Source organism: Moschus berezovskii, chromosome 20, assembly GCF_049115385.1.
Source record: "Moschus berezovskii isolate FMDL1 chromosome 20, NW_MosBer_1.0, whole genome shotgun sequence".
NCBI classification, from domain to species: Eukaryota; Metazoa; Chordata; class Mammalia; order Artiodactyla; family Moschidae; genus Moschus; species Moschus berezovskii.
In genome coordinates, this window is record NC_142479.1 from 67220842 (window position 1) to 67352597 (window position 131756).

The window sequence follows — 131756 nt, forward strand, 5'->3', positions numbered from 1 at the left end:
TGCGCCTCAACCAACACCCAACACGGCCAAGAATAATTTAAACAACAAGATACCAGGCGGGTAAAGATGGAGCCCAAGAAGAATCAAGTCCCTGGCTTGTCAAGACCTTAACCTCCAGGCACTGACCCCACCTTGGCGGCACCCCAGAGTCCTTCCCCAAAGTCCAGGAGAAGCCATCAGGCCAGCATCCTGTGAGCATCTCCCGCTCCTGACAGCAGGGAAGGCCAGCCAGGGGTGGCCAGGGCCCTCCCGCGGCCCCCCACCCAGGGATGCAGTCAGACAGACTCAACTCGGTTAACTGGTTATTGTTTATTCCCAAAGAGAAAAGGCATGTGGTATTCAGACACAGCCATGTACAGTTTGTGTATCTGATTCCAAATAGCTTAAAAGAACTGACAGATTCTCCTGAGCAACAGCCTGGTCCAGGGGATGGACCCCAGGGGGCAAAGGCAAGGAACCAGCTAACCATAGTTTCTGTTTACATGGAAAAATCTCTGCACAAGTTAAAAAAAAAAAAAAAATCTTTGGACCAGTCCGGTAAAGAGGTAATAAGGTGTTTATTAAAAACTTTTTCACCCGGAGGCAATTAACATTTATAATTTAAAACCCAACCCACTACAAAAGGGGAGGGGGGGAAGGGGAGTTCAAAACTGTGCAACATTGACAAAGGAACCAGGAGAGTTGGGGCCCGGCGAGGGACAGCCGGGGCCGTGGGGGTCACTCCTCTCCTGAGGCCAGGAGCAGCAGCAGGCCGGACCCTGGGGTGTCCCCAGCCCTTCACGGCCCCGTGCTGGGCTTCTCCAGGTAGGCGGGGCCCCGCGGAGGAGCCCTCAGTAGTGTGATCACTGTGCAGGCTGCACACACGTCCCATTCACTCCGCTGCAGGAGACAGAGTGATAGGGACACCAGAGTGTGAGCCCAGATACGGAGGCTTTCTGGCAAGCGGGGGCGTGTGTCAGGGCTGGGATGAGCCTAAAGGTCCAGGGGAGCAGGGACGGGACCTCCTTCTCCTCCCACCCCCACCCCAAGCCCGCAGCAGGGCCCAGAGTCCCTACCTCCCCCGTTGCTGAGGCTGTACCCCACAGCCACTCGCTGAGAACGCCAGTCGCCACAGCTCCTGTGTGGGCAAAGTCGGGGCTATCACCATCCACGGGACTCCGGACGAGGACCCTCATGCCCACAGCTCTCCTGGCACCTGGGGCCCGCCCTGGCGAGCCGGACAGTCACTCACCCTCGGTCTCCCTCCAGCGTGCTCTGGATCTCCTTCAGAACCCCTGCAGGGCAGAGGAGGGGAGCGGAGGCCTGGTGAGGCCGGTGGGGGTGGGCCTCACTCCCCCTTCTACTGACCTGGTGATCCGGCCTGCCCTCTTCAGGAAACCAGCCTGCGTTTCCACCCTGGCCTTCCAAGTACCCCCCCACCCCCGCCCCAACCCCGAACATCCCTCCTGCCAGGCCCCAACTCCTGCCCCGACTCACTCTCGTCATTGAGCAGAGCGTGCTCCATCACAGGGCCTGACCTCCGCTCTGAAAGGCAGGGGCCAGGACATGTGAGCCGTGGGCCCTCTGCTGCCCTGGCTCCCTCTATGTGGGGGCGAGGGGGTGCTGGAGCAGGAGCCCAGGACCGCACGTGAAGCTCTGTGACTCCTGGCCCGAACGCCGACTGACCACCTGGGCTTCCCGACCCTACCCATCTGCCCTCTCTGCACCTCTGCCCCCACACGCCCCCGGCCCCAGAGAGTCCCGTCTTACCCTCTCCATCACTCTGGCTCCCTGAGTTCCTGTGGGGAAGAGACCGTAAGGATCAGGGGCCACAAGGTTCCCCATTCTGGCTGGGAAAGCCTTGGTGCCCTGAAGAATGACGTCATGATGTCCACTGACCGGCTTGCATGGGAGGGTGGAGCATACAAAGGGGGGCCAGGAGCCGCGGTTGGGTGGGGGGTTTAGCCGAGTTTCGGGGGAAAGGGACTCTGAGCAGCCCCAGAGCAGGTACCCCAGGGAAGGCAGGGTGAGGAGCAGCTGGAGCAAAGGCCACCTGCCCTTCCACCCACCTGGCTCGGCCCAAGGACTTCTCGGGGCCTGATCCGTTGCGTGGGCGGCTGCGATTCGTTGATCCTGATGAATCCACCAGACATCGGGGCTCAACTAGCCACTTGGTGGAAAGAGAGAAGCGCTCAAATTCGGAGGGCGAGAGCAGGTAGAAACCTGGGGGCAGGGTGGAGAAGGCTGGCAGGCGAGGGCAGCTTGAGTTGGCCCTGCGGCTGCCAATGGCATGCACTGCCCACCCCGATCCCCACCTTGGGGGCCATTAGGGACCAGAGCCTCTGAAAGTTCTCAGCCTAAAGAGCCTGGCTTTTGTCAAAATACCCCAGGCTGTCCTTCCCAGCAGCCACTGCAACGCAGTGGGAGCCCCAAACCCAGCCCAGAGGGCAGAGGCCCCACCGAGCCCGCCTCCTGCACACCTTGGCCGTATTTGGTGAAGACGCATGAGGCGATGCCGCTGACGTCCTCCCGGCGGATGCAGCTGTACCGCACCTGGGGCTTGAGCAGAGGCAGCGAGACCACCTGGACGTCGCCCAGGTTGGTGAGGACGGCCAGGTGATGCTCCCCATAGTCCTCGGCCCGACAGCTGCCGAAGCGGGCCGCGCTGACCCGCCGCACCCGCGAGCCCTCCAGGGCGGTCAGCTTCAGCTTCAACCGGGCACTGACCTTGGGCAGCGTGAACACCTAGGGTGCAGGGCAGCGGGTCACACCAGTGACCGCTTGCTTCATCCAGCCAAGCGAGGACTTCTGGCGTCCCTGCCTGGTGCCGCAGCTGGGCCTGGCCCTCTGCCGCCTGCCCAGCTTCCCAGCGAGGCCCGCGAGGCCCCAGTGCTCCCGCCCTCGGCACTCAGATGTGTGGTTGCTGTGCTTGGACTGTGAGGATGCCAAGGTCTCCTAGTTCCCTGTCTGCATCTTCTGTCCCTTCCACAGACACAAGTCCTGCTTCAGTGTCCCTACCACTGACCCTGGGGACTCCACCAAGACCCCACTTCTCTCCGGTGCCTCTGCAGCCCTCACACAACTACAAACAGAACTTTAAGGGAATCCCAGCAGTTGTCCTTCATGGAGGGATCCCTGGGGGCCCGACCTCCTCCCGTAAGGCACCTTGAACTGCTCCTCCGAAACGACGAGCAGCTGGTGGCTTCCCTGCATGTCCGGGCTCTTTGACAGATCATGGGCCACTTCCAGGGGCTCAGGAAGGGGCACACTGTGTCCGTCCAGCACCAGGATGCCCACCACAGGCGCTCGGTGCATCAGCTGGATCTCCTTGGCTGCGGGATGGAGGTAGGCGGTGGGGATGGAGGTGAGGTTGGAGATGCCACCTTGCCCCCAGCCTAGGCAGACAAGCACCCTCCCCCATCCAGCACTCACCCTGCTCTGCCCGCACTGGCTCATCCATTCTCCGCTCGGCAGGGGGCACACGCAGGGCAAAGGCATAGACAGTACCGCCATTGGTGCCAGCCCATAGCGAGGGGCAGTGGCGGGAACCTGCCAAGAAGCCAAGGTTTACATTTAACCCCTGACTCTGGGGCTCAAGGGGTGCAGGGAGACCTGGCTCACTACCCGTGTGACTCCAAATTCAAGTCAGCGAGCTTCACAAGCCTCACTTTCTTCCTCTGTGAAATGGAGCTGCTGTGGGTCCTGCCTACGTCCTGGTGTAGACAGGAAGGGCCTGCAAGGCTTCCTGACAACCAAGGGCCCCGTGCAGATGATCCCAAGCCCAGGACGGCTCAGCCCTCGAGATACAGCAGCAAATAGCCCTCAGCCCACCCTTACCCTGGCAGGAGAAGAGATACAGTCAGACAGCTTCCAGAAGGCCTCCTGGGTAGCAGCAGGTATGTGGCCTGTCCCAACGCATACAACCACTCTAGGAGGAAGCCACGCCCCCATTTTACGGGGGAGAAGCAAGACCCAGAAAGGCTAAGTGACACATCCAAGGTCACACTTCTAGAGTGCGGTGGGGCTTGGGTATGAAGCCAGAGCGACCAGACTCAGAAACCCAGGCCACACAGAGAAAGAGGCAGGCGCGGGGGCTCCAGCTCTGCCCGAGCTCATGAAGGGCCAACTCTCTTAAGGGCAAATCAGCCAGCAGCTTCCAACATACCCTCAAGCCAGAGGACGCTTGCCCGAGCCCCCCGATCTCAGACCGGCCACTCACTGTCCCTCAGGTAGGTGTCGGCGAAGTAGAGGGTCCGGACGAAGCCTGTGAAGGAGTCCTCTGCCGACCGCGCCTCGATCTTGCGCTGCACAGGCGCCAGCTCCATGTTTTGCAGGCCGGTCCGCTCTGCCCTGCTGCCCCCCTCCTGCACCTGCAGCGGTGGGCGTGGCCTGAGGGTGGGCACGGGCCTTCCTTCCCGGGGGGCATCGGATTGATCCATGCTTCCCTTCCAGGGAGGACTGGCCACTGCACCCCCTGCTATCCGCCTGGTTTCAGGGATTGAGGACATGACCCCAAGGTGTTACAGAGACTGCCGTTCACACTTGGGGACAGGGAAGCACAGAGAAGCAGAGCTATAGATCCAAGGTCACGGGGTCAGGCGGGGGGAGACGAGCCGGAGCCTGCGGCCAGAGCAAGCACGGCCGGCCCTGGCCTCACCTCTCCTGGAGGGCCAGCGGGCCGCCGCTTTGTGTTGGACGCCCGGCTGCGGCGGATCCGGCGGAAGGACTGGCGCAGGGACTTCTTCAGGGACTTCACGCGGGACAGCGGGCCCTCCAAGGCGAGCTGGTCACTGGGGTGCAGCGTGCACCTGGGGGTGGGGGGCACGTGGGGCCATCAGCACTGTCGCGCTCTGAGGGATGCCCTGCCAATTCAGGCGCCGATCCCAGACCCGGGCCCCGGCTGCCCCGGGTGGGCTGCTCACTTGACAAAGACCTGCCGCCTCTGCTGGTGGTCAAAGAGGCCGAAGCCATGGCTGGTGCCGAAGGCCACGAGCCGCCACTCGGAGTGCAGGGCCAAGGAGGTGACCACGGCCGGGGGCTGGCACTGCACCAGCACGAAGGGCTGGAAGCCAGGCTCAAAGTGCACGGGCCCCGGGCGGGCACACAGGCGCTCGTGGCCCTTCCAGCGGTAGCCCTCCTGGTCCCGCAGCAGGTCGGCCTCCACCTGCTCCACCGCGTGCTCCGCCTCCTCATCGTTCAGCTCCAGCACAAGCACCTGGGCAGGCGGCAGATGGGCTGAGCCACGCCGGCTCCAAGGAACAGCTGGGGCCAGGGACCCCAATGGCAGGGGACCCAAGACACACGCCAAGGCCCAGGGTCACAAGTGCCCAACGTCTGGCCCTTAATTTTGGCTTCTGGAGGAGAAGTCACCATCCCAAAGGCCTCCTTCTAATGGGATCTTGGAACTCCTATTCATTGGGAAAAGCCAAGGGCAGGTGACGCTCATGGCGACAGCATCAGTGGGCACTCAGGAGGCTAGCTCCTGGCCCAGCGTGTACATGCTGAGTCACTTCAGTTGTGTCTGACTCTAGACCCCATGGACTGTAGCCCGCCAGGCTCCTTTGCCCTGCTGTCCCCAACACCCCTCACACACCCCGCACAATGCTGAGAAGGAAGCTCCTGGCCCTGGCCCTGGACGCTGCCCTGGGTACTCTGACCACTCCTCCCCACTGCTCCTGACGCCAAGCCCGGGATGCTACCTGCCCTGCTGTGCCAGCCACAGCCAGGTAGCCGCTGTATTTGCAGAGGAAAATCTTCTGGATGCCCAGCCGAGGATCGTCACTATAGGGGTCAAAGGAGCCCACCTGCCGACGGAGAGGAGGCCCGTGAGTTGCCCTCACTGTGGGCCCGGTCCGCCCCCACCCTCCCTGGTGCCCAGGCTCCGGGCCTCACCTTGCGGAGGGGCGGCCACTCTTCTTCGCCCTGGGCACTGAGGCTCTCGCTGGGGTCTGTGTCAGTGAGGAACACCCGCACGGTGCTGAGTTTGTAGAGCAGCCGCAGGCAGACGCCCGAGGCGTCCCAGAACCGCACCGTGCCGTCCTCATGCCTGTGGGCGGAACCGGCCTGCCTCCCGTCAGAGGGCTGCTGGGCCGGCATGCAGCCCTCTGGGCTCTGCCCCGACCCTGCATGTCCCACTTGGCAGGAGGAAAGTGCCATCGGCGTCACCTACCCTGTGAGCAGCAGGTCCCTCTGCGGCGGGGCCGGGGCCAGGCTGGTGCCGCCGTCAATGGGCCACTCCTGGAGGAGATGATGAAGTTCACGGGCGGGGCGGAGCCTGCGGTGGGCCGGCGCTGGCCCTGCCCTGGGCGGGGCGGGGCCTGCGGCGGGGTGGGGCCGGGCCACACCTACCATGGTGGAGAAATGGGTGCTCTGCCGGCTGCCGGCTGCTATGATGCGTTCCCACAGCTTCAGCGGGATGTTGGAGACATGGTGGGAGCAGGTGATGGCAGAGCAGTGCAGGGAGGCCAGGTAGGGAGGCTGGACAGGCGGCCAACCCGCCGTCTGCAGGTCAATCACCACCAGCTCCTCCTCGGCCAGCACCACCAGGGCGTAGGGGTCATCAAAGGCTGTGGGGACAGGCCAAGGGTCAGGGGCTGCAGGAATCACAAGGAAGCAGTGTGCCCGGCCAGGCCTGGCCCGGCCCTGTGGAATCTGAGGCTCAGGGGCTGTAGCCAGGGAATCTGCATTTTACAAACAGGCTTAGGGACTTGCTTGGTGGTCCAGTGGCTAAGACTCCATGCTCCCGACAGGGAGCCTGGGTTCAATTCCTGGCCAGGGATTGAACTAAATCCTGCATGTCGCATCTAAGGATCCTGCATGCCACAACTAAGATTGGACACAGAAAAATACATAAATTTAAATAAATATTTAAAAATAATAAAATTATTTAAAACAGGCTCCAAATCCAACAACGCATAGAAAGAACGATATGCCACGACTAAGTGGGATTCATCCCAGGTATGAAAGGTATCCCAGGTATATCAATATCTGAAAATCAATCAATATAATGTACTGTGTCAACAGGCTAAAAAAGGAAAATCACAGGAGTATAACACTGGGTGCAGAGAAAGTGTTTGACAAAACCCAATACCCATTTATGATAAAAAAAAAAAAAAACACCTCTCAGTAAAGAGAAGAACAGAGGGGACTTCCTCAACTTGAGGAAGAACATCTAGGAGAAAACCTGCAGCTGATGGAATAATTGACAGTGAGAAACTGGACGCTTTCCCACTGAGATCAGGAGCAAGCCTCCTCTGCCGCTCCTATTCAAGCACTAGCTATCGCAGTAGGACAAGAAAAGGAAACAAAAGCTATGCAGCTTGGGAAGGAAGAAGGAAAACCGGTTTTGTTCACAGATCCTCAGTATAGGAAATCTAAAAGAACTGACCCCAAACTGGCCCTGGCTGCCAGCGCGCTGTCAGATGTGAGGATGGAAGGGGCTGAGAAAAAGAGGAAAAGCAGGTTCACAGTCTCCCTCCAAAGGGCTGCCGGGGAGGCCTGGAGAGCACAACCCAGGGCGACCGGAGCCGTCCCGCAGCCCCCCTCACCCAGAGGCCTCGGGCCTGTCGGGTCAGAGCCGTTCGGGGAGGAGTCATCAGGAGATCTCCCGCCAGGCCTCCTCTCCAGATTTCGACACCGGCCCTTTCTGGTCTTGCTTGTCACCCAATTTAGGAAGCTGACTCAGCTCTCTGTTGGCCTGGCTGAGCTCCAGGAGGCCAGCTCGAATGGCCCCACACTGCTGTCTGCCCCACCTTCACTACGTCCAATGAGCGTTAAACCCAATAGTGCAGGTCTGGCCCCCTTTGGGCTCAGTCCCAGGTGAGCCACTGTAGGGCAAGGAGAGCTTTAGGGTGGGCAGCCCAGGCCAGCAGGGAAGGAAAGGGAGCAGCCCCTGGTAGGGCTGAGGGACTCAAGGATGGCAGCGCTGGGATCACCTGCAGGCCCCTCCTCTTTGTTTATGGGGGCGGGGCCGCCCTCCACACCCACTCCTGCCCGCCTACCAGCCGCAGGGTCCACCTCAATGAGGACAGTGAAGTCAATGACGCGGGAGGTGAAGTCGAAGGCTGTCTGCTGGCCGTTGTGGACAACCGAGATGCAGTGGCGGTCCCCGTAGCTGGCCCGCGGCATGCCGCCCTGGAAGATGGTGAAGGGCAACCTGGCAGGCACAGAAGAGCAGGGGTGGGCTGGGGCTCACCTCACGGGCTGAGCCGGCCGAGGGACAGTCCTGTGACTGGCCTCCGGGGCAGGGCCTGGGAGGGTGGCCAGTCTCAGGGTGCGTGTGCACTCAAGGTTCCCAGGAGGGGCTGGGGCGGACCCCTATCTTGTCCCAACTCATCAGCCCAGGAGAATGTGGGGGTGAGCAGCAGGGCACGCAGGCTGTGGGCTGAGTCTCTGCCACCACGCCCACTTCAATCAGACCCCATCACCCTTTTCTGCTTCTGTATCTAGTTTCCCTGTATGATTCTGTTTGGTAAGACAGAGTTTGGAACCTGCTGATCTGAATTCTCTCTCCAGGAGGGTGAAAGGGAAAGAAAGGGAATATTTTTTTCAGGAATTTGCCAGAGTGAGGTATGAATGGCCCCCTCTCTGTTGCCTGGAGACCCAGATGTGGGACCCAAAGGCATACTTTATGTACCATCTTCCCCAAGAAGAGGCCTGAGTAGCCTTTTTAGCTCCCTAGAAAGACTCTAGAAAGGGAATAGGACACAGCACTGACACCTACCCCTGCTTGGTGGTCAGCCAGAAGATTTTGGTAATAGCTTTGCAAGGAAAAGGACCTAGAAGAGAAGGAACGAGCTTGAACGCTCCTCCCGCTTTCAGAGGCCTGTGGGCCACAGCACAGACCCCCGGGCACCCATGGAGCGGATCTAGGCTTAGGAGTCTTGCCCGGAGCAGTTCCCAGAGAAAGCCACACAGTGGGTATCAGAAAACCCGCCATGTGGCTGTCATCACTGCCTTCACCCTCTCTGGGCCCCAGCTTTTGCTCCTCTGAGTTGGGCACCTACACCTGGAAAGCAGGAGATCAGCTGGGGACCGGAGAGGACACTGCCCCGCTCACTGGCGGGCAGTCCCCAGTGGCGGGCAAAGCACTGACCGTAAGGCACACAGCTGCTCAGGGGCTCTGGCTGCGGGCTGTCGCTGGACACGCGCCATTGGCAGTAGCTGCCGTCAGAATGGCAGCTGACGATCAGACGGCTGTCCCGCTGCCAGCAGACGTTTTCCAGTTGCTTCACGGCAGGAAAGAAGAAACAGGCGTGCATGGGCTGGGGTCGGGGGGCAGTCCCATCGCCTGCGCCCCCTCCCCGCCTCAGACAGGGGCTGGATGTGTCAGGTGGGGGCCAGGGAGAACCGGGTGGCACCCCTACCTGGCTGCTGAGGAAATGACAGAGCACGCGGCTGCCCTGTAGGTCCCAGATGACGACAAGGCCCCGGCTGTAGCCGATAAGGATCTGGTTGGGGTCCCGGGGATGCTCCTGCAGAGCCTCCACCATCTCAAACGCCCGCCGATGGCGGGCCTCCTCTGGCAACCTGGGCAACAGGACACTGTGAGCCAGGTCACTGGCCACCGACACAGCATGGCTGAGAGACACAGCATGGCTGAGAGTGTCGGCCACCCATTAACTACATACACGGCACCCGCAAAGCAGTGGGTGCTGAATGTGTCAAGCATGGAAAGGCTGCTGGGACGCATCATCAAGGGGAGAGAGAGGTAATGCATAGAGAGGGACAGTAATGCACAAAGGTGGAGCAAACCCCCCAAGGATGCAGACACAGCGGGCACAACCCCAAGGAAAGGCAAGGACGTGATTTCTAGGAAAGTCCATGCGGAGGTTACCTCTGGGGGAGGGAGGAAGCTGTGGCTGAGAGGGGCAGGAGGGGGATGCTGGGTGGCGGGGTGGGGCTGGCAAAGTTCCGTCTTTGCCCAGAGTTGGCTGCATGGACACTAGCTTAACAAGAATCTGTTAAAACGTACATTCAAATTTAGTGCATTTCTGTAAGGCAGTAGCATTCCATAAAAAGTTTTTAAGCCCCACAAAATAAAACTCTGTTATCAGTTGTCGTGGCCTTAAGTCCCTCCTCCTTTTCTGGGCCTGGAATGCTGATGTGAAGTCTGGAGGTGCTGCAGCCAACAGAAGCCTGTGAGGCAGCAGGCACGGGACCAAGAGCCAACACCAAGGATGAAATGGAAACAGCCTGAATCCTGAGGGCGCTTCTATGTTCAAACCCAAACCTAACTCGCTACACCTAAAACAAGCATTTAGACTCATAGGAGGGATTCCCAGGGCACTCAGGCTAGGAAAGCCCAGCGAGGGCTCCTCCCTGACTGACTGAATGCCCATCGGTGTGGGTGAGGTAGGCGCTGGCTCGGCCACAATGAGGAGCAGGTCCTTCCGCCATCCTGCCTGCAGGCCAGGTGGCCCTGTTGAGCACCAGCCATGCCTGGCCCCCTGCAAACAGTCCTGCTCTGACCATGGTCACACTGCCCAGCGTGACCCTGCCCAGTGCTCAGAGGGACCCAGCCCCAAGCAGGAATCTTCCCAGCCCAGCAACACCCAGCTCGGCTTGACCATCACCTGGGGCCTGATGACTGCGAGTACGACAGGCCTGGGCCGGAGCCCTGAGGAACCTCGAGCCTGAAGGGGCTGCATATCCCAGCCCTGCGGTCTCCTCCACTGCCTCCCTCTGGGGCCCTGGCACCCCCTCCCCACCCCCAGACCTGATATGAACTCCTCTCTACCGCAGACACCAGTGTCCAGGAGCAGAGACCCTGAGATGATCCCAAGAACCCTACAGGTCATGGCAGTCAGGCGTCTGGGGCCGGGAAGCCTGCCTGCGAGTGGACAGGTAGCTGAGACTGCAAAACCCAAGCGTCAGCAGAAGCTGCCCAGCTGACCAGGGAGGACTGGGCCTTGTGTGCCCTGCAGTGGAGCCCCCGGGCTTTGAAAGGGGCGGTCCTGGTGCCAGGAGCGCTGGGCTGAGAGCGGCGGCATTGCGCGGCCTTTGTGAGCCTCCTTTTCCTCCCCTTTAAATGGGATGACAGGTTACTCCCCACCCCTTTTAGTGCTGGGGTGTTAATACTTTGGAGGACAAGATTCTCAGTTTGGGGGACAGGTTGGGGGGTGCTCAGAGTCTGCCCTCCTGTCCCCACAGACTTTCCAGGAGAGAAACGATAAGCTCCCGAGGCATCACCGGGGCGGAAGGGAGTGGGCTGCGTCCACCCCGAGGGCACGAGGGGCCTGGGGCTCACCGCTGCAACACGGCGTCCGAGCTGATGGCCCGGTCCTCCAGAGCATGGAAGGCTGGCAGCTGCACTACGAACACGTTGCCGCTCTCGGTGCCCAGGTAGAGCAGCTGGCGGGAGGAGTGTGGCAGGACCACGGTGATCTGCGTGGCACTGGGGGCAGCCCTGCGGGCGGGAAGGGCGGCCTGTGAGCCGGCTGCTGCCCTGGCAAAGGGGGACCCATGGCGGGGGCAGGGGGCGGAATCCCCTGACCCCCTCAGTGGCCCCAGGGACGCTTTAACGGCCTCCACAGCAACTCAGACCGGATAAACATGTTGACTCTTTTCTGCCAAGGTCACAGATCGATGGCAGAGAGCTGGGGCTCAGAGAGGATGGGGAGAGGCGGCCCGCAGCCCAGCCCGCTTCCTGGCTGGGGGCGACAAGATAGTTCTCACCCTGGGGGGCCACGCAGTGTGAACGTCTCATCTTCCTGCAGCTCCGACACCCCGCCTTTGGCCTTCAGGCTCCACAGGTGCAGGCTGTTGTCATCCAGCAGGGTGACCAGCTGGCACTGGGGAGGGAATGGGGCAGGAATGGCCGGTCTCATTAACCAGGGCGGGGCAGCGTTCCCGTGGCCTCGACACACCGGGGCTGCCCAGGGTGTCATTTCAGAGATACGGGTCATTTCAGAGCGCCCCGGCGGCGGCCAGAGCGGCTGAGGAATTGCGGCTGGGGAAAGGCAGGTTTGTCCCGGGTCCTCTCATCAGCACCAAACCCAAGAAGGGCGTGGGGTGGGCTCACCTGGCCAGGCAGGAAGTGAATCTGCACCACAGCATTGTTCTCGCGGTGCAGGCCCATGAACTCCACCCCTGGGGCACCATAGCTAGAAGGAGAGGGCTCAGGAAACAGTTCCAGAAGGCAGGAACCCCCCCCACCCCCCCACCGCCCAATGCCTGGCCTGCCCTCGGAGTGCAAGTACTCAGCAGAGGAGGGCTCCCTCCCTCCCCCAGGCAGCAGGACCCCTCTGTGTTGGGGGGATTACGGTGGGGAGAAGGCAGCAGTAGACTGGCCGAGGACAAGGTCCAGCAACCTGACCCCCGAGGGGGAAGCCAGCCAGTCAGGGAGGGCTGCCGCAGGCAGGCTGGTGGGGCTGACTCCCTAGAAGAGCGAAGCCTTATCTTGGCAACTGTCAGCCTGCCCACGGCAGCCCCCGGCCTCCCCGAACCCCAAAACCTGAGCTGTAGGAGACCACCAGCTACCGCATGGTAGCACCTGTGAGGAGACACACAGTGGGCATCTGTGGGCCCACCCACGGCAACCGGGGAGCGCGGGGCTTAGCACTGAGAGCTGTGACCAGGATATGGCTATGGGCCGGCGATGATTAACCAGCTGAGGGAGGGTTGAGCCCTGTGGGATCTGGACCTCTGCCTTCCTGTGCGTCCACCACCCCCGCCTAGCTCCCTGCCCGCATCCGGCAGCGGAGGAGCAGGAGGGAGTTACAGCTTCGCTGAAGGAGGTGCGGCTGGGCTCTTCCCAGGTGACCCCTACCCCCACTTCCCAGTCCCCCTGGGTCCCACCTTGGGGGCTCAGGTTAGATCCAGGGGTGGGACTCAGACTTGTAGCCCAGTCCAGGCCAGATGACTTGAGCAGCGATCCCCCGTCCTGGCTTCTGAAGTAGACCCACTGGACCATGTCGACCCTCAGGCCAGGGAAAGACTGTCCCTGCCAACCTGTGTGCATGCATGTGTGTGTCTGTGTGCGTGCGTGTGTGTGTCAGTGTAGACTGTCCCTGCCAACGTGTGTGTGTCTGTGTGTGTATGAGGGAGCTCACATGATCAGGGGTAGAAACTGGAAGAGCAGCTGCCTTAGCACAACTCCTCTGACCCAAGGCCACCCTGTCTCTAGTTTGGACAGAGCCCTGGGGCCAGTCGACTGATTCTTCCGGGGTGGGGGTGGGCAACCACAGCACCACTGCTCTGCCCATCCCAGGCCTGCACTCGCTTCATTCAGGGCTGACTCCTAAGAGGGTACTTGGAACGTCCCAGGAACGAGAGGGGTCATCTGCAACTTGTTTTTATATGGATAGTGGAGGAGTCTTATCGAATCTCACCAATGCCAAGGCCCCCAGCCCTTCCAGGGCCTCCCTGGGTGGGAGCCAGGAGGACAGAAAGGATACAGCTTGATAGCTCCGGAGCGGGTGCCGATGGCCAGGATGCGCAGGGAGGGGCTGTAGCCAAGGGCGCTGGGCTGGTGGGGGAAGCCGTGCTCCACTGTCTGCAACAAGAACCAGGCGTGCATGGGCCTGCAGACACATTCCCTCTGCCCCTCCACAGCTGGGGGCAGGGGTCAGCGCCTGAGGGCGGAGCTGCAGGACAGAGCCACCAGCAGCAGGAAGGAGGAATTCAATCGCATCCCGGTCCCTAGTTGGACCCACCTGGTCCTTGTCCACGTGGCCCTCCCTGGGAGCTCATTCTCCCCAGACACCACGCTGGCCCCCTGCTCTCTGGGAACTCTGACACGGCTCCTCTACTGCCTGCACTGTGGGGAGCCCACCCAGCCCTCCTGCCGGGGTGCGGGGCAAGTCTGTGGGGCCAGCACAGGGGAGGCGCCAGCCGCTTTGGAAGCCCAGCTGCGTCACAGCTGCAGGTGGGCGCATGGGGTCCGACAGAACCCACAGCCACCCATCCTGACTCTGGGCCACCCAAGGCTCCTCCAGGGCTGAACCCCAGCCACCATGAGCTCTCTTCCACCATCTTCACACGGAGGAAGCTTCTGGAGTGCTTGTCACAGACACATGCCTTTGTTCATTTTTCTTTCTAGAAATAATACACATGGTAGAAAACCTGGAACATAACAAAGGAGCTTGAGAAAGAGAGCAAAAGTCACCCACACTCTCACGACCAGAGTAACCCTTGCTAGCGAGGGCGTGTGCCCATTGTAGGCGTGTGTGGCTCTGTACTTGCAGACAGCGACCTCAGAGGAAGACACACACTATGTTGTCACTTATATGTGGAATCTAAAAAAATACAACCAACTAGTGAATATAACCAAAAGAAGACACACACTATGTTGTCACTTATATGTGGAATCTAAAAAAATACAACCAACTAGTGAATATAACCAAAAGAAGTAGACTCACAGATGTAGGGAACAAACTAGTGGTTACCAGTGGGAAGGGGTGAGGAAGGGCATACAGAGGTGGAGTGTGGGGCATAAATTACTGAGTCTAAGACAGGCTCCAGGATGTATCACGCAACGTAGGGAACAGAGCCAACACTTTGTGATAACTGTGGCTTCCCCGATAGCTCAGTTGGCAAAGAATCCGCCTGCAATGCAGGAGACCCCAGTTTGATTCCTGGGTCAGGAAGATCTGCTGGAGAAGGAATAGGCTACCCACTCCAGTATTCTTGGGCTTCCTTTGTGGCTCAGCTGGTAAAGAATCCGCCTGCAATGTGGAAGACCTGGGTTCGATCCCTGGGTTGGGAAGATCTCCTTGAGAAGGGAAAGGCAACTCACTCCAGTATTCTGGCCTGGGACACAACTGAGCAACCTTAATACTGTGTAATAACTGTAAATGGAAGTAACCTTCCTAATTTTTTTTTTTTTTAATTTTGGGATTTCCCTGGAGGTCCAGTGGTTAAGGTCCACTGGAGGGGGTACTGGTTTGATCCCTGGTCAGGGAATATACATATATATATATGAATTCTAAAATTTTTAAAATATAAATAAAACAAAAATTAAAAAAAACAAACAAGAAAGCAGAGACTTAGGTGGGACCATACCACAAGGATATATGTATACACACACAGCTCTGTATTCGGTCTTCCTACCTATAGCCAGCCCAGACTATTCAAAGCACCAAAATGACTTTCTTAAAAATGATTATTTTATTTAAATTTTTGCTGCACTTTGCAGCTTGTGGGATCTTAGTTTCTCAACCAGGGACTGAACCCAGGCCATGGCAGTGCCAAGTCCCAACCATTAGACCACCAGGGAACTCCCTAAAATGACTTTTAAGTGGCTGAAGAATAGTCTTCAGGGGGCGTTACCCTAACTCACTAGGCCTCTATATTGAGTATTTACTTTGTTTTCGGAGGTTTTGCAACTGATGGTTATGCTGATGACCATTCTTGCTCCCTTATCTCTGCTTGTAACTGTTTCCTTAGGCAGATGTCCTGGGGTGGAATTACAGGTTAAAAAGGTATGGATGTAAGCACTAGAGACTGAGATTGACAAACCATCTTCAGGAGGGTTTTCACCTGTTTCTTAGTCGCCAAACCTCAACCCCTGGTCCCCACTCCAGGGGACACTGAGCCTGTAGAGCTAGATTAGAGTGGGACACAGGATGTCAGCCAGCTGCTTTGTTTTTTTCTTTTAAACATGGAGACTGTCCTGCAGAAAAAGTTTTCCCCAGAGAGGCAGCTCTCTGTAGGACCAAGGCTCTGCTCTGGGCTTCACTTGGCCTCCAAGGAGCTGAGAAAGATAAGTCCTGGTGACAGCTGGGGTGATAGCTTAGCAAACCCCACTGCTGCCTGCCTGTCCGCCCTGGCCAGTAGATCCAGGAAGGAGGCCCTGTGCTGGGGTCGACCAGGGGACGAGAGCTCCAAAGAGTGGCTATTCTGGGATGCATAGGTGTGGGCCCCCGCAGGCCCGGTTCTCTGTCAGGGACACAGTCTGCCCTCTAAGTGGCCGTACCTGGAAGGGGCAGCAGTGGGCCAGCAGGAACCCCCACTTGCTCCAGTCCAGGTTCCTGTTCAGTTATGCAAAAAATGCAGAGCCTGGAAAAGCCTTGGGGAGATAGCAGGGTATCTGGAATGTAAACATTTCCCAGAAAAAGGAGGGTGATGCAGTGTGTGGGACAGGCTGCCCCAGGAGCCCCCCTCAGCCGGCCCCAGGTTGCTGGGGCCTCCCTGGGCTGACAGCATTTTCCCATCACCACCAGCAGCAGCAGCTCAAGGCTAAAGCCTCTGGAATTTGGAGGACTCTGGAGAAAACACCCAGCAGGAGCCTGGTGGCGGGGCCCAAGCCCTGACGCCCTGTAAAACACCTACAAACCACGAGTAAGTAGATCCTGCGCCCTCGCAACGTGGCTACTAAGGAACTGAGCTTCTAATCGTATTTGACTTAAATTCAAGGATGGGCCCTCACAATTCAGTAATTAGAAAACCTTCCAGGTTATGTTCTTGGGTTCCAGAGCAACAGGCTGGAGTCACGCAGACCAGAGCCTTGAATTTCCTTTTTCAACTGTAAATCTTCCAAATGCTAAATATAGATCATGTATCCCAAAAGAAAATGTAATGGCCAAATTGAGATGTGCTGTAAGTACAGAATAATCCTTTTTATTAAAAAAAAATTAAGAAAATCTAATATCTATTGACCACATGTTGAAGCAATAACATTTTGGATATTTTGGGTTGAGCAGAATACCTCATCAAAATTAAATTCACTTGTTTAAAAAACTGTAATGTGGCTCCGACAACATTTTAAATTGTGTATATCTCATATTCCCATCGGGCCAGGGTGCTTCCTTAGACATGTCTACCTCGGGACATTGGCAGGAAAGTCAAGCCAAAGAGAAAACAGCTTTCAGGGGCTCAGGCCACACGTTATGATATCAATGCGTCAGCAGGATCTCACCTGAGTCACTCCTGCTGCAGGTCACTCTTTCCTCCAACCCAGCGGGAGATAAAGGTCAGGTCTATGGTTCAGTCACTTGTACTCATAGCTCATTTCCTTTCGGGTCCTGAGGACACTATGCCACCCTTCCCTCCCAAACCACATTCTTTCTCCTAGGCTGGTTTAGAAAGAACAGGAACTGAGTCAGGCCCACGAAACTTAGAATCCTCAGCTACCACTTAAAAGGTGTTTGGAATTGGGCGAGCTACGTTGCCTCATTTCACGTGTGGTCCACAGGACGATCCTAAAGACTGCATTAAGCAGGGCTGCCTTTGGCTTGGACAAGATGAGCCTCAGGGCTCAGCTGGCCTCACAGGGCAAAGGCCTGCTCCTTAAGGCCCCTGCCTCCTTCAAAGATTCTCATTCCCTCATATGGGGTCACACAGAGTCGGACACGACTGAAGTGACTTAGCAGCAGCAGCATATCCCTCAAGGCGTCTTCTCCAAGTTGACAACTTGGGAGGGACCAAAGCTCCCTCAAAAACAATTAATGGAGGGATTCCCTGGTGGTCCAGTGGTTAATACAGCATGCTTCCAACGCAGAAGGTGTGGGTTTGATCCCTGGTCAGGGAAACAAGACCCCACATGCCTCACAATGTTGTTGAAACAAAACAAAATGGGAGAGAATTTAATGGTGACCCTAACTGGCTCAGTCAATCGTAAAGGAAATCAATCCTGAATAGTCATTGGAAGGACCAATGCTGAAGTTCCAATACTTTGGCCACCTGATGTGAAAAGCCAACTCATTGGAAAAGACGCTGATGTTGGGAAAGACTGAAGGCAGGAGGAGAAGGGGACGACAGAGGATGAGTGGTTGGATGGCATCACCGACGTGATGGACATGAGTTTGAGCAAACTCTGGGAGATAGTGAAGGACAGGGAAGCCTGGCGAGCTGCAGTCCATGGGGTGGCAAAGTTAGACTGAACAACAAACTGGCTGGGGCCAAGAGAGTGGATTCGAGTGTAATCAGTGTGGAGACAGGGGCTTCCCCAGGTCCGGGAGTGGGCACAGTGGCTCTGCTTCCACAGGCAAAAAAACCCACGAACCCCTGACTGAGGCAAAGCGACAGGAAAAGTATGCGCTCGGGGACCCAGCAGAACAAGGAGCCATGGGGACCCCAGGCCAGTTATGAGGGGGCCCGGCAGTCTTGATGAGGTTTGGATATGGGGAGAGAAGAGAGGTCAGTGAAAGCCTGGAGGGGAACAGGGAGGAGGTGGACCCTCAGGACCGGAGACGCTGGGAGAAGCAGAGGCTTCCACGAGGCACTGTGGCCTGCGCTCTGGCTGCCCCCACGCTCAGGTGCCCCTCCTTCCAACTCCTCTGGGCCTTTGAAGATTTGGTCCCCCCCCCCCCCCACCTAGAGCACCTGGCCCAGGTGGGCAGCGTTGCCCCAGGCTGGTGGAGGGTTTACGCACAGTTCTAGGACCCCGGAGCACAGCAGGTATCAGATCTCCCTCAAAGGAAGCAGCCCCAGGGTTAGGGGGGCCCTGTGTGGACTTCTAAGGCACAGAGCAACCCCCATCAGCCCTCCGCCCAGGACGCAGGCCCAGCCCTCCCGGCCGCCTCCAGCTCCGGTTCAAAGCAGAGGCTGACCAGAGCCTGGCAGGCGCGGGGCTGTCCTCCCCTGCCTCCCGGGCCCAGCATCCAGCCTACCTGGCACTGTCCCCACCCTGCTACCTGGCTCAGGTGACCTCTGCCGAGAGAAGGGAGAACAATGAACCCTTTTGACAGGGAGTTGGGAAAGGAGAGATCTGTAGGAGCCGCCAAACTGCAACATTAGCCCGGTGTGGAGAGAAGGCCCGTCTGTCTCACTTGGGCTCCGAGACCCCATTTCGGGTTCCCCAGAAGGGAAAGAACAGAGGGGGCCCTTCCCCCTGCCCCCAAAAAGGGGGGACCCCGTCCCAAGATCAAGGGCTGAGGAGCCCCTAGCACTTGCCGGGGGCAGGGAGGAAGGCTGCCCAGGAGCATCTGGGGTTGTGCTGGGAGGCAGAGTGGGGGACAGGGAGGCACTGGCCCAGACTGGGTGTGGTCAGCCCAGATTCCTGGCGCTGGCAGCAACCTGGCCCTCCCTGGGAGCCTGTCACCTGACACCAGGGGCCCAACCATGCAAAAGCCAGGACCAGATCGCCCTGGACAGGGGCAGCTGGTCAGGAACACGCTGTTTGTTCAGGGCCTGGGGTGGGGGAGGGTGGTCCCAGGCAGGAAGGGCCCTGGAGCCCTTATCAGCCGGCTGGCAGGTCTCACCAGAGAGGCTGGGCCTCCAGGGATTTCTCAAGGAAGAGATTTTACTTAACGTAAGCGATGTGCCCTCGGGGTCCCTTCCTCCCTCCTGTGGGTCCCGCAGTCCTACATGTGGTCCCCGGCGGCCCTGCTGGCATGGCCAGCCGACTCCTCTGTCCTCCCGACTGGCCGAAGACCCAGCACGGGGCATGGGTGAAAGTCAGGGCCAGCACCCTGAGGCCTCGGCTGTGGGCAGATGGAAATGGGTGCTGTGTTCTGAGTCGGTGGCCCTCCAGGTACTCAGGCCGTGCAAGCACGGAGGCCTCAGTTTCACCTGCAGAAGCGGGAATACTACCACCTGAGTCCTCAGGAGGAGGCGAAGACAAGGCTGACTCTAGGGCACCAGCCGTGTGTGGGCGCCATTCAAAGCAATCTAACTCACTCAGCATACCACCCGGGGTGACTATAATACCCACTTTACAGATGAGGAAACTGAGGAACAGAGAGAGTAACATTTCTGCAGTCACTCAGTGAGCTGGCATCTAGACCCAGACCACCTGGCTCCAGAGTCCTGGCCCAATCACCACGCCATCTGGCCCCTTCGCTGCCTGGCTCAGAGTCCCTGGTGAACCGGAGCTGCCCTTCAGACAATCAGCCCCCAGCAGGGGCTTCCGAGCATCTGTCCACAGACAGAGCTCCTTCCCAAAGACACAGGACATGCTGCTCTCTCTGAGGCACCTCTCTTGCAGCGAGTGTCAAAGAGTTTTGCCAGAACGTGCTGGAAGGAGAGACCCAGCGCTGGTTTAGAAGTGGGCATCTGCAAGCCGCTTGGGACTGGCTGATGATGGTGCCAAGTCCCACTTCCCAGCTTGGTGCCCTGCAGACCAGCCCTTCCAGGGTGGACACTGCCTGCTTCCCCAGATGTGAAGCTCTGAGCTCCAGCTCTGTGCATCCCACTGTCTGCTGGGACCTGGTCACACACCTCTGCTGGAGGGTGCCAAAACCCTCCAAATTCAACCTCGAGCCAGACAACATTCACAGCACTGTGCTAATAATGGAACCACTGGCCACTTAGGCCCCTTGACTTACACACTAACTCATTTAATCCACACACCAACACTGCGGGGTAGTTTCTACCAGTCTATCCATTTACGGATGAGGAACTTTTCCAAAGGGGCGACAGAGGATGAGATGGCTGGATGGCATCACCAACTCGATGGACAGGAGTTGGAGCGAACTCTGGGAGATGGTGAAGGACAGGGAAGCCTGGCATGCTGAAGTCCACAAAGTTGCAAAGAATCGGACACGACTGTGCGGCTGAACAAGAACTTGTCCAAGGTCTCCTGGCTGGTGAACGAACCCGGGCAGTAAGGCACCTGACTGGCACCACGTCTGGAGATGTTTTTGGTTGTCATGTCTTGGGGAGGCAGGGCCAGGCATGCTGCTGCTCCTTAAGGCCCCAAATGTCAACAGTGCCAAGCCCAGTGCCCCACTGCCACTGCTGGGCCCCACCCAGTCAATGCAACATCTCCTAAGGGCTCTGAGCTTACCTGCTTCAGACTAAAAGGTTGAATAAAGTCCCAGAAGCACCTTAGCTAAGTCATAAATGAGATCGCTCACACCCACCAGGCTCTGGTATAGCAGACCCAGACTCGAGGTTCCAGCCTCCCTGGACCTCATGGCTGGGGGCAGGGCTTGGGCTCCCCAATCACCCAGGATCTGACCTCACCCTCCAATCCCGACCCTCCAAGGCTCCACCACTCACCCAGAGCCTAGATGAGTCTAAGGCCCTCCCCTTCCCCAAAGATCTCCCAAGACTTCTCCCACTTCAGACCATTAGCCCTCTTCCTTCCACCAAATTATAAACATCCTGGAGGGCAAAGGTCTTATCTGAGATTCTCAAAGCCCCAGCCCGGGGCTGTGTATACAGTAGGTACTCAAAGCATGTTTCTCAGAAGTGAATGGAAAGAAGAAGGAATTCCAGGAGCCTCCTCTCCCTCTCCCCAGCCAGGCCTGGGGGTGGGGCAGCTGAATTTGGGGGCACGGTGGGGGGCCGATTCCTCTACCCTGGCCCCACCCCGCTCCACCCTGTTGCTCCACAGTTAGAACTTGGGGCGGGGGTTCATCCCTCTTCGCTGAGCCTGTCTATCCGGTTTGCACTGGAATCAGCCACCTTTTTGGGGTGTAAGATCCCAGCGTCATCAGGGGCAATGGAAGGTACCCAGGCCCTGTGGTGGGTGCTGAGGTTCTGAGACCCACACTCAACACCCATGAGCTGCTTCCTTGGGAATGAGAATGGAAGCTCCCCCATTCATAACACTGGCATGCACGCGCGTGCGCGTGCACACACACACACACACACACACACCCATCCCAAGGCCTAAAAGCCCCACCCATGGCTTCCTTACCCCAGTGGGAGGAGGTGTTCCTTCGGGGAAGCCCTGATCCCAGAGGTGGGTAGCCTGAGAGCCACAGGTCAAGAAAATTAGAGGAAAATGGCAGAGCACATTGGGACCCTGACCAGCCTTAAACATGCCCCTGGGAGCTCCCTCTCCCTGGGAGGCATGCAGCCCCAGGAAAGAGCAGCTGGCACTCCCGGGCCACTGTGCCCAGCCCTTCAGTTCGGTTCAGTTCAGTTCAATCGCTCAGTTGTGTCAGACTCTTTGCGACCCCATGAATCGCAGCACGCCAGGCCTCCCTGTCGATCACCAACTCCCGGAGTTCACTCAAACTCATGTCCATCGAGTCGGTGATGCCATCCAGCCGTCTCATTCTCTGTCATCCCCGTCTCCTCCTGCTCCCAATTCCTCCCAGCATCAGGGTCTTTTCCAATCACTCAACTCATCGCATGAGGTGACCAAAGTATTGCAGTTTCGGCCTTAGCATCAGTCCTTTCAATGAATACCCAGGACTGATCTCCTTTAGGATGGACTGGTTGGATCTCCTTGCAGTCCAATGGACTCTCAAGAGTCTTCTCCAACACCACAGTTCAAAACCATCAGTTCTTCGGCACTCAGCTTTCTTCACAGTCCAACTCTCACATCCATACATGACCACAGGAAAAACCATAGCCTTGACTAGACGGACCTTTGTTGTTTAAGGGCCCAGCCCTTAAATGATCTAATTCCACGTGGTCCACATGATGGGCCTACGCAGTGCGTGATGGGCACAGGCTCCCCCCGCTTCTAAGAGGCTAAGCTGGATTGGAAGCCCACCCGTCAGCATGGCCTGGAGGGACCCTGGGTGCCCCTCCGAGGGGAGGGGCACCTTGCTGCTCCCCTTCCTGCCATCTACCTTCCGGAGGGGAGGCCGGGGCCTAGATCAAAGCAGAAGTGAGAGGGGCTAATTACCCTGGGTTGGCTTCAGATTGCTAGGTGGCCTTGGAGCTAATAAACCACGCTGTGCTCCTTCCCCTTTATAGCCCAGCTCCAGCCTTCCCAGGCCCAGCCTTCGAGGAAGCCCTGTGATCTTGGGAAAAGGACACTCACTTTGGGTGGCGGGGGACTTAGGAGCAGGTATGGGGTGGGGGCAGTCAAATGCCAACCCTGCACCTTCTCACAGGTGCCTCTCCCCACCCGCCCAGGCCTAGAACCTGCCAGAAGGAACTGTGCGTCCCGCCTGCAGGAATGCCGTGTTTTCCTTTGGGGATGATTTGAGGAGGGAGGGGACAGACGTAGCCTGTGGCCCCAGGGCTCCAAGGAAGCTGGCATCACGGGAACAGGACTACCTTCTGCAGAACTCACTGACATCTCATCCTCCCCAGCCCTAAGCCTCCCCCATAACCCTGGGGGAGGTAGGCAGGGTGCATGGTTTTATCCCCACGTTACAGTTGGGGAAACTGAGTCTGGGAGAGATGGAGAGACTTACCGAGGTCAGAGAGAGATGAGGGGCAAAGAGAGCCCACTGCTGGGCATCCTGCTCTCCTCACCCAGGAAAGCTGCCACCCAGACCCCATTTCCAAATCCTAGATCCCAGGGGGCAAGGTGGGTGGCACCAAGTAAGCACCGTAGTCCAGGTAAAGGCGACCCCAGTGCCAGCCCCTGCCTGGGGGGAGGATGATACCTTTTGTTCGTTTGTTTGGCTGAGATGCACTTAGTTCCCCAACCAGGGATCGAACCCGCACCCTCGGCAGTGAGAGCACGGAGTCCTAACCACTGGACCGCCGGGGAGGTTCCTGGGGGAGGGATACCTTCATGCCCGCCATCCACACCTGGCCGGCCCCCCGCTCTCCTTACCTTGTTAAACTGGAAGAGGTCCCTCTTGAGCCTCTCCCTCACAGGGTCGTGTCCCGGCCTCAGGAACCTCCTCATCTTGTTGTGTGCGGACCCCTGGGGAAAGTGGGGAACAGGTGAGCGCCTGGTGAGGGAGGCCCCAGACCTGGGCCCAGCGCCTAGTGGGGGCAGCCTCTCTCCCCCAGCCTGCAGGTGGCTGAGTCCCGGGCTGGGCCAGCTTCACTTTACCCTCGGCTTCCCCACAGCCCATCCCTGGAGTGTGCCTCCTTAACAGGAGACCGGAGGGAGGGAACCCTGTACCTGGAGGCCCACAGCCAGTTAATGCTCTGACGCTTGCTCCCGGCCACCTGTGGCCCTTGTAAAGCAAATGGGAGAAGCTGGGGGAGGAAGCCATTTAGCCCGGCTTTATAGGAACAAGAAAGGCCAGAGGCCCCGAGGTTAATTAAGCTTAATTGTTAACCTGTTTTCTGGAGAACCATAAAACTCTGGCTACACAGAAAGGGAAACTTCACAAGCCTGTCTCCAGAACCGGGGGAAGTGGGAATGCAAAGGCGGTCCACCTGGGCACACAGATCAGAACCCAGACAGGGGAGGGGAAAGGCCCAGGGGAACTCCCGCGGGGGGTAAGCACCCCTGCGCAGACTCTTCCTTCCGACTTCAGGGAAGGCTATCCGGGGGCTCTGGGCTGAGTCTGCTCCCACCATCCCACCCCACACCGGGGACCCACACGGGAGCTGGGTCCACCCCCATGGCTGCTGGGGCCTGCGCAGCCCCAGGCTTCCGCCCCACCTCCCTGTCTCATCTCTGGCTCTCCCAGGTCCAGCGCCCCTGGGCTCTGATGGGGTGCGCTGGTTTTCCCACGGGCCCAAGTGGAGGCTAATCAGGAGAAGAAACCTGCTCCCAAGAAAGAAACCAGCTCAAGGCCCCCAAACTGCCCGCCCACCACAGAGCGCATTCCCCAGTCCAAGGGGAACTATTTCTGGCTCATCCTTGGGGAAGAGGGTGGGATCACATGGGCTCCAGCTTCCGGCTTCCAAGACCACAATCTCCCACTGACCACAGGATGCCAGGGCCTGTCCTTGGAAATACAGGGGCTCAGGCCCACCCCGGAAACGGCTTCCCATCTGGGGGGAGCCAGAGAAGGCCCCACTCCTCCAAGGACCAGCAGGCAGTTGGGAAACTCCCAGGTGCCTGTTTGACCTGAGGCCCTGCAGCAGGTTTGGGGAACAAACATGGGAAAGTCCCGCAGGCTCCTGGGAGTGAGAATAGACCAAGCGCCGGGCTGCAGTGACCTCCTGGACAAACAGCTGAGCTGGTGGCCAGGCATTCCAGCCATGGGGGAGGATGCACCAGCTCATCAGCCGGCTGCTCCAGGCTCCTGGGGGTGCCACACCCCCTTCCCCGGCCCTGGTCACTGGGTCAGAAGTCAGAGGAAGCCAGGAGGGTCGCCCCGGAGGAGGAGAGGGGCCCGCAGACTCCAGGGCAAGGCTGCCCTGGACTCTGCCCCAGAGACCCTCGTAGCACCTGGGGGCAAGTGGGCACAGGCGCAGCGGTCACACTGCAGTCCCAGGGAAGATGGGCAGGTTGGGGGAGTGGCGAAGGGTGGCCCCAGCTGGGAAGGGAAGACGGACGCTCCATCCACCCAGCTGCCCCTCGGGGCCACTGCTGCCTACTGGGCACTGAAACATGCTTTTGTGAATTAGAACAAGGTACACCCGAACCTCATCCTGGGTGTTCGTTCACCTTCCAGAAGCCTCCTTGGAAGGTGAGTGGAATATCCCCACTTGGCAGACAGGGAAATGAAGACCACAGAGGCTGGGCAACTCGTCAAAACACTGAGAAGGGACGGACAGAATGCAGACTGCCCCCAGAATGCAGACTGCCCCCAGCAGTGGCGGATTCCCAACTCTTGGTGCTCTGGGAGGCAGCCAAGGAGGCATATGACAGGACAGAGGATGCCTGGTTATAGCCCCAGGTTCAAAGGCACAGATGCACACAGACACACTCCCACATGCCTTCAACTCAGGGCCAACCAACCAACGGTGTGGCTGCTGGCACGCTGTGGCTGGGCAGGGCTGGGTGGCCTTGACTGCCCCTGCCACTCACTCCACCGCGGGCTGGGACACCAGTGGCCTGGGGGACGGAGTCAGGACCACGGAGGGTAGACACTGCATGTACTCCTCACTTCAACCCACCCTTCAGAGTAGCTCCCAATACAGAAACACTGCCCAAGACGAGGCCTAAAAAGAGCCTTCCCATCTCGAAGGAGGACAGGTCTGGGATGGGCTGCACTCAGCTCCAGGCAAAGCCTCGGCTCCACTCTCCCCAGACAAGCAGGTTCTTTGCAGAGAAGCTTCAGGAACCTGGGCCTGCCTGGAGCTTCCGGGGGTGGAACAGATGCTATCGACTCGACCCAGTCCTGAGGCGGGGAAAGACGTCAGGGAAAAAGCCCTGGGCTGGGGACACGGAGCTAGGGCTCCCGCACCACAGCTGGGTGGCCCTCAGGGCAGTTCCTGGAGGCCGAGAGAGCTGGTCTGCTGTGAGCAGTGGGTGCAGCGCCAAACTCCAGGGCCTGGCACGGAGCAAACCCCGTCCTAGGACTGCGCGTACAAGATCCCCTGACAGCCAGATGAGATCCTCTAGTTCACCAAGTTTACACCCTGGCAGGGGGGTATGGTGACTCACAGGTAAACGAAATCAGTCGGCGGGCTGGTTTCAGGTAGAGATCAGAGCCTCCAGGAAAACAGGAAGATGCTTCGACGGAGGGACCAGAGTGGTCAGAGGACCCGGTCAACCTTTCCGGGTCTGGGTCTCTGCCTCTGCCGTTCCTTCTGCCTGGGACTCTTTTCCTCCGACGCTCTCAGGCCTCCCACCCTCGCCTCCTGCCCCTGAATGAATGAATGGAGGTGACAATACCTCCACCCTGTCCTGGATGGCAGGAAGCAGTCAGCCATGGGAGGATTCAGGACAGGGCGTGTCAGGCAGCCAGAACAGGCTTGTGTGTGCCTGGGGGGGCCGGGCACAGGCAACAGGAGGGACGCCATGGGTCGGAAGGGGGTCCTGGTGGGCCACAGCGAAGAGCTTCGGTTTGTCCCCACTGGGAAACCCTTGACAGTCCTGGACAGGGGCCTGACGGGGTCCGCCCTCCCCTCCCCCACTCTCTGTCCCCCTTTGCTTGGTCCTCTGACCATCTGCTAAGCTCCCCCCACGAGTCTCTTTCACTCTGGTTTCCATGCTTTGTGTTCACAATTCTCTGAAATAATCTTGCCCCTCAGGCAGCATATTAAACAATCACCTTCGGTACAGCACAGGGAACTCTACTCAATGTTATGGGGCAGCCTGGATAGGAGGGGAGTTTCGGGAAAACGGATACATGTATCCATACCACTGAGTCCCTCTGCTGTTCACCTGAAACTGTCACAACAATCGGCTATACCCCAATATAAAATAAAAACTGTGTTTTTTTAAATCACCTTCCGAAAGCATCTGCATCTGAACCCATCCTGACCATGCTCACTGTGCTCCCTCAGCGCTGGACCGCACCTTAGGCTAAAATGATGTCTAAAACCACCGTGGACTCGGTCACCCATTGAGCTCCATGGATGCCCTCCCCTACCTTGTCATGCTGGTCATTAAACTACTAGGAAAACTCAAAGGCCACCTAAGCAGCCAACAGCAGGGGACAGGTGAGGGGTGCTCAGCCCCACGACAGGAGGCAGACAGTCACGAAAGGGCAGGAGATGATGGCTGTGGAAACGTGTCCAATGTATCCGGGAGTCGGGAAGAATTTATTAAAAATATTTACGTAAGTTGACAACACAAAGGAGGGATTATGGGATTACCAGTGATGTTTTTCCTTCTTTCTAATTATCTGCCTCTCAGGAAGGGCAATAAGAAGATCACAAGGAGGGGGGCCCAGGCAGCGGTCAGGTGTGAGGACAACCCTGTGCTCACAGCAGGCACACAGTCCTGTTGGGGGACGATCGCTCCTGCCGCCCCCCCAACCCCCGCCACTGTGGACCCCGAATTGAGCAGAGGCAGGAAGCAGACAGGTGGGTGGAACCAGCTGTGGGACCTTAGGCTTCAGGGGCCCCGGTGTTACTACTTTGCAGGCCATGATCAAGGGTGGGGGCAGCCGTGAGCTTCAACAGGAAGGCCTGGGAGGGGACTGGCGAGCTCTCAGGTGCTGCATACATCAATGTCACTTCTACCATGAGGGAGGTGGGAGAGAAAGTCAGGGCTCCTCCAAGCTAAGGAGCCCCTCACCACGTCTGATGCCAAGAAGAAAGTCACTCAGTCATGTCCGACTCTTTGCAACCCATGGACTGTAGCGTGCTAGGCTCCTCTGTCCATGGAACTCTCCAGGGAAGAATACTGGAGTAGGTTGCCATGCCCTTCTCCAGGGTATCTTCCCAACCCAGGGATTGAACCCAGGCCTCTCTGCACTGCAGGCAGATTATTTACCAACTCACTGGGGATGGAAGGGCTCTGAGGGTCCTGGTTTCCTGTGCTGGGGGAGCCACCTGGCTAAAGCATGACCCCTGGTGGGAGTGGGGGGGCGGGGCGGCTTCCTGAGAAGAAACACCTTCTCCATCCCCTGAACTTTCTGAAGACTGCCCAATAGAACTTTCTGAAGGCTCCCAAGAGGAGCCTGGTGGGCTACAGTCCATGGGCTGCAAAGAGTCGGACACGACGGAGTGACTAACACCTTCTTCTTGGCATCAGACATGGAGGGCTCTTTAGCATTGAGGGGCTTTGACTTCTCCCACATCCCTCATGGTAGAAGCAGCACTGGTGTGTACGGCACTTGGCCTCCGATCCTGCCCACCACACCCTCTGTCTGTCACCAGACCTACCTATGGGCCACCCTCCCTGCTCCGCCCAGCTCTCTGGTCCCTCAGGGGTCGCTGCTCAGGGATTGGGGTCTGCCGGGCCACGAGGCTTGCCAACCTGGGGCTCATCTGTACTTGCTCTGCCTCGCAGGTCTGTGCCTCGTGCGTGGAGCTGGCCTGAGAGGTCCCTGAGGGCCACTGGCCTGGCCATCCCCTCCCTTTTACTGCTCCAATCGTCCAACACTACTTCTGGCTTAAAATTGGTCTCCCCTCACTCTGATGCCGACCCTGGGGAAAAAAAATAGGAGAGCTGCCTACTTGGCCAGATGTTTGTCGCTTAGTTGCTAAGTGGCGTCTCTTTTGCGACCCCAGGGACCGTGGCCGGCCAGGCTCCTCTGTCCATGGAATTCCCCAGGGAAGAGTACTGGAGTGAGTTACATTTCCTTCTCCAGGGGATCATCCCGACCCAAGGATCGAACCTGCCTCTCCTGCATTGCCCCGTGGGTTGTTTTTTTTCCACTAGCCACCTGGGAAGCCCGCCTACTTGGCCGCAGGCTGGTAAAATCACACCTGGTCTTCCCTTCCCATGCTCTGCTCAGACCCTGCATGGGTGGGGGACCCATACACACCTGCTGAAGGCACAGAAGAAATACACGCATGGGGGTGGGCTTGTCTAGGCTCCCGCCCTAAGCAGCAGTTCTGATTGTGTCACAGGGAGGAAGAAGGGGGTTGGTTCTCAGAACAGACGACTCCTCCCACGCTGGCATGGTTTGGGACACCTGGGCTCATTTATCCCCAGGAAACAACGGCTTGACCAAGCCGTGCCAGCCTGTCCTGGAGGTGTGTGATGGGCCAGCACCCCCCTAGAAGGTCCCTCTATGGCCTGGGCTGCTGGGAGAGGCTACATCTGGAAGCAGCGCTCTGGACACCTGGGGTCCACGGGAGAGAAGGCTCCTGGAGCCGCGGGAGCACGCCCGGTGTGGGGCACAGCCCTGGCTCAAGCCAGCTCCCCACAGCGTGCTGCTGCTGCTGAAACCGCCCTCCCTTCCCCGACATCCTGTGTGAGGCCCGTGTGCGGCTTTGGCCTCCGTCTGCCGGGTGTGAGCACGCCCCTGCACCTCCCACCCCGGGGGAATGGTAAGGCAGGCCTCTAAGCACCCGGGGCAGCTGCTGACCCCTCCGGCATCTGCCTGTGCCAACTCAGATGCCCACGGCTGCTCTGCTGGCGCCTGAGTTGTCCTGGGAAACCCAATCCCCCAGAGGCACCAGGCAGCCCCTGGCCAGCAGCTTAGCAACCAAACCTTGGCTCAAAGGGCACCTCCATGGAGGTGGGACTGTAACACAGAGGAGGCGGGAACCACAGCACTGTCGTCACTGCTGCTGCTGTTTGTTAATGAAAGCGACTGAGAGGGAACTGTGGCCAGATGCTGCTTGAAGCACTCGACAAGCATCATCTCATGCAATTCTCCCAGCGACTTATGAAACTGCTAATGCCGAGCGCTGCTGCTGCTGCTGCTAAGTTGCTTCAGTCGTGTCTGACTCTGTGCGACCCCATAGACGGCAGCCAACCAGGCTCGCTGTCCCTGGGATTCTCCAGGCAAGAACACTGGAGTGGGTTGCCATTTCCTTCTCCAATGTGTGAAAGTGAAAAGTGAAAGTGAAGTCGCTCAGTCGTGTCCGACTAGTAGCGACCCCATGGACTGCAGCCCACCAGGCTCCTCTGTCAATGCGATTTTTTAGGCAAGAGTACTGGAGTGGCTTGCCATTGCCTTCTCCGAATGCCGAGCGCTAGCAAGCCTGAACTCCAACCAGACTGCACAGCATCTGCTCAGTTCAAGCCTCCCTCCCAGGACAAAGGGTCTCCCCAAGAGCCCTCGTCCTCCCTGGCTGGTTCCAGGTCAGTCGCCACCCCCTCACACCGCACTGTCCATCCCACGGAGCCACAGGCCAGTCCTCCAACCCTGGGCGGGCCCTCTCACCACCCCCAGGCTCCTCCTGCAGGGTGCGGGGGTGGGAAGTCAGAATGCCTGCGTCTCTCCACATCCCCATTCTGGGGTACTCAGTCCTCCCCTGAAATCTAACCCCAGCCTCCCTCCAGGGAAGTGACAGACTGGGACCGGCCAAGTACGGGGAAAAGCAAAGCCGTTCTGGGGAGCAGAACTTGCCTGCGGTGGGGGTGGGTAAGCTGCCTGGTTCATCCCATCAAGCTCCATATCATGACCTCCGACTTGCCTAAAACTTGAAAGGCCGACCCATGGAGCTTTCAGGATATGTCAGCCCCGGGACGGAGGGACCAAACCAAGCCTCACCTTCCACGGTCATATCGCCAGTGCTTAGAGCCCTGACACATGAAAGTGACAGTGAAGTCGCTCAGTCGTGTCTGACTCTTTGCGACCCCATGAACTGTAGCCCACCAGGCTCCTCCGTCCATGGGATTCTCCAGGCAAGAATACTGGAGTGGGTTGCCATTTCCTTCTCCAGGGGATCTTCCCAACCCAGGGATCAAACCCAGGTCTCCCACATTGCAGGCAGACGCTTTAACCTCTGAGCCACCAGGGAAGCCTCCCTGACACATGAGAGGCACCGAATTTTATTTAAAGAACTCCCTCACTTCCTGTAGGGCTTCCCCGATAGCTCACCGGTAAAGAATCTACCTGCAATGCAGGAGATGAAGGTTCCATCTCTGGGTCAGGAAGATTCCAATGGGGGAGCGTATGGCAACCTACTCTAGTATTCTTGCCTGGAGAATCCCCTTGGACAGAGGAGCCTGGCGGGCTACAGTCCATAGGGTCCCAAAGAGTCAGACACAACTGACTGAGCAGGGCAAGGCAACTTCTGTAAGCCTGTGCTCATGTGTGACCTTTTTGTGACCCATCCTGACCCCTTTTTAAAGTTGCAACCTGCCTCCCTCCCAAGGGGTCTCAATCCCCCGCCTCAGTTCTTACTCTATAGCTCATATTGCCTTTTAGCAGATTATTTATTACCTACACTTATTCCTGGCCATTCAAGATTCCCATCCTTTAGAACAGGAGTCCTGTGACAGCTGAGATCTTTGCTTGGTGCAAGGATTATGCCTGGTGTCTAAACCACACCGCACATACAGAGACACTAACAAATACCTATTGAATAAATGAACAGCTGGGATGAATGGGGATCAAGCAGGCAAACATGTTCTCCAGGTAGGAGCCACTGATCCCAAAGAGCACTGGGCTGGGGCCCCAGGGCAACTTCCTGTTCTCAAGTCTCTGGCCAAGGCCAGGGCCATGTGAATATTACAACTGACCTGGGGCTGGGGATACCCTTATGGACCCTGTCTTAGCCCGAGGTTTCAGGAGACGCGGCTCCTTGGCAAGGAGATCCAATGATAACATTATTTACTAGAATCAAACAGTCCTGCGCCAGATGTCCCTCTCATCAAACCCTGGGAACACTGAGTCAGGTGTCTCAAGAAAAGTCTCCGGTCTCTGCTGGATTCCTGAAGGGTAGAGTCAGGTGCCTAGCCGCTTCCCTGTCCCCACGCCCAGAGGAGCCTCTCCTAGCTCAAGAATTCACTGTGGCTCCTGGGGAGGGGAAGGAGTGGGGTGACTTCTCCGAGGACCAGTTTCCTCTGAGAGGCAGGGCGGGGAGAGAAGGCCACCCCCAAGGGAGGTGGACAAAGCCCCACAGGGACAGCCCAGAGGGAGGGGAGGCTCTCCCAGGGAACCCTGGGGAGCCAGGGCTAGAGAAGGGCAAACAGTACCAGTGGCCCCACGGGGACCTCATCTTCTGTCCCACACCCCACTTCTCCCTGCAAAGGACTCCAGGGCCGGGGAAAACAACATTGCCAAAGAGACCCGCCGAGCCTCGACCCAGGAGGAGCCCTGACAGTGCTACTGCCGAGTGAGATAAGAAGGCCTCTCCGGGCTGAGCACTCAGGATAAGTGGGTCCAGGCGGCCAGTGCTGCTCAAAGCAGCCGACCCAGGGGCAGAGGCCATGGGCCTCCTGGGCCTTCGCCCAGCCCCTGATTTGGGTGTCTCAAAAGCTGCGGCTGACATGTCTGGGAGGACCCTTCTGCAGATGCCACATTGCCCCTGACTCCTGCCAGGGATGCTCAATGTCTCCAGTGGGGTAGACGGTGGGGCGCAGGCTGATGGCAGAGAATCCCACCCTTCCCAGCTCCGTGCGCCACCTTCTCTATGGGAGGGAGGGTCCCGAGGCCAAAAAGTCCTGGCAGGAGATACCTCTTCCCTGAATGAGGTTGACGGAACACACGACAGAGTTCAGACAAAAATCTCCTTAATGGCAACAGAGCAGCCCAGGAACATGCTTCCCCTACCCACTGACCCCGCCACCCACCCACCCACCCACCAGGGTGCAGAATGTGTAACAGTCAAGTCCTTCCCCCGAGCACAAAGCAGAGATTAGATTGTACACACACACACACACACTCCCCCCAGGAAAGGCTGCCCCAGCTGGGGTCTGGCCATCAGGCCTCACTCCCGGCTTTTCCAAGCAGCAGCAGAAGTACCGAGGGCCACTGGAACCAAAGTGAAGTTAGGAGAGGCCTCTGTCCTCGACCTCAGCCCTCCAAGAAGCAACAGTCTCATTCTCAAAGTTCTCATTCTCCAGAGCTTTTCAAAAATCGGGATTTCTGGACAGAGAAGCCAACTGCCCTCATGACCCGTCAGGGCTCAAAAGGCCCCAGCATCTGCCCTAAGGCTTGCTGCAAGTGACCGCATGACTTTTATGCTTCGTGGGGAAGCTAAGCAGCCCACCCTCACCCGGCGCCAGCCAGGACCAGGTGTTTATGATATTTTTCATCCTCTTGTCAACATCTGTAAAAACAAGGCTCACCGACGTTTGGCATGGTTAAGTAACAGAGTCAAGGTCATGTAGTAAAAAATCAGCATGGCACAATTCAAAACTATTCCTGAGTCTGAAAAGACACTGAAAACCCTACTGAGGGCTTCCTGGTTGTTCAGTGGTAAGGAATCCACCTGAAGGAGACACAGGTTCAATCCCTGGTGTGGGAAGATCCCACATGATGCATGACAGCTAAGGCCATTTGCCACAACTATTGAGCGTGTGCTCTTGACCTTAGGAGCCGCAATTACTGAGGCCACGTACTGCAACTATTGAAGCCCATGCACCCTAAAGCCTGTGCTCCGCAACAAAAAGTCACTGCAACAAGAAGTCTGCACACCGCAGCTAGAGAGTAGCCTCCACTCACCACGACTAGAGAAAAGCCCATGCAGCAGAGAAGACCTAGCACAACCAAAAAAACAAAAAAAGCAAGCACTACACCTGAGGCAAGACTATGAAGCAAGAGGGAAGTTTTTTCCCTCTTATTTTACTCTTTCTAAAATGCTTCATTTGCCCCAGAGAGCTCCTACTACCTTTTAAATTTTTGAACCTATTATGGGCTATCTGGGATTAAGGCACTTTTTAAACGCTACTAAGAAGTTGGGTTTCCCTTGTAGCTCAGCGATAAAGAATCCACCAGCCAATGCAGGACACATGGGTTCGATCCCAGGGTCTGGAAGATCCCCTGGAGAAGGAAATGGCTACGCACTCCTGTATTTTTGCCTGGGAAATCCCACAGACAGAGGAGTCTGGCGGGTTACAGTCCATGGGGTGGGAAAAGAATCCGACAGGACTTAGCGACTAAACAATAACAAAGGACTAAGTTACTAAATTAATACAATTATATTAATCTGCTGCTAAAGGGGATGCTTCTTTGACTCAGAGATTAGGGATGCAGGATGACCAGACCTTGGAAACAACTGCCAAGGGGCTCCCACCGAGACTGGCCCCATCTAACTTTAGAGAAGAGCAGCAGGCACTCGAAGCACCCAAAGTTTGGTTTGAGTCCTCACTGACGAAAGTGAGCACTGTGGGCAGATGGGTGAAGAAAACCAAATCCGGATGCCCTGTGCATAACATAAAGAAGCTGGCCCATCTCTTCCAGGGCCATTCCCATGCTTCAGCTCACAAAAACCCAGCCGGTCTTCCTCAGAAGCCACTTCTGCCCTTGGCTCGCTGCTGAGCTGGGCCAGGGCTCTTCAGTACTGCTGCTCTGAGCCTCCCACCTGGGATTTCCTGTCTGCATGACACACAATCCCTCCTTCTTCCCCTCTCTGCTCAGAATCCCCTCCCCAGATTGAAAAGACCCTGAGTTGTAAACTCCAGGAAGGGTCCCTAGAGCCAAGGTTAAGATGCCCTGCATCTGGCACAAGGATCCCCAAGGGAAGGGCGCTGAGTCTAAGCCCCGCCCACTTCACCCAAAGCTCACCTGTCTCAGGTGAGAGCCTCAGGGGGCCACTACCACAGCTCTCCGGGTAACCGTCAGTTCTCCCAGCAGCGCAAGCTCAGGATGCCTGGGAACCGTCCAGCCCAGAGAAAACCAAGAGCAAACTGCACTTTCGCACAACAAAATTTCTCACTTCTCGCCAAGTCCCAGAGTCCCGCAGAGCAACCCCACCCCCGTGGCCGTGGAAAAGAGGCTGGGTCCCCATCACGTTCCCCAAAGGGATCCAAAGCTGCCTGGGGCGGAGAAAGGCCCCAAGACCCAAGTCCCTCCCGCGGGCTTCCTGCGTCCGGGGATTAGGAGGCACAAAGGGCCGGCAGGGAGAGGGCCCAGATGGCAGGGGCAGGGGCTAAGCCGCCGACGTAACCCCCACGGGCGGAGAGAGGGCCGCCGGGGGCGCGCGTCGCCGGCCTCTCCGGCCAGGCGCCTTACACGTGGGGCCCGGGGGCTCCGTCTCCGCCCGCGGTGACCTTCGCACTCTGCCGGGCCGAGCACCTGTTCCCCGGCTCTACCAAGCCAACACGATTGTGCAAGCCCGAAACCCAAGTTCTGTCTGTGATCGCGGGCGGATCGGGCACGGAAAAGTTCCCAGCCGCACTTTCCACAGGTGTCTGTCTCCCAGACGAGCGGAGCGACGGGATCCGAGGCGAGGCGAGCGGACCCGCGCGCAGCCCTCCCCGCCCGGGGAAGCCAGGGGTCCCGGCCCTCCCCTGCCTCCCCGCTCCGGCCGGCGGGCGCCCCGAGGGGGCGACTTCGGCCAGGTGAGCCCCGGCCCACACCTCACCTGGAACCCCAGGCCGGCCGCCGCCCGAGGCCTCCGAGTCCTCCTTCGGGCCCCGCCGCCGGCTCCGCTCGCTCCGCCGCGGGCCCGCAGGCTGCTGGGCGGCCGTCTCCTTCCTGCTCACCTCCAGCGCGGCGAGCAGGGGGCGGGGCCGCCTCTATTTACATAAAGGGCGAGCCGGCCCTGAGCGCCGGGCCCCAGCGGCCCCGCCCCCCGGGCCTGGCCCCGCCCCCGGCCGTCCACGGCCGTCGAGGAGGGGGTGCCGCGCCGGCGCCCTCGGGGGGGCGGGGCCGCGCTTGGGCCAATCCGCAGCTTCGTCCCTCCCGGGGGCGGGGCCCCGGCTCTAGTGAATATGCACGAGGCACTGCCGACCCGCCCCCAGCCTCACCTGCGCGCACCTTGGACCGCAGGACTTCCGCGCCGCGCCCAGTGTCCCGCCGCCGCCCGGAGGAGGAAATAGTTCCCGGAACGCGCTCCTGCCCGGGGCCACCTCCCAGGCCCGGCTGCGGAGGGGAGCGGTCCCTCCCATGACCCGGCCCCGGGCTGCCCCGGAGGGAGGGGCAAAGCCCTGCCTGCGCTTCCTGAAAGCGCCCAATCCCATCAGGAAGGGGGGCCGGCGGACACGGGGCCAAGTTTCGGGACCCAAGAGCTAGGTGCTTTGGGAACAGGGGCGTCGCCGAAGCACCTCCTCTCCGGGCGGGCCCCAAGCCTGAGCCCTCCTCTGAGTTGCCGACTGCGGCGGCAGCAGCAACCGGAGTTTTTAGCACAACGAGGGAGGAGAGGAACGGGGGGCGGAGGCCAGGCCCGAGGCCTGGGCGTGGATGGCACGCTCCACTGCAGTTTAAAACGACTAGCGTTCGAGCCACGCCGACGTGGCGCCTCTCCGCCGCCCCTCTACCGGGAGCCGGCTGCGTTCAGGGAAGGACCGGTGGAGGGCCAACCTCCCACCTTGGACTACTCTTTTGAAAGCCAAACTAACTAGAGGTCAGTGACTTCCCGGAGAAAGGCTCGGGGTCGCATTTCTTCCTTCCCGCGGGCGGCTCCTAGCTCTTTCACCAGAGAAAGCAGCGCTGTGGGTGGGGAGGGCCTGGGGGCCAATTCCACAGACGAAGGATGGTGGGGTAGGGAGGACTCTTACAGTAAATCCAGCCACAGCAGTAAAAGGATATATATATATATATATTTTTTAATGGCTTTGGCTTTATCGCATGAAGCAGGCACCCTCTCATTTAAAGGCACAGAGTCTTCTCTTCTGCCCCACCTCGCTGGCCTCTTGGAATATAGTCCTGAATTCCAAGGGGATTACTGCAAGGCAGCAGTCTCAGACCTGGGGCTTGGAAGAGCTGCAGCGGCCAGGTAGCGGGGCAAGGCTTTGCTCTCCTGTGGGCATCAGACACCCAAGACCAAGCTACAGGTCAGAGTCTGGGTGTAGGAGGCAACTGCGATGGTCCCTGAGAGTGGACAGTCCAGGTCCCCCAGGGCAGACCCCAGCTGGGTGGTCAGTGTTCCAGATCCCTGGGCAGCATGAAGTCCCTGAAGCTGTAGAAGGAGATGTCTCCGTGATCCACCAGGGCAAAAATCAGAGGGACATCCCCGCTCTGGTAGGACAACCTCTTGAGGGTGCAGAGGTCTGGGACTGGCTCATCAGATCTGCAAAAATCAAGGTTAGACTGAGATCTGGACAGAGCCCACCCATAAGTTTGGGAAGCCAGCCCTCCTAAGCTCCCAGGGAAGGCTGATGTATGACAGGAGTTGGGGGGACGAGAAGTCTGGCCCCGGGCTCTCCTGTCTGCAGACCACAGGGCTCTGATTCTCCAAGTAACACCCAGGGCTCCGGCTAGGTAAGGAGACTGGGAATAGTGAGGGTCTTGCCTTTCTTTTAGCCTGGAAACCCCTCGTTCAACTCCTTCTGCTGGCTGAGCCTGGAACTGTAGTGGCCCTCGAGAGAAGCTACTCGAAAAGGACAGGAGTGAGAGCTGAGGATGAGGAAGCTTGGGTGCCCATAGCACTGACTAGCTGCTGTGTGACCTCTCTCTGCACCGCTGGTTCTTCTCAGGGACTAACAGATTCGCGGGGGGGCATGGAGGGGACGTCCACGTGGTTTACAAGAGGACTCGCAGCCGTGCTCACTAGCCTCGTACCCGCTAATGCACAGCCGGACATAGGGCTTGCCAGGGTTATTCTTTCGGAAGGTGGCCACGGCGTCAGCCTGGTAGACATCAAAGCTGATCTCCAAGCCCGCGGGCTTCTCCAGCAGCCTGAGGACAGAGTGAGAAACCTTAGGAGACAGGGGCCCTCCTCCCCCACCTTTTCTTTCCATACCACCTTTTTCCTCCCCCAGTTTCAGGGAGCAGCCTCCTCCAGGGAGACTAAGGAGGCGCGGTGACCCTATCTCAGAACCGGTGGGATTAATCATCCATCTACTTGGCTCTTACTCCCGCGGACACATGTGAGTATTATTACCAGGGTAGGTAATGATCCCCCAACTCATGCCCAACCTCAGGAGTCAAATCCCAGCTGCCAACTCCTCCTGGCGCCCCAAGTACTATAGAGGTGGGCGCTACCTGGAGACTCACCAGGCACCTCCATCAGCAAGGTGTGTCGTCTGCAGCATGGAGATCTGCTGAAGGACCGTGGCTACAAGGATGGTGAAAACAAGGCACTGGTGAGGAGAGTCAACCATCCAGACCCCCTGACATCTCTGAATCTGCCATCTTGTTCGGGATTGCCAGATTTAGCAGATTTTTTTTTTTTTTAAGTATAGGTATGTCTCATGCATGGAGAAGGAAATAGCAATCTACTCCAGTATTCTTGCCTGGAGAATTCCATGGACAGAGGGGTCTGGCAAGCTCCAGTCATGGGGTCGCAAAGAGTTGGACACAACCAGGCGACCAACACATACGTCTCGGGCAATATTTGAAACATACTTATACTAAAAAAGAAAATTGTTTATCTGAAATTCAAATTTAACTGCTCTGGCAACCCCACTCTGGTTCCTTAAAACAACGCACCACATTCCCATAAGGATTGTAGTCCTAAATTCATTAGCGCTGTTCTTGTCTTATTCTCTACTCTTAACATGGACGGTATATAAGAGAACTTCCTTTTGTTTGGCCAACATATCACCCCCTTGTTCCCCTCTAACAGAGGTGGGAGAACAGGGGACCACAGCCATCCACATGCATCTCCTTTATGATTTTAAGGATGCAGTTGTAGTTTACATTCCTCCTTGCCTCTCCTTGGGCACCGACCAGGCTGTTTCTAAACCTGCCCATGAGCCTCTTCGCTGCTTCCCAGAGTGGATGATCCCTGTGGGTTCCACTCCACCCACCGCTCTCTCCTCCCCCACCTTCCTTAAGCCTCCATCAGCTGCAGTCAACGCACGCCGCTTTTAAAGGCATGTGATTCCTCAGCTGCCCGTGGCCTATGGCAGGGTGATGTGGTACCTGGGGAGTCGGCCCGACCGGGACTCAGCAAGGGGGTGACAGGCTGGTCCCACAGGTGTGGGGGGCGGCTTTGGGTCTTCTGCAGGTGCCGCCTCTGCAGCAGCTGCTTGTACTCCCGCCAGCTAGAGCAGCGCTGCACCTGGGGGTCGGCATTCACATCCTCGCGGAAGTGCTGGGCCTCTGCCTGTTGCTCCCGTTCCCGCCGAGAGAGCTTCTCCTTCCGCTGGTTGAGCCTCTGGCACCACGACTCGGCGTCCGTCTCCCGTCCAGCCACATTGGCCGGGAGCAGCTCGGAGGCAGGGGCGAGCAGGAGGGTATGGCGGCTGTCTGCAGCCATGTTGGGGAAGGAGATCTGCTCAAAGTTCCAGCGGGGTTTACGAGCCCCTATGACCCTGTCCTCTATTTTGCCATTCTCTGGGCTGCATCGCGCCCCCTCCCTGCCCAGAGTAGGGCAGGGTTCCAGGGACCCCAGCAGCTGAAGGGGGCCCACAGGGCTCTTTATGGGGCTTGACTCCTGGGGTTTCTCCTCTGGGCGGCAGTTGTTCTGGGGAGGTGGGCTGCAGGTTGCCGGGCTCTCGGGTGTCCCATCCATCCCCTGCAGGGGGTTCTGCAGGGCCTTGGGCTTCTTATTAATGGACCTGAGGGACATGGGGAAGAAACGCAGCCCATCTGCTCCTGACTGCTGAGGTGCACGTGACCCCCACAAGCCCTACTGCCTCCCTGAGCCCCCGCAGGAGCCACCCCAGCCCAGCTCTTAAGCCCAGACATTCTCCAAGGTCCGGAACACCAGCACTTCCACAGAACTCTCCCTGCAGGGTGGCCACGCAGGGAAGCATTACTGAGCACTGGAGCTCCTCCTCTTCCTCTTGCCCTCCAGGCACTGGGCACTGCCATCCAAGTTCAGCTGCCGCTCGTAAGGGGACAGGACGGAGCTGTGGGTGAGAATGGGGTGGGGGATGGGGACGGGCAACTGATCCACCTCCTCAGTCTGGTGCTCTCCTTGGAATGTGTGAGGGACTGGCCCAGAGTAAGTCAGCGGGCCAGGGCTAGAACCATAACCAAGGGCTGGAGCCCCAAGCAGACCCCACACAGAGTAATGGGGGCAGACACAGGGGCCTCCCTGCGCATCTTTGTCCAGGCCTCTGGGTCTCATCAGTGGTATCTTTGAACAGAGGTTCCCTGACACCAGGGCTCCTGCAGAGCCAGCAATAAATAATTAACACTGGTGAGAAGTCAGGAGAACTGGAAAACTTGGAAAATAAAGAAAAATGAAAATAAAACCCATGGATACCAAGGCAACATATTGTTTCCTGCAAACACACATATTGACTGTCTTTCTCCATATCTTTCTCTGTCAAAAATGACACTGTACTAACATACTGCTGTTTGGTCCTTTTTATACTTAACAATAAAATTATGGCCCTTTATTACAGCATTCTTCCCCGCCATCATTTTTTTTTTTATGGCTGTGAGACTGTACTGTCCATTACAGTAGCCCCTAGATACAAGGGGCTATTTAAGTTAAATTTAAATCTGTTAAAATTAAAAATTCCACACAAGTCACATATACTAGACAACACAGACATAGACTACTTTTGTCACTACAGAAAGTTCTGTCAGATAGTGCTGATCTAAGGGATAAACTCTAATCTGTGTGACCATGTTTTCCCTGTTCGGCTTATAGGAGGTTTCCAAGATCACTGATTTTGCAAAGTGATGGTGTTTTGTGTAAGCTCCCCTAAACACAAGTTCTGTGGGGTAGTGCTTTTGTTCTCTGCTATTCCTCAGCAGCCAGCATAGGGCCAGCACCCAGGAAGTAGTCAGTGTTGTGCTTAGTTGCTGGGGACTAGGATAAATTCGAGAGAAATAAGACAGGGATTTACCTTGGTTGGAATCGTCGAACCACATAGCCGAGTCTCTTCAGGTGGCTGAAGACCTCAAAAAAAGAAACCAGAAGTCAGACGTCCACTTATGAAAACAAACTGTTCTCCAGACAGAAGCCATTCACCACACCCCCAGATTCCAAACCCTGGCACCAGCAGGACCATACTCTCTAATAAACACCCTCCCCACACTGACATCTCAGGTCTCTGAGTTCCTGTCTCTCACTGGCCTTACTCTGGGCACAAATGACAGCAGTTTCTTGATTTAAATGCAAATCCCAAAAAACTGATAGCTAATGGACCAGGGAAAAAACTATAAGCCAGAATATTTTGATACCAAAGCTGTCACAAGTGAAGCTCCTGACTACAATACAGATAAGACAGCAGAAGAAGATGGACATCCTGCCGCCCCACAACACTTCCAAAGGTGGGTGGCTTTTTGGATGAACCACATGTTCCTCCATGTGGCCCTGCATCCATATATGAGCAATGTACGCAGGTATGCCCCAGCTTGCTTGATCTCTCGGTAGCATTCAACGTAACCAAACACTTCTTCCTGAAAAGGCCTTCTTGTGGTCTCTGTGATGCCCACCTCCTGGTTCTCTGAGTTGCTGGACACTCCTCACGTCTGTTACCTTCCCCCTGACCTCCTCATGTTAGAGCGCCCTAGGTTTCAGACACAGGCCTCCACTCTGGCCACACTTCCCTACAGCCCAGTGGAGTCTGAAATATCCATGCCATCAAGATCTCCACATTTGTCTCTAGCTTTGTGCCCCTTCTCCTCTGTGTTTTTCCTAGCACTCAACTCTGAAGTCAACCATCCATTTGCTTTCTTACCTATATATTACCAAGAGCCACCACTAGGATATAAGCCCTAGTCAGTCTTGGAGCCTCAGCACGTGGCTCTGTGTCCAGTACCTTGTTGTTGTTTAGTCACTAAGTTGTGTCTGACTCTTGTGAACCCATGGACTATAGCCCGCCAGGTTCCTTCTGTACATGGGATTTCCCAGGCAAGAATACTGGAGTGGGTTTCAGTTTCCTCCAGGGGACCTACCCGGTTGAACCGGAGTCTCCTGCATTGATAGGCGGGTTCTTTACACTGAGCCACCAGGGAAGCTCTTGTAAGTACTTATAAAAGGTGGCTGATACCTGGTACTGCAGGAAAGTTACCGTGTCCTCAGTCAGCAGCAGCTGGTAGGCCTCTTGTATAGACAGCGGCAGGTCTTGGTGGAAGAGCTGGATGGAGCCCTGAAAGTGCAGCCCACAGGTCGGCTTGTGAACCCTCCCTGCGGTGGTGCGGCCAAGGGAGCAACTTCCCCACTCTGCTATCTGCGGGCTACACCTCCCCACCCATCACAGCAAGAATCAGGCCGGCCAGGAAGGAGAGGGGGGAGAGGGCGGCAGCATCACTGGAATGCCTGCTCCCTGCGTGACATTCTTGTCTCCTGCTCTAGAAAGCAGGTTACAAGCCCCCCGAATACTCGGTTGTAGATACTTTTTCCCCCAGTAGAACGCCCTTCCGGTTCCTTAGTCACAATCCCCTCTCCACTCTCCCAGGGCCCCCACTCACACACTCCAGCAGATACAAGGCCTCTTCTGGATGAAGCCGCTGCCGGCCCTGCTCTGAGAAGCCCATGGTCTGCCAGAATTTACCCTGTGGAGGACCCAGAGTAGATGTCACGAAGGAGCCCGGGAAGGCAGAAGCGGCGGGTCCCCGGTCTCTGAGCCCCGCCGCTCACCGCAGGAGACTTCAACTCCACGAAGCTTTCTTCTGGTCTCCACTCGGCGGCCACCAAACTGCCCCTGGCGAGGAGCGGGGAGAGGGGTCCGTCTCAAGCCCACCGGATCAGACTTACGGGGTCCAGCCGCCCAGCCCGCCCCGGCTCCGCCCCCGCCCCGGGCCGCCCCTCTCACAGGCGCTCCACGCGCTCCTCCGCCAGCAGCTGCCAGAGCTCCTGACGGCACAACCGCAGCCGCTCGGCCTGGGCCTCCGAGCCGTCGGGGAGGAAGTCCTTGGGGCCATGAGAGCGCTGGGGTAGCTTCTGGGACCGGGAACGTGCGGCGAAGAGCTCCGGGGCACTGGGGGCGAAAGGGCCGCGGCGTTATCGCCGCGCAGTCGGGGCCGCTCGGCCCAGGCTGGGGATCCCCGGCCCGGCTGTCCCGGGCCCTCTCCGGCTCCCACCCGGCGGCCACGGCGCCCGCCCCCCACCCCCAGGCCGCACGCCGTACCTGAGCACGCGCCCGGCCGGAACCTCCACGGAGACCGACTCGGGCTCGGGATCCATCGGGTGGGGAGGGCCGACGCTGCGCGCGCACCGCCCTGCCCCACCCCCGCCCCGCCCACCGCCGGGAGTCCGCGCGGCCCTAGCGCGCGCGGGTCCCACCGCCGCTCCCCCGGGCTCCGGGCCACCCACCTGCTTCCCACCTTCCTGGGTGTCCTGGGTCCTAGCGCCCGCCGACAAATCTGCGCGGCGATTACTAGGGGGCGGAGAGCTTGCTAGCTTCTGGATTTGTAGGAGCTCCCCCTCTCCTATCCCCCGCCCGCCTCTGGGGCTCCTCGCTAGTAGGAGATGGCGTTTAGAGCGTCGAAGGAAGAGTTATAAGCGTGACCCTCCCCTCCGAAATCGCGGACTGCTTAGGCCGCACCACCCAGGCTGGACCGGGAGGAAGCGGGGGTTAGAGAAGGGAGAACGCTGGGTTCCCCAATTCGGCTTCGCACACTGAGGGCCACCACGGGTCGCCAGATGCAGGCTAAGGGGGCCCGCAGTTTCTTCAGGTCCTTCCGTTGGGTCCCTGCCTGGGGGCTCGGAAGCCGGCCTTCCAGGACTTGGGGGGGCGGCGGGAGGCGCTGTCCGACCCACGGCGGTGCTGAAGCGCCACCCCAGTCGGTCGTTAGCGCCTCCCGGAGCCTGGGGTCCCCGCCGCCGCCGCCTCGGGCCGTCCCCACACGGCCCGCTAGGTGGCACCATCGCTCCGACCAGGGACCGTCGGCCTGTGACTTCGGGTCACGGGCGGAGGTCGCTGCGAGAGCCCCGGGAAGGACGAGGGGCGAGGAAGAAGAAAGGGGGGGCTCCTCAAGTGGGATTCCTGGGTCTCGGTTCCCGGGTCCCGTCACATCGCGTCCTCTCTCGCGCCCCGTCACACACAGGGTGTCTCTCCCGTCCGTCTGAACTCCAGAGCCCTAGGTCGCGCCCGGGCTCCAGTCAGGATTCCGACGCTCGCCCTCTAGTCCCCGCCCCCACCGCTTCACCTGGGCGCATGCGCGGACGCTCGGGCCCGGGGAGGTGGTGCGGGGCCCCGCGCGGATCGGGGCGGGGCCCCGCGCGGATCGGGGCGGGGCCGCAGGCTCTGACTGACAGCCCGGCTGCGCTGCCGGGACGGTCCCTCCGCTCCCGATCCGGCGGGAGGGAGGGGGGAGGGGCGGGATTTCCTGCGGGAGGCGCCGAACCGGCCTTGGAAAAGGAGGAGAAAAGGGGTGAAGGGGGGGGCAGTGGGAGCCACCGTCCAGGGGGCCAGGGACCGAGCAGGACCGGCCGGACCCCCGGCGGGGCGGCTGGGAAAGGTGAGACTGCGGGGCCTGATCTGGGGGTCAGCACCCTTGAGGGCGGGCACAAAGTAACTTTTCTTGAGGGATCCGCGGGCGCCTTCATCCGTCGGGTCCTTCCGTCCTCCTCGCGCCAGGACACCGTCTCCCCGCATCAATCCCTCCCGGCGCTTTGCCCTCCCGGTCCTTCTCGCCGCTTTGTTCCCCGGTCGGCCAGGGCTGGGCTGGGTTGGGGGGTTGTGCGGCGCTGGACTGGCATTCCGGGGGGCGGGGGAGCCAGCCCGACCCCATGCACTGCCAGGGGCGCCCTCCCCCAATGTCGGGCCGCGGGCTTTGAGCTGGAGTGCCATCTGGTTTGGGCTTGGGACTTCTGGGGAGCAAGAAGACTCCAACTAGGGCCCCAGGCCTGCCGCGGGTCTCATGCCACGGGACTCGGGCAACAAATTCTCGGCCACTGAGAAACTGACGTAAGCTTTTCTAAAGTGAAGTCGGTGCTGTGGGACTCAGATTCAGGCTTGGGAAGGCGGACAGCCCCATTTAGCAGGAGTACCCCAGCTCTCATCTCTGTTCTCTGCCTGGCTGCTTCTCCATCCCGCACTAGGAGTGAGGATGGGTCAGCAACAGGTGCTGTAAAGCCTCACTGTCCTACAGGCAGACCCTCCGCCAGAGATGGGGGGCCACAGCTCCCCACTCCACTTCTGAATTCATAAAGAGCCTTGGGGCTAGGGCTTCCAGCGATCAGGGCAGAGCCTAGATGGGGAGGGGTGACCCCTGCCAGTCCGCCTGTGCCTGACCCTCCCAGGCCCCACCTTCTGGCCCACCACTTGTCTGTGGGTGTCAGAGCCTCAGGCTGTGGAGAACAGGCTGCTGGCCCGACCTGCCCCCGTGTGTCGTACTGCCAGGGCCCCTCCTGCCCCGGGTTGAGGTGCTGCCAGGTGCCCTGGGGCCCCGGTGACTCAGCCTCCCCCTCCCAGAACACCCCCTCCCCCCTCCCAATACTCCTCTCATGCATGGCGGCTCCCTCCCTCTTAGAGTGGCTCAACCTCTCCCTTGACTCAGAAGGGCAGTCAGGGTAACTTGGGGGTTCCCTGGAAGCCCTGTCCTGTTCTTTCTCTGAGCCCTACTTCTGGGACCCTTACAGACTCCGACCCAGCCTTCAGCAGACCCTCAGCAAATCACACCTTTTCCAGACCCCCGAGACCTGGCCGCCCCTGCTGCCCAAGGCATGAGGGAATGCTGGCTTCTCTCTGGGTGAGCACCGCTGCTCCTGAGCCACGTCGGAAAGATTGGCCCCCCCAGTCCCGGCCCATCCCTGGGCTGTCGGAAGCTGCAAGCTGATATCCGTCCAGATTTCCACACAGCCTCCACCCCCTCAGAGATCAGCTTTCCTGCTTGTGGTGGCAGCTCACGAAGCACCTTGAAGGAGTACCCATCAACGCCTACCAAGAAGTCCACTGCCTGGGACACCAGACACACTCCCCCTCCACCAGACGCCTGGCCTTCCAAAGGGCCAAGGGATGGCACCCTGACACCTCGGCTTAGACCAGTTTCCCTGCCTCTGACCTGGACCCCTGAGCCCAGAGACCAGCCCAGGGACCAGGAAGGATGGGTCGAGAACAGGACCTGATCCTCGCCGTCAAGAATGGAGATGTGACTGGTGTGCAGAAACTGGTGGCTAAGGTCAAGGCCACAAAGACAAGTGAGTACTTGGTGGGGTGACTGTCTACTTGAGACCCTTCTCTGAGTGTCAGGCCTGGGGGGAGTGGTCACTCTGATCTGGGGACTTGGGGTGGGAGTGCCTCAATGTGGGAACGTCAGAGAGGAAGTTGGGTCCCCCTTGCTGTGTATCCTTAGGCAAATCTCTTAACCTCTCTGGGCCTCAGTTTCCTCACCTGTAAAGTAAAAGGGCTGAAGTACATTCATTCTAATTTTGGGTGCCTACTGTGTGCCAGTCTCTGTTCTATGCTCTGAGCTCCAGCAGTGAACAAAACCAATCCAAATTCCTGCCTTTGTGGAGTTGCCTTCAGCAGGTGGTTTTTCCAGTGTGTTCTTTGGAGCCATGGGGTTTCTGGCAGTGGGTTGGGAAAGACTGAATAGGTAGTGCTCCACCCCTGACCCCTCAGTCCAACCAGAGCATCTCTGTGTTTTTATCAATTTGATGACATTTGTAAGATAACTTTTTTATTATTATTTAATCACAGTAGTGGGACACATTTATTGTGGGCTCCTCTGAGTGTAAGATAGCTTTTTTTAAAGGGAATTCTGCTTAAAACAGGGGTTTTCCTGGTAGCTCAGCTGGTAAAGAATCTGCCTGCAATGGTGGAGACCCCGGTTCAATTCCTGGGTTGGGAAGATCTGCTGGAGAAGGGATAGGCTACCCACTCCAGTATTCTTGGGCTTCCCTGGTGGCTCAGCTGGTAAAGAATCCACCTGCGATGCGGGAGACCTGGGTTCGATCCCTGGGTTGGAAGATCCCCTGGAGAAGGGAAAGGCTTCCCACTGCAGTATTCTGGCCTGGAGAATTCCATGGACCGTATAGTCCATAGGGTCGCAAAGAGTCGGATACGACTGAGCAACTTTCACTTTCTGCTTAAAACAAAGTTCACATTATCTAACCAGTTACTGAAGCCTACTGGAGGGTGTGTGTCCAAAGTTAATTTCCTGAGAGAGAGAGGCCTCTCTGCAGCCTGGGGTCTCTAGTCGATAGGGCTGTGGGGGCTCCGTGCACAGGTGGCCACACCTGACTTCCAGCTCCTGAGTACCTCTGCATTGAGACCCCCTCAAGAAGAGTAGACCTCTGGGCTTCAGGGCAAGCTCCCTGGACTGCCCCAGGAGGACACTGGACTTGTCCCCTGAGTTCCTCGACCAGCAGGGACAGGAGGGGAGGGAGGATCCTTCTCAAGTGCTGGCGCTCTAGCCCCAAGATACAGCTTGGCCCTTGCACATGAAGGAGTCCCCCAGGCTACCCGAAGATGTCTAATTATCCCTACCCACACCTGGGAGTGTGGGTGCCCGAAGGAAGGCTTTTAAGGGCCTGGGAGTTGTACACATGTGTGAGTGCCTCCGCTTCCACACCAGGGCAGGACACCCAGGTTGTCGGGAGATGGAGTTGGAGAGGGTGCCCTCTGTGCCCTGGGGGAGTGGATGCAGGGTGAGCTGGATAAGGGGAAGGTGCCAAGGAGGGCCCTGGAGGCCCAAGAGTGGGAGCCACGCCCCTTCTCCCCACACCTCCGTGTTGTTTTTGGCGATCTGCCCAGTGGGGCCTTGGCCTCGTAGCCCTGCGGCCTCAAAGTGAGGCCCTCAGGAAGGCAAGTGGCTGGAGGCTGGTGGCGGGAACTTTGCAGCTGGGGTTCTAGGCTCTGGGAAGGTCCCCAGTGCTCAGGGGGGAATGTCTGTGGGGGAAGATGACCATTTCCCCCCCACCCCAACCCCCGCCCTAGGGGTTTGCAGAGGCATAGAGTCATAGGGTCCTGGGACTCCCTGTCTCCCCTCCCAGTCCTCTGAGAGGCTGGGAAAACTGGTGACAAAAGAGATCCCAGAGTGACGTTTGCAGACCCTAGGGTTCTTCCCTGGTGGCTCAGTTGGTAAAGTATCTGCCTGTAAGGCAGGAGACCTGGGTTTGATCACTGGGTCTGGAAGATCCCCTAGAGAAGCAAACGGCAACTCACTCCAGTATTCTTGCCTGGAGGATCCCACAGACAGAAGAGCCTGGGAGGCTACTGTCCATGGGGCCATATTGTCCGTCCGTCCGTTCGTCCGTTCCGTCGCTCAGTCGTGTCCGACTCTTTGCGACCCCGTGGACTGTAGCCTACCAGGCTTCTCCGTCCATGGGATTCTCCAGGCAAGAATACTGGAGTGGGTTACCGTTTCCTTCTCCAGGGGATCTTCCCGACCCAGGGATCGAACCTGGGTCTCCCTCATTGGAGGCAGACGCTTTAACCTCTGAGCCACCAGGGAAGCCTCTATTCCCTGTGAGATGGGTACTTCTATATCCACTTTGCAGATAAGGAAACTGACACTCAGAGAGGGTTAGTAATTTGGCCAAGGTCACACAGCTGTGGCGTGGCAGATACACCAAGAGCCCGAGCCCTCCTCCGTGTGCTACCGCACTCAGCTGCCCATCAGAATCACCCAGGGACTGTTCTGCAAGTGCCGACTCCCTGGTCTCCCCCAGAATTACCGAATCATCACAGAGAGCCTGGGACTTTGCAGAATCAGAAAGTTCTTCAGGTGATTCTGAAGCAGCTCTCAGAAGGGAGGGACTGTGGGCTTCTGCTCCACACCCAGAAGGGCGAAGGGAACTGCTGGAAGGGAGGCTTCAGGGGCTCCCTCTTTCCCCTCTGGGCGGTGGCTTGAGCTTCCTGGCTGTCCAAAGAGGGGTGTGCCCTGAGCCTCCTCCATTGGGTACCAGGTCACTGGGGGGCCAGCCCTCCCTGCCCGCCCCAGTCCTCAGGGTGCAGGTGCCTGGGAGGAGAGGGTGACCGATGCCTGGGCCTGGCCTCCGCCCTTCCTCCCTCCTCCCTGCTCTGAGCTGTCCCCTTCTCTGACCAGAGGAAATGGAGTGGGCTGGGGGTGGCCCGCTGAGCTCACATCCTCCACCCAAGCCTAAATCAGGAGCGCGACCCTTCCACCCCCAGAGCCCGGGCCTGGGAAGAAGGTGGTGGCGCAGGGGAAGTGCCTGGAGCCGCTGCCAGGAACCTAAGACCCTCCGCCCTCCCTGCCAAGGTCCCCAGCCCAGTCACTCGGAGCCTCTCCCCCACCGCCTTTCCGGCCATTGTTCTGGAAAAAAAAAAAACACAGAGCCACCCAGGCTGGCCCTGCCCTTGTTCCTGTCACGTTGTCCTGCCACTCCCCGGAGGGGCTGCCTTTCGGCCGCCCCAAACCGTCCAGGCGGGCAGCAGGTGGAGGGCCTTCCCTGTATTGACCTCCTTGCCCTCACCGAGGCTCAGAGAGGTCCCAGGGCTGGCCAAAGTCACACAGCCAGGCAGAGAGAGAAGAATCTGAACCACGCGCTTCCTGCTCCTTGGGCCTCGGTTCTGTCCACTGTGCTGAGTGGTTCTGTGTGACGAGGACTTTCCCAGGGGGCTGCAGGGTGGCTGGGAGCAGCCTCCACCCCCTCGCAGCTTCGTCACTCAGCTCTGACCTTTTCGGTGCAGCGTCGCTTGGCTAGGCCCTAAACGGAGCTGTCCCCTCTCCCTGTCCTGTGCACCTCCTCGCTGCAGGCTTGGTCCCTCCCTATTGGAATGAGGCCCTGTCTTGCTGGGGTATTCAGGGGCCCACCGGGGCCTGGGGGGCAGGCCTGGACCAGCATGCTTGGCACCGTGCCTGGCTGGGTTGAGCCGGGCCTCCTCCTCCTCCTTCTTCCCGGCAGGGGTGGGTTCCAGCAGGAGGCAGGGGCCGCCTGTGACAGCACTCTCCTCTCCCTGAGGACCGCCGCCCCCCGCCTCCCGTGCCCTGGCTCACACGTGGAGCACACCTGCATGAACCCTGTCCCCGAGAGGGGACTAATCCAGTGTCCTACCCCTGCCCTGTGTTCCTCTCGCCACCCCTTGTCCTGGGGCAGGGAGCTGTCTGCCAGGAGCCCGTGGAGTGCAGAGTCTGCAGCTCCTCCCCTGATAGGAGCCGGTTGGGGGGACGGTACCAGCTTTCACTGGAGACACCACATCTCGGGAGTACGGGCTAACATGTAAGGAGCGCTAAATGCTGATAGCTCCCATCTTACACGAGGGTCAGGCATTGTACTCACAACCCTTATGCGTGGCTTCTGTGATCAGCCCGTTTTACAGATGAGGACCCTGAACTGGAGAGGTTGAGTGACTTTCTGCAGCTCACACAGCGAGTGCCCGGCAGAGCCAGGGCACGGTGTAGGTCTGATGATGCCACCTTCCCCTCTAGCTCCACTCAGGGATGCCCCCCGGGCCTGACCCCCCTTGGGTCCAGCTCTGGCATCCGCCCTCTCACCCTCAAGCTTCTGGCCCCTCTCTCTTCTCTCTCAGCCCCCTCAGCCCCGTGGAACAATGAGACTGGCTCCTCGGCCCATTCAGGCAGGAATGCTAACCATGCACTCGTGGGCCTGTCCTTTGAGGGCACGGCAGGCTGGGGGGCCCCCCATCTCCACCCGCTTCGACTATAAACAAGTGGGACTGGGGACCCGGGGAAGCCAGGCCACTGCTGCAGCAGTTCCCTGCAGTCAGCGCCCTCCAGCTGACGGGCCGGGGTAGGGGGCCATAGGGACCAGACAACTTGGCGGGCCATGGGACAGGTGCTTTTCTGCACTCCGAGAGGTCAGCGGGAGCCGAGCGGTGGGCAGTAGAGATCCTGGGTCAGGGGTGGGTACGGGTGCCCTGACACCTCTGCTCTGATCCCCAGAGCTCCTCGGCTCCACGAAGAGGCTCAATGTCAACTACCAGGATGCCGATGGGTGAGTGAGAGCCCCCTCCAATCCCTCTTGAAAACCGTGTGGTGGGGGAGGGGTGGGGGAGGGGTGGGGGAGGATCTGGGACCTGGAGTCCCTTTCCCTTTCAAACTCGGCCTTGGAAGCGTGTTCGCTGAGCGCTCTGGCCCCTGTCTGCCTGCATGCCTGCCCATGGGGCTGCCCCTGAGTGCAGGGAGGGGGCCTCTCTGAGGGGCCTCCTTGGGTCCTATTCCTGCTGGGCCCCCTTTTCTCCCTGGAGGGTAGGAGCCCTGGGGCTCCTGCTCCCACGGCCCCCTCCCCTGGGCCCGCTGAGGGGGAGGCCAGACAAACAGGCCTCTCAGCCGAGACACTGAGCCCTTTCATGCTGCAGCCCAGCAGCTCTGCGCTCCCACGGCACGGCTGGCAGGGTGTGTGTGTGTCGGGGGGGCAGCCACAGTGGGCAAGTAACTCAACCACGCCAGCCCCCAGGATGAGTCTGCCCTGGAAGACCAGGATTTCGGGGGTGGGGAATGCCCCCTGACACCCCTGACCCGTGTCCCACCACACCAGCTTTTCGGCTCTCCACCATGCCGCCCTGGGGGGCAGCCTGGAACTCATTGCCCTGCTGCTGGAGGCTCAGGCCACTGTGGATATCAAGGACAGCAACGGTGAGAGCCCAGGGTACCCCCCAACCCTAGACCCTGGGGTCAGCGTGCCCCTGCCACATCACGGCAGTGCCAAGGGATGAGGGCGTGGCTTCTTGGAACTTGCAGATGCTGGATCTCGTCAGTCTTCACAGCCTACTGGGGTCGTGGGTGGTACTGACAGCCCGTTATCCAGCTGGGGAAGTTGAGGTTACAAGGCCACCAGATCCTCTGCGGTGGGCACGGTGGGCTTCTGGCTTCAGCTGGGCCTCTCCCTGACCACACCCAGCTTCCTCTGGGTCTTCTCCCCTCCAGCCAGTGCTCAGTTCCCTCCCCCGACCCCAGGCCACCCCAGGACCTCCCTCAGAAACCTGTCCCCTCCTGCAGGCATGCGCCCACTGCACTACGCAGCCTGGCAGGGCCGCCTAGAGCCCGTGAGGCTGCTGCTGCGCGCCTCTGCAGCTGTGAACGCCGCCTCGCTGGACGGGCAGATCCCACTGCACCTGGCTGCCCAGTATGGACACTATGAAGTGGTATGCGAGCCTGCCAGCCTACGGGGTGCTGGGGCTGGGGGCAGGGGCCGGCACAGGGGGCCCGACCAGACCAGATCCCTCACCCGGCTCCCCACACCCCAGTCAGAAATGCTCCTCCAGCATCAGTCCAACCCGTGCCTGGTCAACAAGGCCAAGAAGACACCTTTGGACCTGGCCTGTGAGTTTGGACGGCTCAAGGTGAGGCCTGCAGCCCTTGGGGTACTGGGTTCTGGGAGTGCGTGGGGTCTCCAGGGGAAGACCCTTCCCAAGTGCCGGTTGCCGCAGGTCGCCCAGCTGTTGTTGAACAGCCACTTATGCGTGGCGCTGCTGGAGGGGGAGGCCAAGGACCCATGTGACCCCAACTACACCACACCCCTGCACTTGGCTGCCAAGAATGGCCACAGAGAGGTCATCAGGTACCCACCGGGGCCCCCCTGGTTTTCTCCTCCTCTTCCTATGGGATTGATAACGTCCTCTCAGTGCCCTGCCCCGATGCCCTCTTTACCCTTTCTCTGGATCGCTATCCCAGCCTCCAGTGATCAGCTTCCTCTCCTTCTGTACCCGCTGCCCCCCACGCCAGTCACTGGCCCTCCCGTCCGCAGGCAGCTCCTGAGAGCCGGGATTGAGATCAACCGCCAGACCAAAACAGGCACAGCACTCCACGAGGCCGCGCTGTACGGCAAGACCGAGGTGGTGCGGCTGCTCCTGGAGGTGGGTGTGGACCCCTGGTCACCCCGCAGGTGTATACAGATCCCCACCACCCACGTGCTGGATCCAAGACCGCCTGGGGAGGCAAGAGAAGGGGTGTCTTGCGTGGGTTGGGGCCCAAGTGGCTGGAAAGCAGACAGACCTGGTTCGAGCCCCAGTTCTGCCTTTCACTGGCTGAGTGACCTTGAGCTCATCCCAGAACAAATTTGAGCTTCCATTTCCTTGTGTAAAATATGAAAACAGCAGCTACTTCCTGGGTAGTTGTGGGAATTGGGAGAAGCGGCCAACCCAGTGCTCAGCACAGGCTCGCTCCGCTCTATGCACCTAGGGCGGGGTGGACGTGAACATTCGGAACACGTATAACCAGACGGCGCTGGACATCGTGAATCAGTTCACCACCTCCCAGGCCAGCCGGGAGATTAAGCAGCTACTGCGGGGTGCGTGTGGTGGGGAGAAGACCCAGCCCAGGGGGGTCAGAGCCACTCCAGAGGGTCCCCGGGAGTGGAGGAGGAGCAGGTGTCACATTCCTGGGGCTGGCGGGGGGGTGCTGTGGGGATGAGAGGGCAGGGACCTGGGGGAGGGTCATGAAGGGGACTGGAGGGGTGGGAAAATGCCCCGGGAACCTTCAGATGACACCCGTCCTCCTCCTTGTCTCAGAGGCCTCAGGGATCCTGAAGGTCCGGGCGCTCAAGGATTTCTGGAACCTCCACGACCCCACTGCCCTCAACGTCCGGGCAGGGGACGTCATCACGGTGAGGATCCGATGCAGGCATTCCTCTGAGAACACAATTGGTTGCTGTCACTTACTTGGGCACCTGCTGTGGATCAGGCTCTGTGTTAAGGTCTTTATTTGCACGATCTCATTGAATTCTTCCCCATCAAAGTAAGGTAGGCATTCTTACCACTTCCTTTTTTAGAGCTGACAGAATTGAGGCTTAAGAATTAAAGTGATTTGTCCAGAGTCACAAGCTAGCCTGCAGTGGAGCTGGGGTCTGAACCCAGGCTGACTCCAGAATCTTTGTTTGCCCTGGAGACAACCCGGGGGTTGGGCTGGATGCTGGCAGGGGCAGGACTGTAGGCCCCCTTGAGCATCAGGGGGAGCTCCCTGGGGAGAGGGGAGGAGCTGGACCATGGCTGCAGGCTGGCCGCTCGGCGTAGGAAGTGACCATCCCCCTACCTGTCTGCCACAGGTGCTTGAGCAGCACCCAGACGGCCGCTGGAAGGGCCACATCCACGAGAGCCAGAGGGGCACTGACCGTGTGGGCTACTTTCCCCCGGGCATCGTCGAGGTGGTCAGCAAGCGGGTGGGTGTCTTGGCACCCCGCCTCCCCTCTGTGCCCACCCCCCTGCGCCCAGGCTTCTCCAGGACGCCACAGCCCCCTGCCGAGGAGCCCCTGCACCCCCTCACCTGTGGCCAGCTGCCCCGGGTGGGCCTCAGCCCAGACAGCCCAGGTACATCCTCCCTGGTAGCGGGTAGGGCGATGCTGGGCACTGGGGTGAGCGTCTGGCTCTGGCCAGCTGCCAGCCAGTTGTGGGCGGGGCCCACCGGGGTTCTGACCGCTTGGCTCCTGCCCCCGCAGCAGGTGACAGGAACAGCGTGGGCAGCGAGGGCAGCGTGGGCAGCATCCGCAGTGCTGGCAGCGGGCAGAGCTCCGAGGGCACCAACGGCCACAGCACTGGCCTCCTTATCGAGAACGCCCAGGTGGGTGGGGGGTGGGGGGCGCTTGGGACCAGGGTGGGACCCCTTCTCCTCCCCTTCCCCCGCCTCCCACTGGCGGTTCCCCAAACAAGAGATAGCGCCTTCCCGTCTCCAGCCGCTGCCCTCTGCCGGAGAAGACCAGGTGCCTCCAGCACTACAGCCCCCGTCCCTAGCAGGTAGGGAGGTGGGGACCTGGGTGGGCCAGGAGAGATGCAGGTGGGGCAGCCGAGGACCTGGCACCCCTTCAGCCTGCCACCCTGAATGCATTTCTCTCCATCCTCAAAGATAACCCGAACCACCGCCCTCTGGCCAACTATCGCTCAGGGGAGCAGCACTTCACCCAGGACGTGAGGCCTGAGCAGCTGCTGGAGGGGAAGGTGTGACCTCCACTGGGGAGGTGGCGGGAGGTGGCTATGAGCCCAGAGGAGGGGGCAGGATGGGCCTCATCATGGACTTGAGTTCCTGTTCGGACCAGGCCCCTGGGGGGCGCTGGGGCCGATGGCAGGGCTGTAGCCTTGGCACTCAGCCCCCTCCCCCAACAGACTCAGTGCCATTAACGGCACCCCCTCCCCTCAACTTGCAGGATGCTCAGGCCATTCATAACTGGCTGAGCGAGTTCCAGCTGGAGGGCTACACTGCCCACTTTCTGCAGGCCGGCTACGACGTGCCAACTATCAGCCGCATGACACCTGAGGTGGGTGCCACAGTGGGAGGGCGGGGCAGGAACCTGTGGCCAGGGCAGGGGGCCTGACAGCACGACTCTGTGTGGCAGGACCTGACGGCCATCGGGGTGACCAAGCCTGGGCACAGGAAGAAGATTGCCTCGGAGATCGCCCAGCTGAGCATCGCCGAGTGGTTGCCCAACTACATCCCGGTGAGTGGGCGGCAGGCACAGGCTCCCACCACCAGCTGAGCCCTCCTGGCTCGGGGGCCAACGCTGTGGCTTTTGCAGGCGGACCTGCTGGAGTGGCTGTGCGCCCTGGGGCTGCCGCAGTACCACAAGCAGCTGGTGAGCAGCGGCTACGACTCCATGGGGCTGGTGGCTGACCTCACCTGGGAGGAGCTGCAGGAGATCGGCGTCAACAAGCTCGGTGAGGACCGCCCTGGGCCTTCTGGCTGGGCCCTTGTGTGCCTCCAAGGGCCCCCAAGATGTTTTGGGGTCCAGGAGGGGTGAGGGGCACCCTCTCTAGCCCCAGCTCACTCTGCCGCCTCTATCCGCCCACTCTCAGGTCATCAGAAGAAGCTCATGCTGGGGGTGAAGCGGCTGGCTGAGCTCCGGCGGGGCCTACTGCAGGGGGAGTCTCCGGGGGATGGCGGCCGCCGGCTGGCCAGGGGCCCGGAACTGATGGCCATCGAGGGGCTAGAGAATGGGGATGGGCCCCCTGCGGCCAGCCCACGCCTCCTCACCTTCCAGGGCAGCGAGCTGAGCCCAGAGCTCCAGGCAGCCATGGCAGGGGGTGGCCCCGAGCCACTCCCCCTGCCCCCTGCCCGCTCCCCCAGCCAGGAGAGCATTGGGGCCCGCTCACGGGGGTCCGGTCACTCGCAGGAACAGCCTGCCCCCCAGCCCAGTGGTGGGGACCCCAATGCCCCACAGGAGAGGAATCTTCCAGAGGGCACAGAGCGGCCCCCAAAACTCTGTTCCCCACTTCCTAGCCAAGGGCCCCCGCCTTACGTTTTCATGTACCCCCAGGCCTCACCCTCTAGCCCACCCCCTGGGCCGCCTCCGGGTGCTCCCCGGGCCTTCTCCTACTTGGCCGGCCCCCCGGCCACTCCTCCGGACCCCCCGCGGCCCAAGCGCCGGTCCCACAGCCTGAGCCGCCCCAGCCCGGCTGAGGGGGAGGCTGACGGGGAGGCCGAAGGGCCAGTGGATAGTGCCCTGGGCAGCTACGCCACCCTCACTCGGCGACCAGGACGCAGCGCCCTCGCCCGGACCAGCCCCAGCCCGACCCCAACGCGGGGGGCTCCCCGCAGCCAGTCCTTTGCCCTCCGGGCTCGCCGCAAAGGCCCCCCGCCCCCACCCCCCAAGCGCCTCAGCTCCGTCTCTGGCTCCACCCCAGAGCCCCCACCACCGGATGGAAGCCCGGGGCCCAAGGAGGGGGCTGCGGGGCCCCGGAGGCGAACACTGAGCGAACCCACAGGCCCCTCGGAGCCCCCCGGCCCACCCGCCCCGGCCGGTGCCGCATCGGACACGGAGGAGGAGGACCCGGGGCCTGAGGGGACACCCCCGTCTCGGGGCAGCTCAGGGGAAGGGCTCCCCTTTGCGGAGGAGGGGAACCTGACTATCAAACAGCGGCCCAAGCCGGCGGGACCCCCACCCCGGGAGACGTCGGTGCCCGCCGGCCTCAACTTCAACCTCACAGAGTCAGACACTGTTAAACGGAGGCCCAAGTGCCGGGAGAGGGAGCCACTGCAGACGGCACTCCTGGCCTTCGGAGTGGCGGGCGCCACGCCCAATGCCCCTGCCCCCCAGCCCTCGCAGACCCCCAGCGAGTCCCCCGCGGCCTCTCCCAGTGCTCCCCGGCCTGACTCGAGCAACCTTCCCACTCCTGGAGCTCCAGCCCCTCTCTCTCCCAGCCTCCCAGCCCAGCCCCCTGGGCCCGCCCTAGAAAACAGTCGGCGGCCCGGGGAGACGGAGCCCCCAGCTGCCCCCGCCGCCCTCATCAAGGTGCCCGGAGCAGGTATGAAGCTGGGTCCTGCAGGGAGAGGGTGGCGTGGGCAGGGCCTGTGTCCGGCTCAGCTGAGTCACAAGCCAACATCGTTGTCTGCAGGAACAGCCCCCAAGCCTGTGTCGGTGGCCTGCACCCAGCTGGCATTTTCCGGCCCTAAGCTGGCTCCCCGGCTTGGCCCCCGCCCAGTGCCCCCTCCAAGGCCGGAGAGCACGGGGGCCGAGGGCCCGGGCCGGGCCCAGCAGAGACTGGAGCAGACCAGCTCGTCCCTGGCAGCTGCACTACGGGCTGCAGAGAAGAGTATTGGCGCTGAGGAGCGAGAGGGGTGAGGGTGCTGGGAGAACGGGAGAGATGGAGACTTAAGAGCAGCTCCCCCACCTTCTGAGTCCTTCCCCCAGGGCCTGGGAATGATGGGGAGGGGACATCAGTGTCACTGCAGTCAGATCCTCAGGCTGGGGGGCCCCCATGGGGAGGGGAGGGGTCACCCAGATCTGGCCTGCAGGAAGTGGCACTTAGAGGCATGCGAGCTTGGACCAGTCACTTCTTTCTGTGAACCCCAGTGCCTCTGTGGGAGGAAGGGTCTGTGACTCCCATGACCGCGGGAAGTTGTGAGAAACGGGACAAGATGCACATCCGGTGCTCGCCAGGCCCTGTGCCCAGGGCCAGCAGGGTACAGGCCGCTGGCTTATCTGACCTGGCCCTTCCCTGCCACAGCACCCCCGGCGCCTCCACCAAGCACATCCTAGATGACATCAGCACCATGTTCGACGCCCTGGCTGACCAGCTGGATGCCATGCTGGACTGAGCTGGACCTGCCGGTGGCCTTCAGTGGTGCCCGCCGCCTTTCCCCCCCAGCGCAGAAGACACCCCTGCTGCCCGAGCAGGGTCCCTCCTGCCGCTCCCAGCCTGCGGCAGTCTCCACGGCAGCCCCCACAGCAGCCCCGTGCGGAGCGCAGGGGACTTTTCAGAACCTGACGTCTCAGCAAAGCCCCCCACCCCACCCCCAGCGTGTAATCTGAGGGGAGGACCCTGCTTCTCAGACAGGGACCCTGTTAAGAGCTTCCTGTCCTGGAAGAGTGGTGGCTGGGCTTCTGGGGTGCCTTCTCTGTACCTCCCCATCTCCCCAGTGCCTCAAGTGCCTATGCCGAGGTCCCCCAGCCACCCGCCGTGTGGTCCTGGTGCCCGGAGAGGCTGGAGGCGGTGGTGTGTCTGGCCCAGCCCCCGCGGGTGCACCCAGGATATGTCAAGGGCCAGGGGCCTGCTCTCACCATCAGCGGCACCCAGCCAGCCTCGGGCCCCGCCCCTGCCTGCCCTCGGCAAGGCAAAGCTGTCTGCGGCGGGGCCAGTGGGATTAACAGGTCCCTCGAACAGATCCCCAGAGTCCAAATGTTTCCAACTGTAAATGTTATTTTTTAAGCAGAGAGAAATGCATATATTTTAAATGGAATTTATTCTATCTATGACTGCCTGTGAGGACACAGTGGGGGAGGGGCGTCGGACCACAGTGAGAGCACCCACTGCCCGCCATGGGGCTGCAAGCCTGACCTGCCTGGCCCAGGCCCCGGCTCTGTAAGCATTTAACCTCTTCCCCCAACTAACACCAATGAAAGTGTCATTCCACAAGACTGTGCTGTGTGTGTTTGGATGTGCGCCGTGAACCTCTGAGGCCAGGGGTCATGCCTGAGCTGGACCCGAGCGCCCCCGCCAATGTGTAGTGGCAGGGAGAAGGCCTGGGCCCCCCAACTCACCTTCAGGGAGGGGCTCCCTCACTGGCCCGACCCTTGAGTGGGCCCCTTCATGGCTGCCTCAGGGACCAGCCACAGGTTTTGCTTCAGCAGTTTATAAGTTTTAATACAAACCAGTCTGTATTCATTCCCAAAAGGCTCATTTCCAGTAAAAAATATACACCAGTAAAAACATTCTCACAGGGTAACTGGGGCTGAGACTGGAAGGAGGTCCTGGGCCGTGCCCCCAGGACTGGCTCCACGGCCTGCCCAAGGGCGGCCTGGAAGGAGGTTCTCGGACCAGGGAGGGGGCTCGGCTCCGTCTTCAGGTCCCAGTGTGAGGCCCCCCACAGAGGAGGAGCAGGCTCTGCCCCAGGAAGACAGGACAAGGGGGGCCCGAGGAAGGTGCCCCACCACCCCGGCCTCCAGCGGTGCCCTGGAGGACCGCCAGCACATCCCAGGACTACCCTCCCACCAGAGGCCCCACGGTCCACGGCTCTGCCCAAAGGCCAGGCGGCACTCGGTCAGGGGGCCCTGGAGGGGGCCAGCCCACAGGTGGAGGGGGCCGAGGCACTAAGCACACGAGGCCATACATTCAAGAGCCCGGGGGGCTCCCCTAGCGAGGAGGAGCCAGACAGTCCTGGACTGAGGCTGCAGCTCTGCGTCTCCGCGGGAAGCCCTGGGGCAGGGACCACAGCCGGGTCTGACACCGGAGCTGGGCCTCCAGGGCCACTCGGCACAAGAGCAAACCCTGAAACATTCATGATATCAATGCCCTAGACGCAGAAACAAGTGTGGCTTCAGCCCCAGGGACCACGGCATCTATGGCCGCCACGGCCAGCGGCTCAAAAGGGAGAGTTCATGCCCAGCTTAGTTTCAAACTGCAGCTTCTGTCGCTTCTGGTAGCGGACGCGGACCCTGGTGGGGTGGAGATTGAAGACCAGGTTAGCGCAGACGCCGAGACCAGGGAGGGACAGGACAGAGGACGGGGTACGGGCAGCGGGAAGGCGGGGGTGGGGTGAGGCCAGGAGGTGACTGGGGAACGCGCCCGAGCCCAGAGCGGACGCGCGCCCGAGCCCAGAGCGGACGCGCGCCCGAGCCCAGAGCGGACGCGCGCCCGAGCCCAGAGCGGACGCGCGCCCGAGCCCAGAGCGGACGCGCGCCCGAGCCCAGAGCGGACGCGCGCCCGAGCCCAGAGCGGACGCGCGCCCGAGCCCAGAGCGGACGCGCGCCCGAGCCCAGAGCGGACGCGCGCCCGGCCAGCGGCTCACCGGATCTCGTGCAGCTTCACGACCTCGTTGGTGACCACCACGAGGATCAGGGACAGGCAGCCCAGGAGCCACGTCAGCAGAGGCACGTCCTCCAAGCCGACGTGGACGCGGCTGTCCCTGTGCGTCCACAGCTGCAGGTCCACTGCCGTCTGGGCCACCTGCCCCAGCAGCCTGCGGGAGGCGGCAGCCCCGCATCAGCCAGGGCCTCCTGCTTCCTTCCCTGCCCTTCTCAGCGGGAGGCGCGCCCGGAGGGTGCCGTTCAGCCCCTGGCCCAAAGCCCACCTCGCACCGCAGCCCCTCCCAGGCTCCCGCCCTCCACCCCAGAGACTCACACCACGGGCACGGTCACGGCCCACCACAGGTTCGTCAGGGGGCTCTTCCGCCACAGGGGCTTGGTGCGGTGCACGTGGGTGATGGAGATGAAGACTAGGGAAACGGGGTCGTGGCGCGTGTCAGACCCCCCACGGCCAGCGGCCGCATCCCCGGGGAGTCCCCCGCCCGCCCCCCACCCCGGCCTCCACCCGGCTCCGGGCCGCCACTCACCAGTGTGCAGGACAATCAGGGCGGCGGCAAGCTTCTGAGCCGACAGCAGCCCATTGGCGAAGTCGTCAAACCAGGCCGGGGCTGTGTCGGCGTGGCTGCCAAGGCAACGTGTGGGCTCAGCCTCCTCGGGGCCCCGCGAAGGTGGCCCTGGGGGTGGGGGTTCAGGGCGGGACCCACCTGGGCAGCATGATGGAGGAGCAGTCGGTGAGGTTGCGGGCCCGGGTCCTGTCGCAGAAGTTCTGCAGTGTGAAGGCAAAGCAGATGAGGCACGAGCTGATGGTGAGGCTGAACTTCAGCAAGAAGCACAGCAGGAAGTAGTGCTGGGTCTGCGGGAAGCGGAGGCCCGTCACTTGGGTGCGCCGGTTTATAGGGTCCTCGGGAAGTGGGCAGGCCCGCGGGGGGAATAAGAGCAAGGAGCTTTCCCCACTCTGTACCTCCCACCCCTTTGGTCTGATGGAATCCCCCCTTGCTCCCCCAGGGCTCAGCCCCCTCCACACTCACCTTCCTCGGGAAAAGCCCAGGCCCATGGGCTCCGTGTGGCTTACCTTCTTAGGAATGGACTGAAGGTTCTTCCCCGTTGCCATAGACATGATGGAGCTATGTGGGGGCTTTCCCAGCAGAGAGATGCTGAAAAGCAGGGACTCGGTGAAGGACAGGGACTGTGGCCCTGTGTCCCACAATTCTCTTTAAGTTATATGCTTTTCTGTTTTTAAAATATTTACTTTCATTTATTTATTTGGCTGCACTGGTTGATCTAGTGCCTCAACCAGGATTTCAGCCTGGGCCCCCTGCATTGGGAGCATGGAGTCTTAGCCACTGGACCTTCAGGGAAGTCCCCATGTCCTCCAATTCTTCCCTAGGAGAAGTTTTTCAGGAGTCTCAAGAGCAAGGGCAACTCTGCTGGGAAAACGGGCTACAACAAGGAAGGGAGCCCCCTGGGGCTGAGGGGGCCCCATGGTGGGAGGCACTAGCATGGTTTCCTGAACCTGGGCTCCTGGGGATGCTCGGGGACATCCTGACCCTGGACATGGAGGGGTGGCCCAGCTTCTCACCTGAGCAGAGGGTAGCAAAAACAGGACAGCCACAGGATGTCGGTGGTGCTCAGGATTGGTGGCAGCTGGACGAGGCAAGAGAGGAACTAGGCCAGGAAGAGCCGGGAAGCCGGGTTAGATTCCAGCAAAGAGCCAGATGCTGGGAGCCCAGGGGCTACCTCGCCCTGAACCCAGAGGGCTGGAGGGGACATAATTCTGGCCAGGGGGTTCTCAGAGTTTCTGGGGGGCCCCCAGGCTGTGCTGCCTCCTCCCAGCCTCTCAACTGGCCCCAGGGCGCAGGAGCCGGTGGGGGGGTGGGGGCGATGCCCGTGCCGGCCCCACCTCACCTGGATGACCACAAGTGTCAGCTGACACTGCAGCAGGAAGAGGAAGCACTTGCGGATGCCGTAGGTGGCGTGCCGGGCCTAGGGAGCGGGAGGGGCGGGGGGTGGCCGTGCTCAGACCCTGCAGCTGATTCGCTTCAGCCAGATGTGGCAGATGTTCATATTAGCGAGTGGCCAGGGCAAACTAAACCTCCTCGGAGAGCTGTGCCCAGAGGTAAACTGCCCCCGGGAGCCCAGGCCGGTCCTGCACGGCGACTCCCCACCCCAGCAGGCTCTGACTTCTGCCCCGAGGCCCGCCTGAGCCCCCACCTGCTCGATGAGCCGGATGATGCTGATGGTCTCCTCCTGGCGGAAGGTCAGCGAGCAAGGCAGGCTGTTGAGCTGCCCTGAGAGCTGCAGGGGGGAAAGGCCATCCGAGGCCTGGGCCATGCTGGTGCTGGTGGCGTAGCCGAAGGTCTCCCAGGAGCAGCGGGACGGGTACAGGGGGTCCAGGGCGATGCTGCCCAGCATGGGAGGGGAAAGCGTGCCCATCAGCTGGGGTCCGCCAAGACCCCATCCATCTCCCAGGGGACGGAGCCAGCCCCCTGCCCCCTCCTCTGCCCGCCAGGCCCAGGCCGGTCGTGGGGAGTCCTGGCTCTGGGCTCTCGCGCTGACCTGACGTCACTCTGGAGGAAGAGGCAGCTGTTCCGCAGGTTGGCAGAGCTGCCCAAGCAGCAGGTCACCTCCCCATACTCCTGCATGATCTTGATCATCTCACACATGGCTGAGGGAGCAGAGTCGGGGGCAGAGGGGTCAGGCAGGTCGAGCCCCACGTGGGGCGCTGGGCAGAGACCCACAGGCAAGGGCAGGAGACAACGGAAATCAGGCCCCTCTTTGGAGTCATCCTACCCCCAGTGTCATAAACATCATACAAATAGTGTCACTTCTGAGTCCCTAGATTGGGCTACGCTGGGCTCCTGCCCACGAGACTCCCTGGCTCCTCCCAGCCCAGCTTCCTCTGCTCCCTGCATGGGAACCCAGCACCCCTCCGGAGCCCGCAGGGTGCCAGGGGCTGGCAGTGCCACACCCAGGGCCGGGCCGGACGCGCCCAGTCGCAGCACTCACTCTCCGGGGTACAGTCTGTGAAGAGGGGCACCAGCAGGGGCACGTTGTCGATGTTCTGCAGGTGGGGCCGCACCTGGTGGATGCCCCGGGGCAGCTTGGCCTGCAGGGGGCAGAGGTGCGCGTGGCCTCAGGGCCCCTGCCCCCTCGCTCGCTCCCCTGCCCTGGCCCAGCCCCGCTGCCACCCCCAAGGCTCCAGGGGCACAGTCGTACCCTGTTGCAGTCCTCCAGGAAGCTGGGGAGGTCGCTGTCCGTGGGCTGGAAGCTGATGAGGTCCGAGTGACCCTCCTCCTCCATTAGAAGGAGTCCTTCCGCATCGTCTCGGGACGCTGTGGGGACAAAAGCCTGTCCCTCACCATGGGGCCAGCCTTCTGGGGGCCTTTCCTAGCCCTGAAGATGGCGCAAAACTTCCTTCTTGAGCTCTCCTCTCCCCCCACCCCGTAGACTGCAGCTACTGCAGGGGAGCAGAGCCAGGTTCCCAGGAGGAATCCCAGGAGGTTCTTTCTAGCTGAAGCTCCAAGGATGGGGGACAGCCCACACCCACGTCGTCCACACCAAACCTCTGCCCTCACCCTGGTTCAGGTCGTCGTGCAGGGAGCCAGCATGGCTGGGGCTGGAGGGGGGTATCTCGGAGCCGGGCATGTCACCGTTGGGCGTGAGGGAGATGTGGCAATTCCAGCCCGTCTCCAGGCCCATCTTCTCTGCAAACACCTGCACCAGGCAGATGGCGCTGACCAGAGGGGCCCCAGAGGCCGTGGGGAAAGGGGCAGTGGGAGCAGAGGGGTCAGTGGCTCCCCCACCTTGCTTTTGAGCTCATCCTCCAACGAGAAGTAGACGAAGCGGATACAGGCGTTGACCAGCCCGTCGATGAGGCGCACGATGTCCAGGCGGGCCTGGTACTGGGAGGACACCATGCCCATGAAGATCTGGCCGCTCAGGGCCTGCATGCAGTCTTCCTTCTCCAGTACCTCCCCGATCCCTTCTTCATGAGGCACCAGGTGCAGAGCCCGGCCAGGACACCCAGGAGCCGGCGGGTTCCAGGAGGCAGCCCGGGGCCACACACGCGGGCGCCACGCCCAGATCAATGAGCACACGGCCCCAGGGGACCACACACATGTATAACCAAGACAGAAAAGGAGCCGACAGACACGGGGGCGGACGGGGATGGTGGGGGAGAGACAAGGAAAGGTACTCATCAGTCAGGTGACCACCCCTGGTCCAGGGCCAGGGGGCGGGCCCGGCCCCACCCCACCCCACCCCACCCCACCCTCAGCCTTGTCTTCAGTTCACGGGCTCTTGGGTCACGAGACCCCGGAAGGCTGTGTGTCTGACGGAGAGGGGAGGGGTGCGTGGAGCTCTGAATCCCTCTGATGTAGCAGTGTTTGCAACCGGGTCTTTTGTCTGATTCCAATCAGGCTAAGGCTCTATACACGCTACTGCTTTATAACCTTCAGAGAAAGCGCTTTTCTTTTTTTTTTTCTTTCGAGAAAGCGCTTTTCTATATGTCACCCAGCTGGAGCAGTACCACGAACCGTGAGCAGGGCACAGGATGCACCAGTTTACAGATGGCACTAAGGAGCCTGCCCACATCACCAGACAGGGAGCCACCAAGGTGTTCCAGGTCTAGTGCTGCCTGCTCTCCCCTCTGCTAGGCTCTTATCCAGGTCCCTGCAAGCTCTCCCGGCCCCCGGCCCCCAGGGACGGGGTCCACAGTACCGTCTGAGCTCCAGCTGCCGCGGCGGGCGCTCAGCTTGATGGGAATGGTGCTGGGCAGCTCGCACATGGTGAAGATGCTGTTCTGGCCAGGCGCCTGCACCAGCTCGATGCACTTGCCATTGAGCTGGGAGGACAGGGCACAGCTCATGGGCTTGTAGGCGAAGGCAGAGCAGTAACCAGACAGACAGGCTCGCTGGTAGAAATCCAGCACTTTCTTTCTGCCGGGGAAGCAGGGTGGAAGTGAGGTGAGTGGTCTCAGGGTATCCCGACCTCTGGGTACCCAGTCAGAGCCAACGGTTCTCACCACCGGCCACGTGCCTCCTCACCTACCTGTCAGAACCCGAAAGAGGGTAGATGTCAGCTCCGTCCCAGAAGTCTGTGCAGGCCTCCAAGACCACGTCGGCCGTGCCGTGGGACAGCATCTGCTCTGTGCCTGAGGGCAATGGAGGACCAAGCCCTGAGTGCCCCAAGCCACCCACCCCTCCCGCTGACCTCCGAGGACACCGCCACCCCTGAGAAGGATGCTAAAAGGAGCCCCCGGGTGGGGGGCGGGCCATGGAATCCCCAGGGGTCACGGCGGCAAGCCTATCAGCAAGGTCTCTGAGTGCATAACATGGGCACGAGGCCGCCGGTCCTCCAGACAGTCCCACGACTCGCGGCGTCCACTGTCCCAGCCCCCGTCCCCAAAGCCCATCTCTGCCACGTGTGAGGTCTCGGGGAGGAGCTAATGCTCCCGAGGGAGAAAGCACCCTGGAGAGAGCCCCGGGAGGCTCACTGGTGGTGGTGTCCTTGATGAAGAGGCTGATCATGTGGCTGAGCGGGGGCCGCCGCTTGGTGACGCACGACAGCCTCCCCAGCGAGGTCTCCTTCATGGTCTCGGTGCTGGGGAGACGGTAGAGTGCGAGGTGGTTCCCCTGCTTGAAGAGCTCCTTGGCCCCGGGAGTGAAGCCTGCGGGATGGGTCGATGGATGAATAAACAGATAACATGCAGATAAAGGGGCTGATCGGAAGCTCAAAGGGATGCTGGTGCTCTTGACAGAGGCCACACCTGGCCCCGGTGTGTTTGGAGCTGGTGGCCCAGCCCCTGGGAAGAGTCACCAGGCGGCGTACCAATGAGGCGGGCAAGCTCGCAGAGGCCCCAGGGCACACGCACGGGCAGCACGGCGCTGCGGCTCTCCTGCAGGGCGACGTTGCACAGGTGGTCTGAGAACCGGCAGAGCCGCTCGGTGACGCTGGCATCGCACAGGTTCAGCAGCACGTTGAGGCCCAGCGGCTTGAGCGAGGTGAGGTGCAGCTGCCAGTTGGAGTCATCAAACTGGATGCAGGAGGGGTTCTGCTGGTCCTGGGACAGGCTGAGCATCTCCAGGTGGTAGTCACACACGAAGTCCTCGGCTTCGTAGGGCTCGCCCTCTGGCCCGTGCTGGGTCTGGAGGAAAGGAGGAGGGGAAGGTGGGGAGCTTAGCCTGAAGTTAGGGGGGTGGTACGGGCAGTGACCCCAAGAGAAGGCACCCCCTCCCAGCAGGGCGTGCTCCTGCTCACACTCTCCCGGGCCTCACCAAACCCCTCCACCCTTCCTGGCTCCAGGGGCTTCTAGAATCTGTGCCCAGCAACACTGTCACCAGCTCAGAGGAGGCTGTCCAGACTGGGCAAGAACCAATGAAGCCGGTCTCTCAGCCAGGGGAAATATCTTTAGAGGGAACTACTGGCTTTCCGTCTCTTGAAGGCTGCGATCGAGAGGAAGGGTCTTGCCCCAACCAATTACCACCGTCGACCAAACCCAGAAAAAGGGGAGGGGCCTACTTTGCGGGCAAACCAGGCAGGAGGCCTCCAGAGCCGAGAACAGGGGCCAGGGTGTCTGAGCCCCCCGGGCTCCACCCATCCGGGCTGGGTGGCACCTGTGCAGCGCCCCCAGCAGAAGAGGCCAGGGTGCCCCACGACGGACACGGTGGCCGCCCCCTGGGCCCCCTCACCTTGCCGGGGTCGTCGTTCTCGCCGCCCTCGGTGTCCCTGCTGAAGCTCACGCTGGAGCCAGATAGGTGTTTGCTGCGGCCGTGTGTCCGGTGGTAAGGGTGCGGCTCGGGCGCCTTGGGAACGTCGCCCGGCCAGTTGCTGCTGCGCTCCTGCTCATTGGAAAGGTGCAGGGGAGCATTCAGGGAGCCGGCCAGGAGGGCGTCGTGTTCGTGGGGCTGGGGAGAACAAGGAGTACAGGCCTCGGACCCCAGTCCTGACATTGCCTCGGGCCAGGAGACCAGACCGTTACGGCCCCCTGGGGCCCCAACTCGATGGCAGCTCCTGAAGCCTGGAGCCCTCCTCCTCCTCCCGCCTTGTCTCGCCCCACCAGAGGCTGCCAGACCGGCCCAGGCCGCACCTCCTCCTCCACCTCGGGATGGCAGAAGGAGCGGGTGGACAGGTCATCCGTGAGATCCTCGTGGCTACTGTGTGGGGGCTCCACCTTCCCGCTGAAGAACAGCACGGTCTCTGGGCTGGGGTTGGGCCACGACAGGATCCCCTGTTTGTCCACACAGCACAGGACCTGCAGGGGGAGATGGCGACCGGGAAGGAGGTGTGGCGTTCCCCAGGCTGCCAGGGCCACTCCGGAGAGCCACCTGCCGAGGCAGGGTCCTCCCAGGGGGCCGCCCTCACCGTGACGGAACCCAGGCTGTGCAGCAGGCTGGAGCTGTGGCTCAGTGTGGGTGACGTCCCCTGGATCACCCGCAGGAAGTGGCCCCAAATGCAGCGCAGCATCTCCTGGGGGCAGAGACAAGGCACTCAGCCACATTTCCCTGGAGATGCCCTTGGGGACCGACAGAGGAAATGGTCCGGGGGGAGCGTGTGCCCCCCCAGCAGTGACCCACATGGGATGGGGAGCCAGAGGAGCTCTGAGAGGGAGGCTCAAGGCCATAATACAGGGGCACCCAGGGGCTCCAGAAGGGGCCTGGGGGAGCTCGGGCTGGGGGTCTAGGGCCAGCATCCATTCAGGCGAGGGTACCTGAGAAGACACGGCTTCCGTGTAGCTGCTGAGAGTGTCCTCCGAGAACTTGGCCAGCTGCACAGAGAAGAGGGCATGAGACTTGGGGAGGAAACTGCCACCCTACAGCAGGCCTCAGAGCTAGCGGGTGGGGGCCTCGCACCTCTTGGTGAAGGACACCGGGAAGCCCCAGAACCCCTGTCTGCTGAGAGCAAGGGTGGGTGGATGCCTGGCTGTCCCCAGGGCCTAGTCTGGAGACCCTGCTGCCTAGAGAGGGCGGAGCCCTTGGAGAGCTGCCCAGGGCCGGCCGTGTGCTGGCCGGCAGGGCAGGAGGTGGGGTGGCTGCCCTTCTGCCCTCTTTGCTGGGGGCACAGCCCCCTCTGTCTCTCTGCTCCTGCCTTTGGCTCTTTCTGCACTGCCCCGCACGCCCTCCCCGAGGCCTGGGAACAACTGACCAGGGAGCTGGGGGAGGCCTTGCTCATCTGGGCCAGGACGCGGGCTTCTCCACAGGCAGTTGCCAGGACCCACAGGACCGGGAAGAGCAGGGGGAGGATGGGCAGGACGCCATTCACCTGGGAAAGAGCAAGCACCACTGAAGCTCCCGAGAGTGGAGAGAAAAGGGAGGGAGGGCAGGGCTGCCCCCTCCCCAGCCCTGGGGCCCTCCCTGAGTAACAAGGACCGCTGGGGGCAGCGGGCGGGAAGCGGGGAAGGAAAGCAGGCGCTCCAAACGGCAGTCTGGGAGCCCCTGGGCTGGCGGTGGGAGGGGCAGTCAGGGCCCCAGTCTCTGGGGAAGAAGAGGGTGGGCGGTCTTACCTGCAGCTGGAGGAGAGTGTACTGCCAGGTGGTGACGCCTGGGGCATTCAGCATGAAGCGCAGGGCGTTGGTGATGAGGAAGCTGGCCTGTTGGGGGCAGGAGAGACGTTGCCTTAACTCCCCTGACTCCAGGGGGGACCCAGGCTCTGAGGTGCCCCATCTTCTGCCACTCACACCCCCCCGCCCCCGGCACTGGCCGGCTCACACCGGGACCCTCCCGTCTGCCCCCGCCGCGGCCCGGCCGCACACACCAGGACGACGGGCACCGCGTAGCGCAGCATCACCGACTGCACCGTGAACCTCTCGTTGTCCAGAGCGGTCACCGGGCGGGACAGGGCCATGTCCAGGCACCACCTGCAGGAAGAGATGGTCCTACACTCGGGCGAGCCTGGGTCCTACAGTTCCTGCTCCCCTCCCAGGCCCTGGCCCCGGAAGAATGGCCTCCTGGCCGCTGTGGCCCATGGCCACCTCTGAAGCTATCCCCTCAGAGTCCAGACTGAGGGGGGGTCAATCACCCAGTCGAAGAATTCTCACGAAAGGGGCTTCCTTAACAACCCGCCCTGCAGTGCAGAGGACGAGGGTTTGATCCCTGGACGGGGCCTGCAAGCCACAACTAAGACCTGACACAGCCAATCAAACAAACTGGAGAGGAAACAAAAGAATCCTCACAAGAAGCTAAAGCGAAGGCCCCATAGATGCCTGCTCTAAGGGGCTTGGGTACAAACCAGGCTCCTTCCTGTCGCCATCGCCGGCTCATGGCTCACGGGGGGAGGTTCTAGGGGGAGAGCCTGGGGGACAGCGCAGCGCCCCCACCTGATGTTGTCGATCACGGGGGTCTCGAGGACACGGAAGAGCCGGTGCTGCTGGGGGTTCTGCGGCCCTTTCTTCACTTCTCCCCGGGGGGATGGGGGTGGCGAGAAAGGGGGGAACAGGTCTCCCGGCTCCAAGACGATGTGCTCGTCGTCCTGCCAGAGATGAAGGGGAGCAGGGGGAGGGTAATCAATGGGTTCCAGGGAAGCCACTCTTCCTTGACCGTTCCAGTGAAGCAGAGACATCTCACCAGGTTAAGGACCATCAGTGAGCAAGGAGTCACCTGGGGTGGGGTGGGGGGAGCCTGGGGGACGGGGTTTCCTAGTAACTTGAGGATCACAGGGAAGGAAGAACATGACAAACAGAAAGATATTCCAGCTTCTCTCCATTTTTCCTAGAGCGCTTGCCAGGAAACCTGCGAGCTGGGCAGCAAGTGTCAGGATTAAGCCCTGGGACCCTCCCACCACTGCTGGTGGACATTCCCACAGCATTTCCAGGGAAGGAGAGGAGCCCCCAGCTACCTTGATGCCCCGCAGGGAAGCAAAGGATTCCTGGCCCGGCCTCAGAGCTATGATGTCTCCTTCTACCAGCAGGCTAACCGGCAGGTTGACGAGATGTCCATCTCTATAGGCCCAGTGCAGAGACCAGGATGGTGCAAAGGGCATGTGGAGGTCTGGATACATGGCATCTGGCCACTTGACCTCCTTGCCATCCCTGAGGGCATCTGATGAGGGTGGAAAGAGGTACATAGCCTCACCCGGAGCTCCACACACACCAGCCGGATCCAGCACACACCTCAGGAGCCAGGTCTGCTCCGCTCGTTTCCCCAGAAGGCCTGCGTCAACCCGTGCCACTCATTCTAGCACCTGCCCCTCTGCAGGTCTGCGCCTCGCCTGGCCTCACCTTGGATTTGGTCAATGACGCCCCGCAGTCTCCGTTCTACCTCCCGACGCTTCAGCCGATCTTGGCGCCCAATGAGGACGAGGTTGAGGAGCAGCAGGAGGAAGAGTGCCGAGGCGTTCACCAGCTCCACCCCGCGGCTGGCAGTGAGAGGGGAGGGCGTCCTGGGGGTCCTGGGGGTTGGGGGGCTCTGCAGCCCAGCCAACCCAGGGCCCCACACTGCCCTCCCCACTCCCTTCTGCTTCTGACAGCAGCTGGCCAAGCAGATTCTCACGTGACCCAGGCTCTGACTGCGGGGGGCAGTTCCCTGTCTCCCCGGGTGGGTACGGGGGCAGGAGACGGACAAGCCCAGACCCTGCGCTGCGAGAGGTGGGAAGAAGCCCCCCTACCCCCCCAGGGCCATGGGCCATGTACCTGCCGGCCGGCTGGCCCCCGCAGCAAGCCAGCAGCAGGAGCACAGCCAGAAGCATGAGCGAGGCGCCCGGCCAGTGGAAACAGGAGCAGCGGTTCCCGTGGTACAGGAAGCTGCTTCTCCACATCTCCTGGTGGGGAGGGGCCGGGGAGTGAGAGGCCGGGGGACAAGAAGGGGGCAGGAAGGGGCCGGGACTCTCTGACCTGCTAGGATCTGACTGCCTTCCTCCCCAGCCCACCTGATCCCGCCCCCCTCCGTGGCTGCCTCTGTCATCTTGCTTCAGTCCCGGCTGGGGGTCAGACGTCACTCTGAAAGGAATCCTGACTCCTTTCTGATTTTTAGGGATGCCTTGGTCGGGTCATGCTGCCCAGGACAGGGTGAGTCCCAGACCTGAGAATGGGCCTCCAGAGCTTTTCCGTCACCCCAACTGTGGAGACCTATACTACGGCCACAGGTGTGGAGCCCTGAACCAGACTCACAGGATCAAAATCTCTGGAACTGACCAAGCCCCATAGCAACTGTTGCTGTGAGCCTCCGGATCTAAACTGGCCAGTCCCCTGATCCCGTATTAGGTCAAATACCCACCCTATTATCAGCTCTATGGCATCCCATCACCTAATGCCATCATTCCAGTAGGAATTTTCTGTCTTGAGGCTATAAAAATTCGCTGCCAGCCTTTGAAAGGGTTCAGCTCTCCCTCGAGCCGGCCCACTGTGCTAACCGCGGCTCCCACTCTAGAAAACTTTCTTCTCCTCTCATTCTGCCTCATGTCTGGAAATTCCTTTCCGGCCCGCGCACAGACCAGGACACCAGCTACTCTCTGGACTCCCGGGAGGACGTGTCACCTTCCACGTGAGACATTTCTTCCGCTCCTTCAGGTGACCGTCCAGCACTGCCTCCAGCTGCTCCTTCAGAATGCTGAGGGCCTTCCGGGTGGACAGGCCCAGGGCCAAGGGCGGCTCGCCCTGGAGGGGAGAGGGGGTGGCACTCAGCATCCCACAGGAGGCCCTGGCCCCCTCCCCTCCCGCCTCCCCAGAACCTTCCTCCTTCCTCCCAAGGCCTCACCATCCCTTCCCTTCACTAGCCCCTGGCAAGCGGTAGGGGGTCATGAGCATGTTCCCCACCAAACTAAAAGATGTTTAGGGACACAGTCCCCTGCTCTTAAAAGCCCAGTTTAACACAAAACTAGAGGGATTTCCCTGGCGGTCCAGAGGTTAGAACACCACGCTCCCAAAGGAGACGGCACAGGCTTGACCCCTGGTTGGGGAAACTAAGATCCCGTAGGCCACCCGGCGCAGCCAAAAAGTAAAATAAAACAGGACAAGAAACACACCTTTCTAGGCGCAGCGTCTTCTGACTCTCCTTTCACTCAACTCCCAACCCACCGCCATCAGCATCCCAGTACCACTTGGGCCGTGCTCACTGCCCAGCTCCCCTTCCTGCACTGGGGCCATCTTTCCTAGTTCTCCAGCTGGAAAATGTGGATTGTTTAAGTGTGAGGGGCTTCCCTGGTGGCTCAGCTGGTAAAGAATCTGCCTGCAACGCAGGAGACCTGGGTTCGATCCCTGGGTCGGGAAGATCCCCTGGAGAAGGGAAAGGCTACCCACTCTGGTATTCTCGACTGGAGAATTCCGTGGACTGAACAGTCCGTGGGGTTGCAAAGAGTCGGACACGACTGAGCGACTTTCGCTTTCTAAGTGGGGAGAAGAGAACTAACCTAGAGGTACTAGCTTGAAGTTCTCCTTAGTAAAACTGTGAAGAAGAAAAACCCCATCGACTTCTGTTACCAACAGTTCATTAAAGGGAAACTTCACTGGAAAAGACTCTGATGCTGGGAAAGGTTGGGGGCGGGAGGAGAAGGGGTCGACAGAGAATGAGATGGCTGGATGGCATCACCGACTCTGTGGACATGAGTTTGAGTGAACTTCGGGAGTTGGTGATGGACAGGGAGGCCTGGCGTGCTGTGATTCATGGGGTCGTGGAGAGTCGGACACGACTGAGCGACTGAACTCAACTGAACTGAACTGTAACACTGACGGCAGGAAGAGCACAACCTCAGCCAAAGGCAGCCGCTCCCGGAAAAGGGCCTGTGCTGACCGCACCCCGCATGCCTGCTCACGGAGGGTGGGTGGACCGAGGCACGGACGGGGTGGTTGGTGGCACATTCTCCTCTGTGGCCCCACAGACTGACCTCTGCTATCGAGACCCCCTTTCCTGGGCTTTTCTCCTCCTCTGTCTTGTCCACCTACCCTGCAGTCCCTCCTATGACATCTCCACAACACTCTGTACGCTTCCAGGGCAACATCAGCCACAGGGATTCACCTGCCAGCAATAAGCTTCCAACTCCTAAATCTGACCTCTAGCCTGACCAGTGTCCTAAATTCTGACTTGTTTCTGAACGGATCCACAGCTCTTTCGTAGGTATCTGTGAGTCGACACGTCCGAAACGCCAAAGTTGCTGCCCAGCGCTCCCCACCAGAGCCAGCAACTTGCAGTTACCACCTCCCCCAGGCATTTCAGCCCCTCCCCTCAACCCCTGCCTCCCCTTCCCACCTCCCAGTCCCTACTTTCTATCCCAGCCAGGGAGCACGCATCTGATCAACTGGCCCTGTTTCCCTTTAAAATCCAGCCCAGACTCCTAAGCATGGTCTGGGATCTTCTCCAGCCTCCTCTTCTGCTGTTCCTGCTGCGTGCCCAGCTCCCTGAGCTCATGTGCCAGCATCTTCCTGTATTTTCCTAGCCAACAACACACTCCCTGCCCCAGACAACTCTTTACTTCTCCTCCGAGACTCGGCTCAACCACCACCGGCTCTGGGAAATTTTCCCAAAACCCAGGGCTGCATGTACTGGGGGGAGGCTTGTATTCCAACGGCACCCCAGGGCAACCTGGCTCACAGGCGGCACCGCGGAGCACTGCCATCATAGGTTTACCTGTCTGGCTCCCCCACCAGCCAGCCAGCCAGTTCCTTGAACACAGGTGCTGAATTCTTCCATGTCTATACTCTCCCACCAGGCACAGGGCGGTGGCTCAATGAATACTTGCTGAATGAATGAACGCACATGTAGCTTCACTGGTATCAAGGACGCCTTAATCAGGGTTGTCAAAAATGTTCAGCCACTTGGTGTGTCTGACCCTTTGTGACCTGATGGACTGCAGCCCACCGCGCTCCTCTGTCCGTGGAGTTCTCCAGGCAAGAACACTGGAGTGGGCTGCCATTTTCATTCCTGGGGATCTTCCCAGCCCAGGGATAGAACCCGCATCTCTTGCGTCTCCTGTATTGGCAGGCAGGTTCTTTACCACTAGCGCCCCCTGGGAAGCCCAACCCAGGACCTGCAGCAGAACTGCCTAGAGCTTTTACAAACGTGCAAGTCCAGGTCCCCACCCAGACCTACCCAATCAACACTTCTGGAGGTGAGGCCCACCCTGGGTGGATCTGAGGCACAGATCGCCAGCTGGGGATTCAGGGGAAAAGAAGGCCCCCAGGAAAGGCAGGGCCTGGAGGAGGAGTGAGTCTTTCCCAGGGCCACCTGACGAGCTCGAATGTGGGCTTTCTCCAGGGAAAGTTCCTGAGCAAGGAGAGGGAAGCCCTAGCCCTGGGGCACCAAGAAAGGGCCTGGGTTTATCCACTGGGTCCTGGCCAAGCATCTCTAAGCCAGTGGGGCCCCGCTGCCCGGGTTCACAGCCCTGCCTCTCTTCTCCTTCCCCCGGGGTCCTGCCCTGGCTCTGTCCACTAACGTTTCTGGATTTCCCCCTCCCTGCGGGTCTCCACATCCCCCCCAACTCCGCGGCAGCCTGGCCCCTCACCAGATACACATCTCCACCACTAGGGGTGGATGGCCTGGGGTGGCATCCCCTGGCTGCGGACCGGGCACCGCGGGCCTGTCGCCAGCTCTCTCGGCCTGAGGGGTGAGGACGGGCCCCAGAGCAGGTCCCGCCCAAAGACCTCCCAGCTCCTGTGCTTGAACCCCCATGCCCCGCATCCCTGCTCTCCACAGAGGCTCTAGGGGATTATGAGATGAGAGCTGCCTCTTCCCAGAGGGAATAACTGGTTATTTCAGCTCAGGAAGAAATGAGCCTCCAGGCAGGGAGCTGGCACCCCCTTAAGGGTAAACACCTCCCTCTGGCAGGGATCCGGGCCGAGAGCCCATGGTCCAGAACAAAGGAGTACCAGGTAAGGCCAGCACCTCTACCTAGACTCCTGGCTGGAGGGAAGAAAGCCTCCAGGGGCAGGAAGGAGGAAGAGAAATGCAAAGGGCAACCAGGGGCCTGCCCAGGGCCAAGGGGTTGGCCCAGGGGGGGACACCTGCCCCTCTCATCCCCGGAAAACCCCAGAAGAAGAGAGTCTGGGCGGCCCACCTGTCCTCCCCCTGCCCCGTCCTCCCCCGGGCTCAACCCTCCGAGCTCCCTTCCCCAGCGGAGAGCGTTAGTTCCCAGGGTGGACTTGCCTAGGCCAGGTCTCCAGAAACTACAGTGAGTACACCTCCTGCGGGCAGGGGAGGGCTGGCTGGCCGAGGCGGACAGGCTGTGCGCCAAAGGGTGGGAGAAAGCAAGGGCCGACAAAGCCGATGGGGCTGCGGGGTCACTCGGAGAGCTGCTCGGGCCAAAACGGGAGCCAGGCTCGGGAAGGCTAAGTGAGCAGCCGGGGCGCAGCCTTACTCTGGCTGGGCCTTTAGACCGTGGACACTCAGCAACTGCCCTCAGCCTGCCCTGTGGCTGGCCTGTACCCGCTGCCTTATTTCTGGGACACAACCCCCCGAGCCCCCACCCAGTGGTCGTTTAGCTCCTTCTCTGCCTCCAGGTTCTTGGAACTTGCAGTCTGCTCCCCTCCAGGGGTGGGAGGAGGGGCCGGGGGGGGGCGGCAGAAGCTCCCGGGGCAGCGGGAGGTGAGCACGAAGCCCCCGTGAGTCAGGCCCCCACATGTTGTGTCTGGTTTGGAGCACCCACTCCAGACTGGCGATTAAAGGCAACACAGCAGAGGGAAAATGAGCCCTTGTAATTATATGCCTCCTGAGGAAAGCGCCTGCCCGCACAGGGGCCCCAAGGCCTGACACCGCCCTCCAGTCGACCCTCCACGGCCCGCAAATCCAACTGTTGTGGCTGCACACGAGGCCTGATGGCAACCCTGTCTCCGGCAGGAGAGCCCGGGTGTGGGGAAAACCACTGCTTCTCTGCTTATTCCGAGGCTTTCCACCCACGAGGTGTGAGAACTGAAGCGGAGCAAACTGGTGAGAGAAAGGGCTCAAGGCGGCCCTTCTCAAAAGCACCGAGTTAGGCTGGGCACCCAGTGTGCCTGGCCACCCACAGTAGGTTCAGTGCAAGGCTGGGGCTGGTGTGGGAGATAAGAACCCAGGTCACACACACTCCATCTGAGGTCTGCTCCTCTCCATCCACCAAGGCCAAGAAGGGCGAGGAGAAGCAGTCCCAGAGAGATGCTCAGATGCGCCACCTCCCCGCCCCAGGCACCTCCAGGAGGCCCCGGGGTGAGCAGCCAGGTCTCCACGCCAGAGGGGAGGGGTGGACCTGCTTCTTCCCCGACACAGAGGTCTTCTGAGCAGAAGCAACCACGTCCCACTCTGAGCTGCTCGGCCTCCACTCCCGAGGCCCCAGCAGGGGCGGGCTCAGGAGGGCTGCCATCACACCCCTCACTCCGTCTCCATCCCATCACCACAGGAGGACACAAGTCAGGCCCAAGGGTTCAGGGAGCAGCAGGTGGTGACGGATCTCTGTCTGGTCCAATCAGAACCCCAAGGAAGCTGCTCCAGAACCGAATCCGCTCCCCAGGGCCCAGAGCTAAGCATCTGGGTCAGTCTAATGAGGCTTCAAGAGCCAGTACACCTGGGCTGCCCGTGCCACCGTGGTCAGGCTTCTCAGGTGGCCCAGAAGCAGAAGCCCTCAGGCCCCCCAGCCCCGCCCCCTGACCAGTCAGGACTCCTCTGAGGGTCCCTCAGCATAGCAGCCGTCTTCCTTCCTATTCGACCTATTTCAGGAAAAAGTGGACTCAAGGTCCCCTAGGTTCACGGACCGATGATGCACTGGCCTCGGCCACAGCAGAAAATCACTAATCAGAACCAGCTGACCCTCTGCCAGGTCCCCAGGGTCACGGCCTTCATGGGTGCAGCGGGCAGGGGACCCAAAGCTGGACTCCACGATGTCGGAATCACCGGAGCAGAGATTTGGCCACTGTCCTCCAGGATATAGGACAAGCATCACCATGAATCTTATCTGAGTGGGGCCAGACAGACCCGAATCGACTCCACCGACAAGCAATTCAAAACCTTAAGCAGGGGCGCCCCCTCCTCTTCCTCATACGGACCGGGCACTTTCACCGTCTTCTTCCTCACCTCCTGCGGACAAGGCCCAGGAAGAAACCCTTTCCCCCTCCCAGCCCTGGGGGCTCCCGTCTCAAGACCCATGTGGTCCAGAGAGAGATGCTCCTTCAGGGACCTGAGGAGGGGCTGGCATCCAAGTCTTGTGTGTGGTGACCCGGGTCCTGGCATGCTGTGAGAGGGTGCCCCACGGGGAAACGCGGGCTCTGGTCCCGCTCTGGATGACCCTGGGTGACTCAGGGGCTGGGTGGGCGGCTCCACACACCGGCTTGCTGGTTCCCACTCCCAGGTCCATCCACGGTCCTCACTCCCTTGCTCCCTGGTAATCCAGGCTGCCTCGGGTCCAGCCTCCACCTTCGACCCCACTGTTAACCCAAAGCCTCCAACACAAAGCGGGGAAGCCGGCCAGGCGGAACGGGGCTGTCAAGCCCAGCTGGCATACTCACTTTGCCGCCTTTGCCCTGAGGGGCCGTCCACAGCTCTGCCCGCTTAAAGAGCATGGGGCAGCGCCTGGGCCACAAGCGAGTCAGCTACCGGGCTGCCAATACTGCCCCCGGGGAGGGCGAGAAGGAGATGGGGATATGGAGAGGGCGAGGGAGGGCAGGGGAGACAGCCGGAGCGCGTGTGAGCAAGGAGGAGCCGGTGCAGCGGTGGCAGCAGCGGAGTGGAGCTTCAATCTGCTGATTAATTCAGCCTGTTCCCGGTCACGCTGCAGATCGAGGGAGGGAGGAGGCGGAGGAGGAGACCGGGCTGCCGGTTGCGGGAGGGAGAGGGGAGGGAGGGGTGGAGAGGGGGAAGCTGGCAGGGGCTCTGCCAGATGTCAGGGGCTTGGCCCGTTCAGCAGGGGAGGCACCACAGGGTGAGCAGAGGGGGACAAGCAGCCCAGGGTTCGGGAGGCGCCCACCAGAGAGGCTGGGCAAGAAATGGCTGCTGTCGGCCTGCAGCCCCGAGGGCAGCTGTCGGCATCAAGGAGGACCTGGCCTCTCACCGCCCCAACCCCTTTCCTGGGGCCCGTGTCACTGGGCGCGAGGTGAGGGGCCCCACTGGGGGAAGTCCCCCGGATCCCTGACACTCCAGCATGGAGCCACGCCAACCGCCAACCACAGCCCTCTCCTCTGTTAGGGCTGCAGGAAGGCGGGGAGGGGGGACTTGAGAGTTATTAATAGCAGCACATCCTAGAGGAGGGGACAGGGCTGACAAGTGAGAAAACTGGAGCAGCGCCTTCCAGCAGGACAGAAACCGGGGGACCGGAGAGGGAGAGGGAAGAGCCCCTGAAAGGAAGCCTCTGGGGATCCCAACAACAGACCAAACTCCTTCCTGGGAGGGGCTCCAAGAGCCACTCATCAGCACCAGTGCAGAGCTCAGCCAGCAGCCGTCCACTGACTGCATGTGGATACTCCTGCCCAGGTGTGGCTGGGACGGGACACCGGGCCTTGTCCCCGAAGAAACGGGGGGCTGGGGACCTCCTGGGACTTCATTCCGGGCCTGGGCGTCACTCCGGGACCCCGAGTTTGACCCACAGGAAGCTGTCAGAACAGACCCCCTGGGTGATGCGGGAGCAAAAGAGTCTGGGCGTGGACAGGAGAGTTCTCTGCCTCCCTTCAGGCCGCCCTGAGGCTGGGGCGGGAACACCTCTGTGGAGGGGAAATGGCCTAACAGGTCCAAAACCAGGCACCGGCTGGAGCCTGAGAGAGTCTCTCCAGGGCTCTGCTTCCTAGACGACACCATCTCCTCTGCAGCCAGCCTCTCCCTTCCCCCTTCTCCAGTGCCACTCCCTGGGGGGGGCCCACCCCAGGCCCCGCCAAACCCAGAGCTGAGTGGGGATAGGAAAGGAAGGGCCTGGGCTATCCGGAGGTTAAGGGCAGGAAGTCTCCCAGAGGACGGGGGAGGAGGGGTCAGCTTCAGAGGCAGTCACTCCCACGTTGGGCAGCAGCTTCAGCAAAGTGCCCAGGAGACTCCGGACCCCCAGCCACGGCTCCCAGGGCACACTCCCCTTTAGCTTTCTAAAAAAACACTGCTCTGGGGGAACCACAACTAAGCAAGCACTGTCTCTCCTGTGCAACAGCCCATAGGGTCTAAGCCAGCGGCTCCACAGCCCCCGGCACAGTCCCCCCTTTCCAACACTGTCTGCTGCAGCAAGTGAAAGGGGGACTTCTGCATCTGAGAAGGAGGGACCCAGACCGTCACTGCCAACGGGCTGAAGACGGGAGAGGGGTGCCTGCCGAGGACACTGAAGACAGGTAGGTCGCAAAGAGGAGCAGGGAGAGATGCAAAGGATCCACCGGCAACAGCCAAACGGTTGCCAGGCAACGACGGGCAACCTCGCGATCAACTCCCAGCATGTCAGCTCACCCACTCCCGTTGGAGGCCCCAGGAATCCACTTTAGAAGCCCACATTTACACAACTCACAAGTTACCTCAGGTAGAACCGTCATCAGATCTATTACTGAGCTGCTTACCCTATAAATTCCTTGACTAGTCTATGAGTTTCTGTAAGCCAAAGGCCATCCCCCCGGGGCCTAGAGCTCTACCAACCCACAGGGAGCATTCCATGAATACAGCTGATGATGGTGGCGATGGTGCTTTCTGGATCAGGAAACCATCTATCCAGAAAGAAAAAGAAAAGGATGAAGAAAACCCTCCCCAACAAAAAGCATCCAGCCTGCGTTCACAAGTGTTCTTTGGGCTTGAGAGAGAAGCCAACCCCTGGATCACAGAAATCTGTTTCCCTAATTCAATAGTAACGGATGTTTCAGCCACAGGCTGGAACCAGAGGAAGATACTGTCCTCTGTTTTGGGGACATTCAACCTCACCCAGGCAGGCCACCTCATCACCACATTGTAACCTTTGGAGGGAGGACACTCCCTGGAATTGAGCAGTGCACGGCCCTTGCAACTGTACGCAGCAGCCTTGCACCCAGGCTGGGGGGTGGGACAAGTGGAGCTTTGCCTGCGTGCCAATCCCTGCTAGGACGGAAACCTGCACAGCAGCTGGAAGCCTCTGTGAGCAGGAGGCTGAACACACCTGCTTAAGCTCAGGTCCCCGAGCCTGCTCCACAGCCCATCCAGAGGCATGTGAACCCTGGAGCTGAACATGTCAGCAGTCAGCCAGGTCCCAGTGTGTGGGCCCACGGCTCCTTCCCCAGACCTCCCAAGGTCTCTTTGGCAGGAAGATCACTATCGTAAGTTCAAGTCAATAAATATTTACTAAGCCCTTGCTACACGCCAGGCTCTATGCTAGGAGCCAGGGACGCTGAGATAAGCGGGACAGACAGATGGTGTCAACATGGCATGGCAAGTACGACGGTGGAGGGGCTGTGAATGCTGGAAGAAGGGACTCTGGAGGGATGAGGAAGGATCTGGAGAAGGCCATGCTTAAACCAGATCTTGAATGAAAGAAAAGTAGAAGTCTGGCAGGAAAAGTAGAAGGAGGGGATTAGGTAACAGCCTAAACATGAAGTGTGTACCCAAACTCTAAAGCGCTCAGAATTACCAGTGGTGGGACTTCCTTGGCAGTCCAGTGGTTAGGACTCTGTGCTTCCACAGCAGGGGGCACAGATCTGATCCCTGTTCGGGGAACTAAGATCCCAGAGGCTGCTCAGCACACCCCCCAGAAAAAGAATTACCTGGTAAAGGCCAAGGCAGGGGAGGTGTGGGATGCTGGACCAATGGGCAGAAGTGGGCATGTGGAGGGCTCTGGACCCCACAGTAAAGGTTTTGGCAGGAGACACGATGACTTTTAAGCAGGAGCAACAAAACGTCAGCTCTGCATTTGGGGTAGCTTTCCCTGCCCACCCAGTGGAGACAGAGGGTCAGAGACAGGGGGACCTGCTAGGAATGTGTGATGGGGGTCCAGGCAGAGATGGAAGGACACCCTTTAGCGCAATCTTCGTCCCAGGAGAGGGGTGCTCAGATCGACGACAAATCTACCTCTGCGTAAAGATAGTGTATGTGGAGGCTGGGGGTGCCCGAGTCAGGCTGGGGGGCGCCGCCTGGACCCCTAGGGGGGCTCACCCCCAGCTGATTCGGCAGCTGTGCCTGGAGTCTGACTGGGGAGCTCTTCCCTAAGCAGAGAGAGGGCGCTGGACAATACTCAACACGGTTCGGCAGGTTGGGGCAGAGCCCGGCAGAGAGCAAACAAGAGAAATTACACAGCCCTGGGCAAGGAGTGGAGACTGGCTGGGAGCCAACCCCGATCAGGAACCGGCTCCCACGTGGCCACGTTCACTGGTCCACCCTCTGCCCTTGAGCCCCAGCTCCCAGAGTCTGTGCGTTCTGGCCATCAATGGCCCCGTCGAGGGATCAGGTCACGTGCTCCAAGCCCCAGAGCCACACCCCCACCTCACACTTTCAGTGTCAAGCCCCCACATGAGGACCTCCCTGGCAAAAACAGGTCGGGAGAGTCCAACAGAAACACACACAGTCCCCAGGAGGGCAACCATCACGGCCTACCTCGTGCTTCTCCTTCAGGTCCATGGGCCCAGGGTACTGCAGGCATGCCCAGAGGAAGGTGGTCACCCCCGAAGGGAAGGTTCCTCTGCAACATGTACGAACCCCAGTGACTCTGTCACAGTCACTGTGACATCTGGGGGAAAAAAGAAGAAAGAGGTCCCATGGGGCAGCTTCTGTGAAACACAAGAGGATCACCTCAATAGTCGAGCAGGATGTGGAGGAGACGGTGCCCTCACGGCTGGGCCCCAGCCTGTCCTGGCAGCTTTGTGAAGTCAGGAGGGAGATGGCTACGGAGGGGATGCTGGAGGGCTGCAGGCTTCCCCTCTTTTAACCCTCATTTTTGGAGGCACGTACGCTTTGTTCTTTGACTTGCTGCCTTTCAGCAAGCAGGAAAAGCCATGGCTCATTAGCTCTTTATTTTTGGCAGCACTGCATGGCATGCGAGATCTTAGTTCCCCAACCAAGGATGGAACCCACACCTCCTGCAGTGGAAGTGCAGAGTCTTAACCACTGAACCACCAGGGGAGTCCCTCCTCGGCTCTTTAAAAGCGAAGGTATGGGACATTCCTGGTGGTCCAGTGTTTAAGACTACGCTTCCACTGCAGACGGTGTGGGTTCGATCCCTGATCAGGGAACTAGGAATCCTGCATGTCACACGGTGCAGCCCCTCCTCCCAAAAAGTGAAGGTAAACTAGAATCTAGATACAACTAGAATAATCAGGCAAATGGTGGAGAGAGCAGCAGAGATGATTGGGGTAGAGACATACTTGCTCCACCTTGTGGGAAACACACACCATATGCAAATGCGCACACGCCTATGGGCCGCGGGCCTCTCTTGCGGCTGGTCAGTGGGGCAGTGCTCAGTAGGCACCTGGGCGGGTGCCCCAGGATAGGGTCCAAGGTGACAATAATGTGGAAAATGAAGATTAGTCTCACCTCCCCACCTCCTACTCCCTCCCCATATAACCCCTGACCCTCACCCATACACACTTTATAATTTCAGATCAGTGTTTGGGTAAAGAGTTGCAATGCATGCATGCGTGCAGGCTAAGTTGCTTCAGTCATGTCCAACTCTGTGACCCTAAGGACTGTAGCCTGACAAGCTCCTCTGTCCATGGGATTCTCCAGGCAAGAATACTGGAGTGGGTTGCCACGACCTCCTCCAGAGGATCTTCCCCACCCAGGGATCGAACCCGCGTATCTTATGTCTTCTGCATTGGCAGGCGGGTTATTTACCACTAGCACCACCAGGGAAGGCCAATTAGCCGCGGAGAGAGCAAACTAACCTGCTGACTAGCGCAGTTCTCTTGGGGCCGACAGCACAGCCTTGTTAAGAGGAGCTGGTCAGAAACCCAGGAGAACTGCCTAGAAACAATTTAAAAAAAAAGCTGTGTCCAGAGGACCCCAGGCAGGAGGCCCAGGCACTGCAGGTACTAAATCCAACCCACAATCCCATCTGATCCCTCACGGGCCTGCACGGCTGAGTCTGCACGTCCCTCTGCTCTGCCAAGCAGGGCTCGCACAGTCCTGGAGGTCAGAGGCAGCCAGCTGACATGGGATTTGGGGAGGCTGCTCTGACTCGGGCACCCAGGCCCTGTTTACAAGGACAGCTCAAGGTCCCCATGACAGCCCGTCCCAGCGGGGGCTAGAAGAGGCAGTCCCTGCACAGGGAGAGGTATCAGGAGCCAGGCGGAGATTCTGCTCAACCTCCCCGCCAACACTACCAGGGTGAGATGACTGTGCGGCCAGCTGGAACCGCAGCAGCTCCGAAAGGGCAGCCAGGAGCACGACATTCTTCTGTGAGTCTCTGTGTTCCCATCACTCCATACATGGGATTCTGGGAGACAGCCGCCCTTAACTGCCTAATCTGAAACCAGTAGCTGTGTCCTTAAAGGGCCAGGTCTACTCCCTGCCCATTGGGAAAAAACCCACAGGCTTCAAAGCCAAACACCGGTGGGTTCAAATCCTGGCTCCATCATGTGTCAAGCGCCAAATGACCTTGGCGAATCATTTGTCTCTCTGAGCCTCAGTGCCCTTGTTCAATGAATGGGAGTGATGATACCTATTTCACAGTATTAATATTGATACACACCCATACGTGCGTGCGTGCTAAGTTGCTTCACTCGTGTCAAACTCTGCGACCCTATGGACTGTAGCCCACCTGGCTACTCTGTCTATGGGGTTCTCCAGGCAAGAATACTGGAGTGGGTTGCTGTGCCCGCTTCCAGGGGATTGTCCCGGCCCAGGGATCAAACCCACGTCTCTGGTGTCTCCTGCACAGGCAGGCAGGTTCTTTACCACTAGCACACACACCCATAAGAATGACTAAAGTGAAAAATACTGACAGAACCTACTGTTGGTGAGGATACGAACTTGAAAATTACTGGTGGGACTATCACATGGAATAACCACTTAGGAAAACATTTTGGCAGTCTCTGATAAAGTAGAGGTGACTGCTAAGTAAGGCTGGGGTTACAGGCACCAACCTCTGACACCACCACCTCACCCTCGGAGTGTAGTGGAAAGTCCACGTGTAACTTTACAGTCCACCCTCCAAATTTACGGTCCTGCCTTTGTGGATTCAACCAACCATGGATCATGGAGCATTCTGGTTCGTATTCAGTGAAAGAAAGATATATATAAGTGGACTCATGCAGTTCAAGGGCCAACTATAAACACTTAATAAATGACCAAGTAATCACACTTGATCTTAGCCAAAAGGCCGAGAAGCGATATTAAATGACCAAGTAATCAAAATATACGCCCTCACAAATATTCATAGCAACTTCATTCAAAATAGCCCCAAACTGGAATAATCCAAATGTCCACTCAACATTGAAAAGACTAAGATCATGGCATCCAGTCCCATCACTTCATGGCATATAGATAGGGAAACAATGCAAACAGTGACAGACTTTATTTTCTTGGGCTCCAAAATCACTGCTGACGGTGACTGCAGCCATGAAATTAAAAGACGCTTGCTCCTTGGAAGAAAAGCTATGACAAACCTAGACAGTGTATTAAAAAGCAGAGACATTACTTTGCCGACAAAGGTCTATTTAGTCAAAGCTATGCTTTTTCCAGTAGTCATGTATGGATGTGAGAGTTGGACCATAAAGGAGGCTGAGCACCAAAGAACGGATGCTTTCAAACTGTGGTGCTGGAGAAGATTCTTGAGAATCCCTTGGACTGCAAGGAGATCAAACCAGTCAATCCTAAAGGAAATCAATCCTGAATATTCATTGGAAGGATTGATGCTGAAGCTGAAGCTGTAATACTTTGGCCACCTGATGCAAAGAGTCAACACATTAGAAAAGATCCTGGTCCTGGGAAAGGTTGAAGGCAGGAGAATAAGGGGATGACAGAGGATGAGATGGTTGGATGGCATCACCAACTCAATGGACATGAGTTTGAGCAAGCCTCGGGAGATAGTGATGGACAGGGAAGCCTGGTGTGCTGCAGTCCATGGGGTCGCAAAGAGTCAGACACAACTGAGCGACTGAACAGCCACCACTCACAGGTGAATGGATGAACGTGTTACGGTTAATGCATATAATGGAATTCTACCCAGCAACAAAACAGAATAAAGTACTGATACATACAACACTGTGGCTGAATATCAAAAACATCTGATGAGTAAAAGAAGGCACTCACAAAAGAGTGCGTGCTGTATGATTCAATTTACATAAAATTTATTGTTGTTGTTTAGTCATTAAATAGTGTCTGATTCTTCGTGACCCTATGGACTGTAGCCCACAAGGCTCCTCTGTCCATGGGACTTCCCAGGCAAGGATACTGAAATGGGTTGCCATTTTCTTCTCCAGGGGACCTTCTAGCCCTAGGGATTGAATCGGTCTCTCCTGCATTGCAGGTGAATTCTCTACCACTGAGCCACCTGGGAAACCCATACAAAATTTAGAACAGGCAAAACTAATCAATCATGGCAGCAAGCAGATCAGGAGTTGCCTGGGGTCAGGGAGAGAGAATGACCACAAAGGACATAGGGATCTTTTGTTTAATATTGTGACTGTGAGTGGTGGTTATGGGATGTATACATCTGTCAAAATTTTTTGAGCTATATACTTATTGGGTTGGCCAAAATATTCATTTGGGTTTTTCGCAACATCTTACTTTTTGGCCAACCTGATAAACAAGTACGTTTTATTGTATGAAAGTAGAGTTGCCTCCATAGAGCTGATTCTCAGAAAGTACAGTGGAATCTGAGGTACAGCCTATCTTTAAAATGCCTAGCACATGCCAGATGTGGCCGATCTAAAAGAGAAGGATAATGAAGCATTTATCCAGGGCCGACAGTGTGTTACAATGGCAGATACTTGGTAAGTCTAAGGAATTGTCCTGTTTTCAAAGAATTGTAAGATGAGGTCCCTTCCTTAGAGGGATTTAAAACACAGCGGTTTGGGCTATTCTGAAAAAAAGATAACTAAACTCAAGTTGGCCTTAAAACACTAAACAAGAATTGCAAACAGGTGTGTAGGAGGACGAGTCACCTAAGCAAGAGCCACGAGTCCAACCAAGGTACCGATGAAGAAATGCAGGCACCTTTTTGAAAGACGGTGATCTGACCTATTTGGTTAGAGCAGAAGGCCTGAGTCGGTGAGAGTGAAGAGATAAAGGAAGGACCACACAGGACAGGGAAATCAGGAACCCTTGCAACAAAAGTACCCTGAGGAGTCCCTGGAGGTGTCTGAGGAGGTCTCGGGATTTTAAGAGGGTAGAGAATGGATCAGAGGAGAAAGGGAAAGAAATTACAGGCAGAAGAGTTAGAAGAAAATGACAATCACCCTGGTTCGCTATGATGAATGTCTCGACAAAGGAGGCAATGAGAATGAAGTGGTGGATGCTTCCCGTTACCAAGCTCAGAAGCAGCACCAAAAAGAGCTAAGTAAATGATGGGGGCTTTCCTGGTGGTCCTTGGATAAGATTCCTCCTGACAACGCAGGGGACATGAGTTCAGTCCCTGGTCCAGGAAGATCCCGCAGGTCTGGGGGCAACTAAGTGCATCGAGAGCCCGTGCTCCACAACAGAAGCTGCTGCGGTGAGAAACCCACACACCACCACTAGGGAAGAAAACAAAACAGCCCGCACACAGCAGCTAAGACCAGCGCAGCCAACCATGAATAAGCTTTTTTCTTTTTTAAAAAGAGAGCTTAAGTGGGTACCCAACATTCAGGTTGAGGACTAGCTGAGGAGTTGGCTGTCCATATCTCCCTGTAAGCTATGGTGACATTCTAGGCACACCCAACACATCAAAAACACAATTTGGTGGACTTCAGCTAAACAGCGGTGTCCAAAGTGTACAGACTGATGCGGGAGGGAGGGAGGTTTTTAATCACAAGTCTCAGTTCTATCCTTGGTGGCATCCTAGTCAGTAGTTTTATCAGTGACTTGGGTGAGGAAACAGATGGTATGCTAATCAAATTCTTGGGTAGCACAAGCCTGGAAAGGAGAGCAAAGCCAAGCTCCGAGAAGATCTCAACAGGCAGAAATGATGGACCAAATGTAATAGATTCAACTCAACTGTACGAGATTCAATATTAATTCCTGTCCTTAGGTTCAAAAACTACTGTATAAAACATTCTAAAGCAATTATCCTTCAGTTAAAAATTTAAAAAAATTTAAAAACACTACTGTATAAAACACTGTAAAGCAATTATCCTTCAATTAAAAATAAATTAATTAAAAAATTTTAAAAACTACTGTATAAAACTACTACAAATGGCTTGCGTGCTAAGTTGTTTCAGCAGTGTCTGACTCTCTGTGACCCCATGGACCATAGCCCGCCAGGCCTCTCCCTGGGAAGATGGGATTCTCCAGGCAAGAATACTGGAGTGGGTTGCCATGCCCTCCAACAGGGGATCTTCCCAACTCAAGGATCGAACCTCCTGTACCGGCAGGAAGGTTCTTTACCACTAGTGCCACCTGGGAAGCAGTTTCAAAATAAATGGCATGGCCACCCAGAGTTCACTCATATTTAGGTCAAAGAACTGATGCTTTCAAACTGTGGTGCTGGAGAAGACTCTTGAGAGTACCTTGGACAGCAAGGACATCAAACCAGTCACTCTTAAAAGAAATCAACCATGAATACTCATTGGAAGGACTGATGCTAAAGCTGAAGCTCCAATACTTTGGCCACCCGATGAGAAGATCCGACTCAGTGGAAAAGACCCTGATGTTGGGAAAGACTGAGGGCAAGAGGAGAAAGAGGCAACAGAGGACGAGATGGTTGGATGTTATCACCGACTCAATGGACATGAGTTTGAGCAAACTCTGGGAGCTGGTGACGGACAGGGAAGTTCGCTGTGTTGCAGTTCATAGGGTTGCAAAGAGTCGGACATGACTTATGAGACTGAAGAACAATAACAGTAAACATGCTGAGTCCCCTAAAGGAGAAAAGTAAGTCTCCTTCTTGTACATTTCAGACCTTGCCTGAAATAATTTGTTCATTTGTGCATCATACACTGAGAAGCACACTAACAAAAGTGGAAGGTTTCCAGACAGAAACAGCCAGGTTGGAGAATCTATGACATGAGAAATAGTGAAAGGACCTGAACACACTTAGCCAGGACACATACCAAAAACATGTCAGGTCTGAGCAGGGCGAGAAGGGCACGATGGCTGCCAGGGGAAAGGGCCAGGCTTACTCTGGGAGGCTCCAATGACGGCCTAAGCTAGGGTGAGGAAGCTACAGGGAGGCGGACTGGGACTTTGTATGAACAATATCTGTTCTTCGTTTTTGTTTTTTGGCCACAAGGCTTGTGGGAGTCTCAGTTCCCCAACCAGGGATTGAACCCAGGCCACGACAGTGAAAGCCTGGACTCCTAATCACTGGGCCACCAGGGAACTCTCAAGCAATTTCATTACATAGTTAAACTTGTGTTTAAAAAATGGAAGAGGCTACCCTGAGAGGCAACGGGTTTCCCCATCACCAGAGGGATCCAAGCAATGGTGGGAAATTATGGAGCTAATAAATACATCAGGCAGCAACTAAGAAAGAGATGACCTTCCATGGTCTCTTCTAATTCCAAGAGACTATGAAATCAAGAAATCCAGGAGCATCTACCTATGAAAAGATGCTCAACTCCACTCACAGTAAGAGACATTCAAATTAGACTACCCCAAGGGAACAAAGCTGGAATATTTTCACCACCGGACTTCAAGGTTTTGTAATGCTACACTAATCAATGCGGTGTGGTATTGGCCTGGTAACAGAGTCTAGAAATAGATTCAGACAAATATGGTCAATTGATTTTTGAGAAAGGTACAAAGGCAGTTCAGTGGAGAAAAGACAGTCTTTTCAACAAATCATGCTGGAACAACTAAATAATCAGATATTAAAAAAAAAAAACCCAAAGTTTGTAAATATAGCTTGCATTGTATACAAGAATTAACCAGTAATGACTCATAGAGCTAAATAGAAAAGTAAAAAGAAGAAATAATAAGAGGAAAACCTTTGTTAACTTTGGGTTGGATTTCTTAGAGTCAATACCAAAAGCACAAAAAGATATTAATAAATTGGATCTGAGTAACTGATGACAGGAGAGGGAGGAAGATTTTTCACTGTATAGACTTATGTGCCTTCTGAATGTACCATCTGAATGCACCACATGCATCTTTAAAAAAAACACACACAGCAACCTCTCACTTCTGGGTATATACCCACGAGATGTGACATCAGGGACCCAAACAGATATGTATACACTCGTGTTCACAGCAGCATTATTCACAATAGCAAAAGCGGAAGCAACCCAAGCGTCCATCAACAGATGAATGGATATACAAAATGTGGCTGATGCACACAATGGAATATCAGTCCATCTTAAAAAGGAAGAACTTCTGACACGTGCTGCAACATCAAAGAACTTTTAAGGCCTACACTATGTGAAATAGTGAGTGAAAGTCGCTTAGTCGTGTCCGACTCTTTGTTCGACTCCGTGGACAGTAGCCCACCAGGATCCTCTGTCTGTGGAATTCTTCAGGCAAGAGTACTGGAGTGGGTTGCCATTCCCTTCTCCAAGGGACCTTCCCAACCCAAGGATCGAACCAGGCCTCCCACCTTGCAGGCAGATTCATTACTGTCTGAGCCACCAAGGAAGCCCAAAGTGAAATAAGCCAGTCACAAAAGGACAAATACCATGTTTCTTCTTACACGAGGTTCCTAGAGGAGTCAAATTCTGACAGACAGAAAGTAGAATGGTGGTTTCCGGGGACTAAGGAGCGGGGAATGGAGGGGGGTAAGTGTTTAACAGGGACAGAGTTTCCGTCTGGGAAAATAAAACAGCTCTGGAGATGGATGGTGGTGATGGCTATATAACAATATGAATGTATTGAACACACCGAAGTGGTTAAAATGGTAAGTGTTGTGCTATGTATATTTTACCACAATATATTAAAAAAGTCAGCAACTTCTGATTTTGCAATTGGTTCTGGCTTACATTACAAGCAGTGCATTCCATGACGACTTTAGGGATGTTTATGCTCAAATTCAATAAAGACTTTAAAAAAAAAAAAAGATACTAACCTTAAGAAAACTAAATTCATATTATATAATTATACTATTCATATTCATACTATTCATTCATACTATTCACACTATAATATTCATATTCTTAATTATACTATTTCTAGTTTCCCAAAGGCCACTGTGACCCCTGAAAGGGTCTCCTTCCCTTGGGGACCGCTCATGCCCCATCACTTTAGGCCTCTGGATGCTGGCATCAGCTCAGGTCTAATCTGGCCCTTAACCTACTTGCCATGCCATGTGATCCTGTTTACTACTGGCTCGGCAGCCGCAGGCAAAGCTTATTATTATCAAGAACCCCTGGTCACCAAACCACACATTCTGGCTGGCCGGTCCGTTCGGAAGAAAAACATTCCTTCTGCGGCTTAGCCTTTAGTTCACCTGTGTACTGTAAACAACTCTGGGACTGCTCAGAAACCGGGGTTCAAAGAATCTTTTTAAAGGAGCCTATCATTTAGGTGGAAAAAGATGCTCTCATGAAAACAAGGCTGACACACAGCAGAAATTTACACAGCATTGTAAAGCAATTATACTCCAATAACAAAATTTTTTTAATTAAAAATCTCATTTGGAAAAATTAAAGCACTCAGCAACTTTTGGAAAAAATGGAATAAATTATGATGTATGGATTAAAAAAAGAAAAAGAAAACCAGGACTTCCCTGGTGGTCCAGTGGTTGAGAATCCATCTGCCAACACAGGGGACACGGGTTCGATCCCTGGTCCAGGAAGATTCCACATGCCTCTGGGCAACTAGGCCCATGTGTCACAATGACTGCAACTACTGAAGCCTGAGTGCTCAAGAGCCCACGCTCTGCAACAAGAGAAGCCACCGCAATGAGTAGCCCTCACACAGCAACTGGAGAGCAGCCCCTGCTTGCCACAACTAGAGAAAGCCCTCAAACAGCAACAGAGACCCAGTGCAGCCAAAATAAATGAGTAAAGAAAAACAACGCTGACACAATAATCAGATTAAAAAGATTAGCACCCACTGATCAGCTGAGAAGTGCCAACTGGGAACCTTCACACTTAAACACCAGGAGTGAGTGGATTTGGGAAAGGCTATTATCAGAGCTCAAACTCGAGTTGGGTGAGGTTCAGTCGTGCCTTGGGTTGTAGGTCATGGTCTCCAACTTCCAGGGTCTAATGCTCAATGATCTGAGGTGCAGCTGATGTAATAATTATAAAAATAAAGTGCACAATAAACATAATGCACTTGAATCATCCCCAAACCATCCCCCCATAATCCACAGAAAAACTGTCTTCCATGAAATCCGTCTCTGGTGCCAAAACGGTTGGGGACCGCTGGGCAGGTCATGTTTACAATAGCATGCTTCCCTCTCTATACAGAAATTGTTTCCCAAGCTCAACATTAGGGAATGACCAGTGGGAGGAACCAAAGGATTGCAACCTGCCTTTCTCATGAGTTCCGCAGGAGTTAAGCTTTCCAAAAGGCTGATTCTCAACCCTTGGAGCTGGTACTCCCTAGCAACTTCTCAAAATAGAAATGTGAAGGGCTTTCTGTTTGCTTCCATCTCACCGCCCAGCCCTGGCTCTCCCGGTCGGGTCAACACAAACAAGAAGGGGGTGGAGGCGGTTCAAGGGCAGTTAACTCTCACTTCTTTGGCAGCTGGTTATCAACGGGATGGTTTGTACTTCACCTCCCTCGGCAAGGCACTTCTCCATGGCCTCAACCAGTTTCCCAACTTGTCGTTCTGACAAAAATCAGTAAGAAAGGTAGTTGCAACTGAAATAAGCCTCCCACGGTATGTGGATTTTATGTGAACATCTAGCCCCAGTTTCACAGTTAATGACAGTCTACGTTCTGGTGTCTTTTGATCTTTATAGTGATTTTTTTTTTAATTCCACGGATCACTTTTATCTTTTTCTTTTTTTTTCTTTTACCCAACTTTTTAGATAATGAACCTGATGCCCTTTTTTCATATTTAAAACTACCTCACTGGAACACGTGGGCTCTTCTTTTGCCCAGATCACCATAAAGACATACCACCATAATATTTCTTCCTCAGTGCTTCTTGACTTTTTTCTGTTTCGGCACTGCTCTTATACACAATCACACTCTCTTAATAACACCTCTAATTACACTGCAGAGTTCCCTGAAACCAAGAAAGTGCTACCTTGCCCTGACTCCACCCACCCCCGCCTCCCCTGAGAATCATTAATTTACACCCACAAATACAAAGAGAGACCACAATAACTATTAATCAGCTAGTGAACTACTTGTTGGTTACTTAAAATTAATAAATGCAAAATATATTAAGTAAATGCTAGACCCCGCAAAGGGCTTCCCTGGTGGCTCAGATGGTAAAGAATCTGCCTGCAATGCAGGAGACTTAGGTTCGATTCCTGGGTTGGGAAGATCCCCTGGAGAAGGGAATGGCAAACCACTCTGATATCCTAGACTGGAAAAATCCCATGGATAGAGAAGCCTGGTGGGATGCAGTCCATGGGGTCACAAAGAGTCAGACATGACTGAGCAACTACTAACACACACACAAAGATCCCATGCAAGGGATCCTGTACGTACAGACCACCTCATTTAAGGCTCACAACCACCCTGCAAGAGGCTGAGAAAAAATAGGGAACTTGGTTTTCTCGGATCACACCTAGGAAAGGACATTCTCTAATGGGTAAAGAACTCAAAAATCTGGACTTGAGGACCTTGGTGACCCTGGCCCTGGCCCTTTGCTTCTCTCAACAGTTAGTCCCAGGCCTCCCAGGTGGCTCAGTGGTAAAGAATCCGCTTCCAATTCCAAGACACATGGGTTAGATTCCCGGGTGGGGAAGATGCCCTGGGGAAGGAAATCCACTCCAGTATTCTTGCCTGGGAGATCCCATGGACAGAGGAGCCTGGAGGGCTATACAGTCCAAGGGGTGGCAAAAGAGTGAGACACGACTTAAGGACTAAGCAACAGTCCCCATATCTGTAAAATAAAACGTTAAAACTCCCTCCTAACTTCCATCTTCTAAGAGTACCCAGGCTTAACTGAAATGTCTTGGATAAAGCATGAGAAAACTAGCATCGTCCCGGGGTACAAAGTCACACACCAAGAAGGATAATAAGATTCAACACTGAACTCCCTGCCTTTTTTTTTCCCCCCAAGAGCCACACGCACACAAAGAGGGTGGGATAGAGCAGCACGTGACCAAATCAATGAGCACGCCGAAGGGCAGCCGGTGGTTGCACACCAATGAAAAAGCAGGGTTTCCCTCGTATCTGGCACCGTGCAGGGGCTCACGTCGCTGCACGCGAGGGGCTCTAAGTACTGGCTTCAGCGGTGAGCCGCTGAGGAGCCAGAGCACAGCAGAGGCAGCAGTTTAAAGGGTGGCAGTGACTCCCGCTGCTTCTAAGGCGTCTTGAAACCGTGGGGAAAGGTAGAAAGGGGCGGGGAGGCGGAGGCCGGGCACGCTCCGAACTGCAACGTCGCCGCCGCTCTGCGCTGAGAAGCAACCTCCGGCTCCGTCCACCTGGACACCCGGGTCGTGATCAGCACGAGGGCCCGGGCGGCAGCTGAGAGCGCGCGCAGGGGAGACCACCGTCCGCACTGAGGCCGGGAGGGGGACACTCGCAGAGACCCTGTGAATAAACTGGACGCCAGCGCTGGAGGCCGTCCGGGCCAGGGCCCAGGCACGGTCATTCCCGGGGCAGGGAATCTTTTGTTGGCGGGAGGCTTCGATTTTTGACGCGGGACCCCCAAGGGGCCAAGCCAGGGCCGAGGGGCAAGTGTGAGCCCCTGAGAGGAAGGAAATGGCCAAGAGCTGGAGGCAAAAGCCAGTTCCTGGACTCCTCCGCCGAAAGGGATTCCCTCGAGGCCATTCCCTGGGTGCAGACCCCAGACTCCGCTCCCCTCGGCCAGGAATCCCGAGGAGGCGGAAGGCCGGGCCCCACGCCCCTGTGCTCCCCTTGCTTCGGGCCACGGGCCTCCTCGTACTTACCGGGGCCCGGGGAGCGGTCTTCCTCGCCCGCGTCCTCTCCCCTCCCTGCCCCCTCCTCACTTCACGTCCCCTCCTCCAGGGGCCGCGGCCATGTCCGTTACTGGCAACTCCAAAGGGGTTTGCCTCCTTCTCCGACAATGGAGACCGCTAGCTCGCTCGCTAAAGTCCTGGGCGCCGATTGGTCGAAATCCGAGACGGGGAGGATTTCCAGCTTCTTATTGGCAGAGCGGAGCGCGAGGCTGTAGCCACAACCGCCCCTCTGGGAGCCTGGCGGAATTGAGTGCCAAATGCTGCCGGCGGGAGAGCTCACAACCACTGTCCATTCTTGAGCGTCGTTCCCCGGCGGTTTCTGAGCCAGAGGTCTCAATCAGGGATGAGGGCATGGCTTTCAGCTCGATTCGTTTTCCCACGGAATTGTCCCGGGAAGATGGACAGGACCTTCCGCCCCCCGCCTTTCTTTTAAAAATAAGCCCTTTGCAGAGCAGAGCGCCTGTGTCTCCGACTTCTAACTACCCTCCTTGTTGCTGGGAACAAATGCCTCGAGACACCTCGCTCAGAGACTTTGGAGGGAGTCCCTGGGGACCAGTACTGCTTCCAAATCAAAGCTGGAGAATCTAAGGCAATCTTGCAGTTTTCTCCTCAGCTTAGCTGAACTCTAAGGGGAAAAACAAGTTTAAAAAAATTTTTTTTTCTAGATAATTAGAGACATCGCCTGGGAGACCTCTCTTGGGAAAACAAAGCAAGCTGCGTCAGTATTTACTTCTTTTTTCCCAGAGATCTAAGTCTGGAGAGTTCGGGTTTTGTTTTTTGGTTTTGTGTCTGTTTATAAAATGGAAGGACGGTCATGGCTGGCCCTGGGAAGAGCCCCTTCTGCCTGTTAATGAATTTAGTTATGTAATTAAAATCTCTCTTTCTTGCAGCTGGACAAGAAGGTGCCATTTCGGTGCCTACTCTTGTATGTTTGAACTGTTTTATCTGTGTCTAGAACTGGTAGACTTGAATCTTAAATAAAACTAGTGGAATTGTGTCACTTTCCTGCAAACAACAGAATAGGAAAAACAAGAGACCTCTTCAAGAAAATTAGAGATTCCAAGGGGACATTTCATGCAAAGATGGGCTCGATAAAGGACAGAAATGGTATGGACCTAACAGAAGCAGAAGATATTAAGAAGAGGTGGCAAGAATACACAGAAGAACTGTACAAAAAAGATCTTCACGACCAAGATAGTCACGATAACGTGATCACTGACCTAGAGCCAGACATCTTGGAATGTGAAGTCAAGTGGGCCTTAGAAAGCATCACTACTAACAAAGCTAGTGGAGGTGATGGAATTCCAGTTGAGCTATTACAAGTCTTGAAAGATGATGCTGTGAAAGTGCTGCACTCAATATGTCAGCAGATTTGGAAAACTCAGCAGTGGCCACAGGACTGGAAGAGGTCAGTCTTCATTCCAATCCCAAAGAAAGGCAATGCCAAAGAATGCTCAAACTACCGGACAATTGCCCTCACCTCACACGCTAGCAAAGTCATGCTCAAAATTCTCCAAGCCAGGCTTCAACAATATGTAAACCGTGAACTCCCAGATGTTCAAGCAGGTTTTAGAAAAGGCAGAGGCACCAGAGATCAAATTGCCAACATCCGCTGGATCATGGAGAAAGCAAGAGAGTTTCAGAAAAACATCTATTTCTGCTTCATTGACTATGCCAAAGCCTTTGACTGTGTGGATCACAATAAACTGTGGAACATTCTGAAAGAGATGGGAATCCCAGACCACCTGACCTGCCTCTTGAGAAACCTGTATGCAGGTCAGGAAGCAACAGTTAGAACTGGACATGGAACAACAGACTGGTTCCAAATAGGAAAAGGTGTACGTCAAGGTTGTATATTGTCACCTTGCTTATTTAACTTATATGCAGAGTACATCATGAGGAACGCTGGGCTGGAAGAAGCACAAGCTGGAATCAAGATTGCTGGGAGAAATATCAATAACCTCAGATATGCAGATGACACTACCCTTATGGCAGAAAGTGAAGAGGAACTCAAAAGCCTCTTGATGAAAGTGAAAGAGGAGAGTGAAAAGGTTGGTTTGAAGCTCAACATTCAGAAAACAAAGATCATGGCATCTGGTCCCATCACTTCATGGGAAATAGATGGAAAAACAGTGGAAACAGTGTCAGACTTTGTATTTTTGGGCTCCAAAATCACTGCAGATGCTGATTGCAGCCATGAAATTAAAAGACGCTTGCTCCTTGGAAGGAAAGTTATGACCAACCTTGATAGTATATTAAAAAGCAGAGACATTACTTTGCCAACCAAGGTCCGTCTAGTCAAGGCAATGGTTTTTCCCGTGGTCATGTATGGATGTGAGAGTTGGACTGTGAAGAAGGCTGATCGCCGAAGAATCGATGCTTTTGAACTGTGGTGTTGGAGAAGACTCTTGAGAGTCCCTTATACTGCAAGGAGATCCAACCAGTCCATTCTAAAGGAGATCAATCCTGGATGTTCATTGGAGGGACTGATGCTAAAGCTGAAACTGCAATACTTTGGCCACCTCATGCGACGAGTTGACTCACTGGAAAAGACTCTGATGCTGGGAAAGGTTGGGGGCGGGAGGAGAAGGGGACGACGGAGAATGAGATGGCTGGATGGCATCACCGACTCTGTGGACATGAGTTTGAGTGAACTCCGGGAGTTGGTGATGGACAGGGAGGCCTGGCGTGCTGTGATTCATGGGGTCGCGGAGAGTCGGACACGACTGAGCGACTGAACTGAACTGAACTGAACTGCAAACAAAAATCTGCAGTTCATCTCTGCAAATAGAAAAAGTCCAAATCTCTCTGCCTGATGGTCAAAACCCGTCAGATCGACTCAGACCTACATTTTCAGGCTTAACTCCCACAAACTGAACTATTCCTGTAGCCACAGATTTACTGCTATCCCCTAGATGCCTCTGGGACTCTCCCACCTCTGTTCCTTTGCCCAAGAGGATTCCTGTGCTTTGCAGATTCCTTCCTACCAATAAAACCAGTGTTCAAATACACACCCATCCTAAAAGTCTACCTCAAATACTCCCTGCCCAAAAGCCTTCCGAGACTTTTTAGTCATTGAAACTCTCTGCAGCATTGTGCTTTTGTACCCTCACTGCATTGCTGCCTTTACAAAAGTATGCTTTGCGCAGAATGATTTTTGCAGGACTTCAGGCTCCATGAAGGCAGCTTGGTTATCCTGGCAGTCTCCACAGCACCTTACTTGGAGCCTGGTACCCAGTAAATGTTTGCTGAATTGAACTAGTCCATTGTCTGTTTCTTCCGTCTTTTCACTTCACCCCAGAAGGCTTTGTTGTTGTTTAGTCACTAAGTCATATCCAACTCTTTGCCACCCTGTGGACTGTAGCCTGCCAGGCTTTGCTGTTCGTGGGATTTCCCAGGCAACAATACTTGAGTGAGTTGCCGTTTCCTTCTCCAGGGGATCTTCCCGACCCAGGGATTGAATCTGCATCTTCTGGATTGTCAGGTGGATTCTTTACCACTGAGCCACCAGGGAAGCCCCCAAACCCACCCCCGGCGTAAGCTTATATAGCTGCATTGGTGTTACCCAAAAGATGTAGGGTTCAGCTGCTCACCGCTCAAAAGCCAATAAACAGGCCAGGTTGCTGGAAAGGAAAATTTGCTTATTTCAGATACCGGCAAGTGGTGGGGAGAGCAGAGGTCTGTCCAAAGGCTGACTGCCCCACCCTGACAAGCAGGGAGTGAAAGTCTTTGTGGGCTAAAGGAGGGAGCTACATGCAGAAACCACACAGTCACCTCTGACAGTCATCTTCACATTGGTCATCGGTGGTCTGACCAGCGTCATCTTGGTTCCAGTTAACCTTCGGTTTCAGAGTCAGCTTGTTTCCATTTCTTTGAGGCCAATTCTCAGAACTGTGACAGTCTGGTCATCATGTTAACTTCTCCACCTGGTGAGGGTTTCAGCATCTGTAAGACAACTCACAGGATATGGCTCAGAATATTATCTGTAGCCCTTGAGGAGGAACTAAAGGTCCTTGACCATGCTTAACGACTAGACTGTTATTATTTGGCCTCCTCTGACTGTTTTCCTTTGTTTCTGTAGTTCTCACTTCTCTGACAAACTTATTCTTTGACTAAAGTGTTCCGCAGACAAAAGGCAGGCAGAGGACATGGTGGGCAAGGACCATAGCGTCCTGCTCTGTTTCATTTGGAAGGTTAGCAGATGTAACACAGTCATCCTGCCCTGTTCCACTTTGTACCCCAGTCACCTCTGGCCATACTTGTTTCTCTGTTCTGTTAGGTTTTATGAACATCACTCAACAAATCTGAGCTTTTTTCTGAGAGATCAAAAAGTCACGAGTGTTTTATGGATTTTTAGAATTTTTTAAATTTATTTTATTTTTGGCTATGCTGAGTCTTGGTGGGCTTTCTCTCGTTGCAGTGAGCGAGGGCTACTGTTCATCATGGTGTGCGGACTTCTTATTCCAGTGGCTTCTCTCATGGAGCACAGGCTTTCGGTGCGAGGGCTCAGCAGCTGTCACCCAAGGGCCCTAGAACACAGACTCGGTAGTTGTGACTCAAAGTCCCTAGAACACATACTCAGGAGTTGTAGTGCACAGGTTTAGTGCTCTGAGGTATGTGGATTCTTCCCGGACGAGGAGTTGAACCCGTGTTCCCTGCATTGGCAGGTGGGTTCTTATCCGCTGTGCCACCAGGGAAGTCCCTGTTGGAGGGTTTTAAGTGAAAGTGTCCACGATCTGACTGGCATTTTTAAAATCCTCAGTTTGGCTGCTGAGTAGAGAATGGATCATAAGGAAGCAAGAGTGGCTTTGAGAGGCCGAGAGAGGAGGCATGGCACTAACCTGAGCAGCCCCTTGCTAAGGTGGTGGCAGCTGGGCGGCAAGAAGTAGAGAACTTAAGAGATCTTTACAGGTAGACTAGGAAAAACTTAGTGATCAATTGAAGGTCTGGGGAGAAAGAAGGTTTCTACACCCTGGATTTTATATGACTGTCAATTATTTTTTTAATTCTTTATTGAATTTGTTACAGAATTACTTCTGTTTCATGTTTTGTTTTGTTTTTTTGGCCAGAAGGCATTTGCAATCTTAGCTCCCCAACAAGGGACTGAACTGCACCCCCTGCATTGGAAGGTGAAGCCTTAACCACTGGACAGCCAGGGAAGCGTCGCGTATGGTGTCAGTTAAAATGACAAGTATTTGTTCAGCTCCAGTTGCTTCCAAAGGGGTAATTTAGAGCAAAGTACTGAACAAACCATCAACCAGAAAACATTCCTCTGTTTATTTATGACTTTGCTTCATCTAGATGAAGATACGAGAAATGAGTCAGAAAATGTGAGTAACTCAGCAGGGCTAATTCAGGGTTTTGAACAAGGAGTGACACGCTGAATCCCAGCCGCACAGCAGCGTGCTGCCCCCAGCTCGCACTAGAGCATCCTTTGTCTTGCGCCATTCTTTCAGCCTAATCAGATGTTTAAAGGTGACAGGGTGAACTTGTTTAAGATTTAACTTGTCTGAGCTAAACGCCACAATTGGAATGAGTCCCTTGCCAGAAATTACAGTTTCGGGATCCACATTCTGCAAATGGCTAAGTATTGGTTTTTGCTGCAGCCAAAATTTCAGACCAGCCTATGGACACTTACAGGCTCTTTGAAAGGATGGACTAAATGATCAAAGGACGTGGACAGTTTACATAAGAAGAAACTACATATTAGGACTCTTAAAATTTTTATTGGAATATAGTTGATTTGCAATGCTGTATTAGTTTCAGGAGTACAGCAAAGTAAATCGGTTATACGTATACATAAATCCACTTTTTCTTGCATTCTTTTCCCATATAGGCCATTACGGAGTGTTGAGCAGCGTTCCCTGTGCTACACAGTAGGGCCTTGTAAGTTATCTATTTTATCTGCAGCAGTGTATATATGTCAGTCCTAACCTCCCAGTTTCCCCCTCCCCCCACTTTTCCCCTGGTAACCATAAACTTGTTTTCTACATCCATAACCCTATTTCTGCTTTGTAGATAAATTCATTTGTACCCTTTTTTAAGATTCCTTATGTAAGCGGCATCATAGATACTTGTCTTTCTCTGCCTTACTTCCCTTAGCGTGGCAGTCTCTAAGTCCATCCATGTTGCAGGAATTGTTACTTTGGCAGAAAGTTTCAATCTCACTAATAACCAAAGAACATTAAATTAAAACAAACCCAGCTGAGGCATTTCTCATCTGTTCTGTTAAATAAAATAATAAAATTTAATAATGCTGAAACTGTAGTGAAACTGGTAAGTTTAAGCATTAATTTTTTATTACAGTCTATATTGTTATAATATCTGTGCTGGGCAATCTGACAGCAGGTGATAAAGAACCATAAAAGGATCAACTCTTGATTATCTCTTTTTGTGATAGTACTGCTTTAGGAAATAATTCCAAACCTTTGTGTATGGGGGTGGGTTGCGGGGGGTGGCAGATACAGCAATGAACAAGTAGATAAAAATCCTTCCCCTCTAGGAGCTCCCATTGTAGTTTGGAGGCATGAGGGGAGTTGCTGACAGATTAAAAGAAAAAAGTAAGTAAAATAGTGTGTCAGATGGTGGTAAATGATATACAGAAAAATAGTACCTGGAGAGGTGAATGGAGAATGCCGAGGATTGGGTTCATTTGAGATGTGGAAACCACGGAAGGCTTCAGTGAGAACATATATTTGAGCAAACACCTAATTTAATGCATTTTTCACTAGGGCATGGCAACCCACTCCAGTATTCTTGCCTGGAGAATCCCATGGACAGAAGAGCCTGGTGGGCTACAGTACATGGGGTCACAGAGAGTCGGACATGACTGAAACGACTTAGTGTGCACGCACACACTCATCTGTAAATATTACTGTATATACAGCAGGACTCTGGATGATGTTGGTCTGGACTTTGGAAATATAATTCAGCCCCTCTGTGAATTCTCTGGATAACACTTACAATCCTCTGAACTTTGTTAGAAGTTATTCTGAACATGTGTATGTGTGTGTGTGTGTTTTAACAGAGTTGATTCTCTTGCAGGATCTGATGCTGCTGCTGCTGCTGCGTCACTTCAGTCGTGTCCGACTCTGTGTGACCCCATAGACAGAAGCCCACCAGGGTCCCCCGTCCCTGGGATTCTCCAGGCAAGAACACTGGAGTGGGTTGCCATTTCCTTCTCCAATGTGTGAAAGTGCTTAGTTGCCAGCTTGCAACCACAAGAAAGTTAAGTTCCAGAGATGGAAAACACAACATCATGATCATAGTCGCAATACTGTGTTACCTACTTCAAATTGCTAAGTGAAAGTCACACAGTCGTGTCCGACTCTTTGAGACCCCGTGGACTATACAGTCCATGGAATTCTCCAGGTCAGAATACTGGAGTGGGTTGCCATTTCCTTCTCCAGGGGATCTTCCCAACTCAGGAATCGAACCCAGGTCTCCCACATTGCAGGTGGATTCTTTACTAGCTGAGCCACCAGGGACTAGGTTTTTTTTTTTTTTTTGCTGCACCCGTTTGGCTAGTGGGATCCTAGAGTGCAGAGTCCTAACCAGTGGACCACCAGGGAATTCCCTAAAAGACTAGGTCTTAAATGTCCTCCACACACAAAAGAGAAATGATAATTAAGAGACGTGTTATAGGTGTTAGTTAACACTACCGTGGTGATCATCACTGCAATATGTAAAAATGTATTAAATCAACATCTTCTACCCTTGGGCTTCCCTGATGGTCCAGGGGTTAAGTTTCTATGCTTCCGACATAGGGGGCATGGGTTTAATTCCTGGCCTGGGAACTAAGATTCCACATGTGGCACAGTGCAGTCAAAAGAAAAAAAAAAAGTGCTACCCTTTAAACTTGTTTAGTCGCTAAGCCATGTCCTACTCTCTTGCACCTCCATGAACTGCAGCCTGCCAGGCTCCTCTGTCCATGGGATTTCCCAGGAAAGAATACTGGAATGGGTTGTCATTTCCTTCTCCAGAGGATCTTCCTGACCCAGGGGTCAAACCCACATCTCCTCCTGCGTTGCAGATGGGTTCTTCACCACTGAGCCACCAGGAAAACTCACCCTTTAAGCTTACACAATGTCATATGTCAAGGATTTCTCAACTTAACAAAACAACAACAACTTAGCAACTAAACTCCTGGATGGGGTGTCCGTTCAGGCTTATAGTAGAGCTCGGAGCCAAGTATGAAAGGTGGGGTCCCAGATGACTACCATGTGGCACGCACCTCAAAAAAGGGAGTTTTCATGACAAAAGAAGCAGAATGGTCTGGAAGGAGCCATGAAAACTATGCTGCTGTTTCCCTTCCCAACTTGGATTTGGGAGAATTTTCCCGCCACTCAAGAGCTTCAGGAGAAGTGGCCTCTTCATGGGAAACCCACTCTCAGGTGAAGGAGGGGGTAGCCGGAAAGTCCTCTGAAGATGCTGAGGCCGTTGGAGATTTTCTTCACAAAAAAACAAGGGCTTCAGGTAACACAAGAGGAGGGTTTGGAGGGTGATGGAAGTGGAGGAAATGGCCCAGAGGCTGTGAAAGAGGCGCTGATGATGGGGACTGGCATTTGGAATCGGGCCTAAGGATAACTGGGAGGTGAGGCAGCTAATATGATCTGGGGTGTTGGTTCTTGAGTGGGCAGCTCATATGTTCCTCCCTCAGCTGGCAGGAGCCTTTTATCTCTAAGCTGTAAATGACATTTTTAGGAGAAGCTGCTCCTTTCATACCTGCAGAAAGTAGTAGTCGTGTCTTACTGATGAAGGCCTTCTCTCGAACCCTCTGATTCCCTTGAGGGGTCTTCTGGGGGAACTTGGTTGCAAATGATGCTGAGAATGAGGCAACACTCATTTGTTCTCCTGAAAGCAGTCCTGAAACAAGGGCACGACTTTACAACAAAATGCAAGCATCTGGCTACATTCCATTTCCAAAATCTTTGTTTTTTTCCCAAAGTGCTGAGTCCTAACCATTGGACCACCAGGGAGTTCCCACTCTTTCTGAAATTTAAATCTCTGGATAACGTGAATATCTCCATAAAGACTTGGTTCATAATAGCCCCAAATGGGAAACAACTCAAATGTGCATCAACAGAAGAATGGACAGACAATAGTGGTATATCCATGCAAGGGAGCACCCACAGCAATGAACAGATCACCGATACACATCACGATATGAGTGAATTTCACAGAAGGCAGCAAGTCAGAGAAGGTTACACACCATATGATTCCATTTATATGAACTCCTCAGACAGGGATTGGGGTGTAGGTGAAGACTGACATCAAAGGGGCCTGAGGGGGGCTTCTCTGGTAGTCCAGTGGCTAAAACTTTGCACTCCCAATGCAGAGGACTGTGTTCAATCCCTGGTCAGGCAGTTAGATCCCACATGCTGCAATTGAGGATCTCATGTGCTACAAGTAAGACTTGGCTGCTGCTAAGTCACTTCAGTCGTGTCCGACTCTGTGTGACCCCATAGACGGAAGCCCACCAGGCTCCCCCATCCCTGGGATTCTCCAGGCAAGAACACTGGAGTGGGTTGCCATTTCCTTCTCCACAGCCAAATAAATATTTTTTAAAAGGAGACATGAGGGAAATTTGGAAGGGTGAAGCAAGTGTTGTATACATCGATTAGAGTGAGGCTTACATGGGTTTATCTATTTATCAAAACTCACCAAACTGTATGCTTAATGTATTTAAATTATACCTCAGTAAGAAATACATGTATATGCACATATTCTTATTGAGGTATAATTTAATATTAAATAAATATATATACACACATATGGATATATATGCGTATATGTTCAGTCACTAAATTGTGTTTAGCTCTTTGTGACCCGATGGACTGCAGCAAGCCAGGCTTCCCTGTCCTTCACTATCTCCCAGAGTTTGCTCAAATTTATGTCCAGGATATATATGTATCTATAGATAAATATACATAAATAGCTATATATAGAGAGAGATCTTTATATATGCATATATCAATACAGGTATAGAGGGGTGGTAGCTCAGACAGTAAAGAATTTGCCTGCAGTGCAGGGGATCCAGGTTAGGTCTCTGGGTCAGGAAGATCCCCTGGCAAAGAGAATGTCAACCCACTCCAGTATTCTTGCCTGGAGAATCCCATGGACAGAGGAGCCTGGCGGGCTACAGCCCATGGGGTCGTGAAGAGTCAGACACGACTGAGCGACTAACACTTTTCATTTTCATATGTATAAAACAGTCTCCTGTCTCAACTGGGTAAGGTTTTCCCCAGGGTCATTTAGCAACATCTGGAGACATTTTTGGTCATCAGATTGAGGACTGCTATTGGCATCTAATGTGTAGAGGCAAAGAATTGTTGCTGAACAAGCCACAGGCCCAGGATAGCCTTCACAACAAAGAGTTATCTGGTCCAAAATGTCAGTGGCACCAAGGTTGAGAAATCTTGTGTAGCCTTAGGTGAAACACCGTCATTGTATCCTCTTACTGATCTTTGGGATTCCAGGTAGGAGAGGCTTCTGTGTTGTTTCCTTTCCAGAAATAACAGCAGCTCACTGACCTCCAGGTCTTCTGAGTGCCACCAAAGCAGCCGTTTTAATCTTCCAGCATGAAAGCCACATTTCACCGCTTATCAGTGGGAACATTCTTGCCTAGAGAATTCAGCGGACAGAGGAGCCTGATGGGCTAAGGTCCATAGGATCTCAAAGAGTCAGACATGACCGAAGCGACTTAGCACGCACGTGCTCTGCCTGTTGTAGTCAGAGAGTTTGGTGCACTTCATGGAGGGGCTGCAGCAGAGAATCCTGCTAGAGGAGGTCGGAGGCGTTTTTCTGGGGATTCATGAAAGTTATTATTACCTGAAGCAAAAGGAGAACACTCCCTCCCCCATCCCCTGCTTATAAATAGAGAAATGAGACGGTCAGGTTTGGAAGGAAGAAAGATGAATTTGTAGATGAAAGAGGAGCCAGTGGAGACAGGAAGCCATAGGATATGGTCCAGGTGCCAAGTGCCAGGCAGCCAGCATCCTTATGCCCCACCCCAACCCCAGGAGCTATTGTCAGCACTTTATCTCCAAACACCAACTCCAGGCTTCTTCATCTGGTATTCTGGACTCCTTCTTGCACTGTTTCTTAGCACCTTAGGTATAAATATCATGTCATTAACTAGCTTTTAGGCTCTGTGAGAGCATGGACAGCACTTTACTGCTCTATAATCCCTCATAGATAATCAGAGTGGTGACTGTTTACACGTACCTTCGTGTCCTTAAAGTGGTACCAAAAGTCCTGAAAAGGAAGGAAACTGTCTTTGTTTAGGAAAATACTTGATAAATATTTTCAAGAAAGACGAGACCGAAAAGGCCTAGGTCAGCAAGCGCCAAAGCAGTAAGAGAATGAGCCCAAATGCTCTGCGTGAAAAAAGAAACCCCAAAATTAGACCTGGATGAGAAAGAAAGGAAGGAGCAGAGAGGAAGGCTGAGCAATGTGAAGGGAGGTTGCAGCCTGAAGTGTGGAAATGGCAGAGCACTTTTAGGAAAAATATATACCCTGGTGTGGATTTACAATTGCCTGTGTTTCAGGAATTCCCTGGTAAGCCATTGGTTAGACTCCATGGTCTTATTGCCAAGAGCACAGGTTCAACCCCTGATCAGGGAACTAAGATCCAGCAAGCCGTGGGAGGCGGCCAATAAATAAATATAATATAGTTGCTGGTATTTCTACACTACAAACCCCTGCATCTCTGCAATCCTTCAGTAGAGAGATGAACTCATAAAGATGCCTGTGTGAATGGTTGGCTTACTGAAAATTAAGGGGCAGTGCATGGACAATAGAACTACACGAGTAGAATTGTGGGAGAATCCTTGAAGGAAACCAGTTCCGCTGGGAACCAGAAAAGTTCATGAGAACACAAGATTCTGCAGAGAATTCTTTCGAACGGGGTTCAAGTTAATGTTGTCTAGATCTAAAAAGACCAAGGAAACCCCTGCTGATCCTGAACAACATTTACATAGCTGTCACAGGGGTCCTCTACTCTGGGATATGCCAAAGGGAGGAGGCAACCAGCTTCCTCCCCATGCAGGAGAACACTGGCTTATCTACAGAGTGGGGCACGTTTATCAAACAGGATGGAGCGCTTTACAGAAACAGTAAAACATCCTGCAGAGGAGTGGTCTTTGTCAGTGAGCAGTTAGGACTGCAGAGCATAACAGAAGTGCTTCCTGAAACATAAACAGCTACTCTCAGTGCACTCCCACCCTTGGAAGAATACACTTTTCTGCGGGCCTCTGGGTCACTCTGGTTTACCTCCCACCTCACTGTCTGCTCCTTCTCAGTCCCCCTTACTAGCTCCTCCTCTGTTCAGTACCCCAGATATCAGAGTAGGGAGGACCTCCTCTCTTCTCTGCTCGAGTCTCACGTAAGTCACATCACGTGGTCAGATTCAGTCTTGTCGTCCTAAATACCATGCATATGCTGGTGAGTCCCACGCTTATATCAGGCTTAATCTCTCCTCTTCACCCCAGATTCACTTACTTGACAGCTCCGCTTGGATGTCTAACAGGCATCTCAAATTTATTTTTTTTTAAAGATTTTTGATACGGACCATTTTTCAAATCTTAATTGACTGCGTTACAGTATTGCTTTTGTTGTTTATGATCTGGTTTTTTTGGCTGCTGGGATCTTAGCTCCCCAACCAGGGGTCGAACCCACACCCCCTACATTGGAAGGTGAACCCCTAGCCTCGGGACCACCAGGGCAGCCCCACAGGCATCTCAGATTTAAAGCATCCAAAGCCAAGTTCACGGCCTCTTTCCTGTTCCCGCTTCTTTCTTCCACTTCCCTGCTGTACAGTAAGTGGCACTAGCAATTCCCCGCTGCTCCACCCAAAACCTGTCATCTCTCATCCCCTCCCTTTCCTCACTTTCTGTATTCGACTATCAGCAAACTCTACGGGCTCTAACTCCAAACTACCATCCTAATTCATCCACTTCTCTCATTCCAGCTCCACCACTTTGGTCCAGGCCACTATCCACACCTGCTGTACTACTGCAGCAACTCCTAATTAGGGCCTTGCTTTCTTCTCCAGCAACCCCGCACCCCACCAATCCAACCTGCACAGTGGCCCGAGGGACTTTTCATAGCATGACACACATCACGTCACTTTCCTGCTTGAAATGCTTGCATGGCTTCCCATCATACTTAGACTAAAATCTCAAGTCCTCACTATGACGTATTAGCTATCTATTGCTGTGTAACAAATTGCCCGCAAGTTTGGTGGCTTTTTTATTTTTGTCACGCTGCTGTGCAGCTTGTGGGGGTTTAGTTCCCTGATCAAGGACTGAACCCAGGCCCTCGGCAGTGAAAGCACAAAGTCCAAACCACTGGAGCTCCAGGGAATTCCCCTAAACTTGGTATTTCAAAAACAGTAAGCATCTATTATCTCAGACAGTGTCTATTAATATGAGTCAGGAATCTGGGAGCAGCTTGGGTGGATGATTCTGACTCCCAGTCTAACATGCCCCTAGTCAAGACCCGACTAGTTTTTCAATTAAAAAAAAATTCTCAAATGATTTATTTATTTTTACTTTTTGGCCATGCTTTGAGGCATGTGAGATCTTAGTCCCAGGACCAGGGGTCCAACCCTACTCCCCTGAGTTGGAAATGCAGTCTTAGCCACTGGACCATCAGAGAAGTTCCTTAAAAAATTTTTTTGAGTACTGATCTCTATCTTCTATATTTTCTTGTTTATTTGTTCATTGTCTGTCTCCTCCATGAGGATACAAGCCTCATCGGAACAGGAAATTGGATCTATTTTGGTCACTTCTGCTTTCCCAGCACTTAGAACAGTGCCTGGCGCATATTCATGACTTTGACAAATGAGCGAATGAAGGGCTTTCCAAGGTCTGATGAAGTATCTACAAGAATATGCGCCTGCTTCTGACTTCATGCTTTCTAAGCACCCTCTGACAGCGACTGAGTCTCATAACCAGCTCGGGGATGTCCTGGGAGACACATGTGACTGCTAATAATATCATAATAGTTAACCTTTAGGTTAACCCAAGGGTAATATTGTTAACCCTTGTGTAGGGTTTACAATGTACTATGCACTGTCTGCTCTATATAACTCATAATAACCCTATGAGGATAGAAATACTATCATTCCCATTTCAGAGGTCAGAAGAGTGAGGCCCAGAGGGTCCAAGTAGATTACCACCAGGTCACAGGGCTAATAAGTGACCAAGCAGGATTCAAGCCAGGCGGTCTGGCTCTAGAGGCCAAGTTCTTTTTTTCAAACAGCTTTATTGAGCTGTAATTCATATGTCATTGACAATTCACTCATTCAAAGGGTGTCATCAATGGTTTTTAGTGTGTCCACAGAGTTGTGCCACGTCACCACACCAATTAGAGAACATTTTTCAGCACCCCAAAAAGACACCTCATCGCCCCGAACACTCAGTTCCATTTCTTCCCAGCCTCCTCCCCCAGTCTCAGTAAACCTAGTCTGTTTCCCGTCTTTATGGCTTTGTTTACTCTGGGCATTTCGTGCAATTAGATTTATACAGCCTGGGACCTTTTAAAAATTTATTTATTTTAGGTTCCACTAGGTCTTCATTGATGTGCGCAGGTTTTCTCTTGTTGCGGCCACCAGGGGCTACTCTCTGGTAGCCCCTACTGTCTAAAGCACAGGCTTTAGGGCTTGCGGGCTTCAGTAGTTGTGGCACAGGGGCTTAGTTGCTCCACAGCATGTGGAATCTTTCCAGACTGAGGACTGAACCTGTGTCGCCTGGCAGGTGGATTCTTAACCACTGGACCACCAGGGGAGTCCCAGCCCGTGATCTTTTGTGACTGGTTTACTTCTCTCAGCACAATGTTTTCGAGGTTCATCCATGATATAATATATACCAGCACTCCATTCCTTTTCATTATAGAGTAATTTTCTAGCATATGGATAAACCACATTTTGTTTACCCCTTCATCAGCTGGTGGACATTTGAGCTCTTTCCACTCTTTGTCTATTACGAGTAGTGCTGCTATGATGTGTGTTTTTGTGTGGATGTGAATTTCTTTGGTAGATAGACACTTAGGAGTGAGATTGCTGGGTCATGTGGTACAGAAAGCAGGCTCTTAAGTGCTTCACTAAACAGCCTCCTTTAGTGAATAAATACCTTGAACCAAATGGTCAGTTTGGCTTAAATGATATTAGTCTTTTTAAAATATATATATTAAAAAAATATTTATTTGGCCGCTCTGGATCTTAGTGGCAGCATGTGGGATCTAGTTCCCTGACCAGGGAACCCAGTCCCCTGCATTGGGAACACAGAGTTTTAGTCACTGGACCACCAGGGGATGATATCAGTCTTGAGGGTCTTAACGGAATTGACACCTGCCTGACCCTAGAATCTGATCACTTCCAGGTGACCCAAGAAGTGAGCTGTTGGCCTGAGAATGACAGAAAATGCCTCCAGAAGAAAAACTATTACCAGTCTCAGATTCCTCTGTAAGGTCCTTCCCGAACAAGGTTTATGCCACTTCATTTTCTAAGAGGAGAGATAGATTTGAATCCGTCCACCTGCATCTTCTCATCTATGGTCCTTTCGGATCAGGGGCAGAAACTTATGAGGTGACTGGTTAGTGTCTGGAGGTGCTGTCAATATGCGAAAGTAGAATATCCTTTTTTTTCCAAAAAATTAGTCATTTAGGGATCAAGTGCCACTGAGGTCTTTCCCAGCCCTTCAGCTCAGGCTCGAACCACCTGTCAGCCCCTTAGGACCAAAGCTCATCCACTCACAGTGATGAACATTTCTCCCTAGGGAGCTTGTCCCACTTCCAGGGTCAGGACATGTAGATGGAAGCAAATTAGCTATGGGACTCGCAAGACCCACCAGCCTTAGAGAAAGATCAGGACGGGAAATTTCCTGGTGGTCCAGTAGTTAAGACTCCTCACTCCCAATGCAGTTCGATCCCTGGTCAGAGAACTAGATCCTACATGCCACAACTAAGAAGCCTCATACCACGTACCATCACTAAGACCCAGTACAGCCAAAATAAATCACTAAATAAAATATTAAAAATAATAAAAGAAGGGGCAGGGTGGATTTGCCTGAGGGCAACACCTGGGACTACCCCTTCAGGTGTCTCTGCTGAGCTCTGGACAATCCTTTGTCAGGTTAGTGGTCTCACACCCCTCAGTTATCACTGCCACCTTGCCCACCTGAGGGGGCCATCCTCAGGGGCCCGCTGGCGCAGTAAGGACTGCATGATCAAAGTCAGTTCAGAAAGCAGGTGCCCCTGGGGAGGCACTCCGGGGCTCAGGAGAAGACAGCCCCAAGCCTGAGCAGGTCATCGAGGGTGTAACCGCCAACGAACACAGGTTGTTGCCTTGGTTTTGTTTTGATTGTATCGTGGGTGTGGTGGCTGTGCTGTTCAGAACCAAACGAACTTTAGTATTGCCTGAACGTCTTTATTGGACTGAAGTTCAGGTCTATTTGCTGTTCTCATAATAAACCCTTGAATTCACTTGCCACCTTTCCTTTGGGGGAGAGTTGGACCATAAAGAAGGCTGAGTGCTAAATCATTGAAGTTTTTGAACTGTGGTGCTGGAGAAGACTCTTGAGAGTCCCTCGGAGAGCAAGGAGATCAAACCAGTCCATCCCTAAAGGAAATCAACCCTGAATATTCATTGGAAGGACTGATGCTGAAGCTGAAGCTCTAATACTTTGGTCACCTGATGCGAAGAGCCGATTCATTGGAAAAGATCCTGATGCTGGGAAACATTGAAGACAGAAGAAGAGAGTGTCAGAGGATAAGATGGTTAGATAGCATCACTGACTCAACGGACATGAATTTGAGCAGACTCCTGGGAGATAGTGAAGGACAGGGCAGCTTGGTATGCTGCAGTCCAGGGGGTCACAAAGGGTCGGACACGACTTAGCAACGGAACAACAACAGAGTGTTTTTCACTGATGACCTAGGACATCCCTGTGAAATGGCCTACAGGGGTGATTAACATCTTACCGTATCTGTAGCCTAGAAGGCTGAAAAGGAAGACAACCGGGCCAAGCGGTTTTGCTTAGCATCATGTAATAAATGGGCTGTGGGTCGAGGACTGAAAATAAGTCCTAAGCTTGTCATTCAACACACCCTGCCCACAGTCTGAGAGCTTAAGCCCAGTTTACGAGGGGAGGGGACACATGGTGTGGGAGCAGATTCCTGGGGCCTGCACCCCTGCACCCTCCGGATCCCAGTCGATTCAAACGTGCCCTTTCAGCTTCTGGACTGGAAGGGAAAATCCTGGCTTAACTTGAAGGTACAGTATGTAGCTGTCTTTGTCCAGGCTATTCCATAGTTGCAGAAGAACAATTTGGCTCAAGTTATTCATGTGTAGTCGAAGATTAGAAACTGAAAAGTGATAAAGACCAAATTTACCTGATTTGGGGGAAAAAAGAGGAGAAAAAAACTCAATAGGAAAAAACACACAGTTTTCTATTTTTCTGTTCAGCATTGTAATATCAATTGCTTGATAGAACTCATAATTCCCAACTTAAGAATGATGTTTAAGAGGTTGTATAGGGGGAGAAATTATGTTCCTGAAAGATAAACATTTGAATTTCCCCTACCAAATGAATTCTCACTGAGAGAAGTATTGCTCCTAAAGGGGGAAAAAAATCAGTTCTTGGAAGATGAAAAACACAAGATTTTGTAAGAGTTTGTGGTCTTCCAAAGTTCAACTCTACCCTACACAATCTTATTTTTTAGTATTTAATTTCCTTCATGAAGGAGAAATTCAGTTTACTTTTTCCCTCTTGGGGAAAATTTTTTGTTAAAAAAAAAAAATTAAAGTTTAAAATACTGCTCTAGGACCTCCCTGGTAGTCCAATGATTAAGAATCTGCCTGCCAGTGCTGGAGACACCAGTTTGATCTCTGGTCTGGGAAGATCCCACATGCTGCAGGCCAACTAAGTCCGTGCGCCACAAACTAGTGAGCCCAAACTCCAGAGCCTGCGCTCAGACACGGGAGAGGCCACTGCGATGAGAAGCCTGTTCACTCACCTCAGCTAGACAGCACCCCCCACTCGTCCCAACTAAAGAAAGTCTGGGAGCAGCCATGAAGACCCAATGCAGCCAAAAACAAATGTAAGTTAAAAAAAAAAAAAAAAACACCGCTCTAAGAGAAGTTTCCATGTCTCATGGAAAGACTCCTTCAGCCACAGAACATCTCTAGCTCCGATTTTGTGTAAGAAGTCTTGATTATTATTTGGGAGTCAGACTCCCAGGGTCGCAGCACTGGAATGGTGGCAATCAGTCCTGCAGAACCTGGAGGGTGGCATCATGCTAGCAGCTGTCATGGCCATGGTGAGCCCTGAGAAAGGAGCGTTTCCCGGGGCTCAGGCTGTCTTCATCCCCTTTGCTTCCACATGGCTCACTCCGGGGGTTGCTCCCATTTGCAGATGGTTAATATCAAGAGCATCACGAACACAAACTTTGAGCAGAAAGGTGGGAGAATCTCCCTTAAATACTGTGTTGGTGACAACACCGAATCATTGTGACCCCCGTTATTTAAAATCAAATATGTGTCCCAAAGCCTTCGCTGGTGGCTCAGTGGTAAAGAATCTGCCTGCCAATGCAGGAGCCTCGGGAGACTAGGGTTCAATCCCTGGGTTGGGAAGATCCCCTGGAAAAGGAAATGGCAACCCACTCTAGTATTCTTGCCTGGGAAATCCCACGGACAGAGGACAGTCCAGGGGTTGCAAAAGAGTTGGACACAACTTAGTGACTAAACAACAACAATATATGTCCCAAAACACTTGACCTTGGACAGAACCTTCAGACCAAGAACCTTCCTTGCTGCTGTTTCCCAGGGTCTGTTATTCAAGGCAGCCCACCAAAGGTGTTGCTTGGGGGTCAGGGTGGAGAGAGAGGTACTTGGACTGGAGGTGGACACAGACCCACTCTTGATCAAATGAGATGACGCACATGAAGATCCTGGATTAGATAAGATAATGCACGTGAAGATGTGTGGCTTGCAGTTTCTGACTTTCGGAATCTCAGTTCCCGACCAAAGGATTGAATATCTGCAATGCAAGCACAGTCTGAACCACTGGACCACCAGGGAATTCCCTGTGAAGATGCTTTTATGCTACAAAACTATATAAAGTGTTTTATAAATCCTCTCCCTAACGGCGTGAATAAGCTACGTGAAGCAAGGCAAGTTTAAGGGTGATGACCAGATCCTTGCCTTGATTTCAACACAAAAACTTGGAACAATTGATGGCTCTTTATAAAACTTCTTTGCTATCTTTGGGTTATAGGGGCTTCATGAGAGCGTCTGATACACTATCAGCTGTTACTCCACCTGGCCTTCTGCGGCCTCATCTCGAATTGCTGACTGCTTAGCTATTTCTCATTGCAATCCCGTCTTTTCTTCTGTGTCCATAGAAACTAGCAGTTATGTGGGGACTTGTTCTTTCACGGGGCCTTTAAGATTCTCACAGCTTTGCTCTGAGCCAGAGAGCTTTCTAGCTTCAGCCAGATATAGGGCTGGTGCATGTACTGATGGCATCTTCAAACTCAAACCAGAAGTGTCCCCTTTTCCATTTGAATGCTTCCTGAGATGGGACCCATTGAGAGGGTCCTGGCTCAGGATTTGCTTGTGGAGGATCAGAGGCTTCAGACTCAGATAAGCCCATGAGTGAGTCATTCTGCATAATAATCAGTGCCCCCAACATGAAAAGACACATGTACTGAGAACCCAGCTTTCCTTTAGCCAAAGAATGTGCATTAAATCTGTTTCATCACTTTTGTGGCTTTTAAGGACTTGTTTGACAAAGGAGTTTGTGAGAAAGTTCCTAATAAGTTTGGCAGCTGACACATTAGTGTTCTTTCAGCTACGGAGGCAGCAGGCTGTGAGGGTGACAAGTGGGGCCCAGGGCTTCCCTGGTGGTCCAGTGGCTAAGAATCCGCCTGCCCGTGCAGGGGTTGTGAGTTCGATCACTGATCGAGAAAGATTCCATACACAACGGGACAACTAAGCACACGAGCCGCAACTACTGAAACCCACGCACCTAGGGCCCGTGCTCCGCAACACAGAAGCCGCCACCATGAGGAGCCCCCTTGCTGCAACTCGAGAAAGCCTGTGCCAGCAGTGAAGACCCAGCACAGCCATAAATAAAGATTTTAAAAATAACAATAAAGCACTCTTTAAAAAACAAGTGAAAATGTTAGTCACTCAGTTGTGTCCGACTCTTTGGGACTGTAGCCTGCTATGCTCCTCTGTCCATGGAATTCTGCAGGCAAGAATCCTGGAGTGGGGTTGCCATTCCCTTCCCCAGGGGATCTTCCTTACCCAGGGATTGAGCCCCACGTCTCCCACATTCCAGGCAGATTCTTACTGGGGCCCAGTCAATTAAACCCATGTTTGAATAGCAGACCTGGTACTTACCAGCTATGGGACCTCTCTCTCGAAGCTTCCGTTTCTTCACCTGCAGAATTTGGGTGACTAGAGAGACTTACACTGACTTGTGCTTTTGGTTGGTCATGCCACGCAGCTTCTGGGATTTTAGTTTCCCCACCAGGGAAGGAATCCCAACCACTGGGCTGCCGGGGGATTTCCTGGTTTGTTAAATGAGAAAGTGAGATAACAAACAGAAGATGCTGAGCCCAACGCCTAGGCCACGGTGAGTGTTTTGTCAAAGGCAGATGCGGTCCTTGTGAAACGGGGACCTGAGTGAGACGGAGGGAAAAATCTGATTTGGAAGAAAAGGAGTTAAGTGGTGTGCTTTGGCGGCACACATCCTAAATTGGAACAATGCAGAGAATATTAGCACAGCCCCTGTTCAAGGGTGACATGCAATTCTGTAAAGTGTTCCATAGTTTTGAATTTCTGCATGACTCAGGAAACTCAACCCAGGGCTCTGGAACAACCTAGAGGAGTGGGAAGGAGTGGGATGTGAGAGAGACGGGATGTATGTATATCTATGGCTGATCCAAGCTGACGTATGGCAGAAACCAGCATAATATTGTAAAGCAATTATCCTTCAATCAAAAAATAAATAAATTTTTTTAAAAAAAAGAAAATAAAAAAAGTTAAGTTATAAACCTTATGTTAAAAAATTATCGTATTTATTTTGGAATATACCTATTCATGCACATGAATAACGGAGAAGGCACTGGCAAGCCACTCCAGTACTCTTGCCTAGAAAATCCCATGGATGGAGGAGCCTGGTGGGCTGCAGTCCATGGGGTCGCTAAGGGTCAGACATGACTGAGCGACTTCGCTTTCACTTTTCACTTTCACACATTGGAGAAGGAAATGGCAACCCACTCCAGTGTTCTTGCCTGGAGAATCCCAGGGACGGGGGACCCTGGTGGGCTTCCGTCTATGGGGTCACACAGAGTCGGACACGACTGAAGTGACTTAGCAGCAGCACATGAATAATTCAAAAGAAACAAGAAGGATGAAAAATAGGTCTTCCTCCCATCCCTCGTCTCACAGTTCCCCTCCGTGGGCAACTAATAAGCTTGTTTCCTGAGAATCTTCCCAGAAATTTTCAATATTGAAAAAATTTGTTTGACATAGACTCACAGACTTAGAAATCAAAGTTATGGTTGCCAAAGGGGAAAGAGATAAATTAGGAATTTGGAATTAACAGATACCTACTACTAAAAATAAAATAGGACTTCCCTGGCGGACCAGTGCTTAAGACGCCACAGTTCCAATGAGAAGTAGGTTCGATCCCTGGTCAGGGAACTAAGATCTCGCATGCCAAAAACACAAAGGTTACTAGCAAGGACCTACTGCACAGCACAAGGAACTGTACTCAATATCTAGTAATAATCTATAAGGGAAGAGAATCCAGAAAGGAATATATATATATATATATATATATAAATGAATCATTTTGTTCTACACCTGAAGCTAACAGAACATCGTAAACCAACTTTACTTCCATTTTTTAAAAAAAATCAACTTCAGAGGGAAATGGGTTTTGAAGGGTAGAAGACATTGATGTAGTAAAGACAGCTGCCTGTGTGTCCGTGTTGGACCCCCAAGTGGAGGGAGTATTTTGAAAGCATATTTAGTTCTCTGCAGCCTGAGCCAGACTGGGTGAAGTCTTCTTAGCTATAATAAGACCCACGGACTCAGAAAAGCAATATGATTCAGAAGCAGGATTCACAGCTCCCCCAGCAGAGCCCCTCATGTGAGGCAGACGCTGTCAGGGCAGGGCAAAGCCAAACTGTGAGATCTGAACTCTGGACTGTGGACTCATTCCCCACATTCCCCGTGTGCCAAGCCCGCATTGCCAACATTCCCTGAGGGTTTAGGGCCTCTGCTCTCCTCCCGGACAGGGATACTCTGGGTCACATAGTTTTGCCTTCAGCTGCTGGAGGGGCCGGAGGACAGGTCAGAGGAGACAATGATCAGAAGCCAAGGGTCCCTTCCTGCATTCTCCCTGCTGGCCTCCTGGAGTCCAGTTTCTATTCTGTCAGATACACATATCTTATATTTATCCAGGATCCATTGGGGAAATTTAAACCTGCTCAAGTCCCAAGACGCACCTGTTTAGTAGATAAACAGGGTTGTTTGTTACCCTACTGTTAACACGGTAACCGTGCATAAACATGGAGCCAAGAGAGGTCACCCACTTCCCGTCAATCTTCTGTAAATCAAAAGGGTACTGAGTCACCAAACTGAAAGATTTTGCGACCTCGGTAACCCATGCCAGTACTTAAGTTTACATCAGAAAGTTTTCACTTGGATCTAATCTGAATTCACCAAGCTGGAATTTATCTGGCATTCAGTCATTAAGGAAAATAGTGGTGATCATCTTCCATGTATTTGAAACATTCATTAGCCTTTGTCCCTTTAGTACTAACTGAGGGATTTTCCTGGTGGTCCAGTAGCTGAAACTCCACGTTCCCAGTGCAAGGGGCCCGGGTTCGATCCCTGATCAGGGAAATAGATCCCACTTGCTACAACTAAGGAGAAGGCAAAGGCAACCCACTCCAGTACTCTTGCCTGGAAAATTCCATGGATGGAGGAGCCTGGTAGGCTGCAGTCCATGGGTTCGCTGCGAGTTGGACATGACTGAATGACTTCACTTTCACTTTTCACTTTCATGCACTGGAGAAGGAAATGGCAACCCACTCCAGCGTTCTTGCCTGGAGAATCCCCGGGACAGCAGAGCCCGGTGGGCTGCCGTCTATGGGGTCACACAGAGTTGGACACGACTGAAGAGACTTAGCAGCAGCAGCTGCAGCTGCAACTAAAGATCCTGCATGATGCAACGAAGATCCCGAGTGCCACAATTAAGACCCAGCGCAGCCAAATAAATATTTTTTAAAAATATTAAATGAAAGCCCATCCAAGTTCTTTCATCTTCTATTTACATTCACTTTCTAAACCTTATTTACTCCTGTGACTATGGGCTCTCTTTTCTCAGCCTCCAGTCCAGGCCAGAACTTTCTCGGTTCAAAATATCAGGAAAGACCTCTGACAGCATCTTTTACTCAACTTTTCTCTTCCCCCGTGTCCTTCAGACCTTTGGAGCTGCTTGCCTCATCCATCTCAGGCTGGCGTGTCTATAAGCTCAGCTATATAAAGCAGAAGATTTTGCCCATCTGACATTCCTAAGTCTCAGAGCGAATGAAGATGACACTCCCTTCTGGTCTGTAGGCAGCCCTGGTATTTATATTGCTCTGAACTCATGATGATGCTTGTGGAGATTTAATTTTCCTAAAGCTCAAATGCTCACGTTAATTTGGGAGAGGGTGGAGATTTGATTTCTTGAGCCGAGCCAAAGACTGAAGGATGGAGTTTGATTCCTAGACCTAAAAAGGCTTCTGGCAAGACTGTGAAACAAGCTGCTTTATTATTTTGGAACTCAGAAGCAGAAGAACAGAGATAGCCTGAGTAAACTTCCCAGGGTTTTGTGACTGGGTAAAGTTTCATGAAACATTCAGATAGACAAAAAAGAAGTAGAAGAAGGAGGAGGAAAAGGAAGAGTTTGAAAAGTAAAAAACATTCTAATTGATGTATAAGCCATCCTATCCTGTTTTCAAATAAAACAAGCTTTAGGAAGAAAGCAAGTAGACTTGAGAATTCCCTGGCGGTCCAATGGTTAAGACTTGGTGCTTTCATTGCTAAGGGCCCAGGGTTAAAATCTGGTGGGGGGAACTAAGATCCTGAAAGTTGCGGGGCCAAAAATAGAGATAATTAGGAAAAAAAAAAAAGGAACTTTCCTGGTGGTTCAGTGGTTAAGGCTCTGCCTTCCAATACAAGGAGTGTGGGTTCAATCCCTGCTGGGGGGGTGGGGGAGCAGTGCTGAGATCCCACACACATTGCCACCAAAAAAAACTGAAACATAAAACAGAAACTATATTGTAACATATTCAATAAAGACTTGTAAAATGGTCCACATCAAAAAGATCTATTAAAAATAAGGAAAGCAAGCAAGTAAAGATACATTACCGACTATTTCTCACAATATCCTTCCATTATTGTGACTGAGGACCCTGAAGTTTAGTTAGATGAGATAAATGGGCCAAGTGCCTCACACAGAGCCCTGAAACATAGCTGGAACTCAGGACAAGTGCGTTCTCTTTCTAACTGTATTGCTATTAACAAGGGTTCATCACTTTGCTGACAAAGGTTTGTGTAGTCAAAGCTATAGTTTTTCCAGTAGTCATGTACAGATGTGAGAGTTGGACCATAAAAAAGGCTGAATACTGAAGAATTGATGTTTTTGAATTGCAGTGCTGGAGAAGACTCTTGAGAATTCCTTGGACTGCAAGGAGATCAAACCAGTCAATCCTAAAGGAAATCAACCCTGAATATTCATTGGAAGGAGTATTGCTGATGCTGAAGCTTCAATACTTTGGCCACCTGATGGGAAAAGTCAACTCACTGGAAAAGACTCTGATGTTGGAAAAGATTGAAGGCAAAAGGAGAAGGGGGTGACAGAGGATGAGATGGTTAGCACCATTGACTCAATGGACATGAATATGAGTAAACTCCAGAAAATAATGGAGGACAGAGGAGCCTGGAATGCTACACCTCATGGGGTTGCAAAGAGTCAGACATGACTTAGCAACTGAACAACAAGGGTTAAAGGAGTAATGGAATTGACATTCTGCTAGCTGCCAATTAAACCCTCAGCTATATGGTCATATAAAACACAGGCAATAAATGGCGTCTATAGCCAAACTCCCAAGGAGGGTTGTTCCCGGGGACAATCTGGTTTAAGTCATCTGGCCACCTTGGGAGGGGCCTTGAGATGCCATTGAGTTCCTGCAACCAGTCTTGTTTCCCTTAGTCTTGACAATTATCTTAATGTCATAGTCCAAGTCCCATAATAACAGTAATAATTATCACAAGCTCACTTTTCTTAAGAGCTTACTGAGGACTAGGCTCTGACTTAAACACACTCCACACATTATTTCATTGAGGCTCCGAAGACAAAATGTTCAGACACTGAGGATCCTTGCCAGATGGGAGGACACCAGAAACCTGGCTGCTGAGCTATCGGAATCTTGAAAAGTTTGAGAAAGCGAGAATAAATTCCATAACTCTCTGCACTTTGGTCATAAAACCAAAAGATTAGGCTAGCAGAGATGAAACATGTTTCACAGGAGAAGGCAGGGAAAATGCAGCGTTGGGGTTTATTCAGTAAACGGGGAAATATGACTTGTGTTCTCCGGTAACCACAAAGAATTGAAACGTGTGGTTAAAGATTTAGGGGTTAGGGAAAGCGAGGGGGTGGGTTGTCTTGTTCCTTCTTGATTTCTGTTCGGGTTCCAGGGAATTGGGGTTTCCATTGCAAAGGGTGCAACTGGATATTTCCTCCACGTTTCATCGCTGGGAACTGGCAAACGGCATTTCCTGGCACTCGGGAGCAGCGAGTCCCAACAGAAGCGAGGTCGAATCCATTTTTGGAGCCAAACGCCAGCATTCCTTTGCGGTGAGTTCTGCAACCTCAAGGTAGCGCTTCCCTAGAGTGACCTCTAGTGGTGACCACGGGGAGTCGCCCAATTTTCCAGCCTATGGAAGGATCACCCTAGAAATGCTGGACGCCTTTGTGGCAACAGAAACCTCTTGGTTCCTTCCCTCACTAACTGCCCTGTGGTTGATGATGACAAGTAGGGCTGACAACATGAGCAAGTCATTCCACTTGCTAATCAAAACCGTGATGAATGCTTTCACATAGGGCTTCCCTGGTGGCTCGGTGGTAAAGAATCCGCCTGCAATGCAGGAGACGCAGGTTCAATCCCTGGGCGGGGAAGATCCCCTGGAGAAGGAAATGGCAACCCACTCCAGGATGCTTGCCTGGAAAATCTCATGGACAGAGGACCTTGGTGGGCTACAGTCCATGGCATCTTAGAAGAGTTGGACATGACTGAGCGGCTAAACAACAACTCTTTTAAGTAAAACGTGAAAACTCTGAATATGTTTAAATGTGCCAACCTCCCGGCCATGGCAGTGATCACCCTGTGTTGGAATGAGACACTTGTCCACCTGCCAGGGGTGCACTTTGCCTGGTCACAGAGTGGTCGTGAACGTTTTCTTTCTGAAGGGACCTTAAGACTTCATAGGAAAAATAATGGTGATCATATACAACATGTGTTGAGATCATCTGAGGGTTGGGAGTATAGGTGTGTCCACTCAGGAAAAAATAGCTAAGAGATAAGGCCCGACATGTTTTTTGTAACGACGGGAAGTGCATCCATATGAGATCACTAAAATGCACATAGGGAAAACTAGACGTGTGTCTAAAAGTTTATGATTCAGAAACATTTTGCATCACTTTGATGATGCATTATCTTATTTTGTTTCGTTTTCACGACAACTGTTTGGTGAGGTATTATTTTCCTCATTTTTAAAATATATTTTTAATTTTTTTTTTTTTTTTGCCATGCTGTGTGGCGTGGAGGATCTTAGTCCCCCAACCAGGGATCAAATTGGCACTCCCTGCAGTGGAAGAGCAGAGTCCCAGCCACTGGACCACCAGGGAAGTCCCTATTTTCCCTATTTTTTTCCTCAAGGAGGAAATTGTCGCCAACAGGTGATCGTACCTATCGGAGAAAGACTGTTCTGGAAGCACCTCTCTCACCGTATAGTGCTGAGTGAAAGTCACTGTTAAAGAGATGGGCATACCCAGACCACCTGACCGGCCTCCTGAGAAATCCGTATGCAGGTCAGGAAGCAACAGTTAGAACTGGACATGGAACAACAGACTGGTTCCAAATAGGAAAAGGAGTACGTCAAGGCTGTATATTGTCACCCTGCTTATTTAACTTCTATGCAGAGTACATCATGAGGAACGCTGGGCTGGAAGAAGCACAAGCTGGAATCAAGATTGCTGGAAGAAATATCAATAACTTCAGATATGCAGATGACACCACCCTTATGGCAGAAAGTGAAAGAGGAGAGTGAAGTTGGCTTAAAACTCAACATTCAGTAAATGAAGATCATGGCATCTGGTCCCATCACTCCATGACAAATAGATGGGGAAACAATGGAAACAGTGACAGACTTTATTTCAGGGGGCTCCAAAATCACTGTAGATGGTGACTGCAGCCATGAAATGAAAAGACACTTACTCCTTGGAAGAAAAGTTATGACCAACCTACACAGCATATTAAAAAACAGAGACATTACTTTGCCAACAAAGATCCACCTAGTCAAAGCTATGGTTTTTTCAGTAGTCATGTATGGATGTGAGAGTTGGGCTGTGAAGAAAGCTGATCGCCGAAGAATTGATGCTTTTTAACTGTGGTGTTGGAGAAGACTCTTGAGAGGCCCTTGGACTGCAAGGAGATCCAACCAGTTCATCCTAAAGGAAATCAGTACTGGGTGTTCATTAGAAGGACTGATGTTGAAGCTGAAACTCCAATAATTTGGCCACCCAATATGAAGAACTGACTCATTGGAAAAGACCCTGATGCTGAAAAGCATTGAAGGTGGGAGGAGAAGGGGATGATGTTTGCATGGCATCACCCGCTCGATGGACATGAGTTTGAGTAAACTCCGGGAGTTGGTCTTCATTCCCGGCTCTCACACCTCTCACAATCCATCAGCGAGATGCAGTCACGTGTCTCCATGATCCGTTGCTGTCACCTGAGGCTTCTCCCTGACTGAAGGTCTTAGGTCTGTCCATACCCACAGCCCTTCTGCTCTTCTCCAACACATCATCCTAGTTCAAGCTCACTTGGATGGTTGAAACACACTTCTGAAACTGTTGTTACACATTTCTTTGTTGACTAATGTGTCATCTACCTTTCCCCAACGGGATTGTAAGCTCCACGAGAGCAGGAACCTTATCCATTTAAATTAATCAGCGCACCCCCAGGGCCAATAATCAATCATGATGTGTATTCAATGTGTTTGTGGAATGAATGAGTGAACGAAAACATAACTAACTCAGCAATTCCACAGTCAATTAAAATACTCATGTCTAGAGGCCCTAGCCCAGAGAGTCTAACTTATCTGGGATGGGGCTAGGTATCAAGATAGTCAATCCTAAAATAATCAGTCCTGAATATTCATTGAAAGGACTGATGCTGAAACTCTGGTACTTTGGCCAGCTGATGCAAAGAACTGACTCACTGGAAAAGACTCTGATGCTGGGAAAGATTGAAGGCAGGAGGAGAAGGGGATGACAGAGGATGAGATGGTTGGATGGCATCACCCACTCGATGGACATGCGTTTGAGCAAGCTCTGGGAGTTGGTAATGGAGAGGGAAGCCTGGCGTGCTGCAGTCCACGCGGTCACAAAGAGTCAGACACAACTGAGCCACTGAACTGACTGATCAAGATAGCATTTTCTTTTTTTGGCTGCATCACACAGCTTGCACGATCTTAGTTTTTCAACCAGGAGTGGAACCCTGGCCATGGCAGTGAACGTGCCAAGCCCTAACCACCGGACTGCCAGGGATATTCAACATTTTTTAAAAACTTTTATTGTGGTAACATATCCATAATATAAAATTTATCATTTTTAACCATTTAAAATGTGCAGTTCAATAGCATTAAGGACATTCATGTCTTTGTGCAAACATCATCACCATCCACCTCCAGAACTTTCTTATCTTCCCAAACTGAACTCGGTCCCCAAAAAACACACTCCCCTCCCCCCTTTCTTTCTTGCCTGGCTTAGACTGCAAGCCCCCCACTTTATCTGGTGCCTTGCATGTACCCTCAACACCCTGACCTCTCACCCCTTTGGTGGTATTGGCCTGGCAAATCCCAATCTGGCAAAATCAGGCTCTCCACCTGCCCTGTGTCTGCAACCAGGCAGCTGAACGTAACTGGTTAAAACGGACAACCAAGTGGAGTGGCCTCTTTTAAGTTAACAATCGTAAATCTGAATGGGATCTTAGCACCACCCGCAGTGTTTCCTAAATTCTCTTGAATCCCCACAGTCCAAAAGTTCAGTGTCAAACCTTCTAATCCAAACAAACCTCCTGTACTCGGGTAGTGACCTCACGCATCCAACTGAGAAAAGAGAAGCCATCAGTATAAAAGGTTGCCTCTGCCCGCCACCGCTGCCACCCACTGACCTACATCTGTTTTCACTTATGCGGCTGCCTGTCCATGAAAATGGATGAATCACAGGACTTTGCTCCTCAATTCCCTTCTCTCTCCCCGTCCTAAAGTTTCCCTCTCTGCTAGATAATTCCCTTCAGCACACATGCCCTAATAGGTCCCATATTTAAAATCCCTTCCTTGGCCGTCCAAATCCCACTCAGTTTTTTAAAACTTTTATTGAAGTATAATTGATTTACAATGTTCTGCTAATTTCTGCTATACAGCAAATTGATTCAGTTATATGTATGTGTGTATATATGTTTGTATGTATATATATATAGGCTTCCAAGGTGGCTCATGGGTAAAGAACCCGCCTACCAATGCAGGAGATATTAGAGACGCAAGCTCATTCCCTGGGTCAGGAAGATCCCCAGGAGGAGGGCACGGCAACCCACTCCAGTATTCTTGCCTGGAGAATCCCGTGGACGGAGAAGCCTGGTGGGCTACAGTCCATGAGATCGCAAAGAGTCAGACACAACCAAAGTGACTTCCATGCATATATATGTATATTTGTACCGCAGAGTCTTTTCCAATGAGTCAGCTCTTTGTATCAGGGGGCCAAAGAATTGGAGCTCCAGCTTTAACATCAGTCCTTCCATTGAATACATCATATAGTATATTGTATACCTGTACCACATCTTCTTAATCCATTCATCTGCCAATGGACATTTAGGCTGTTTCCATGCTTTGTCTATTGTAAATAGTGTTGCTATGAATAAAGGAATCCATGTGTCTTTTTGAATTATGGTTTTCTCTGGAAATATAATCCCAAGAGTGGGCTTGCTGGATCATATGGCAACCCTATTTTTAGTTTTCTGAGGAACCTCCATACTGTTTTCCATAGTGGCCATACCAATTTACGTTCCTACCAACAGGGTAGAAGCGTTCCCCAAATTCTACGCTTTGCTCTGCTATATAGCAAAACTCTTACAGAGTTGCCTGTACTTGTTGCCTGCACTTCCTTACACCCCATCATCCCTCTTTCCCAATTCTTTCTCTAGCCTTCTCCCCCAGACTCTCATCCCACCAGTTATTGAAAACATTCTTGTCAGTATCACCCATCTCTCCATCTCTCCAAATTCAATGGTTCAGTCTTCATCTTCACCTTGACCATCCTCTATAGCAATACTGAACACAGATGACTATCCCCTCTGTATGCTGCTGCTGCTGCTAAGTCGCTTCAGTCGTGTCCAACTCTGTGCAACCCCATAGATGGCAGCCCAACAGGCTCCTCTGTCCCTGAGATTCTCCAGGCAAGAATACTGGAGTGGGTTGCCATTTCCTTCTCCAATGCATGAAAGTGAAAAGTGAAAGCAAAGCTGCTCAGTCGTGTCCAGCTCTCAGCGATCCCATGGACTGCAGCCTACCAGGCTCCTCTGTCCATGGGATTTTCCAGGCGAGAGTACTGGAGTGGGTTGCCATTGCCTTCTCCACCCCTTTGTATGGAAACCCTTAATTTCTCCATCTGTAAAATGGGCACAGTCGTAACATCTACCATGTCTGGTTATTGTGGGGACTAAGTGAAATAACATGCACAAAGCCTTAGACATTTCCTGGCCTCGAATTAGTGCTCAGCCCCTGCCAGCTAGTCTTTTTTTTTTTTTAAGTTTACTATCTTTGAAAAATACATATTTACTCATCTGGCTGTGTCAGGTCCTAGCTGCGACACATGGAACCTTTGATATTAGCTGTGGCAGGTGGGGTCTTTAGCTGCGGCATGTGGGAGCCAGTTCCCTGACCAGGGAATGAACCCAGGCCCCCTGGACTGGAAGTACAGAGCCCCAGTCACTGGGCCACCAGGGAAGTCCCCCTGCCAGAGTCTTAAATATAGTATTTTCACATTTCTTGGGAGGATGAATTCGTGTAATACTTGTCTGTTGTATGGATGGAGGTTGTAGGTGACAATGACAGGAACATTCTCTGTAGCTGGCGGGGTGCGAGTCTAGGGGAGGAGATTAGCAAAAGAACTGAGGGGAGAAGAGGGACGATGGGGTGTAAGGAAGTGCAGGTAACTTGTCTAATTAAAACTTAGTTTGCAAAAATAAGATAAGATTAAAAAGCAAAAAGATATCAGAGGTGCAAACAAATTTTTTGAAATGGGAAAAGTTAAGGGAGAAGAAGGAGAAGGCAATGGCACCCCACTCCAGTACTCTTGCCTAGAAAATCCCATGGAAGGAGGGGCCTGGTAGGCTGCAGTCCGTGGGGTCGCTAAGGGTCGGACACGACTGAGCGACTTCATTTTCACTTTTCACTTTCACACATTGGAGAAGGAAATGGCAACCCACTCCAGTGTTCTTGCCTGGAGAATCCCAGGGATGGGGGACCCTGGTGGGCTTCCGTCTATGGGGTCACACAGAGTCGGACACGACTGAAGTGACTTAGCAGCAGCAGCAGGAGCAAGGGAGAAGAGGAAGAGTTAGAATATTTATTTTTCAAACATATAATTAAAACCAATATCAGAGGAACTTCCTAGTATTAAAATTGCTAGTATGTCTTTCTCGCAGGCGTAGAAACAGTGGGGAAATTTCCACCCTTTGGATACATCACTTGCAATTTAGCTCAGGCCAAAATGGAATTGACTTCCTGTCCTTAATGAACAGAATGTATTCTAATGAAAGAGTCACATGGAAACTGAAACAGAAGGGACAGAGAAGGGCCAGGCTCCTTGAACTTGACTCTGGCATCCTACAGAGAGCTCTGAGGATCAGAGTCCATTTGCTTATCTGGGCTTTTACTTTTAATTTATTTACAATGTGGTGCTAAGAAGTGCTACCCGCCCAAGACCTTGACCACACCGATGGGCTTTACTGGCATTTCACAGCCTCAGGCAGCTTAAGACCCAGGGGAGTGCACTGGGGGAAGAGTCCCAAGTTCTCTCCTGCCCATGGCAACTCACATCCTGATTCCTGTAATCTAGGATGACTGGGGTGGGAAGATCCCAGATTCTCCGTGACTCAATTACTCAGTAAGCATTGTCTCTCTCAAAGTCTGCTGCAAAGATGACCAGCCTAAGAATATACCTGCAGCTGCTTATTTAAAATGCATATTTCTGAGCCCTTCCCAGAACCTAAGGAGTTGATTATCTCTGGGTCACTGGAGGTTACATTTTAAACAGGTCTCCAAGCAATTCTCTTGTGTATTAAAAAGTGAGCACTGCTAACATTAGAGAAGAATTGTTGGCCCTTTTCTCAATTTTGGGGCTTCCCTGGTGGCTCAGACAGTAAACAAACTGCCTGCAATGCAGGAGACCTGGGTTCGATCCCTGGTTGGGGAAGATCACCTGGAGAAGGAAATGGCAACCCATTCCAATATTCTTGCCTGGCGAATTCCATGGACAGAGGAGCCTGGTGGGCTACAGTGCATGGGGTTGTAAAGAGTTGGATTCGACTGAGCAACTAACACTTTGTCCATTTTAAAAACTCGCTATTTGATCTAGAGGCAGAAGATAGGACTCGACTCCAAACAGGCAAGCAGGCACCCAGGATATATAGGAGTTTTTTCAGCAGCGACCAGGTGTTTAAAACATCAAAAAGATTCGTTAATTAAAGAAAACCAGATATCTCCCATTAAAGAATTTAGCACTTTTCTATGAATGGAAAGATGCAAGAGTCTGGGCTCACTGAAATCATTCCTTTGAAATGCACCTTAGCTCTCTGGGGTCAGTATCCTGCTTATCTCCTTCCTAAATCCCCTCAAGGTGCCCTAAAGTTGGGGGTGACTGCAGTCACTGAGGGTTTGGCAGTGGGCAGCCCCTTTGTCTCCATCCTGAGTCCCTCAGGGTTCCTTCACCCTTTGGGGCACTGTATTGTGAAGTTTGATGGCTGCAATATCCTTTGTTTACTGGTAAGGCAGACTATATTTTTCATCCACACAAGCATCAGAACTCTGGCCTAAAGGGGAGAAAGACAAGTAAGTATCAATAGATGGCTCACATATGGTCTTATGCAAAATAGGAATGACAGAGTTGCCAAGGGTGCTATCAGAACCCATTGGAGGGACCAGAGCTTCATGGGAGACTCCCTGGTGGAGGTGGCCCTAAGCTGAGATTTGGAAGACAGACAGGAGCCAGGTGATGGCAGGGAAGGCAGGGAGAGGAGGCATTCCAGCCCAAAGGGGCAGTATGCCAAAACCTTGGAGGTAAGAAAATTGTAGAGTCATTCAGGAAGCTGCAAGTCATCCAGAAGAGAAAAGATAGAAAAGTTGAAAGGGCTGAGGCCAGAGTTGCTGGCAGGGGCCAGCCAAGAGGGCCATTTGGGGCATGCTAAGTACCTTCCCTGTGACCACCTGATTCCATTTGTATTTCAGAGAGTCCATTCTGGCTGCACTATAGATGGTGACTTGGAAGGGGTAGGATGATTGGTCAGTCCATCAGGAAGGATGGTAGTGTTTGGACCAGCTAGGGTGATAGACACGAAGTCAGGAGGTTGAGGAAGGGAAGGGACCGGACTTGGGGTCCCAGTGGTAGGCTCAACATCAGAGGCCACCCTCCAAGCCCGAGAGGAGTGTATGCAGCCTTGGCTCACAACTGTTGCTGTTATTCAGTTGCTCGGTCGTGTCCGACTCTTTGCGACCCCACGGACTGCAGCACGCCAGGCCTCCATGTCCTTCACCATCTCCCAGAGCTTGCTCAAACTCATGTCCATTGAGTCCGTGATGCCATCCACCCATCTCGTCCTCTGTTACCCTCTTCTCCTGCCTTCAATCTTTCCCAGCATCAGGGTCTTTTCTAATGAGTCAGCTCTTTCCATCAGGTGGCCAAAGCACCGGAGCTTCAGCTTCAGCATCAGTCCTTCTAATGAACATTAAGGACTGATTTCCTTTAGGATGGACTGGGTTGATCTGCTTGCAGCCCAAGAGCCTTTTCAGTATGAAAGGCTCAACTACAACAGAGGAAACAACAACAGAGGAAATTCTAAGATGAGAACGTCCAAGATCAATGGAGCAGGTAGGAGTAGAATTTCAGTGACCCATTTTGGTTGTCACTGGCTGTTGCTGTCTCTCCCATTAAGAGAAACTCATAAAAGTGGGCTCAGAGGAAATGCCTGCAATGGGCTTCCAGGGTTCAGGCAGTGCCAGGGCAGTGTCCATTTATGACCGGCAGGGGGCAGCACGACAACTCACAGAAACCAAAATGAGAAATCGTTTCCGACGACTAAAAAAATAACCGCAAACCACCCCCCAAATGAAAAGTGGGACGTTTTGGTGATTAATTTGTGCATTCCAAAGCGATTGATGTGGCTAATTTGTAATTTGCAAGTTTTGCTACAGTTTCAACAGCTTTTCACACCAGGGTGTGCCTTGCCCCTCCTGTTCCGATTTCTTTTTGCTGTTACACACATATTCTGTTACTGCCTCTAGTGTGGATTTTTCCTCTGCATGGAATGATCTTGGACAGCATTCTCTCAAATTTCTGAGTCTGTCGGCAGAGAGGGGTTTTTAATCGAAGAGACAGTGTAACAAATGTTGAAGTTTTGTTTTCTTTTTGTCTTCCACAATTGCTTCATTTCAGCACAATTACTTAAATTATTTAAAAGTGTTCCCTTCCAAATCTGGTCCATAGGCATATATTTTTGCAAAGACATAATAGGAGTCTGTTTTATCTTTTTTTTTTTAAAGGGCATATATATTTTGGGTTTTTTTTGTTCTGTTCTGCTAAGTATCTTCTGAGATCTCACCCACTTCCTGAACTTCAAATATCACATTGCCCAGAAAGGCAGCCACACGTTTATCTCCACTCAACTTCCGGTATTTATTTATGCATCCCTCCATCCATCCATTAATTCATTTCATGCACTGTGCTGCCGACTGGGAATACAAATGTGAGAGGAAGGCGTGGTCCCGTTTGGGAGCTTGTAGAGCCTTTGGTGGTGGATGGGGAGGGCAGAGGAGTGAACAGACCATTATGCTGCAGTGAGATTGGTGATCCAGTAGGATTTTTGAGGAAGAAACCCTAAAACTGACTTGGGGGCCTGAAGAAAGGGGAGAAGACCAACTGAGCAGAGGAAACTGCAAATGCAAAGATATAGACACTCAAAACATCACGGCATCTTCCGGAAACCACAGTGGTTTAATATTGGAAGACTGTATGTTGGCTGGAGACCGAAAGAGTGAGGCTGGCAGGCAGGGACTGGATTCATGAGGGTCTTGCACAGGTCTTAGAACACTGTCTTGTAGATGATGAACAACTTAGTTCCAATAGGTTTTTCACTCTGCAGCTAGAGTGAGAATGTATTTTGAAGATGAAAAGATGACCACAGTACATCCAGTGCTTCAGTATCCCATAGAATCAAGCGGCAGGTGGGATCTTAGTTCCCTGACCAGGGATTGAACCTGTGCCCCCTGCAGTGGAAGCTCCGAGTTCTAACCATTGGATGACCAGGGAAGTCCCTCCAGTCCCTAGTTTTTTAGCAGTGCTGGAAAGTCCTGGTATTCCCCTCTCCAGATGCTTTACCCACGAGCCCATTCTTCATCCCAGGTGTAAATGGCTTCCTGGAGTTCTTTCTTGATGTCTGGGCTTTGCACATGCTGTGCCCTCTCCTGGAGCAATCTTTTCCCCTCAGGCTAACCAGAGTCTGAGTTGAAACCTCAGTCCTCCGTCTTCCCTGGTCCTGGACTAGATCAGGTCCCCTGCTCTATGTTCCAAAGCTGCCCATCCTGAGTGTTATATTCTCAGCAGTGTGTCTTCCCCTTCAGACTGTGAGCTCTGTGACAGATTATCTTGCTATCTCCAGAGTAGAGGCTCAGCTAATATTGTAGACAGCAAGAATGAATGCATGGAGCTTTGGGACAATGTACTGGTTATTTCTACCTGAATATTTCTCAGAATGATGAACTCTACCCTTCCCAGGTAGGGTATAAGTATCTTTCTACTGCCCCTTCCCAGTACATGCCCTACCTCCCCGAGTCAGCCCCATGACCCCCATCTCCTGCCCAATCAGCTCCTCCTCTGACTGGCAAATTTCTCTGCCCACTCAAAACAAAGAGCAGCAACTCTTCCCTCACTTCCTCCTCCTCTCTGCACAGCAACTAAGTCCTTCCCTTTAATTTCTATTTTTTTTTTTCCTGACACCATGCTAGAAGAGTTTCAAAGTGAGGGGAAAATATGGGTTTTACAACAAGACAGGTCTAGGTTCCAATCTCAGATCTACTATATTTGGGTTTCCTTGGGTGAGTTTCTAACCTCTTCAAGCCTCAATTTCCCAGTTTGTGAAATGGGGATATTATACACAGTAGAAACACAATGACTTTAGTACAAGTCGGTGGTAAATAGACACCTCTTGTTGTTTTCGTGTCAGAATCTTCTGCTTAAACACCTTCAGAGGTTGTTACTTGTCAGTGAAGCCTAAACTGTGCATCTTGGCCTTGCTTCTCATTAGTCCTCCTGCTAACTCCTAAACTCTGGTCCATCTGAAATATTGGCTGGTTTCATCACTCTTTCCTCCTTGCTTTCATGTTGCAGTTCAAACACCAAGTCCTCCCTGACTACCTGAGCACCAAGTAACTGGCTCCCTCCTCTGCAGTCCTGTATGTAGTTCAGTGGCCCTCAGGATCAACTGTCTTGCCTTGCAGACTAGGCAACTCTCTTCTAGAAGACAAACTGCTGAAAGCAGAGGCTTTGTCGGGTTCATCTATCACTCTGCATAGTGCCTGGCATGCAGCTGATGCTCAGCAAATACTGAGTGAAAGAACAATTCGTTCCCATCATTTCAGTGGGCTTGTTTTCTCTATGGGGTCAGACGCTTGGTTATTCTCACCTCTAGCTATTTTGTTGGCTTCCAGGTAGCACATTACCATTGGATGATCTGTTCTCTCCTTTAACTGCAAAGAGCTTTAGGAACTGAAAAATAAGAGTTACTCCTCCAAGCCTCATCTTCTGCCACTCGCTGGTTATGAATTGAACTCCTTAGCATTGCAGGGCAGAGAAGGCAATGGCAACCCACTCCAGTACTCTTGCCTGGAAAATCCCATGGACAGAGGAGCCTGGTAGGTTACAGTCCATGGGATCGCGAAGAGTCCAACACGACTGAGCGACTTCACTTTCACTTTTCACTTTCATGCATTGGAGAAAGAAATGGCAACCCACTCCAGTGTTCTTGCCTGGAGAATCCCAGGGACGGCGGAGCCTGGTGGGCTGCCGTCTCTGGGGTCGCACAGAGTCGGACACGACTGAAGCGACTTAGCAGCAGCAGCAGCAGCATTGCAGGGAACACGATTCTCACGCCTCCGTTCCTTTGTACGTGTATGCTGTTCCCTTTGCCTGGAATGCCCTTACCCTGGCTTCTCTAGCGAACTCCTACACATCCTGCAAGACTCGGCTCAGACGTCACCATCTCTGGGAAGGCTTTTCTGAGATGGTCAAAGTAGCGACCCCCCCCATCTTTTTAGCTTCCTCAGCGTTACTCCAAATAATTCTAACAGTAATTGTGGTATTATTTGTTTCTTTTTCTTCCAGTCCTCTAGACCCTGAATTCCTTGAGGGCCAGGATTTCTGTTCATTGTTGTACCTTCTATAGTTAGCACAGT

The 131756-nt window shown here is 54.7% G+C and overlaps 4 protein-coding genes, 1 long non-coding RNA gene and 1 other non-coding gene across 18 annotated transcripts; 3 read left to right on the plus strand and 3 right to left on the minus strand.

The window, feature by feature from the left end:
• Window positions 1–537: 537 nt before the first annotated feature.
• On the minus strand, window positions 538–35980 carry LLGL2 (LLGL scribble cell polarity complex component 2). Of its 3 annotated transcripts, none has more exons than XM_055408590.2 (26): window positions 35618–35980; window positions 23333–23425; window positions 13377–13474; window positions 12002–12083; window positions 11656–11771; window positions 11228–11386; window positions 9345–9507; window positions 9074–9206; window positions 8702–8756; window positions 7980–8134; window positions 6328–6545; window positions 6149–6216; window positions 5872–6025; window positions 5679–5783; window positions 4902–5194; window positions 4637–4787; window positions 4199–4349; window positions 3412–3528; window positions 3145–3311; window positions 2460–2724; window positions 2049–2202; window positions 1750–1778; window positions 1477–1524; window positions 1232–1274; window positions 1056–1117; window positions 538–879 (listed from the first exon to the last, which is right to left on the minus strand). In XM_055408590.2, exons 1-26 carry the CDS (start codon window positions 35828–35830, stop codon window positions 872–874), a joined length of 3300 nt encoding a protein of 1099 aa, XP_055264565.1. In that variant the 5' UTR covers window positions 35831–35980; the 3' UTR covers window positions 538–871. The 3 variants fall into 3 exon arrangements, with proteins under 3 accessions (XP_055264565.1, XP_055264567.1, XP_055264566.1); XM_055408592.2 differs by lacking the exon at window positions 35618–35980 and adding an exon at window positions 35233–35374; XM_055408591.2 differs by lacking the exon at window positions 1477–1524.
• A 97-nt stretch (window positions 35981–36077) lies between these two features.
• LOC129544721 (uncharacterized) lies at window positions 36078–39603 on the plus strand. Its single transcript, XR_016035584.1, has 3 exons — window positions 36078–36213; window positions 37571–37678; window positions 39491–39603. It is a non-coding gene; the product is annotated as an uncharacterized LOC129544721 (long non-coding RNA).
• Window positions 36396–42909, minus strand: TSEN54 (tRNA splicing endonuclease subunit 54). Of its 2 annotated transcripts, none has more exons than XM_055408593.2 (11): window positions 42788–42908; window positions 42473–42637; window positions 42298–42361; window positions 42129–42212; window positions 41708–41806; window positions 40559–40611; window positions 39515–39607; window positions 38676–39313; window positions 37806–37866; window positions 37371–37487; window positions 36396–36879 (listed from the first exon to the last, which is right to left on the minus strand). In XM_055408593.2, exons 1-11 carry the CDS (start codon window positions 42841–42843, stop codon window positions 36729–36731), a joined length of 1581 nt encoding a protein of 526 aa, XP_055264568.1. In that variant the 5' UTR covers window positions 42844–42908; the 3' UTR covers window positions 36396–36728. The 2 variants fall into 2 exon arrangements, 1 of the variants encoding a protein (XP_055264568.1); XR_008683522.2 differs by having other exon boundaries at window positions 36860–36879; window positions 37794–37866; window positions 42788–42909.
• Window positions 42910–43976: 1067 nt separating this feature from the next.
• On the plus strand, window positions 43977–58371 carry CASKIN2 (CASK interacting protein 2). 4 transcript variants are annotated; one of them, XM_055408606.2, is made up of 20 exons: window positions 43977–44120; window positions 45244–45801; window positions 50472–50523; window positions 51067–51164; window positions 51528–51673; window positions 51776–51871; window positions 51959–52089; window positions 52276–52384; window positions 52710–52818; window positions 53039–53133; window positions 53572–53833; window positions 53962–54083; window positions 54196–54256; window positions 54366–54457; window positions 54664–54774; window positions 54853–54954; window positions 55033–55171; window positions 55310–56758; window positions 56849–57071; window positions 57461–58371. In XM_055408606.2, exons 2-20 carry the CDS (start codon window positions 45708–45710, stop codon window positions 57549–57551), a joined length of 3582 nt encoding a protein of 1193 aa, XP_055264581.1. In that variant the 5' UTR covers window positions 43977–44120; window positions 45244–45707; the 3' UTR covers window positions 57552–58371. The 4 variants fall into 4 exon arrangements, with proteins under 4 accessions (XP_055264581.1, XP_088685472.1, XP_088685473.1 ...); XM_088829346.1 differs by having other exon boundaries at window positions 53965–54083; XM_055408605.2 differs by having other exon boundaries at window positions 43982–44120; window positions 45293–45801.
• Window positions 58178–94156, minus strand: TMEM94 (transmembrane protein 94). 7 transcript variants are annotated; one of them, XM_088829341.1, is made up of 33 exons: window positions 93653–94153; window positions 82445–82523; window positions 81159–81291; window positions 71225–71344; window positions 70382–70509; window positions 69971–70107; window positions 69589–69791; window positions 69071–69222; window positions 68509–68611; window positions 68258–68344; window positions 67900–68016; window positions 67466–67522; window positions 67120–67224; window positions 66845–67009; window positions 66447–66662; window positions 65587–65902; window positions 65252–65425; window positions 64807–64909; window positions 64477–64694; window positions 63561–63742; window positions 63333–63471; window positions 62974–63089; window positions 62764–62863; window positions 62314–62422; window positions 61969–62158; window positions 61663–61740; window positions 61337–61422; window positions 60830–60911; window positions 60462–60610; window positions 60285–60379; window positions 60074–60167; window positions 59742–59912; window positions 58178–59388 (listed from the first exon to the last, which is right to left on the minus strand). In XM_088829341.1, exons 3-33 carry the CDS (start codon window positions 81180–81182, stop codon window positions 59316–59318), a joined length of 4089 nt encoding a protein of 1362 aa, XP_088685467.1. In that variant the 5' UTR covers window positions 81183–81291; window positions 82445–82523; window positions 93653–94153; the 3' UTR covers window positions 58178–59315. The 7 variants fall into 7 exon arrangements, with proteins under 7 accessions (XP_088685467.1, XP_088685468.1, XP_055264576.2 ...); XM_088829342.1 differs by lacking the exon at window positions 82445–82523 and having other exon boundaries at window positions 66447–66596; window positions 93653–94155; XM_055408601.2 differs by lacking the exon at window positions 82445–82523 and having other exon boundaries at window positions 63561–63739; window positions 93653–94154.
• A 20266-nt stretch (window positions 94157–114422) lies between these two features.
• On the plus strand, window positions 114423–114524 carry LOC129544802 (U6 spliceosomal RNA). The gene has a single exon (XR_008683551.1). It is a non-coding gene; the product is annotated as a U6 spliceosomal RNA (small nuclear RNA).
• Window positions 114525–131756: the final 17232 nt, after the last annotated feature.

Excerpts from the sequence above, each read along its gene's own strand:
- TMEM94 (XM_088829345.1), bottom strand. The coding sequence starts at position 77,206 with ATGCTCTTTAAGCGGGCAGAGCTGTGGACGGCCCCTCAGGGCAAAGGC. Across the intron at positions 62,423-62,763 it reads CACAGACTGTACCCCGGAGA|CCATGTGTGAGATGATCAAG; the intron begins GTGAGTGCTGCG and ends CTGCTCCCTCAG. Across the intron at positions 59,389-59,741 it reads GTGAAGCTGCACGAGATCCG|GGTCCGCGTCCGCTACCAGA; the intron begins GTGAGCCGCTGG and ends CCACCCCACCAG.
- CASKIN2 (XM_055408606.2), top strand. The coding sequence starts at position 45,708 with ATGGGTCGAGAACAGGACCTGATCCTCGCCGTCAAGAATGGAGATGTG. Across the intron at positions 51,674-51,775 it reads AGTATGGACACTATGAAGTG|TCAGAAATGCTCCTCCAGCA; the intron begins GTATGCGAGCCT and ends CCCACACCCCAG. Across the intron at positions 54,458-54,663 it reads AGCAGCTGCTGGAGGGGAAG|GATGCTCAGGCCATTCATAA; the intron begins GTGTGACCTCCA and ends CTCAACTTGCAG.
- TSEN54 (XM_055408593.2), bottom strand. The coding sequence starts at position 42,843 with ATGGATCCCGAGCCCGAGTCGGTCTCCGTGGAGGTTCCGGCCGGGCGC. Across the intron at positions 42,213-42,297 it reads TGGAGTTGAAGTCTCCTGCG|GGTAAATTCTGGCAGACCAT; the intron begins GTGAGCGGCGGG and ends GGTCCTCCACAG. Across the intron at positions 37,488-37,805 it reads CTTGCTGATGGAGGTGCCTG|GCTGCTGGAGAAGCCCGCGG; the intron begins GTGAGTCTCCAG and ends CTCTGTCCTCAG.
- LLGL2 (XM_055408590.2), bottom strand. The coding sequence starts at position 35,830 with ATGGGATTGGGCGCTTTCAGGAAGCGCAGGCAGGGCTTTGCCCCTCCC. Across the intron at positions 13,475-23,332 it reads ACCTCTTCCAGTTTAACAAG|ACAGTGGAGCACGGCTTCCC; the intron begins GTAAGGAGAGCG and ends TTCTTGTTGCAG. Across the intron at positions 11,387-11,655 it reads ACACTGCGTGGCCCCCCAGG|GGCTGCCCCCAGTGCCACGC; the intron begins GTGAGAACTATC and ends TCCCGCCCGCAG.